We start from the raw sequence: 144,179 nt of genomic DNA, 5'->3' as shown, positions 1-144,179 counted from the left end.
TCTCGCCGACCAGACGGGGCTGCCGCAGTCGGCCTGCAAGACAGCGAGGGGCGAGTGCCGGCCCGGCCGCCGCCCCCCCGGGGGCCAGTGGGACGCTGCCCCCGGAGGGAAAGCGCCTTAAAGCCCGGCGGGGAGAGAGCCCCGGCGCCCGCGGGGGAGCGGGACAGCAGCTCCCCGGCCAGGCTGCCGCTGGCCAGCGCCTTCCCCGTCTCCCCCCGCCCCACGCCTTACCCCTCTGCTCCGCCGCGCTAAGCTGGGGGAGGCACGGGGAAGACGAGCCCCCGGAGGCTGGGGCGCTCGCTGGGTGCTCTCTGGCAGCGTTACCGTCCCCCCATGCATTCCCGGAAAGCCCATGTGCATGCTCATCGTTAAATCCGAGAAGAGGCCTGTTTTAACCCAAACCGTCCGCCTTTTCCTGGCGTCCGGCTGCATTCGGCCCGTCCCAGACCCATGGGACCAACCCCACGACGCTGGGTCGAGGCGGACCTGCCCGCGGGCCTTCCTGGGGTCCCCACACCCCCATTGCTCCTGCCCCTCTCTTACCATCCCATCGGAGCAGCTGGAAGTGGGGCTGGTCGGTTCGGAACAGCTCTGTCCCGGCAGGTGATAGTAGTTTTCGACCTGTTCCCTCAAGAGCTCCTGGAGGCTCTCGATGTATCTGATGGCGTTTCTCAGGATCTCTACCTTGGGGAGTCTTTGGTTGGGGTTGGCAGTGGTGCATCTCTTCAGGGTCTCAAAAGCCTGGTTCACTTTCTTCAGCCTCCTCCTCTCCCTCATGGTGGCCGCCTTCCGCCGGTCCATTGTGGTGGATTTTCTCTTGCAGGCTTTGCAAGCCCACATGAGGCAGTGGCCGGCCTGGTGGTGGCCGCTGGGAGCTCGGACATGCTCCTCTTCCTCGGAGCAGGCGGGCTCGGGGGGCTCGTGGGCGCCGAAGGGAGGCAGGTCCCTGGGCTCGAAATCCTCGGGGAACTCGCCCTCCGGGGAGGAGAGGCAGGAGCTGTCATAGAAGAGCTCGGACGGGGAGAATTGGCAGCTGTCCATCACCTCCATCCCTGCAGCGGAGGCGTCAGCGTGGGGCGGCAGCCACCGGCTCTCGGCGAGGCGCTCTGCAGCGCGCTGGGGCAATTTCCTCAGTAATTAGCGACCTGAGACGAAGTGTCCTCTGGCTGATGCGGGGGGCCCTTATATATACATGTAAAGGGAGGCTGGTCCGCAGTGGCCAGTCTTTATTAGCATATCCCACCACATCCCCTGCCGGGGGCTGTCTGGGCAAGCCCCCTCCAGCCCCCAGGAGACAATTTGCTCCGCAACCGCTCCTTTGGAGAGCGGTGAGCTGGGCGCCTCTCTAAGGTACGACCTCCCCAGAACTGGTTGCGACATCTCCGAAGTTTAAACCAAGTCGGGGAATTTACGGTTTTGGTATGGGAAGAGAAAGAGGGGCAGTGGACGTGCACGAAGCGCTGACACTTCCTACAAAGCCGTGCCTCGTCCTTGTGTTCCCATCTGCCATCACACGCTGCACCGGAAGGGACACCGGCTCTCCCCACGGGGGAATTAACGTAGAGCCCCCCATAGCGTCAACTTGCGTATCTTTATTCCCCACAGCCCGTGGTCCAGGTCTAACCCGAAACAATTTATCCCTCTTTTCGGACCTAAGATTTGTTCATTTATCTTAGGGAGAGCTTTGTCCTGTAATTAAAGCTGTGTCACCAAACGTCTAAATTTACAGACTGGAGGACAAAAATGCACAGCTACGTGTGGGAAGGAGAGACGAGGAGGAGGGAAACCCAGATTTTATGCTGTCGGATCGGGTCACAGAGAAAGGTACTCACAAAAGAAAAGTGTACGTGTTTGCCCCGAGACAAATCCCCTTCCCATTCTTTATGCTACTCGTGTGACCTGGTGCTGGTAGAGACACAACAGTCGAGAAGTGAGTGCCTTAGGCTTGCTAATTTTCTGCTTTCAGGCAAACTTGTACCGTTACAGATGCGTCCCAGCTGCCAGTGCAACAAACCCCTCCTGGAAGTGTAAAATTTCTAACCCCGCAATCCCTAAGTAACTTTACACAAGTCGGGGACAAAAGCTTTGCAGAGCTCCAGCCGCAGCAGTAGCTGAGCGGAGCGGTGCAAGGGTCATTAGAGTGGTAATGAAGCCATTTAACAGGCATTTGCTAACGCGCAGGAATCCTTTGGTTTCATCCAGGTGGCTTTTTGTAGTTGAGGAAAATATTATGAGAAGGCAAAGGAAACCTTCCCTACCTGGGAATAGAATTATGTGACCTAGGTTAACTCTAGCGGAGAGCAAGTGACCCAGCAGCGGTTCAAACGCTACGGAGCCGGTCTGCGTGCCCAGGAAAAAGGCGTCTTCGGTTAGCCTCCCTTCAGGAAGAGGTAATGCGGAGGGCACGGCGATCCGGTTGTCTCAAGGAGCCGCTTTTCAAGTGAGCAAGGCGGGTAGGGAACACCTCCTTAGAGAGGTGTCTTGCACAAGCGCACACCGCTGGAAAGCCTTCCGATCCGCCCGGGAGAGGCGGAGAGCGGCCGGGAGCTGCGGCTGGGGCTGGGACTGGAGAGACCCCATATGGTCCTTGCCCCCCCTCCAGCCCCCCAAAGGCGGATTTCTACTCTTAGGAGAAAACTTTTCCTAAAAAAAACCCTTAACACGTACATACCCTTCTTCCCACGAGCAGATGCATAATTACCTAAAGGTTGGGTGAGGCTACATCTGCACCGCTTCGGTTTATTTGGGGCCATAAACGGGGGAGCCCCCTTTGAAATGAATACTGTAGGAAAAGCAGAGAGTTGATAAAGGAGTAAAGTTACAGGGAGGGGAAAGCTCAGAATTTCAGGCTTCTGCCGCTCCGAGGTGCAGGTTGCTCTTTAGCTGGGCCACATCTGAAACAGGGCAGTTCCCCATTGTTTTCCTAAGAAGCCGCCCGTCAGGAGGGGCTCCGCTCGGCAGTAACTTGAACTCTTCGCTGGGCTGTGGCGTGCGCGCACACAACACAATTTGATTTACCACGTTTGCGCTGGCTAAAATAGACCTGTTTACAGATTTATGCTTTGTGCACAAATAAACTTGATCTTTAAAGTGCCGGTTGCAGTTCTGATCACCTTTCAGGGGTTTATCTCCAAGCACGCACCGTGGATCTCCCTGTGCACAATGCCAGCCCCCTGGGTCCCGCTCTCCTGGCGCGCAGAGCTTTAGCTCGCAGCTTTAACTCGTAATCCAGCGGGGCTGCGGTTGTTAAGAAGCGTGCCTTTTCCCAAAAGTCTTTGAGGAGCTAGGAAAATTTGTTTACTTTTTCCTTGAATATTTTGGGGGAAGGGGAAGAAAGGATGGAAGACCCTGTCACTCAGGAAGAAAAAAACCTGTAATTAGTATCCCTTAAGAGCCCCCGGCTCGGCTGGTAAAGTGATCTCAAAACAAATTTGCGAAAGTGCAGCAGGCGAGTGGAACTAAAGAACGGGGAGAGAAAACACAAACTACAAGGCTGGCTAATGAGGCTGCTGGGGGGGGCGGGGGACAGTGCTGCATTTCAGGAGACGGGAGGCTCAAGTCCGGAAAGCGGGAACAGCCTGAGCACCAGACACTGTCTGCTCCTGTGGACGGGCAGGGAGAAAATGGTGAACGCGTCAGGACCTCTTTAAGTGGTGTTCCTCACCCCAACCCTCCCCGCTCCGCAGCAATTGCTGTGCCGCACCTACTTCTGGAGGGATTCAGTCCCATGTGGGGACCATTTGCAGAGCGTGCAATCCTTTTCCAAGCCCCATGCCTTTCTAGTTTAACAAAGAAAATCCGACCGAAACCTCAAGTCACCGGCCCGGGGGGTGAGAGGTGTTTGGGACCCACCTGAGCGCGCCCCGTCGTGCCCGCCCCCGGCCCTGCGGAGCGCCTTCAGCGCGCAGCCGCGCCGCGTCAAAGCACTGCGCTGTTCCCCCGCAGACCGCCGGCCTCGCCGGGGTGAACGCCCGGGCCCCGGTGCGGGACAGCAACCGGCAGCGAGAGCGTAATTTACGGGTGTATTTTATTTAACGGTGCGTGCGGGGACGGCGACGCCCGACACGAAGGAAGCCGCAGGCGCGTCTCTCCGTGCCGCCATCACCCCCCGCCTCTCCCCGCCCGCGGCGGGTGGGTGCCGGTGCCGGCGGCGGCGAGGGCTCCTCCGCGCCGCGCTCGCCAGCAAAACTGTTTCCCAGTTGGGCTGTTGTGGCCGGGTGCTTCCAGCCGTGTGAGAAACGTTTGGTTCCCCCCAGCGCTGGGAACCGTGCGCACCTAAGTAAACACATTAGTACCTGCCAGAGGGATTTGTATAGAAGACAGCTGAAGAAGGCATTGGCCTCTGCTGGCACTCTGGGACTCCCAGGAGAGATCAAAGGGACACGAGGGGGTTTTGAGCAGCCTTGAGACTGGGAAAAGTTGCTAGTTCCTGCTATCGCAGGGACGTCCCAGTGAGCACATGGCTCAATTATTCAACCTCCTCCCTCCCCTGCCCCCCTCTCCCATTCCCCAGCTCCTTCTCCACAGAAAGGTGGAAGCTCTGGAAAAATCGTACGGGTTCCCCAAAGCAGAGCGATCCAAGCAGGAATTTTCCCCGTGGAAATAGCTGCTGGGTCGACCCCTGCCCGCCTTGCCTTCGACCTCAGAAAACAAGCTGAGCCCGCTGCCGGCTGCCCGCCTCCTTCTCCGGGTTGCGGGAGGTTTTACGGAGGAAAATAAAGATGCACAAGAGAAAAATGGGCTTTAAACGCTCGCTCGCGTCACTCCAGAGGAGAGCGGTGACAAGGCAGTGGCACTGCAGACACCCCGTCTCCCCCGACCCATCCATCGCTTCCCCGTGCGCAGCCGGCACAGCGGGGCAGGCAGCTGGGGCGGCCGGCGGTGCGCTGCCGGGCCGGGCCGGGCCGGGCCGGGCCGGGCCGGGCCGGGCATCCCCGCACCGCTGCGGCGGCCACCCCTCCCCGCGGGCCGCCGGTGCTCCCGCAGCCCTGCTCTGCTCGGGGAGCGAGCAGGTGGCTTCCTGGCGGAGCGGAGCAGGTAGGGGCGAGGGAGGCCGGTGTTTAGCACGGGCTTTCCGGGAGCAGCGCTCCAGCCCCCCTCTCTCGTGTTAAATAATCCGCAGCGGGAAGGAGGGCGCGGGGGGAGTGGGAGGGGGCACTTGCATGGCCCCTCCGGAAAAAGACTTGATTAAACCACAAACCTCTTGTCTTTACCCAGTTATGACCCTTTGATTTTGTGATTCCAGGGCCCTGTTTGCTTTGGCTGGGGACTTAGGTAAAGATTATCGTTATTAATATCAAACACAAGCATTTTAATTGCAAACACACTGAGGACCTTCACTGGGAAGGCCGGCATGTCAGCCGCAGCCGCGGGGGTCACGGAGAGTATCTTCGGGAGGTATTTTCTTTATTTAATGAAAAAAACCCTTCCTTTAGGCAAACGTACTCCGAACAACCGCTCAAGTTACCCTGCCTCTGGAGGAGACCCTGCCGTGGGGGTCCTACCGGGCGGACGGGCCAGTTCGTTGAGGTCAATGCTGGGCTGAGGGCAAACCCGACAGTGGGCTGGCGGGGTGCTGGCGTGACAGCGCGGTTTCGGGGGTGCTTCAACACCGCTCCTGCCCCGCTGCGGGAAGCGGGTCCTGCGGGGCTTGGTGCGGCCGGTGCTGCATCAGGCGTAGCCCTTCTCCCTGACCCGGCGGGATCGGAACAAATTATTAGGGAAGGCGACGACCGCTAACCCGATCTGAACACTCTGTTACTGATCAAGTCCCTTCGCTACAGAAGAAAACTGTAACATCTTCGCTCTTTCGCCAAAACGCAGAGATTGCATGGAAAACCCGCCTTTCCCGAAGCGCCGCAGAGTTCTCCGAGGGAAAGGGGTTTTATCTGAAACGAGAAAAAGGGGGAAACTGCCGTATCACTACGTGCCCACATGCTGTGCCGCCGCAGTTACTCCTTACAACAGGGCATCTCCGCAGAGAGCAATCGGAGCGAGCACTCAAGCGTCTTAAAAACCAGGCTGGCCACGGTGGCACAAAAAGGGAGGGAGACGGGAGGGCACCGCGACGAGAGCCAGCTCCCGGGGCGGCCTCTCTCACGAGCTTCCCCTTCAGACGGACGTACCCGTGCCCGAGCCGGCCGAGAAGGGTGAGACCGTCCGGAAACGTGGCTGTGACCTTTCAAAAAGCAAACCCCCAAAATATATCAAGGGTTAAAGCTGACGAGGAGAGCGCCCGCGGGCAGAGCTGAAGCGGCGTCCCTTCGCTTTTGTCAGCTGTCCGGCGAGCCCCGTGGGTGTGCAGGGCAGCCTGTGCTCTTCCCGGGTGGTCGCCCCTTCCCGGGTGCAAACAATCTGTTACAAACCGTAACGCTCCGACTGTGAGCAGCTCCGCTCCGCCATCCTCGGAGAGGCTGTGTTTTTTTACATCACTGAGTGAAAGGCTTCATATGTTGTCACCCACCCCCCCAAACCCTTTTCGGCTGCTTAACTCTTTCCTCCCTGAGGGACCCCATTCTCTTCTCCCTCAGGCTCAAGGAAGTCAAGGGGAGTTGCCTTTCCCGGAAAGAAATCCCAGCTCCCCAGCCCCCAAGGGAGCGGGCTCCTGTCACAGCGGTTTGCTGCCCCGTGAGGGTAGCAAGCCCATCCATTTTGCCGCAGACAAGGCCTGGGTTCAAGTCCTCCGGTGCCAAGAGGAAAAGGTGAGAGGCGCCGAGCCTCCCTCTCCTCTGAGAGCAGAGGTCTCTTTGCGCTTCCCCGTTCTAAGCTCACCCACCGTGTGCAGGACAAGGCCGAAGAAGCGTCCCCGCCTGGCGAGATACGCAACCGGCACTGTCGGACATTCAGGGGAGCAGCACCGCTTTTCCGGGGCGGAGGCGCGCTCCGCCAGCACGGCGAGGAAAGGGGCAGCGGGCGCCCCGAAAGGCTGCGGGGTCCTGCCCGGGCAGCCAGCCGTGCCTGCCCGGCGTCCCCGGGGAGCGGACGGGGGAGGCCCTAGATAAGGAGGGACGCTCCTTAGAGGAGAAAACGAAGGAAAAATGTCCTGAGTGCTGCCTCCCGTCACAGCGGGTCGTGTCTCTACGTATGTCTGACTCCTCAGGGCTTGATCTCGCTGCAGTCAGTGGCGGGTTTTAACTCCGAGATCGGCTCATTATTTAACTATGAGGGGGGGAAACACTGTAACACAAAGAGCTTTATTTTACAATGCAAGAAATCCGTCTGTTCTTATATACAATATCACATTCCACCATTTAAATATATATTTGTTATGTTTACAAAAGAAAAGACAGTACTAAAATTATTTACAGGAACGAAACGAGGTGGGAACTCTTTAAATACGACTAACACGAAATGCAACCAACAGCTTCACTCAGACAGGAATGAACTTTCCGGTGAGTCTCAGCCAAAGCGGATCACCGGTACACAGGTAAGAATCTTAAATTTAAAAAAAAAAAAAAAAGAAGAAGAAAAGGACGGGTGGTCTATGCAACACAATTTAAAGAAAACAAAACTCGGGGGGAAAAAAAGGAGAAAAGAAAAAGGGGGGAAGTCTGTTTGGCTCGAGTCAGTGAGAGCCATTTTCTTTGGGGTAGGTGTACCTTGACTCGACCTTAACAAGGCCCCTGCCTGGGCTTTCCACTGTGTTAATTTGCTTCATTACTTAGTTTAGAGGGAAGGGGGTGGGGGCTCCATCTCCGTTAAATATACTACCAGAGCAACCGGATTTATTTCTCTACCACTTCCTCTGCGCTGGGCAGTTTCGGCTCGTCGGAAGAAATACTGTCCACTATGGAAGAGAGACAGCGAAGGCTGCTGGAGGCCGACGACTCGACGATGGAGCCTCCTGCTCAAGGACAGAAAAGGGATTAAAGAGCAAAGCGTTCCTCCTCGCCAGGCCTACAGCGCAGGGCTCCCGGCAGGCGGAGGGCCCGGGCGCCGGAGGGTGAGAGACCGCTGCGGGCCGCGGCCGCTGGGGACTGCGACCGCTGGGGCACGGGAAGGGCGCGCGGCAGCGGGGGCGGCGGGTGAGCACGGCCCGGCGGCGGCGGCGGCCGTTGCGCCGCGCAGAAGGAGCCCGGCGGCCGCGGTGCGAGTTACCTTCCTTGGGGCTGACTCCTAGGGCTCGGGAATGGTCGGAAACGCTCTGCCAGTCGGAGCTGCAGGTGCTCAGGAAGTCTGAAGTGGGGATCTGCGGCACACACAAGGGGACGGGAGGGGGCAGACACGGGGAGAGGACGGGCGTTAGTAAGGCGGACCGCGGCTCCCCGGGGCTGGCCGGCTGCCCGCTGGAGGCCCGAAGAGCTCGTACGTTGCTCGAGGAGCCCCCTCCGCGCCCGCCAGCCTGCCCGGCCGCCCGGGCCGCCGCAGAGGCCGTGCCGAGGAGGAGGGGAGGGGACGGGCGCGGCGGTTTCGCAGCTGGCTGCCGGGGCGGCGGAAGGAGTCAAGCGGCGGTGCTTACATTTCCCTGCTTGGGACTGAAGGTGAAGGGGTCCCCCCCGATCTCCTGCATTTTCTCCTGCTGATCCAGCCTGTGCAGGAGGTCCTGCAGCCTCTCGATGTAGCTGATGGCGCTCCTCAGGATTTCCACCTTGGGCAGCCTCTGGTTGGGGTTCGCCACAGTCCGCCTTTTCAGAGCCTCGAAGGCTTCGTTGATCTTCTTCAGTCTCCTCCTCTCCCGCAGGGTGGCTGCTTTCCGTCTGTCCGTGGGGGCCGACTTTCTCTTGCAAGTTTTACAAGCCCAGATCAAGCACTGGCCGGGGCAGTGAGGGGGTTGTAGTCCCGGGGGTGCCAGCACATGCTCCTCTCCGCTGCTGTCACTGCCGGCCTCTAGCGGCATTTGGTCCTGACACGGGGACAAGGTGCCATCGCTGCCTGGGTACAGTGGGGATCCCTCTGCCATCTCCAGCTGCTGCAGGGCTCCATTCTCCCCGTCCAAGTAGAGGAAATAGGAGCCAGTTTCAAAAAGGTCCATCATCATGCTGTCCCTCGGACTCTCTGCCTGCTTGAGTTGGGTGGCAGGCTCAAAAACACCCCGAGGAACAACCCAGATGGAATTTAATTAGTCCAGTGACATAAGTCCCCCCTGCTTTATATAGGAGCTGCTGAAACCCTATCCAACTTTTAGCTGTCGCGGTGCATCACCCTCCAAAACTGATTCCAGCCAGTCTCTTGGGCGCTGTCCTGAGAACATCTCCTATTTAGAAGGGGGAGGGGGGCACGAGGGGAGGGAGGCAAATTAAAAAAAAAAAAAGGGAAACAAACAAAAAATAAAATTACAACCCAACTTTCCCCCCCCCGCCCCAAAATCCTGTGAGCTTGGGATGCAGCTAAGGCACGTGAGGTGGGGGCTTGGGAGCTGCGTCCAGGCGCGGCGGGTGGCCGCGTCCCCGCTGCCGAGCCCACAGGGGAACGGCTGGAGGACAAAGGCGCGAGGCTCCACAGGGAGCCATCCCCCAGCCCACCCCTCACACCCCCCAGTGCACGCTCCTTGCCCCCGTGCTAAGTATAGATCTATAAGGAGAGATTTCAAAGGCAGCCATCGCTCTCCAAATACACGGGGTTAATATTTTCAGAAGAAGCCCCTGCTATTTCCCCCGCCCCCTCCTTCCTTAAAGCATGCCATTCCTGTGACCCAAGCCACTCGGGCCAGCCCAAGGTTAGGAGCCAAGCTCACTGTTCCTTCACACACAGGGGGAAGGTTGCCAAGGCAGAGCCTTCCTGCAGTGCTGAAGCACCCACGGTTATTGCACCTTGGCTTAGTCTTTTAATCTGAACTTTCCCACGTTGCCCATGAGGTGACAGGAGTGATTCCAGGTGACTAGGTTACAGTCTGATGGGGCTCTCCGGACAGCCCCTGTCCTTGACGGTGTTCAGGGCAAGCAAAGCACAGGCATCTGGTGTAACTGCAGTTTAATCCCTTTGGCCTGGTAAGGTATATAGAGCTTCCGAGCCCCTGAGACAGAAATGGAGCTTGTGATCACTCTGTTAGCGTATACTCTAATGTCACATCATGTCTAGGCTTCTCTTACATCAAGAAAGAGAAGGTATGGGAAAATGGCCTGTTTGCCTCTTTCCCTGGATTGCCTTGTGTCCCTTAAATCACATGTAATTTCTCTCTGCTTATGTAAAAATATATATATGTGTATATGCATATATATGTGTCCATATCTATAGACACACACATATATATGTGTAGATTTACGTGGATAAGTAAGTATATTTCTGTGTGTGTATACATGTGTATACACACATATAAATGTATGCTTTTTCATAGAAATTCACAATAATATATGAAGAGTGGATGAAGCCCCTGGAATACCACAATATCTTTCAAATGTAGCTTCTAACTTCATTCTTTCTGAAGGGAATTCTGGCATTTTTGTTCATTTCTCAAGAGCTACAATGAAATTCATCATTGACTTGACTGTTTCTCCAAAACTGATTGCAAACCAACTTTTCGGAGTACAAAAACTTTAAAGAGTAGTTGTGATTTTGTTTTGACCAAATGAGTGTTGTTGGAATGGATCTCATGTCTGCTTTAATGAGGCAGAACAATATCCAGTTTTGGATGAGACAGAGAAATTCAGACTGTTCTCAGCGAAACTAATTTTGATATTAATATTCCAGCACTGAGGGTTTTTTTCCTTTTCAGATTAAAGAAAGGGTAGTCTTGCAGTTAAGGAGCTGAACATAAGACACAGTTTCTCAGTTTCCATGCCCTGCAACTTGCTTTCTGTTTGACCTTTGACCAGTCACTTAATTTCCCTGTGATTTAATTTTCTACCTTTAAAAAGGGATATAATGTTGACCTTTACTCATCCCTTCTGTTTTTCATTTAATTTGCTGACTATCCAGGGAGGAGCCACCCCTTGGCATTACATGCTTTGGAGTCCCACAAGGATGTTTGTCCCATACAATTAGTGGTGGTAGTAATAATAAAAAAGAAAAATCGTAAGTCTACTGACTATTTAAAACATTTTCACATTTACTACAGTCATTTTTTCTTTTAATCTTTAGTTTCTTCACTACTGCTCTGGGAATGTTTGGAGCAAGACAGAGATGAGATCAATCCACTGGTAAGGCACACAAATGAAAACTTAGTTTAAGGGAGAAATATCATTACCAAATTGTTGTTCTCCTTTCAGGAGTTTTAACTGGACTTAGGGAGTTGGGAAACTGGAAGTTTAGGAGCCAGACGCTCCTTCTGCTGTCAACAGATTTTTTTTTTTTTAAACAGGAAACAAAAAGTTCTTTCTTTCCAGCACTTAGTGCTAGAGTAAACAGATTTGGTTCCTCACAGTAATGTGGGCACAGCATAGTTAGCCCTTTATCAAGCAAAACTTCTATCAGCTGTAACTGAATTTTAATTTGCATGAAGTCGGCCAATTTCCCCATCACATAAGCAACTTGAATTTTGCTGTAGCCATCACACCACAACTCCCATTCCAGCTCCTTGGTGAACATAACACAGCTAGCAAACAACCCTAGCGTATTTGAACAAAATGTCCTCGGTGATGTTCTCCATTACAAAAGTGGATCAAGTGGAGGATTCAAAAGTTGATGCTGGTCTTTTTTCTCTTCATGCCTTGCATTCCAGATCACGTTAGATATAAGCACAAAGACATAAGAGGAAGTAAAAGCACGTGAATAAGAACAACTGGACATGGAATTGGAAGGAGGATCACTGCTGAACTCCACTTGTAACTTCAGTCGGCTTGATAGCCCCTTACAGAAAAACTCACTCTCAGTCTGTGAAGCCAGCTCTTTATTCAGTTGTTACCGCTTCCACCAGAATACTGTGGTACTCTACTGAAAATTTACTTTCAGTATATTTACACAAGTAAAATATAAGATGTACTGTATTTTATTGGTCTACAAGGTCTGTTATCCTACCAAAGAAGTATTTCAGTAGTTAGTGAGTGGTAAATTCAGTAATGGGTCAGGATGACCCAAATCCAAGAAAGATGCACTGCATTTTAAGTCATAGCTCTCCCCAGAACTTTGATCCCTCCGAATTCACTTTTCCACATAAGCTTTTTGGAAAAATTGTGGTTGAATAATGAGCCTCAAACTGCCCAGGTCACTCTTGATACCTTATAGTTTAAGCAGAAGTTCAGAATTATAGAGAAATATTTTGTCATCTAGGACCCACATAGCACTGCATACCACTCTAAATACCTCCTTTTTCTCCTTCACTCTCCTCAAGATTCTTCCAGCCACAAGCATTGGGTGTTTTTAATCTTTGATCTCTTTGACACTTCTTTGCAGTGGCATTAGTAATCAGTGGGGATCAATGCATATCCACTCCTGTGTGGCATTCTGAAAGGGCACTTGCGTTTCACCAAGTTTCTGAAATGCCTCTAACATTTGGCTTGATATCATCTACTGATATTGCTAACGTCATTTTTTTCACACGAAAAATAACATCTTTTAAAATTTTAGCATTTTTCATGTAATTTCTCAACAGAAAAAAAATGATACACTTTCCTCGTTATAGTCTCAAGGCAACCACTTAGAGTACCTCTTTGCTAAAGAAAAAGTCTAGGCTCTTCCTCCTATCCTGTTCTCTGTCAATTCCAATTCACACAGAAGACTTTCTCATCTGCGTTTTGTAGTGTATTTGGGTAAGGGTAGGTGGCGTGTCTGGGGATATGTGTTAATGTCCATGTTTTGTTGTAACTTGTAACCTGTATGTCACATAGTTAGGACACCAGTCTAAGCTATTAGAGGTTCATTGTCTGCCATTCCTCCTGATATGTCAAGAGGTGCACTCAAATACTCACCCAGGATGTGCTTACATTCTCATTTTAATCTGCAGGAATGCCCGTGTGGAGAAAATCTCTGAATAGCCCCCACTTACTGCACTTTTGATACTTGTTACAGGGTGCTCTCAGAATGTGTCATCGGGGTTCAGCTGGAATGTACCCTGAAATGCCAAGTGGATGCTAGGTCTTCAGCACAGCCGGTTTCTACAGATCTGCTCCGGATCTGCTAATGTATTGATAGTCACAGTTCATTGAGAAGAACTAGAGAAAATCTTGATATCTTGCTGCACTATGAGATTTGCTGCTGAAGTAGTATATTATGTCAAGGATTGCAAAAGCTAAGGAGGATGAGACACTTCATCTCTCCTTTCCCTTCAGAAGGAAGTTTTAAGCAGATGGGAAGGACTGAGATATCTTGACTTTTTAAAGATGTTTGAAATGGCTGAGCGATGTGGAAACTGTTAGGGGAAAGTTGGGGCACAAAAGATAGGTAATCTGGTAAAGAACAATGTATCTATCCCTGAACCTACAACTTACTACAGAAATGACTGGTGAACAGAGATTAGAGATTTTCCATGAGTTTTCTCCAAGTCTGGGCAGCAGAGACTCTATGGGGGACCAGCACTTCTTAAGCTGACAGTGACCTATGGGAAATTTAAGCAAAAGAACTTTACTGACTTTCATGGAAGCAACAGAGCATATGGAACTTCATGGCTTGTGGTATGTAAGACCACTTCTTAGCTGAACTTCATTATCTCTTCTTGCCTTAAAATGTCTGAATTTCACAGAGATCTGCAGGGGTAACACAGACCAGCTTTAATTCTTGATTTTCATTTATATCTGTTGTTAGACTATCAGCTGACTTTTGCTTACCTAGACTCTGTTGTTTACTTGACCCTATTCAAATTCTGCTTGTTCAAGGAAATGGTATTTGCATATCCACATTGTCACATGCACTCTCACTGGAGATTTAGGAACTGACTAGAGGAAGTGTGTGCACGGTGCGTGCCAGTGCTTGTGTATAAGTATGTGCCATTTCAGAGAATTTGAAAGCATGTGGGAGCAACCATCCTTCAAATGCAAGTTTGGCAAGTGGAGTAGTGAATGGTATAGTACACGCTCTGGAGCTGCGAAGCCAGAAAAGTAGAAACCTGTAAAAGACAACTTTGTATAATTTTACTGTCTTTGTAGGGGAAGATTTAAAAATTCTTATTCACAGAGGCCTTGGGTGTATAGCTGTTCCAAATTATTGCTGTTTTCCTTTGATTGGATATGGACTTTAGTGTTCATATCAGTTACAGTCCTGTTAGTATCTGAGAGGTGCAACCTTGCTAACTAAACAGACTTCTCTAGTTCAATATGGTAAGGTAGGATTTCATTACAGCTCTCATGTAGGGCAGTTATGAGACACAGTTCTAAATGGCAGATGCTTTAATGCCTGTGTCAGGGTCTACAGTGACAAATAGTCACCACTGCACAAACACATTTATTTTACTACAAGACGTTTTCCTGGGGAGGAGGGAGTGCCAATCAGAAACCAGAGGCCCGTTGTGCTGTTGCTGGCTGGGACAAGCATTTTCCATGGTCTGTCCACAAGCCGGCATTCCTTGCAGGAAGAAAGGTAGTAATAATGACAGATGTCTTCTACTTGTGATTAGGCAAAAAATGAGGGACATGAAATGTCACACAAGTACAAGACACATCACGTGCTGTACGATCATATTTTTGCCATCACATTTTTTGTAATTATATGTAAGTCATATACTTATTTGCCTGTTTACAGTATAAACTGTTGGAAGCGTAGAGTGCATTTTCACACTATGTAGTTTCAGAACATGACTGTGACATCTAAACGTAATGTCAGTCGGAAGGGCAATAGTTAAACCATCGCTGCCACTACTAATTAAAATAAATATTCATTTTAATTCTGCAAGTGAAAGGAAGGAAAGGGTGTGTGTAGAGTTAGTTTCTGCATCCAACACTCAGGCTAATGACATCCCTGTAGTCTATGGACAGGAAGAGAGCTTAGTGCTCAGACTGTAGAAAAATGACAGCTTGCTTTTCTGGGGCTCACAACGAGGTTTTGCAGAGCCATGGATCTACATGGAAAACTGGGATGATAGTGGCTTGGAAATGGAAGCTGTGAAGATACAGTGTAGGTAATGGATGTAGACAACACCCTCCTCAGCAATAACATAGGGATTGTTTAAAACAGCACATCACAAAACCGTGAAATGATTATGTGGAATGATCACTTTTTATACATAAATTGTATTCAACTGTTTCATCATCCATTGCCAAATATTCTTTTAGTTTCCTGGTGTAAGCTCTCTGACATGCAGACATGCCAGTTTAATGAGCCATTTGATTATAGATAGGTAGCATTAGATGATTAAAATAAAGTTAATAACCTGTAGGCATTACTTGGTCTTGACTTATTTCCTGGTGCTGCATTAATTCAGTCCTCAATTATTCCATGCACATGTGGATTTAAAATGCAGAAACAACTGAAATGGGAATCTCTTGAGATATCGCTGTTGCCAAAATGTAACTACAATACTGGAAGTAATGCAATCATGTCACAGCCCTATAGAATTCCCTGTTCCTCATGAGTCTTTATATATTTCCTCTGTTGCTTATAATTTCAGAATTTGTTCATTAGATTTTCAGTTATCTTCTGCCTTTGTGGACAATCAGTTTAGCTGATAATTTTGAAGAAGTGTTGCTTTCACCGTGATTTGTACTTTGTACATTTTACATCATTTATACTTCAAGGTTTTGTTCTCCATGTGTCATCGTTACCTCTTGCTTTCCACATCCTACATTGCTCTTAATTGAATAAATAAAGCTTGTGTTGTGTATTTTGTTATGACTTGCTTGAGATCCTTTGGGGGACATGCCATCAATCTTTTACAGCATATGGTAAATAGAGAATGTTGTTTTTGTTATCCTGTCACATTTTCTGCTTTAGCGGAGATAATTGCTATGTCCTAAATGTTCTCCTCCAAGTTCTTCTTTAGGTACAATGATTGGCTTTGCTGAGTCAGTCTCAGCTTTGAAAAGCATGTATGCACCATCTTGATTTCCATAAATATGTTCCTGACTGATTTGAATGTAATGTTCACAACATGTACTTTGGGTAGTCCGATATGTGACCATTCCCTTTCCAAGCATCAGTCAGATTCCTTTCTCTGTGTAGCTTTCCACAAGTCTTTTGATTGCTGTATATCCATAATCCTTGTGCTTCACTGGGTTTTAATGCAAAAAACCCCAAAATTTCCTATTATCTCCCTCTCTTTCTGTGTTGTAGCAAGAAAAAAATGTTTTCACAGATCTACCTTTCTTTATCCCTTAAGAATACACTGATTTTCAAGCTTTTTCGTTATTCATTCTAACTTCTTACCATCTCCACTTGGTTTGGGCTGGTACACTAGTTGGTGTATTTTGGGGCCTTTTGGCATCACTTACAGTCTCCTGCATCGGCTGTCTTTTTCTAGTAGTTGAAAGACAAATGTACTTCTATCCCTTCCTGGTGATAACCTAGTCAGTTGTCCACCTGGAAAATACTTCAAAAGTCCTTAAAGTTTTATCTCCCACCAAATATAGGGATGGAGTGCTCAAGGTGCCAGAAATTATTTGTCACACTGCTGTCCACCAAATCTGTCATCTGTATTTTCTGAGAAAGGCCAATATCAGAGGCTTCAGTGGAAGATACAGGATGCTTTGAAGAGGTTTCAACAGAGAAGTTTCTTCCTTATCCCTTCAGTTACAGTGGTGTGAGCCCTCAAACATGATAGCCTGTATCACCTTCAAACTTAAAAAATAAATTCTGTATAATGCATGTGGGACTAGAGAAAATGTTAATACAGAATCCCCAGGTATCTTATCTACATGAGCTTTTAAAAGGATAATAGCTGATGCTTTTGGAAAATAGAAGCCATTGAGAGAAAGGCTTCCGGAAAGAAATTCGCTCTGTATTAAACAGCAATAATGACCTTGAATCCAACATATATTGTATCCTGTTGTTATCAGAACCTCTTGCACAGCTGCAAAACTGTTTTAGGCTGTGAAAGTCATTCTGTTACTCGTCTGTGTGTCATTTAAGGTACATGCTTGTAAACAAGGTTGGTTACCTGTGATCTGTCAGTGCAAGAAATACAGCAGTCCATCTTGTACTCCTTCACCTCTCTGCTCTGTTCATTTCACATAGTTTTGCTTAATAACTTCTGCATGTTTATATACTAAGTTTTCACTTGCTTTGAGATTCCTGAAGGCTCAAAAATGTGTTCTTTAAAGTACACTGGGATCTAGATTTCTAACATGGTCTCTTGAACATGCCATGGGTATGTGGCACAAAGAAAATCTGCAAATTTGTTGTTCAAGATTTTTGAAGTAAGTAAATGGCTCTGACCGCTAGTTCTGTACCATGTTAAAACACCCTTGTGATGTTCCAGAAGTACAAAGGAGTCTTATGGTCATCATAAAAGAGAACATGAAATTTCTCAAGATATGGTAAGAACCTTGGCTGAGCTGACACTCTTCCTTCCCTGTGCAGTTCATCTGGCACATAGGACACAAGACAGGAATGAAAAGGGGAGAGTATTCAGAAACTCTGCATGACAAAATGGGTCTTACCCTTCTCAGTTTAGTAAGACTTCACAAAACCATGCTCAGAAAATGCCTGTATTTCATCTTTCACCAGACCACTCTGGAGAACATTTCAGAGAAACTGCATAGACTAAAAGATTGCCAGATGCTCTCTCTGCCTGCAAAAATCATCAAAAACAAGGCTTCAATTGAATTGATGTAAGTGCTTAGATTCTTGGAGAAAGTGTACTAATTATGTTTTTTGGGGAAATGATTTGATAATTAAGCACTGAGGAAAAGTTTAGAAGAAAGAAACACCATCTATTCTGATTAAAGAATCCCTGGAAAGGCAATCTTAAATCTGCGTTCTGAAACTGGTAACTGAACAACATATAGCTATGTTCAGACTTAGAGAAAATAGTGAGAAGATATTTTTGTTGTGAAGTGTGAAACAGCTGGCTTATAACAGAATCTGTTGACTTGCAGTGTCATTATTTTTAAACAACATTTGTGTATTACAGCGAGCTAATAGAAATGTTTGGGTGGAAGAGCTAAGGATTACAATTATTACTTTGAATTATTATTGATTACTATATATTAACTGAAAAATAGAACAGACAGAAGTAATTGTGCACCGGAAGTTCCTACATAAACTCCAAATGACAAATAACCAATTAATTTTATTTTGATAGGTCCATACATATTAGCCTAGTCACATTCCGTTCAATGAGAGCTGCTGAGTGCTTTGGACTTCTAAAAAGCTCAGTGTTTAAATGAGGTGACTAATTATAGATTATAAATGTCATTTTATGAGACTACAACTCATTGTAAAACCTTTGTATTGGAACTACTGCCTTCAGCTTGGGACAGCAATAATGGAACAGTGGTAGCTTTTCAGCAATGTATGCAGGTGATTTCTGAAGCTGGGTGATACATGAAAATGCAGGAGTTAAAACCAGATGAGTTCAGAGCATGGCATTTATCAGTTCATACAGCTGCACCTTACCTTTCTTTTCCTTCAGAATTGGTTACTTGCAGCCATGTTAATTAGCAAGTTGCAAATTCAAAAGCCAAGGTAATGAGAGCCGTTGTGCTTACAGCAGGGAGGCAGTCTTCAGGGTAAAAGTCTAATTGCAAATTGATTTAATTTTGCATCCACATTGCTGTTGTCAGTAAACCATGTCTTGCTTTGAGGAATCAGGTTCTGTTGAATTAAATAAAACATACACAAGACAGAACCTGAATACCAGTCTGGAAACTAGTACAGGAAAAGAAGTAATCAAACTGAACTGGTCATCATAATCAGGAAAATGACCGTCACTGATAAAGTCATTGGTGCAAACACTGAAAGCCCAACCGCATCACCGTTCACTGGACGATACAAAATCATGCAAATTTCTGCTTTGGCTATGGAGGACAGCATCAGTGTTTTTTGTATTAATTTTAAGATTCTGGGTGGTGTTCCTACAAAGTCATTTGAGCCCACTCAACTCTATGAAACAGAATCACCTAACAAAGATTCTCATCTGCAAGCATCAAACTAGTATTTAACAATAGGATAAAGAAGCTTTGTCATATTTGGAAGGTACACAATGAAGAATATAAAGGCTCTGAAATGTTTACAAGAATGATCACTAGCAGTGACATGGGTAAACCAGAAATTGTATATCTGATGCTGATTGCCCATGAAGAGTCAACCTTTTTTTTTTGCATTTTTCAAGCTGCAAAGTCCATCCTGCACGATCTACTAACCTTCAAGGTCATTATGGTAAAGAAACTGACATTATGAAAAACCATAGAAAAACTTTTTCTACAGTTCTTTCCAAGGATATAATTTTTCATTGTTACAAGAGAATTAGGAATCAGCATCCAAGATATCAGTGTCATTAGTGAATAATGGCCAAGAAAGATTGCCAACTAATTAATAACTAATTAATTGAAATTGCTTTTGGACAAGAGATCCCTCTGAAGGTTCTGGATCATCCGTGTTGCTCCATTTGGATCCAAAAATCATGTAAATTTGCAGAAAGACGTGGTATATATACACCTTTTGTCTTGAGTTAGCTGATGCTAGGCCTGAGTATTTCATTGAACAAGGGTTTATTAAGGTGATCACACAACTGGCACCATCTTTACGAACTGTATCATTCATTATACAAGCTGAAAGGTAGTGTGTGAGCACGCTCAAGCAGCATCAATGCCTCGTGGCTGCTTATATTTAGCTGTCTTTCCAGATAGAGGATGTGTTTTTGCAGAATTTGATTTTACACAGGCAGCAGCAATAGTTTATAAACAACAAAGAGTCTGCGGATGCTCAGATTATCACCTTTCATTGGGGAGCTTTTTCAGTCAAGCATCTCAAATTTGACATTTCCATGGTTCCAGGAATTTTGTAACACTTCACATAAACTATTTTCCAGAATTCCAACTGTTCAGTACTATGATTATGTCCTGATGCTGGGTTCAATTAGCAGTGAACTTGCTGAGTGTTTTTGGGAAGTTTTAAGCTGCTGGTGAAGTCATGTATCTGAAGTAAGAGGAGAAAATATGAGACTGGAAAAAAGCAATGTCACTTTCTTGAGATGCATGACATTCTCTGACAGAAGATAAATGCGTGCTCGTAGTGTGCCTGAACTGAAATTCAAGGAAGAATTTGATGATCAATACAGAAACTGCCTGAAGTGATCAAATGATTTTTTCCTCACTAACATAAGCTATCTAATCAAAGGGAAATTGTAATTGTGTTTTTACTTCTGAAAAAAGTTACTGAGTCATCTTAGTTACACACAGCACATCCAAGAACTGCATGCATACAAGCACAGACCAATAGTTGTGCCTGTAACCCAAACTGGCATCAGTGCATAGAGAGTTGTAAATGAGACTAACATTAGTTAAACTACTTAATGTGACTTTACCAGAGTTCCAAAATTTCCCAGTAAGCCATGATCTAGACTGTATCAACATATCAACTGTACCAGGCCCTTGCAAGGAATTAGCTTTCTGACTGTGATAGCTTTTGGTTTGAAATATCTTGAGATTATTTCCATCACAAATATCTGAGGTAGTAACACGAATTCTTTATCATTTGTTTGCAACTTAGTAGTATCAGACAACTGAATCGATTTGTCTGTTATACCAACAGCTTTTTCATTTGAGCTGTCGTTGCACACTGCTGATCCCAGCAAGCAGTCATGCTGAACTATGGTGAAGACAACCAGAAATGCACTACAGATATTCTTGAAAGAGATTGTATGATGTGATGGTTTTGGCTGGGACAGAGTTAATTTTCTTCATAGTAGCTAGTATGAGGCCATGTTTTGGATTTGTGCTGAAAACAGTGTTGATAATACAGGGATGTTTTAGTTACTGCTGAGCAGTGCTTACACAGAGTCAAGGCCTTTTCTGCTTCTCACACCGCCCCACCAGCGAGTAGGCTGGGGGTGCACAAGAAGTTGGGAGGGCACACAGCTGGGACAGCTGACCCTAATGACCAAAGGGATATTCCATACCATATGATGTCATGCTCGGTATATATGCTGGTCATCGGCCTTTTTGGCGCCCAACGTGGACTGTCGTGGTTTAAGCCCAGTTGGCAACTAAGCACCACACAGCCACTCGCTCACTCCCCCCCCTGCCCCAGTGGGATGGGGGAGAGAATCAGTAAAGTAAAAGTGAGAAAGCTCGTGGGTTGAGATAAGAACAGTTTAATAAGTGAAATGAAATAAAATAAAATAAAATAATAATAATAATAATAATAATAATAATGAAAATAATAATGAAAATTGTAATGAAAAGGAAAATAACAACAACAACAAAAAACAAGAAAGGCAAGTGATGCAAATGAAAACAATTGCTCACCACCCTCCGACCGATGCTCAGCCCAAGCAGCGGTTCCCCGGCCAGCTTTCCCCCTGGTTTATATACTGAGCATGACATCGTATGGTATGGAATATCCCTTTGGTCAGTTGGGGTCAGCTGTCCCAGCTGTGTCCCCTCCCAACTTCTTGTGCCCAGCCTACTCGCTGGTGGGGCGGTGTGAGAAGCAGAAAAGGCCTTGGTGCTGTGTGAGCACTGCTCAGCAGTAACTAGAACATCCCTGTGTATCAACATTGTTTCCAGCACAAATCCAAAACATGGCCCCATACTAGCTACTATGAAGAAAATTAACTCTACCCCAGCCAAAACCAGCACACATGATAAGACTTGTCAAGTTCTCATTGTCCTGCACAGCACCCCTTGTCCAGTTTACTAGTATCAGTTCAGCAAGATGGCATCATATTTCAGATCTTACGATCTTAACTCTGTTGTACCTGAGGCAATGCAGTACTAGCAGGAACAGATTGGATTAATCTTTGCCATCCTTACATTCCTTTTTGCCACAAGAATTCATACGTGATAGAAACTCTTCAGCTGGACCACATGGCTTCCTTCCACAATTATCAGAGACAGCAGACCTGTCTCATATGTAGTCTAACTCCATCATCCACATACTTGTTCTTTGACACAGTAAGCTTGCAGAAGTAGTTAATGAATTAGTGTAAGTGACTCTTCTAACTTTTAGTACAATGGAAAAAAAAGTCACATATAAGTAATATATAATATGTGAGAAATTCGGGTCAGCCCATCTAGCAGAATATTCTGACTATTTAGAAAGTGCGTATGAGCCTGGCCACTTCTGGTCATCCATTCCCTTTGTACTTCCTCAGTATCAAGAACTGTCTAATCAGGGATGTTACAGGGCACATCCCTGACTAGTTCTGTTAGTATCTGTTTACAGACATGTTGCCCATGAATTTATCTAATCCCTTTCTGAACATCTCAATAGTGTCTCACCTCCCAAAGTATTTTTTGTAATTACTTGCATCTCATAGTGCTTGCAGGATCAGGTCCCAAGGGACAGGCCAGTGAAGGGAAACCTAGATAGATAATCCTTCTTGGACTAACTATGAGAAGGGTCTCAGAGCTGCCACGAGACATCAGGAAATACGTAGGTTAGCACATGCCAATTAGCAGTAATGCCATCAAGGGTCTGATTCCACACGGGTCTTAAGTGCCTGTGCCCCACTTTGGGTGCCTAAATTCACGACATAGATTTTCAGGCCTTGCTGCAAAACCTTAGACATGTCTGAAAAGTATATATGGGCCATGTTCTTCTTCAGTAATCTTCCAGGGGTATCTAAACATCATCTTCTCGCCATATGCACAAATCCCTCACTGTTGGCACAGCAGGACAGCTGGGTGCATTATTTTTAATGTGCTTCTGCCTGGCATATTGACAGGACCTAGAAGAGATCTACCCAGAACACACTTTCTAGATTGGACCTTGAACACAGCTTAGCCAGGGGCATTTTATGTAGCAGTTTAGGACTTACCAGAATGTCACTCTTCTTGATGAGACTGTACCTACCTCTTTGTGAAACAGCAAGATAAACGGCGCTTTTGACAGAACAAGACCCTGGGTAACCTGATCAAACTCTGAAGCTGGCCCTGGGCTAGATGAACTCCACAGATCCTTTCCAGCCTAAATTATTCTAATATTCTGTTCTAAAGCTGAGGAAGAGCAGTCATGAACAAGATAGGATAAAAGAAAGAAGACAGAACTAAGGCTGGGAAAGAAAGGATAGCATAGACATGTTAGGACAAAATCAGAAAGGCAAAGGACAAAGCAAGAAATCACTATCAAAAGACATAAAAAGTAAGAAGAAACTTTCAGTAAGTATTGCAATAGCAAGAGAACTAAGGGAGCCTGAAAGGAGAGAAAGCCGTTAACAGATGATGCTGTGCTTAATGCCTCTGTCAATTCAAATTACAATGAAAAGATGAAGTGCATTTAGCTGGTTAACAAAATTATTAGCACTAGTAACAAAAGAAGAAGGAGTCAGGAGAGGACAGGAAAACCAAGAGGTAAAATAATTAGATTAACTTACGTGTTAAAATTGGTTTGGCCTCAGTGTACTCAGAGTTGGCTGAACTGATCTCAGTGCCATTTCCTGATATCTTTGAGAACTTGTGGGGCATGAGTGAGATTGCAGAAGAGTATAAATGGGCAAATGTAATGCATGTTCTTAAAGAGAAGGAAAGAGGGACTTGTAGATGAGGAGTTCAACCTAAGTTTCTGTGAAAATACTGGAAAATGATACGGTATCAGTGTGCACCTGGAAGAATACAAAGGGGTAAATAATGCCAACATGAAGTTGTCTTGTTCCTGTTAAAAAATCTTCAAGACCAAGCTGTGTCAAATCAATTTATTGTCCTGACATAATAGGAGAACAATTCTTGTGGTTATGGGATAAGCAAAAGTCACTTACTTGATTGTAATGAAGTCTTTTTTTATACAGTTTCACATGACATCCTCATATGAAAACTAGGAAAATGAAAAACCTATGGGTATTCAACTCCCTGGAAAGTCATCAAAGAAGAATTCTGAAATGAGGGACTTCCCTTCTGCTCTGGGAACTCATGTTTTAATTAATAACTTGGATGATGGAATAGAAAATATGCTCATCGAGTTTGCAGATATCACAGAGATGGTATGAATTATCAGCTTGTTGGAGGACATGCTTAGATTTCAAACTGATTGCGATGAATCAGAAATAAGGGCTTTAATAGGTTTCAATTTGGTGAGGACAAGGGCACAAATGAGCACTCAGACAAGCCAGATCACTGCAGAAATATACACTGAGTAACTAGGTAGGTGGTAATTCTACAAAAGAAGGAAACTGATGGTTACAGTGAATCGTAAGATGAACATATGTCATGCTGGTGAGAAAAAACCCACACATCCCACTAGGACATACAAGGAGGGAGGCACGAGGTAGTCCTACCGTCCTGTTCCAGGCTGGTAAGACTTCAGCTGTAACTCTGTACCCGTTTTCAGGCACTGCACTGCATTTCAAAACAGATACAGCTGGTACAACTAGAGAAAGACAGAATGCTAACAAGAATGATGAGAGGCTTAGAAATATTGTCTGAGTAAACGTTGAATGGATGTGGTGGTATAGACTAGAGAACAGAAAAGTTAAGAGGAAGCGCTGGCAGCAATCAAACAGTAAACAGCTGCTGCAAAGATGAACACAGTAAACCGATGCTGGTGGGTTAAAAAAAATACATGCAGTAAGTCATAACAAGGCAGATTTGGGTAAGTCTCCTGATGGAAGGAAGAACACCAGTCTGGCTTAGCTGCACAGCAGCAACTATATAAACCTCTGCCAGGAGTAATGTAGCCTTCAAGCAAAATATGGCAGACTATGGAACTTCCTAAGGTTCCTTTTTTGCCTTATTTTGCTATCAATTATGCTATCATTGTTCCCTATTAGGAAGAATTCTACTTTGTTTGGGATAGCTGAGGAGAATTTAGGATGGAAAAAGAAAGGCAGTAGGTATCAGGGCTCTTGCAGGGAGGGAGAAGACCCAGCCAGGCTCCTGTAATTTTTTTTAGTACTGTACTTGGGTGTTTGAACAGCTGCCTTCCACATTTCATGTGAGAGCCTGCCCCCCTCAGGCTACATCCCTTTCTGAATGAATATTTCAATATTCTTGAAAGTGGCACTACTGGGGCAAGACAGATAGCGCACATGTGATTCCCCGGCAGCCTTAGCCCAGGGATCAGCATATTTGCCTCAGTTGTGATAAACAAGGATAAACAGACCCCTGTTCTGAATCAAGCAGAGGATGAAACTAAATCAGTGTCTCTTACATCTTATTTGAGTGCTTAAAATACAAGCCTAGAGACTTACTGCTTGATTCGTTTTAGAAGGGGAAATCAGAACTGGCAATTCCAATTGAATTAGACAACAATTAAATCATAATTAGATGACGATTCCCTAACAAGAGGGTACGACAGTCATAGAGCTGTGAGGGCACATACACGTTGCCACTTTTTAGCTGCATTGTCAGTCCTTGTTGTCTCCTAAGTCCCATTCATAATTTCTGAGATGACTTTCCGGGGAGTTGAATACCTCATACTTGGAGTTTGGGCACTTACTTGTCAGCTAAGGATTCTGCTGAACAACAGGATGTCCAAGAGTTAAGCACGGTAACACTTAAATGTCCTTGAAATTCTCTAGCACAAGCGAACTCCTATTTTATGTCCAGACCCCTCGCTGGCTTTGTCACCCTTGTCTGGAGCGTGTCCAGAGAAGGGCGATGAAGCTGGTGAGGGTTCTGGAGCACAAGTCTTCTGAAGAGCGGCTGAGGGAACTGGGGTTGTTCAGTCTGGAGAAGAGGAGGCTGAGGGGAGACCTCATCGCTCTCTACAATTACCTGAAAGGGGGTTGCAGAGAGGTGGGTGTTGGCCTCTTCCTCCCAAGTGATGAGTGACAGGACAAGAGGAAATGGCCTCAAGTTGCGCCAGGGGAGGTTTAGGCTGGATATTAGGAAAAATTTCTTTACTGAGAGAGTGGTGAAACACTGGAACAGGCTGCCCAGGGAAGTGGTGGAGTCACCATCCCTGGAGGTGTTCAAGGAATGTGTGGACATGGCATTGTGGGACATGGTTTAGCGGGAATGGTGCTGTTGGTTGATGGTTGGAATTGATGATCGGACTTGATGATCTTCCAGGTCTTTTCCAACCTTAGTGATTCTGTGATTATTCTTTTTTCAGTACCTCTCTCTTTGACCTTCAGACACAACAAAAAAACAAACAAACAAACAAAACTTCACACACAAAAGACCTTCATGGAATATGGAATGGATTGTAATCTGTCTGGTCCATATACTGAAAACTTCCTGTGCCCAAGAGCCAGAAGTGTTTCTGGTTTACAGACAAGCAGGAGAAGAGCATACATTTGGAAAGGCTTGCATGCAGGAGAGGGCATTGATTGCCCTGGGATCTCACTGCTCCCGTGCGAAACAGGATGGGGCTGAGTGTCTGGGCTATTTTGATGATGTTGGCCTCAACAGCTTCCACTGGCTCACTTCCTCCCAAAGTCAGGGGTTTGGATTACCCAGCAATGACAGCAGACCCTCATTGCCAGTCATGTGAAATTTCTTTGGCGTGGAAACTTTGTTTGAATTGTGTGTAAGCTGTGTGCAACACAAGGCTAGCCTCTGCTGAAATATAAAGCCTAAAATTATTTTTGCAGTCCTTCTCTAGAACTATACATAGTTCTTCTACAGTATATACTCTTTTGATTTCCTAAGCATGACTGAAAATATTCTATATCGATCATAAAGAATTATTTTAAAATAGTAATAGAAAATCTTGTTTCATTTGATTTGCAGTCTCTTAGAAATAAAACCATAAGGGCTTTCTCACAGATTTACTTCTTTGGACGGACAAACTTTTTACCAAAGTTCATCAAAATACTGAACTGTGACTTATGTTTGGAATTTCCTTCTCAGGAAAAAGGAAAACACAACATGTGATGTTGAATATCAGTGGAATATAATACTTCTATATTTAATTAATACACTATTCTTTTCTCCTAAGCATTTTAATACATGCTGTGTCAAACACGTTGTTCACAATGGATTTTTGTTAAGTACAAGGTTCTTTTCATACAGATACTGGCTCTATTAACATGTTTTCTTCAAGCTCATGTCTAAGTTTTAAATCCTTCTGGAATTGACACCAACTGTCCATTTTGACACTTGTTCATTAGTTTTCTCTCAATGGAAGCATTCTCCTTCTTTCAGCTGTTGTAGCAATTTTATATTTCACAGTTTCCTTACAAGACCCTGCTGAACACTTTTCCTGGTTTTGGAGAACCAGATAATATGACAGCCCAAAGTACTTCACAGCTCAATTAGAGCAACTTGCCACTTGTTCCAGTGCACATTAAAAAAGGAAAGCTTCAATCTGACCCTTTGCAAGTTTTTTTTTATCAGAATCAATTACTTCCGTAGATCAAGACTTAATGGTCATGACTGTTAATCCAAGTCATGCTTCCCTTTGCTAACCTGAAGCAAGCTAGTCACACCTGATCTGACTGATTTAGATGTGCCTTTACTTTCAAGAGCTTAAGTATCTGCTTGTGCGTGCATGTGTGATAAAGGATGTGTGGATGTGGTATATCATAACAGTGATCACAAGTTAGAAAAAATGTTGGCATCTTAAGTTAATTGTTGTCATTTTTCTATTATTCCAGACATAGAGCTAAGAGATTTTTGCCCAAAGAGTGAATAAGAAGGAAGATGCCTTTTGTAACAAGTACCTGTTGTGTTCCTGGGGGCTCATTTGGAACCTTTCCAGAAAGATGAAGTTAGCTCTCTGCAAATGCTCTCTTCGCGAATGCCCTCCTTATTGAGGGGCACTGCCTACCACTACTTCTTTTTTGTCAAGATGAGAGAACTGAAGGGATGATAAAGGCAAAGCAAAGCATGAGCATTGTGTGGCAGTGATGCTGTCCATAGTGACTCTTGACAATCTACTGGCCATTTGTTTGTTTTGGGATGACGTTGATAGGAAAAAGAATATTTTACTTTGACAGTATTCTTAGTTGTGATAGGAGGTGTGCAAAGACATTTTGGGAGAAACTGCTTTCCCCACAGAGCTTCCAAATATAACTAGATAGGACACATAAATGTTAGAAAAAAAGGTTTAATACAAATTTCTTTTTTTTCTTCTTTTTTTTTTTTTTTTGGCTTAGGGAGTTGGGATGATACACAGAAATTAAGTGATTTGTTTCAGACATGCAAAGTTTGTGAAAACCTGGAACCAAGCACAGATTTTCTCCCACACTAGCACAGGACCATCTTTCTCTGAGTGCCAGTTGGCTCTGGTAGTGATGTCAGGGATCCCTTCTGGTTTCAGAGGGAACGCACCAGTATGCAGGAGAGGAATGTTTGTCTCATTAAATTATGTACAGAGTTAGTATAGCTGACACAATTAATCTCCATTAACCAGCAACCTATGTCCCCAAAACCTGCTTAGGAGTGCCAGTAAAGGATAAGACGAATTGGAAGGGCAAAAAGAATGGGAAAATCAAGAAGTGATAAATGTATCTGCCTTCTTGAGCATTCAGTCACATTCTTAGTGTAGTGTATTTAGTAGGTATGTTTTTACAATAATGGTCACCCCACAGGAAGTGGACATATTTTTGAGGAATTGCAATCATATGGCCATTATTATAGAACATGTTTTATCAAAGCATCCTCCTTATGGCCGTTTTATCAGGACAGCTCAGTATTTTTCTAAGACAACCTGTAACTATTCAAAAGTCAGTATTTCCAAATTCACATTCTGACAGAGAAAAAAAAATATATAAAGGGGAGAAATGTGTCAAAAACTTTAAATACGAACCATGAAGAAGACAGTATGTCTTTGTGAGTTTAAGCAACTATTAATACCAATTAAATGAGAGGTTTTGCTTCTTGCTGTCCTAAGCAGCAAAGATGAGTTGCTGACAATGATGACAATGCCAGCTCTGAATTTTCTTGTTTATCCTTAGCAGAGAAAGGTTCAAATTAAAATCCTACACATAAATATCAGTCAGCTTTGTGAACACCTCCTGTACTCTCTGACTGGGACAGCGCCTTGTCACGTAACTACCCTGTTCTCAAAAGGGAGTAAGATTACATGCTAGGCAGCCCATCTCCTCAGGTGAATTCCTTGCCCATGCCTGGAGTGCAGTATTGTGATATTGCAGCTCATTTAAGAATTCTGTGCACAATATACAAGCCCAGATTCACACTATGGATATTGTCTCTGTTACAGTGACAGAGAATTAGTAGAATTCTGTATGAAAAAGTTAAATGGAGCTATTGTGAATCCCAACAGAAGACTGATAAATGAAAAGGCACAGTTCTGTAATTGTTACATGCTGGATTCTGAGAAAGGGATTACCAACATATTAAACAAATTAAAAGTGGATAAATTTCACTTATCTGCAGTTATCCAAATCTGGTGAGCACGTGCGGACAGCAGACTGAGGGGAAGAGAGGGACATACAGGTTTAATTACTTTTCTGCTTATGCCTCCATTAGTGGAAGAAAATCCTCTTCTCTGTCTATACTCTGTCTGCACTTGCGGTGGTAAAATATTTGTTTATATATTTAAGATTAGTGAAAGAATTGACTAAATAGGGTCCTTTGGTTCCTAGCACTAACTTGAATCACAAAGGATGTTATCAGCTGTCATAATAGGTTTTTCCTGTATTTGTGTTTTTCAAGTGAGCTAGGGACATTTTACAGTAAAGCTTATTTAAGTGCATTCCTGCATGGATGGCAAAAGTGCCCTGTATCTTGCAGTACTCAGCTCAAAGGTTGTGTTATGTTGTCCCAAATATGCTCTGTGTGTTCTAGGACACACTTCCTGCTTAGCAGCCTTCATGGAATGCAACTGTGGATGGTAGAGCTTTAGTTGCATATTAGGTTTCCAGTATCCAAGTATTCTTTTTATATCATTCAGAATTCCATCTCCTGCAAAATATTTCAGGAACATCCTTGTAAAACTTCCTTCAGCTCATTATTGACTGTAAGGAGTACCGGAATGGTTTATTCATGATTACAGTGGATAGCTGGGTGCAGCTGCCATCCTACAAAAAGATCACCCTGGTAACACCAATCAACAAGCAGAGTAAGATGATCCAAATATAACGGAAACCTTCTAAATGTTGTCTTTCAGCTGAAATACAGAGGCACAACTTCATCGCAAACTTTGCCCAATGATGTGGGATCTGTGAAATGTATCATCATAGACATTGTTATTCAGTGCTGAAAAGCTATTGATTTTCAGTTTTCCTTACATAGTGGAATCTGAGAAAGGGCCTACATGATAAGGGAGCTGTGAGAATAAATAATTAAAATAAGTAATTAGTTCAGCATCGTTTGGGAAAAGAGAATCACCATGCAAAACATCAAACATTGGATCCGTCTTGCTGTCTTCAGCTGTCACTGAACAATGACCAGTGCTAAAATTTATATCAGCATTTATTATAGTGGTAGGGGCAACTTCTGGATAGGAAGCCAGTTTATTCTTACAATTGTATACAGTGCCTGTTCTGCAAAGGCATGCAACTGATATCACGGTTCAGCTCTCAGATCAGCACAAAAGTAGGTTTGCACTTGTCTCATACCTCATAACCATAGCCACATAGAGGACAGGGCAGAAAATGTATTCTGGGCAGGACCCAGCGCAAAAATGCAGCTGATACTTCGTGATGTCATCTGGAAATCAACTCATAGGGAAAGGGTTAGAGAGAAGGTTTGAAGTAAGACCGCTACACACTTACCCGAGAATGATGTATGCCTGTAGATCATGCCTGCAGTATTTGAATTCAGATGATCCATATTACTGTTTACAATTCCTTCTAATATAGTCACATATAGACAAGCAATACAGCATTAGAAAACAGAACAAAACATGGCGAACACTGTTGGGAGGACTTGTCTTTTCAGCACCATACATAGAGTGGTGACAGAACAGTCATGGAAAAGTGGTGAAACAGTGGACCACCTTTCAGTACAATATCTCCGTCTCAGTTCCTTAAAATCAAAAAACACTGTGTGTCAACGGTTTCCAGTTACAGTCTACTGCACTCAACGCATTGCAGGTTTTGCAGCACTGAATGGGCATGTAGCTTAATTATAAAACAGCTCTGAATTCATTATTACCATATGTATATCCCCTAAAACAGAGACCTAATTGGATAGTTTTCATAGTTCTTTAAAACAAAAATTAATTTGGATCTGTCTATTTATATAGTTTCTGTATTTCCATGGGCAGACAATGATCTTGTGTAATGCTTAATATACATCTAATGCATACTCTGAAACAGGTACTGTTCAAGTTTTATTTTACCTTGCTGTCAAAATATTTTCAGAAAAAAATCTCTTCTGCCCACAGACCTCACAGGACTTTGTGTCCCGAATCTCTGCAAACTCATGTCCACATCTAGGAGGCTTTGTAATTTCTGTATGCAACCAGGAAAGCTCACTGTCATATTACCTTTGTATGAAATATGATCGATTCATTGCTCTTTGCTGCTTTGCCTTAGTAACTGCATATGAGCATACTTTGTAGTGCAGCAGTATGCAGATGGTATTATACAGATTAATACACATTCTTAATCTTTCATATAATGTTATGAAATTAAATTACTGAATAGCTCCATGTATACAGTAAAAGCAGTATACAGTAGCCTCTTGTAATGATATCCAACAGAACTGGCTATAAATATATATATATAAAGACTGTTTCTTCTATGTATGCAGATATATCAGTCTCTATAGAAATTGCCTGAGCAATTTGATACAGTATGACCTCATTTCAATACAGCTGTAATCATCCTACAGAATTTGTGCATTCTTCTCCAGTTTTTATTCGCTCAGTTTCTAATTTTGATAGAGTACACTCTTGTGATATTAGTAGCACCAAGAATCTGTAGAAAATGGAGTGGCAAAATTAAAAATTAAAATGGTGTGCTGCTTTATGTGTATATATTCTTAAAGTAGCAATTGGACAAATTCTGCTTGCCTCCAGCTCTCCAGTTCTGTCAGTGGCACCACCATAGGTGCCATTGCATAAGGGAAGGAGGGCTGGAAGGCAAGAGACCATGTGGAAATTTTTCCTTCACAACTAAACAGAGGTCTGGGAGATCTCCTGCTGTGTAGATGCTCCCCTATCCCCGTAAATCATTGGTGGGCACATGAGAAGGTCAGTGAACTACTGCTGTATTTGTACTGAAAACCAGTTCTTGGAGAGAATTGCTTGGAGATATTTCTTTCCGTGGCCATGTGTCTTGTACGCTGTGGCCAGTTTATGCTGAATATTGGCTTTTACCCTAAAGACAATGCAAAATGTGTCAAGGTAGCATGTATCAGATTGCTTACATCAAATTGTACAATAAACTACTTGAATTACTTTTCACTTTTTCACTTTGTCTCTACAGAAAAGAGAGTCATATTTTCTAGTATCTTACTAAGTTGTCAGACAAGCATGCTACTGAATGTAGTGTTTGACCACAGGCAGGTCCCCTAAAGGGGGATGTAGGCATCTTCATCGTTAAGTATTTTATAAAATAGAAAACACTTAAGCACATTTGGAACTTCTGGAGTTCATCTGTAAGTTGCATAAGGCTTCTTAGCTTTTTCCTCCACTCGAATGGGGAATGACACACATACAGATATTCCACCATTGTGGATATATTATACAAGATTATGACGCTATAATGTCAATTTATCGCAGTCCTGCATGTACTGCTACCCAGTACAAATACAAATAATGAAAAACATCTGTAAGTCCCTATAAGCAATTTGTCAGAATACTTTAAAGTACATTATAATAAATGAAGAACACATGTTTCATAGGAACCAAATGAAACTAGAGCTGTACCGAATGCTTTGCCAGAGACTTGAACAGCTGTGGACATCACCTCTCTCTCCCTCTATCCAGCTTTAAAAGGCATTGTTTTCCTTTTAGCTTGACAGGTGATGCTTACGATACCCTCAGTCTTCCTGAAAGATAGATTGCCCAAAATATCTCTGTAGACCATTTTCCATCTCCTTAAGCACTGTGTTTTAATTTTCATTTTAGATATTGGGCACTTTCTGCTAAACTACAAAGAGTCCTTATGCACCATCCTTGCCAGCTTCTAAAAAGACATCAAACACCTACAGTCATTAACTTATGAAAAAATATCAGGTTAGATACTGTATAGTATCTTCTGTCTGGTAGCTACAGTTAAGAGATGAGAAGTTTTGTTCATTGACTATTCTGTTCAGAGTGCGCGCACACAAACACACCCACACGCATACACCTTTCAAGGTTCTAAAGAGGTTTGTCTGACTTCCTGAGCTTGATGCCTCAACAAGGCTATGGATTTCTTCTGTCTGAACAAAATATAAGATGGCAACTCCAAAGTCTCCTTGCTGTTATGTGTTGCATCTCAGATTAAGGTCACAGCTTTAGTATTATTCAGAATAATACTTTTCTTTACACAGAGAAAAACTTAGCAATCAACCGTCCCCCTGCAATAATGTCAACTGAATACAGTCACTTCCATGTAAAAACAGGGCACACAGTTTAATTTTCACTCTATAGTCTACCTGTTCTACCAGTTTTTGCTTTACTTCTCAGATAAGAGCTTCCTGCTTCTCTCATTCCTGTTCCAGATTTATTTCCAATAATGATCATCAGTGAGAGCGGAAGATGTTTTCTTTTATTAAATCTCCAAATATTAGTTCCCATACTTTTCAGTGTCTACAGTGATTCACCAAACCTGAGAAAGGAGCAACAACTTTTTTCCTTGACAACTCTGTGTTATAAAATATATTGTTATTAAATTTTGTGTAACTTTTCAAAATACTGAACAGTGTTATATTCAAGAAATGTGAATGAATTATAAACATTCTATTACTCAAGTCAATCTAACATGCATTGTAATATATAATAAATTCATAGTTTTACTTTGTGTTATCTGTTTTAAAAAGTAGCTGGAATGTAAAACACTTTCTTCAGCATTGAACATATGCAATCACCATTGTATATTTAAAAAAAACAACCCACTGATTGTAAGATAGCTTAAATAGCCCCAAGTGTCCCTGAAGAGCTACTGTGTGCTGTGTAAAAGCTGAATAATCCTCCCCATGTCAGAAGGTGACTCTTCAGCTGTTCAGGATCATGAGCTGATATGCTACCACTCGTAAAAAAGATTCAAAACACAAGAACATACATTTAGGTAAAGATCACTGTGATGGTATTGGAATTAATCTGCAAGAGCTGACAACATTGAAACGAATCTAGCAAGAATGATTCAAGGAATTGCAGGTTTTACTGAAAACCAAAACACAAAGAACACAGCAAATTCACCCCAAAATAAGTTCACTGGGAATATGAAATTTTTACATCGTATTTGGCTCATTTTTCTTCTTTTACAAAGATAACTGGAAAAAAAGGAATATGTTCAAACACACTTTCTATTTAAATACATACTGAATGCAGTATTCATATAATACCAGAAGTGCAGTCTGTGCAAAACTACTCTAAATCATTATTGCTCGGTGATCTGAATAAAATACTTTAACATATTTATGAAGGCACATTGATAGAAGAAGAGCTGTTTCAATCATCTGTGTTTGTTTTAATCATCAAAATAGGGGAATTCACTTTGGCCCCTGTACTTAGAAAAATATAACTTTGACTTTCAGAATCTCAATATCTTTAATATTTAGTCTTAGTATTTACATGGTAGTTTCTTCCCATTCAAGCTCCACATCACCTACAAAAGAAACAGACAGATTACATTAACCTACCTTGTAAACAAATAGTAACTAATGGCAGATAACTGTTGTGGCTGAATTTAAAAGATCTTGCAGGGAAAAAAATGGAAATCTTGAGCAATGACTATTACCATGAGGGAGACTAAAGGGCAGCAAAATGCTAGAAAATTACACTTCTGAAGCCAGAAAATACATGTCAAAGTATTTGTTTCTGCTTCTTAGTCTGGACAAGTCAATGCACCTGCTCTGAAAAAATAATATTTGTGACAGTCTGTATCTCCTTACCTTCCATGGCATCCAGAGAGTCCATCTTTTGCAGTGCTGAATAATTAACAAAACATATGGGCTGACTACTTCCCTTGCTTGTCAACAGATCCAATACACATTGATGCAAAAATATATATTGTGCCTATAAGATGTGAATTTAAAGATGTTTGATTAGAAGAAAAATGTACTTCTAATACCCAAAAACTTTTTAATTTTTTATATAACATTTAGATGTTCTCAAAGTAACTGCAGTTTAACTCAGCAATCTCAATACTTCAATGTATCATATATGCCTGATCTGATTTCATTCGTTACGAGGCATAATGCGTTAACATTTGTCAAAACATGTTAATCCTTATGCCCAGTAAGATATATGAAATTAGACTAATCATAACTGAGACTAATAGGCTGTTCCACAATTTTCTGTAAAGGTTTCTTCTATGAAAAGTTGTTTGATTACTTTTTGCCACTAGATTCAGACTGAAGAAACTGAAGCACATGAATGTAATATTCAGATAAGAAAATTTTTCTCTTTCTAGCATTGAGAAAACCAGCAGGGTGCACTCAAATGCAAAAGTTCAAGTAAATCTACATGTTCTAGGAGCATACACCATTGCTAAGAGCAAAAAAACCCATTATTTTTAGTGATACTTCTTAGACTGTAGCATCACTTTTAACAGGCTATAATGCAAAGAGTGGGCAACTAAAGTTAATCTGACACTTCCAAGGACATAAAGTAATTCTGGGTAATGATTGCTGAAAAGAGAAAAAATTTAAAAAGACAATGTAAGAATGAAATAAAGAATGAAATAAAAGAATGAAAACAGATAGAAAGAAAATAAATGAATTAAGTGTATCTTCATGTAGGAGAAGTACTGTGTATGTAGATGCCGAAAACGAGGCAGATCACACTATCACAGATTTGTTTAGATTGGAAGGAACCTCCTGAGATCACCTAGTGCAACTCCCGCTGCTTAAGCTGGGTCAGCTAAAGCACATTGCCTAGGACTTTGTCCAGATGGATTTTGAACATCTCCAGATGGAGATGACCAAAATGACTTTAACTTCTTGACTTTTGCATGGGTAAATACATTAGTGTCATTTTTCTGCTCAATAATTGCTATTTTGTTTCAGAACTGCCTTCAATTTTCAATCCAAGTGCCTCAGATTTATAAGAGAATTTTGCTTACATGGATAATGTTTTAGGGTCACAGCTCCAGAGGCATGGGTAATTAAAACAGACTTTCACAGGCCCCTGAAGTACACAGTACCAGTACGCTTTTCAATAGCTTGCTTACTGAAGCAGTAACATGGCATTACTTCAAACTAGCCTTTGTGGTTGACTTGGTAAGATGATAAACCTTAACAGATCCACTGGACAAATATGGATTTCTAGAATGAAGGTCTTACATTTCAGTGGACTTTAGCTTGGTTGGTGTAAAACAACCAAAAAAAGTATTCCCAGAATTCATCATCACAGGAAAGTCCTGGCAATTGCACCAAGACTTCAAAAGGAAAAACTGAAAGCAATTGGTAATCAGACAGCATCTTACAAGAAACAGCATGACACAGTATCACAGAAGGTCTCACAAAATCTGAAGTGCAGTTGCTGAAGAGATGTTAACCTCTCTTCATACATTCTGACACACTTTTTGTATATTCTGACATGACATAGAACAGCAGAATTGCTTTCCTAATGGAACAGTCCCTGTACATTAAAATCTGTTTAAATCCATCAGTCATGTGGAAGTTTATCCTGAAACTGCTCACCTATACTGAGAAGTTGGTAACTCATGCTGTAGACTCAAAGGCTTCAGGCAGCAACCCTGGGTTAGATCTGGCCTGCAGAAGGCTTATTCCAGAAGCCTTATGCTAATACAGGTGGATTTTCATTCCACTGGGCATTTAGGATCAGCTTTAAATTCTGCTGTTACTCCTTTACATGTGCCCAGATCTCCAGATACAGCAGAGGTCTTCCTTACCAGCAGGCCATCACTAACTTATATCCACACTCACTAAGTCTGCCAGAAATGCACTTTTTTAGACTCTAAACCCACCATTGACTTGATTCTGCAAACTCTGAAGACTGCGCTTAATTCTATCCATATGTGTTATTTTATCTGAAGCAATTTAAAAAGAACCAAGGAATCATTAATGAGGTCAAAGGTAAATGAATATTTAAAAGTTTGGAGGACTATGCTACATACACATACACCAAAAAATAGAGTTAAGTAGAAAATAAAGTCAAATTAAGCAGTGCCTGAGCAAATCCAGTTTTTATTTAACAACTGTTCTTCACCCAAAACTTGAAATGTACTTTCTCAAAGTCTGAGAAATTATGATTTATGTTCTAAAAATGAAATATGTCAGCACTCTTTTCAGCACTTGTCAAGACTTTGCTCCCCAAATATACTTAAATAGATACAAAGCATACATTTGCACAATGCTTGAAATCCAAATAGAAGCAGGATCTGGTAGAAAATGTGTTAGGTGTCCAATTGTTACGAGCTTTCTAGTCTTGTTTTGTAGGCAACCAGATGATTAACTTTTTAACAACAGGAAAACAGAATAGATAAATATATAAATCTTACCAGATTTTGTACCATACACATTCTTTCACTTCTTAACTCAGCTACAAGTCCATAAATATCCACAAAATCATGGTCATTTACATGTTGGGTTAAATGGTCAAGTGCAATATAAACACCTGTTCTTCCAACACCAGCACTGCAAACATAATACACAAGATAAAATAAAGTTTTTATGTTCAGTTTTTTAGTATAAAATATTTTTGTAGAATATTTATAGAATAAATTAAGTTTATTGTGAAAACTACAGAAAAAATTAAATCTTTTTCTGTATCTACTTTTTTTTGTGTGTGTGTGTCTCCTTGTTGAATGGGATCAAATGAAATCTGGATTTGAGCCATGTTCTGATTTTAATTTTACAAGGGGTTGCATCGGACAAATGAGATATAACTAAACCAAACCTGTATAAGTGGAAAAAAGACCCTACAGCTTTTCTGTGATTTTTCTAGAGTGCACTAATTCAAAGGAAAAAAATCACAAGATTTTTTTAAATCACACCTGGATTCTGTGATGCTTTTGATATTTAAGACAAAACAACATGTGTTCTAGCAAAGCATTTGAAGAAAATACTTTTAAAAGGAGGATGAGTGGGCAAGACACGCTGGTAGCTAGTGTTGTTTTATTTAAAGGTTTGAAAATGAACAGGATTTTCTCAAAATCACTATCAGACTTCTCTGCAATTGGTGTAATAAATGCAAAGTATACCACTGCAGATAAGCAGTAAATGTATAGCAAAACTCTCTTGAACCAGCAAGATCTAACGGGCAGAAATTAATGAATGAGTTTTCTGGATATAAGAACACATAATGCTACTTCATAACCATCAGAAATTTGAGCACAGGTGGGGTATCTGGCCCATGCTGGCCCCTTTAAGTATCTGCATTATGAAAAGGGGATAGGATTCATCGCAGAGGGGCCCCAGAGCACATAAGTGTCCTCAAAACATGAAGACTGTGTAGTTCTCTCCTGTAATAGTCTCTCTGGCCCCTGCAGTAGAGGGAAATGTCAAACTGCCAATGGCAACGATATGAAATAAAATGAGGCTTTAGGACCCATTGTGGATGGCACCTGTAGGACAGTGAACACAAATAAAAAGAACTCCCATGCATAACAAACTGGAAGTTATCAGTTAGGGAAGAGATTTGTAGCACCAAACCCAGCTTTTCCTTCCACATATTTCCAGACTCACACTGAGTGAGAATGAGGCAAAGAATCAATTGCAGACCTCTGAGTTCAGATCACTATTTTGGAATGTGCCCACTCATTCGGTGGGAACACTGACCTGCATATAAAATGCAGACACACTCACCACCTTCCTGAAGACTTAGCCTTCCCCACACACTTACTCTTTGAAATAGCAGTTTAAGGGTGTTGAGTATGAAATCAATGGGAACTATGACAGCTGAATGACTCTAACCACCAGACCATTTATTTAAGAGCCTAAATATAGATTCTAGCTGTTTGCAGGCATCCAAGCTTGAAATCTGGCATATGCAAACTCTTACTCCTATTTGTCATTCTCTGTGGCTCCCAAATAGTTTCTTCCTCTTGATATGTGACATGTACATTTTAAATACTATTTTTAATACTTATTACTTAAGAAGAGCTATAATTATAATAGAAGTAATTAAAACCAACATGTCAGTTGCTATTCCTCTTCTTAGGATAAAGAGGAAAATTGAGATAAATCCAGCAGTACCTTATGGTAATTGTTGAAGTAACTATTTCACTGACATCACCTCAATGGGATTTCCAAGAATGGAAGAACAGAGACACATTGGCATTTTACCTCCTGGAAAGGACTAAGGAGCACTGCTGGAGAAACCTTCACTGCTGTCCATACTAGAACCATACCTGTGCACTCAGCTTTCATTGTTGTTCTTCTGGCAACTTCCCTGAGCATTAATATGCCCTTGAAAGTATAAGATACTAAACAATGATTTGGTGAATATGCTTACCTGCAGTGAACCACCATCGGTGTATTATCATGCGCTCGACTTGCACGGATAAGTTTTACAAAATGGATAATTGGTGCAGTAGTTTCAGGGACTCCATGTTCTGGCCAAGAAGTAAAGTTACACTGCCGCACCATCATGCAGTCTCCATGCTGAAAAATATAAAATAAGGCAGTTTTTGCAGAAGAATTGTGACTGAAGATCCAGAAAGCTACATGTAACCTTCTCAGCAATTTCATGTAAAAAAGAAAGTCAGAATAGCATAATAATTATAAGATGTACTTGTATCAAAGGGTAATTTGTTGTGCACAGATCTTATGGCAGGTTTTTTGAGAGATGGCATCAAGTCCATCTTTCAGGAAGTATTAATGACTTCAGCAGTCACTCTCCATTTGACTTCAGTCGCTGTATCAGTGTAATTTGTAGATTACAGGTTGAAGTTTCTATAGCTTGTTTAGAAGTTTAGTGAACTGGGATGACAAATTTATTTAGGAAAAAGCAACCATTCTAAGACTGATCTAATGTAGTGAAGGCAAACACACATACGTTGGTAAACACGGATATATTTTCTAAGTGTTTGATGCCCTCTCAGTCAGACCAGCAGCAACAGTAAGTCAAAGAAAAGAGCAGGTTATGATCTGATATCTAAATGAACTATGAAGGACATAAGAATAAAAGCACAGGATCATGCCAAAGGCCTGTTTTGTAGCAAGGAGTACCACAGTTTAATCAACTATTGTGTAATGAACCAGTTCCTTTTTTTTTAATTTATTTTGAATGAACCACTTGCTCTTTTCATATTGCAAGAAACACTGAACAACTCTGAACAATTATGTGTAGCAACTGCTTTGGGTCTATATTTTTAAAATTGGTCAACATAAAAATAAAAGAGAAGTGACTTTGGATGCAATATGGCAATAATTGTGAATGATTTGCAGCACATATGCTTTTCACCTTCACTGGAAGATCATCAAGAATCCATCCATCTATGAATGGAAGATGAAATACAATCTTAAAGCCAGCAATATGGCACATTGAATGACATGCTTACAAAGGACATCACTTCTTGTGCAGGGTAGTTCAGCTATAGTAAATGGATCACTTAGTCAATTCAGGTTATGTTTTGTTTTCTTTTCTTTTCAGCTTCCCCCTGGTCAACACAGATGACTTTGCATTTTGCTGGCATGCATTTTTACTCTGAATAGTCCCTTTTCTAATCTTGTTTACTCTATGTCTTATTTTAGCTGAAAAAAGTTTATCTTCTCTCACTCATTTTAAAACGTTGAATTGTCCTGTACTATGTGCACAACATATCCTTATGGGGTGACCACTGAGACAATCCCCTAACTGCTGTGTTCCTTTTGTTACATGCACATGCCACAGGATGGTAATGCATGTACTTGGATAGCCAAGTTCAGGTCCTAGGATCTGGCTGCACTGCATGCAACACAGGTCAATGTTGGGAGTGCAAAAGAAGGCTGTTTCATGTTGGGTCATTATGACCAGATTGATTTCTGAGCCCACCTGCTGGTCTGATTTAACGCTGGGTGCTAATTTTTCCAAAGAGTGGAAACTATAGTTGTGGATCATGACAAAGATGAACATCTATGCTGTACCTCCTACCCCCCTTCCCAGCACAAAGAGTGGGAGTAATACTGATGATTCTCATTTATATTGGGTGAATCTCCTGGGGGTGGAGGCCAATACAACTGGTGGTACAATGAAAAACAGCTGCGCTGCACCAGAGAATCTTGCCCTTTAATCTGAGAGGGATACATTCAAAGGGATTTGTCTGATCCCAGAATGGTTAGGATTACTCCTTTCTAGAAAGACAACTGAGGTGTCCAAATAGAAACTTCACCTCCCACCAGACCAGAGGTTCGGTAACCTTGATAGGCCCTTCATAGCATGTCAGCCACATATCTGAGCTCTTTGTGACAGAAACTAGGAAAAAACCCCAAAAAACCCAGGAATGAAAACAAAATGCAGGAAAACCAAGCAGTACAATGCATATGCATTAAAAGAGTAAAAGAATAATACTGAGGGATAGTTGGGTGGAATGGAGCACATCTGATGTGCTTTGAGGTGTTGGATGGGTTTTATTAAATCAGCTTCCAGTTCTGGCTTACCCTTTCAATTTTTAGATCTCTGATGGTCCAGTCTATTTGAGTATCTTCCATCAATTTAGTAATCACTATATCCCCAAACACAGTAACTGGTTTATTATCTTCTGGCCAGTACTGATGACATCTTATCTGCAGGGAGATAGTTACTAATTAACAATGATTGTATTATAATCTTGACAGAAACTACATACAGAATTTCCAATTATATCAAATGCTGTTAATTGGTACACTGGTAACTCACCCGTCCTTTTTCAAAACATTGTGTAAGCATCACAAGTGTTTTTGCTCTTGTCTCCCACACCATTCTCCAGAAATCGCCCACTGTTCCTGGTAATGGTCCCTGAGTTGCAATAAACTCGTTTGGACATAAATAACCCTAAGAAAAAGAAAATATTTAATACATCGTGGTTGGCAAGGAAAAAAAGGGTTTGCATGTGACTGATAGTTGTGCCTGTAGCTATCATGCCTAAGGCTAGAACCTTCTCAGACATACGAAATGAATTGGCATAGGCCTGGCTAATCATTGCATGGCAGATGGCCTTGGAAACCTCAGGAAGTAATGGCATTTTTTCCACTGTGCAGATCAGTTATGAACCAATGCTCTAATAAAGTTTGGGAAATGCCATCCTAATAGAAATGCATTTAGCAGAGAAATTACAGGGACATCAGGTCCGTAATTCCCATTTAAAAATATCTAAGCCTTCATATTAGCCTTACTGCAGATCCAGCCAGAGGCCGCCAAGAACTGTGTCAGGAGGTGGCCAACAAAGTAGAATTAAATAGTGCCAAGGAGCAGTGAAGCCAGGGTAACAACTGAGGAGCAGTCTGAGAGCTAGTGCAAGCTACGCACCACACTGATGACCTTGTCCTTCCAGTGACCATCAGGGACCTGCTGTAACTTAGGGATGGAGCTTACTCAAACAAATGATCTCTGATAAAAGGTCTTCAAGAAACCTACTGTAGGGGTTGACTTTTATTTTAGTGTTGGCTTCTGCTGTTTAGTTAATTTACAAATTGATGTAAAACTTGGGGAGAAGGAAGTTTGTAAAAAAAACCTGTGCAAATGCTGTCAGTGCATGGGTTCTCATGGATCTGTTTCCTCAAAGAAACTAAGCATACCCTACAGGAGCTCCTATGTACTACAGAAAGTCTAAAATAACAACAGCAGCAATAATAGCAATAAATTTATGCTGTAGATCTAGCAGTCTATACTATCACAGAGTTCTACTTATTGCTCAAAACAACTGACACAGTGGTTTATAGCACTGCCGAAGCTCCTTGTTGGAATTATAGCCCTATAATTCACAGCTGCCTGTTACTTATTCCATCTATAATACACAGAACAGGTGGCAGTGAGAAACTATGTTAATCCTCCCTAGTTTAAGAGTGAGGTGAGAAACTATAATTCAGGGATACAAAGCTCGCAGTTCAGTTACTGATTTTTTCTTGTTTAACCAATGAAAATAAAAGTAGCAGCCAAGTTCCCCTTTGTTAGATATACATACAAGACCTCTCTTTCCCTCTCTTTATATGGATATGCTCATGTATATACACCTAGAAAAATAGGTATGTAAATATACACACACACGTATATTTACAGCTATATGCATTTATACATTTACACATCCACAAATATGGAAAGTGAGAGCATATAAAGGGCAAAGCTTTAGCCCTGAGAAATCGTAACATTACAGTTGTCTATTCACTGATGAACGGTGACCTAAAGTGAGATACCTGTATGCACTAAAGACATAAAAAATTTCGGCAGGAAACACTCTCTGCAGCTGGCTTTCGCTGCAGCTTTTTGGAAGTTGCCGTTAGTATTCCCTGCCTAAGCCTTGGTATGTCAGCTAGTGACAGGAAGGGTAAGGACTAGGCCATGCTCCAAGGTGTCTGGTCTCCTCAGTGGTTCTGTGTATAGTCCCAGCATCAAGTAACAAGGTGCAATGGCTCTTCTTACCTGATAACTGTCAGAACTAGGACATTCCATAGAAAGGGAATAAATAGCTTTTGCTAATGAGAGAGGAAGATGCTCTCAGCTCTATTGCTTATTCTCTGTGAACGTCTTTTAGTTACCTGGAAATAACTATTTCTACTTGCCATTGTGTCATCTGTTTAGACTACAGTCTGCATGCCTTGCTATGTGTTTGAATAGTGCTTAGCGCAAATCAAGTCTTGACCTCATGTGAGACCACCAGCCACTGCTACAACAAATTAAATGCATAACTATAAGTCACACTTCGAGCTTCAACAGAATAAAAATGAGACGAAAATATAAATGAAGAATTTACTGAGAACAGAATTAGAAAATGGAAGGTCTAGGAAGAAGGCTGAGGATGAGAAAAATAATATTAGTTTCTTCTTCAAGAAGCCTATTTGCATTTTCCTCCATCATAACTTTCACAAAATAATAAGGGGCATAGCAATCCCGCTCACCAAAATTATTAGCCATTTCTATGAAACTTCTCAGTTCAGTTATCTTTACACAGTCCTGTTCATATACAATAGCTCCAACTCCTGAACCAAGAGACCAAATAACGCCTGTCTAAACAACTGACCTCAGTGGAAGTTTCACTATTGTCTTTAATGATAATGGTATGAGACAATTTATGGAAAGTAATTTGCTGGACACAGTTTTGAATATTACTGAAAATCATTGCTTATCAATGAAAATGGGATAATTCATATTTTTAACTAGTCATGTTCAATGCCACAGGAGTCACTTGAACAGTGCCACGGCAACAGCAGCTGTAATGAATGAAAGAAAAATTAGAATCCTGTTCTTCTCGCAAGTTATTTTTTGACTCCCTCTTCTACCAGAAAACTAATACAGTAAAAATGTGAGAGACTTTCTACTTACAGACACGTAGCTGGCATTAATGTAGTCAGATCCAGGAATACTAGCATCAGGCATCAGCTTTACTCTGTTGTTATTATCTATCACGGAAATAAAGTCTAGTTAACTAAAAGATTTGTTCAAAAACCATAGACGCATGTAACAAGTGTTCCTGGAGTGCTAAGAAATCAAAAATACTGTTATTGCTAATCTAACAATACTTGACATAGTAGAACACTAATTACAAAAGGAATTTAACCAATTTCCATTACTGTATGGTCATCCTTTAATGTTCCAGACATATTATAATATAATACTTTTTAATTTAAATGGTGAAGGTGCCTAAACCTCCAATTTGATGTATGTATGGGAGGATACTCTGGCTAAAGGTAGCCCATGTACTTTAAGGTATGCTGTTCTAGCACAGACAACCTCTTTGTGAATGAGACAGCAGGGTCAGGGGTCTGACAGTCTTTCCTACGTACTTGCTGTTCAGATCACAGATTTGAGCCAGATCCTGGCACTTTTATATACTTTTACTTCTTTTACATAAGGTAAGCTCATTATTACAGAAAAAAAATAATGATTGAGGGTTTCCAATTTGGGCCCATGGTGTGTATGCAGAAATGACAAAAAACAGGAAAGGTGTCATATGTGAATAAGTAAATGTTGAAACCAAACATTCCAAATTTTGATGTTTGGCCCTCAACTTTGTAAAAAAAGTTAGAATACAAAGTTAAAGATTTACGAAACTTATCTGTTTATATTTCACTGTGTGTCATGAATATCAATTTTTAGTGACTGTAACTTAGAGTATGCCTTGAACAAGGCAGTAGATAGCAGGAACAGCTGCTCTGAAAAGTTAATAGCACAGAATGTAGCATTATTAACCAAGGAATGCCATGCCTCCCATCTCACATCACAGCTAATGCCTAAAATAATAATGACATTTCTTGTCTTATTAACTGAAAAATGAAGCAGTGTTGAGTACAGAGAGACAGACTCCTGTCTGCTGTGATAAAATCTAGCCTTGGCTTATAAGTTATCGTACAGTCACTCTGATCTTCTGTGGAACCTTTGCAGCACATGTACACATATCCACAAGAAAGCATACCCAGGCTCCTGAGGTAGCTGAATGCACAAATATGTGGATCTTACACGTTTAAAAAAATTACTTCTCACTGAAGGGAAAAAACACCAAGGAAGAATGTTAAAGAGTTTGCTACATGGCTTGAATTACAAAGCTAAGGAACTATTGAAGCTACAGTTTCTTGCACCTGCATATTAAAGCTCGTGAGAGCAAGTTGAAAGCTACTTGCAAATAAAACTGTCTTTAAAAAAACACAATGAAAAAGACAGATTACTTGGCAGAAAATTATTTCATAATGTGGACATGATTGTTCTGCCATTTCAAAGACAGATCAAACAAAAATACAGTTGCATTCCAAATACATGCTGTGCTATCGAAGGTAGAGAGCAAAATGGAGGAGTTGATCGGTAAACACACATACATGGCTTTATGTTTGGGAAACGATTCTTAGACCTGTTCCAAGGCAGATCAGCATCAGTTGAAGCAAGGTCTTCAAGAAACTTGGGAAGTTCCTGCAGAGGAATAAATGCTTGTTGGCAAACCTTTGCATTTCACCTTCAGTGAATACAAAAAATGACACAATCACTCCAGTAAGAGGAAGAATTCTTTAGTTCTGCAGGAGAGTGCATTGCTAAGAACAGCTGGAAGCATTCGAGAGCATTCCACCTCACTGTCAACCCTACACTAGCAACATTAGATGCAGTTCTGCAGACAATGCTGTCAAGTTGAACAATTAAAGCTTATATGAACTTTCACCTTTACAAGTCTGGATGAAGTCAGCCTATCACCTTTTGTAGTTCTTTTCTGCCTTTTCATGAAGTCACATGCTTGGTTACCATGCCTTACTGACTCAGCCTTATTCTTGAATAATGCCTTTTCCTGACTCCTGTAGCTTGGGAGAGTTCTTGCCACAGCATGAGAACCGATGAGAATTTAATTAAGTTGAGACAACTGGTAATTAGCTGTTGTTCACGGGACTGTTTGTGAAAGGGGTGGGAAGAGTTATTTTTGGGTTGTACTGCAGTTTCATCACTGGTCATTAGTTTTATTACTGAAGGGCAGAGATGGATAAATCATTCACAGTGAGGAACTTATTTGATGGGGGTGTTTGTGTACATAAATAGGTATGATTTCCAAAGCTGAGTAAAAGAGTGGAGACAACTTCCTAACTTGTTAATGGAGAAAAAGTATTAATGTGATGATCTCATAGCGGTTATAAGGGAATAGAAAACTCTTAGAAAAGCCATAATTTTGACAGAATTTCTAAGTTAATAACTACATTAACTGCAATAGATTTTCCCTTTGTTTGACAAATGTTATACACAAGTCTATTTCAACATCTAGCTTAAGATACAAATGAAGAGATTTACCTATTACTTTGAATGAGTACAATACAAAATTTTGCCACTTGTTCTGAATAATCCCCTCAAATTTGTCTTTTAATATTAACAGTTACTCTCTACATGAGCTAATTCCAAAAGTGGGGCAGATAACCCTACTATCAGATTCAATGTTAATTATTTTCAAGTGCTCTTTTGCCCAGGTATTTGAGATGGTTTGCCTTCTATAAATAAAATTTAATGGGCAACTATTAGCAAATTAATAAATAAATAAATGAAAGAGGCAATGAAAAATGGACAAAGTAGGAGTATTTTTTATTCCAGTGTTTTTCTTTCATTGCTGATACAAATATTTTGTCAGCCTTATTTGATGGGTTCAGATATGAGGAATAATTTAACATGAGCATTAGCAAAATGGGATAATTTAAAAACTGAGGTAATAAACCAAGTCAATAATTCATCTAATCTGATATCCTATTTTGTACAATGGATAATGTCTGACATACATACAAAAGAGAGCTCAAAACCCTTGAACTGTATTATATGCAATATTAACCCATGAGAAATTTGTTTCTTTCTCCATCTGACAAAAATCCTATGGCCTAGCATGAGGACTACCTCACTTCTATAATTATATCCTCAATAATATAACTGCAGGTGCTTCTGAACAGGAGGGGAAAGATGGTTTCACGACGAAAGCAAAGGACTTTCAGTCAAGGGACCTGACTTCTCTTCCTAGCTCTGACACATATTTCCTTGGGGAATTAATTAGGGGAAGAATTGCAGAGAACAACTAGATGCTCATCTACCTTTGAAAATTAACAAGGGACTAGATCCCATCCATGCCATTCAAAATCTCTCTAAATATCTATCTTTCCTAGGGATGAAAACTCGATGATTATACCCCTTCTAAAAAGAAAGTTTCTGACTTAAAATCACCTTATAAAGAACGGCTGACTTCTTTACATTTATATCTGTATCTTAAAGGACATGGTTAACAGACGTGAAGTAAATACAAAACTAAATGAAGGACTGTAACATACTGTAGAAAAATATCTTTAAAGGCACTCATTATTTTAAAACCTTGTCTTTGAATCAACCTCTGCTATACTTAAGGAACATTTCTTTTACTTATTCAGTTGCCTCTGCCTTTTGTCTCAAAAATCCCTTAGAGAAGTAAAGCCCCAATCCTATAACTGAACCTAGAGAAAGATCCTTGTTCTCAGAGTAGAGTGCTGTGCATTCCTGTCAGGATTTGATAAGAATGGTAAAACACAGCTAAGGCTGGAGATGTTAAAATTCCTCTCATTCAGAAAGCTGAAACTCTCCCAGAAAATTTCTGTCATTGAATTTTGCAAGAAGGAAGAACATAGATGAAATGCCTATGGCATTTTGCAGGTGTTAGGGGCCATGGGATCCCGTACCATGTGCATGTCACGTGAACTTTAACTTCCCTCATTTGCCTCACTCCTCTGAGTCTTAGCCTGCCAGTTAACTAGTACAGAAGTAGCACTGTTGTACGGTGCTTTGTAGTAGAGAGGAAATAGAGAAGCAGATTATGTTATTTTTGTAATGATGCTTCCACATCTGAACAAGTGCTCAAGAGCCTCCTACCAATTCTCTGCATCAGTATGTATTTCAGTCAAAATTACTATTCTCAGAATCAGGGAAAGACTATTTGGATTCCCAAATTCAATAACAATTTTTCACAGAAACCATATTTCTTTGCAGACTCATAAAACTTCGAAATAATTAATTTGCACTTTGTTTACTGTAGTACTTTTATGGTCTTGTGGTGACATTCAGAGGTATTTCACTTTTTTATTCATGAACAGAACTTATTGTAAAACACTTATAGAAGTATTTCTGTTTTAGTAATTTGCCAGTTACTAGCAAAACTTGATTTCCCAAAGGTATTGAGAGATACATGAATCATCTGGAAAGCTAGAAGTTTGAATATCAGCTAGGTGGTGCCCACCATCAGTTACTGTGACTCCCTATGGTTTCTTTAAACTTGTCTTTTCTGACAAGACATGGATCCAGATCCATTCCAAGGTTCAGATTCTCTTCACATCACGTTTACACACAGGTTGTGTTCACATTTGGACGAAGATTGAACCCTGGAGATCTCCAGGCACAGCAGCTTGGTCAATCCAATAAATTAGATGAGACCAGGAATATCCCTGGATTCCAAGACTAAGTGAAATGGAAAGAGCCCCATTTATGCTATAAAACTCCAAAACATGTTTGTTGTCTACAAGTTGCCTATTGTAAATGATCCCTAGACTACTTTACCTACCAAAACATATCTTGGAATTGTCCTGGAAGACTGCTAGCTGCAACAGTCCAAATTCAAGGCAGGGAATATACTAAGAGTTTATTAGTGTAAATTATCATATTCTCATGTCCAGTTCCCGGTATACTTGAATTTACTAGTACAGCGATGGCCAGAGAGCTCAAGCAAGCTCAGCACCATGTTTTTAGTTATGTGCTTCAGATATAATGGTCCATGGGTTTGTATCTTGAGCTTATCTCTCTTACGCACATAGTCAGAGGCTTGAGTCATTTATGTGAAACTAAAATGATGAATGTGGATGGAAACAATGAAGGTCACAAGGTCTTCTTGTTTGTTGTGTGCATGGCCTGTTTCTGTGGATTGTCATTTCTGATGTAATTTCAATTGCATTGTCAATCCTATTATTCATCTGATAAGACAGGTGCTACAGATACTATAGATACCATCTTAATCAGGAACTGGACCTACCCTGCAATTCTGCCTGCCCTCGGACAAGTCATCTGGGAAGGTATCACTACACACTGAAACATGGAAGCTGAAGCTCAGAGAGAAAAAAAGTGGAAGCCCAAATGACATATAAAACTGTTGATTATAAGTTGACTTTATAATTTAGTTGAATGAAGCCTCAGCTACTTGTATTTCTCTAAATTTGAAATGGATTGCCAAGATTTTGATTTGATAAAACACTATTGTTTAAGTTTTAAGGCATTAGAATGCTGTAAGGCTTACCCAATGTGGGTCACACCTAAAGAAAGTAATACTAGAAACTTTCCAGTGATGAACGTTCATACGTGAAAATGTTATTGCTAGTAAAACTTTTCATCTGTTCAGTCATGCATAATATAACTATAATCACTCTTGTTCAAGTGAAATAACACTTCTGCTCTTGGAAAAAAAGTTCTCCTTACTTTATTGCTCAGAGAATTTTATGGTGCTTTTTATTATTAAATCCAGACCAATTTTACCTAAGAAGCATAACAAAAAAGCTGCAGGAAATACCATTAATCTTTTCACACTTCTGTTGGTTTTCCCTCAGAGACTGAAATATTATAATCTAGCAGAAGAAAAGCCAATTGTTGAGTCTTCATTTTTGTTAATCCAACTGGTAAGCAATTCATGGTAAATCTATAAATCCAAAATAATAAAGTCACTGGAGATTGACAAATTATTTTTGTGAGGGCAAATGACTGTATGTGTTAAAAATGATGATGACAAAGATTCTGAAATAACAAGATACTGTTGAGAAAAAAAAAAAAGATAGCCGTAAAAATGTTACTTAATGAAAACAGTGAAAACATTGAGATTTAAATTTGAAAGTATATATACATTATATTGTTTGTAATGTATATTTTGAAAGCTGGTCTCTTTTCAGAAAGAAAGACAGGCTTGCTGTGTTCGTCTACGCACATAAGGAGATGGAGGCTATACATATGGAGGCTATTCTCAAGAGCATGACAAGTATGACCTATTATTTGTAGAGGAACAAAAAGCAAAATACCATGCACAAACTTTTACTTTCTGCACCGAAACCTATGAATGAAAAACATTTCTGACTTCCATGGCAGTATGACTGGGGCCTGAACATTTCGCAGAATAAATTTCAGCTGTGTTTTTGGGGTCATCATCACTCAGGAAAACGAACTTATTTAAAGCAGTTAAATATACCTGTATATATGTTAGAAAACTATTTCTAAATAAACTTTTCTCAGGTAACTACATATGCATCACTACATATGTAAAAGCATAAATATTACGATGTTCTTGCAAAGATCAGAGTCTATGGAAGATCATCTTTTGCTGACACTTGGGTGAATCATTCCGATCAGGTTGCAGTGTAGACTGCAGAATCCAAATCAGTGTAATATTACTTTCTAAACAATCAACCTGGTAATTGGGTATTGATTATCAAGGCCAGAGTCCTTCACGGCCTTGCCTGCTTAAAATGGACATGAAATGTGACACATGAAACGACTAAAGGTCTTGCGATGTTGTGACAACTGCTAGCAACATACCGAAAATTCTTCCTGAAACTTTAGGTTGTTGTTTGTGCAAAGCTCTTCAACATGTTGTAGGAAGGATTTCTTGCTTATTGGCCTGAAAGTAATGACAGAAGAATTAGAAACCTGTAGGGAATTTCTTTGTCATTCTTTTTATTCTTATTTAACTGCAGTTTATTAATAAACAATGTTTTTCAGTTCAATAGAAAGATTCTCATAGGCAGAAAACTACAAATTGCTTACAGTATGCTTATTTGGTTTATTTTCAGACACTTAAAATAGAAGCATTTTCTCCCCTTGTTGTTCCCCCTCACCAAATTTTTAATGTTGTTAACAGTACTGTAGGGTAGGATTGTTTTTATAGGTAACAGCATTCCAAGGCAAGGTTTTGATATTAATGGAAATTTGTAAAGTTATTATTGCATTCTAAAGTACATAATACTTCTTTGTTGCACAGAAAACATTTTATACATTGCAAGGTTTTAGACATATAAAATATTGCAGTGACCTCATTCTCATAATGACATGGTTTTTAAACCCCGAGGAGTTTAAATATCCCTGTATTACTTCCCAAGCTAAAACACAGACATGCAGGCTTCACCCCAGAGAGAGAGAAAGCATTTCTCCAGTTACCATGCAATTAGTCATGCTTTTATGATTTATATGCAGCTTCGAGTTTTTTCTAATAAACATAGAGGAGGGAACCACACATTGAGAATCACTGACGACCACAATATAAAAATCTTTAATCAACTTACTTGATGGATTTTCTATAACTAAGTAACCTGCAACAGAGATTTTTGTTAAACATAGCAAGCTGAGAGCTAACCAATATTGTGCATGTTAATAGGTTTTAGATTAAATAGTCAAGTAACTAAAGAACCAGATTTATTTCTCTCATGGATTCAAATACTATTATATGTCAGATATCTTGTGTGTTTGTCTTGCTTAGTTTTTATCTCAGGTATTGGCAGATATAGATACGGTAGTTACAGTTTCTATCATTCTCTTCATATCATTTTACAGTGCTCTGGGCTCATACGGCCCTGGGAAATCCATACTTCCAGCACACCACTTCATATACATCCACAGATTTCATTTTACTCTATGTACTCAATATTATTCTTCTAAGGGCCATTTCAGAGCATAAGGATAGGTTGCCTATTATATGCCTATTTCTGACCTAGTCACTCTAGACTCCTTTTATAATCAATGAAGAGAAATAGGTGTGATTTCATCTCATTTTAAGCAGATATCTAAAGTAAGTCACAGATGAATCATGCTATTGGTGTGCCTCTATAGAAACCAAACAGCTATGGCTGTTTTTCTAAAGATTTTAAAAATGAATGCCTGTTTTCATGTTCACTGCTCTTTATGGTGCATGGCGATTTTAGAAACTGTGCTACATATTAAATCTTTAACTTGATCCCACAGAAGTTTCATGAAGAAACTACATGAGCATCTATACTCAGGGGGCTTTCAGATGGCCTTGAAACTTGGTCATCAGCATCGCCTCTGAACTCATTTTAAGAATGTCTTAGCATTATGTATTTAGAAGCCAAACTTTGGGCACTCAGACTCACACTTGTCTAAAAGACCAAGTCAAAAAGTTTGAATACAGTTTAAAAGATAACTTGCCCCTTCAAAAAAGCTCTAAGTATACCTTTTATGTGTCTGTCTCTCCAAAAATCATACATTCTTACATACAAATATTACCAAAACTATTCCATAATACAAATACAAATGTCTACTGCTGCCATAATTTTAGTAGAAAAGACAACAGTTTCCTTTAAAAATACTTTGGTTTACGAAGTCATTCTTAAATATTTATATTTTAAATTACATAATAAAATGAGATTAATACAATAGTTGAATAATTTATTATTAAGCATCAGAGAAGTTAATTTCAAAGCTACTAAAGATGCCTTTGTGGTACATACTTTGTTATGACAGTTCTCTTCAAACAAAGCAAACTGGCTATGAAAGCCTTGGGTCAGTCTCACTGGAGTAAAAAGAAGTGTAAGAACTCACAGAAAAAGGCTCAAACTCAAAGTGCTTACTAGGACAACTGAAGAAGAGGTTTAGAATGAAAAAGAAGGCAATGACACAACAAAGCATGCAACTCTATTCAGAATGTTTAGACATCTAGCTAGCGCCTTTTGTATCATGTTGTTTGCATTACGTGGCAGATGAAACTACCTTCTAGTAATATTGGCAACATTACAGAGCTAAAGTTTCATGAAGAAAAAGTATTCTTAATAGCTGGGCCAATGTACTGTATGCAAATATATTTGTCTTTGAGCAGAAAGTAAACTTTTTGTAGACGTTTTTTCAGGACAAAATTTGCAGTGTCTGCAAAGAAATTACACTTTGAATTCACCTATCTTCACCATAGAACAACAGGAAAAAAGTAATCTCCCAGTTGACATCCCAGTAATTTTTTTAATAGTGTTGGCTTTCCTCCTCTAGAATTAATAGCAATTAGGGGCTTACTGAACCTAATTTGCAGTAATCAAATGCAGTTTGGTCATTAGGGAATAAAAATTACATCTATGCTGTACATAAGCAAGCTGGGTCTGTCATTTAGTGCTTCAGTGCTGAAGGTACATGGATCCAACAGCAAAGAACATAGGAGACAAGCTGCACCATTAACACCACCTTACTCAAGAATATTTCCTTTTTTTACTTTCACTCAAAGCAGAGAATTAAAGCACTGAAATACCTCAGAAAATGAACTAAACAGTGTTACATATGTTGCTTTCTAGTTAATTCTTAATATTAATAACAGGTGATTTTTTAAAGGCATAATCATGCATTACCTTTCACAAGCAGTAAACATTTTTAAAGAAGTAAGGCAACTACAGATTAACACTTTAACGTATCTGTGGGCATTTAAGTGAAGAACCTGATTTTTAGAACTACTGAACTCTCACGATTCTGTTGGTAGCAAATGCACATTGCAGTGGCTTGGCAGCTCAGAAAATAAGATGATTTAATTTAAATGCTTATATGAGAATTAATGTCTGACTTGAAGACTATGGCAAAGATGTTGGCTTTGTTGTGTAAGAATCTTCAGAAGGGATGAATTTTCTATGCTCAGTACAGACTTACAGCTATACTCAGTTTCAGCATCCTCAGGCTTCAAAAATTAGTATTTTTTCCAAGTCTCTTGGCTTAAATGTGTAATAATAATCTTACAGTGTTTCATCAATGAACAAATACTCATCTACCTGTAATCTTGTTCTCCACATTTCCCAGTCTTTTGTATAAAACATACAAATATAGATATCACTAGATCTTGATGAGCACAATTTAGAATCAAACCATGAAGTTGCAAAGTTCCCTATTTCAGCTGGACAATTCCAGATTCCCACTTGTTTGACTTTGAAACCAGGAAAGAAAAACATTCTGTAAGATAAAGAATGCTTTATTGCCTTAAATCTGATTTCCTTTTAAAACAGTGTATTGTTTCATGTGTGGGGTTTTTTTTGAAGTCTATCAAAAATCTGAATCCCACTCAGATTACTTATGATAGAGCTAGAAAGAAGCCATTTATTTGTCTTGGCAGTGGTAACTGAAGACCATATTGTCACACAGACTCGGCTTTCTCTCTGGGTCAATCATCTGAAATCCATAGGGAATTAAAACTTCGTCCAAATAGAAAACAACAGAAATGAGTATGTAGGCAAAAGGCTTAACTCATAAGCACCATTGACACTTCCTAGGAACAACGGAGGAACTAATTTTTAGCAAGTTAATTGAAAGCAATATGGAGCTTAACCCTTCCTAAATATTAAAGGCCTAAGGTAAGAGAACACATGGTCATTTCTTCCATTGTACCAGGACACGTACATTCATAGACCTTGTACTCCTGGGATACAAAGCTCAGGAAGCCTATTTTTGATAGTTGATTACTAAAGGGAAACTTGTTGAAGAAAAAGGCAAGGCAGGAGCCATGCCTATCCCCACTCAAAGAAAGAAGAAACGGGCTGGTCTAGAGAAAGTAATGCATGTGCAGAAGTGTTTCTTCGACTATAAACACCTACTGAATGCACAATATATAGGAAAGGTGAGATCAGACAATAATTTTATATACAATACTTTTCCATGAAGAGTTCTAATTACCTGGTATTTGCAAGGTCTGTAATTCAGAAATATTGCAGTGTCTGTAATTCAGAAATATTTCTACTGAACCTCTGCCTCATTTGCTTGACAAGCTCTCTCACACAGAATGAAACAAAAGCCTCAAAGCATTCACCACAAGTGCAACTTCTCAAGGAAAGTTTTTAAGAAACAGGGACCTACATGGCTTTATCCTTGCTGCAGAAATCACTGCAAAAGTAGGGTGCCAGAGAAGCTGTCTCCTAGGTGAGCACCTGGAACTGGGAAGAGTTACTTGACTCTCACCAAATCTGGTGCACCCTGAAAATTTAGTGACAATCTATTCACAGCAGATGAATGTCTGCTTTGAAAAGTGACTTGCAAAACCCTATGGACATGTTACAAAAAGTAAGTCATGAGAGGCCCTGGTGTATGTATATTCAGTGTGCTTAATGAAACAATGTTTAATCCAGTTTAGACTGATGGGCTATATATGTTTTAAACAAGGGTTATATTTTTCTGTTATTGCCTGTCTCATACCATCTCCACCATCATGGAGATCAACGTGTGTCCCAAACATTCAAAATAAAACAGATCTCATTTTCCACTGAATTCAGCAGGACATAATTCCTTGCATGCCCTCTGCAGCTACATCCCATTAATTAATTGCCTAACAAAGACTTGCTGAGAGATGGTGTCAAAAAATTACTACTGGAAATTGGGATTTGCCATGAATTTCCTGATTTGAAAAAAATGTTGACACAAAAAAAGGGATGCTTGGCAATTTTGAATTTGATGTTTTTTTCTATTTAGACTGACTTTTTAATGCAAAATAATTTATACTAAAAAGATTATAAAATGCATGAGATAAAATGTTTTGATTAACCTATATTGAACATTTGCTGAGTTTTGGTTCATTAAACTTTTCAAGTTTTGAATTTTTGATCTGCTGGGAATGATAAAAAAATATTTCCAGTCATTTTCTTACAGAACAGGAAAACCTTTTTCTACTACATCTTTTTATTTCTTATATGATACCAGCTGCACAAAGTTTCTGAGAATATGAGCCAAAATCATAGGTCATGATCCACTAAATATGAAAGAATGTCTGAAGAGACAATGTATGAGAGACAGTCAGAAGGATCTCATGGAGCAGGCTGGAGCATCTTGATTCTGTGGATGAACTGTGTCAGCCGTAAGTCCGTGTCTTTACTGATTTATAGTAGCTAACATGATAAGTAATATACGGGCTGAGAAATGACAAAACACTTGATTTCCAAAGCATCTCCTTCAAATGAGCACTGATTGGGATGGTTAGTAGGTTTTGGAAAAAAAATCTATACTGCTCTTTCATCACCTAAGATTTCCACACAAACTCCCCATCATTCTTTCAGGGTAGAAAATATACTTAGCTGGACAATTAAAACCATATTTTAGCTGATTTACTGCTATTCAAGAATTACAAACAAGCCAGCCTGAAAAAGGAGGAGGAGCTCTCAGTTAGTGCCTACACTTCAAACTTCCACAACTTGTTGTTATGTCCCACAAAGGACCTGGGCAAGGAGTCCACTGTAGCTTCAGTGCAGCTACTGTTTGAAAAATAATAACACAAAATTTAACAGCTGCATCCTGTACCTTACAAGAATGGCAGAAAAGCAGAGTCTTTGCTTTTGGACATTAAAGGAGTGGGGAAGGAGGAAAGAGAAAAATGCAGATGGAAGGACACGATAAACTGCAAACCAAAATGTGAGACTGACTCATTAAAATAAGGGTGATGTAACTAAAACTGCTGAAGCACTGTTCAGTAAAGGCCTTGCTGTGCATAAGTCACATAATGAAGTGTACATAAGTATGAAATATTATAGTTTGCAATTACTGTGTAGAGTTTGAGACTGTACAAATCCAAACTACACATAATTTAGACAGAAAAGAGGCAGAATAGTACTCCACAAACTGATAAAGGATTTGACTGCATGGATATGTTACTGAGATTGTACTGGCATAGTACAAAACAGCTGCAGTGTAAGTAAGTACAAAAGGCAGTTGAGAAAAACGAGAACTTCTCTTAAGTACATACATTCTAACTGCCAAAGGAAAGAAACAGCATGTTTCTTATGTTACATTTGCACTACATTTGCTTCAAGGATAGATTGTATATATCAGTGCTATATTGTCATAAATTGTCATTTCCATGTAAAAATTGCCCTGATTTATCTCAAAATAGCTGTGGAACTGTTGTACCTTAACATTAGGGACTAAAAGCAAACAGGATTTCATGATGACAAATACCACTGTTTGTCATTAGTATAGCTGTAAAGATTGGCATTTCATTGTGGTTAACTATTTCATTCAATATAGTATAGTAGCACACAGGTTAAGAGAACAGAACGGAAAACACACCATGTTGCTTCAATAATACAAAAACTTACTGGATGACAAATATCTCCTTGCGTCTAAAGAAAAATGAAGAGTATCTGGAAGTAAAACCCATTAACACTTTAGTATATAAACAAAATCAATACTATTCTTGTTCAGCTAGCAGTTTGGAAACAAGGCCATTTTGAAGATCCATCAAGATCATTTATACAAGTCACAGTCATCACAGTGCATTGGCAATGGTTCTGTCTCCAGAGAATGTTTTTCACTGTTATTAGCAGGTACTAAGCAATGTTACCTGAATGACATGTGCCCCCCACCAAATATACCGCATCCATTACGTCGATGATTTCCAGATGATTAATAGTATGTTTTCTCATCTGTTACAAGCAGCCATTCCTGTGTGCACTATTTTGAACAGGTTTATACATGCAATAGACTTACTCTGTACCACACACATAGACATATACACACTTAAACAAAACAGATCAACAGCTACAACCTTTCATCTTCCAGCTATTTCTAGTCTGCAACAGTAGGATGCCTGACTGCTAGGGCAAGACTACTTTAGGCTTCTCATCTTTAAGGGGACTGCCTACCACAGTGTTTTATCTGACACAGCAGGGAAAATACAGGTAGGTAAAGAATGTTCACCAAACATTTCTAACTCAGTTGGATGTCGTATATTATTGAGAATCATCATTATATTTATTCGGTGAATAATATCCATACTCCTGGCAGCGAGAAAGAGCAGTTTTCCTTCTGATGAATATCTGTGACAAGATTCTTTGTTAGACAGAAAATATGAATAGCCTGGAATTGCTGCATACCCCTTAAAGGAGCAGATGTCAGGATAGCCAGTGTGCTGAGCTCCACAGAAACCCAGATACTATGCAAATCCCTTTGTGAAAAAATGCTTTCTAAATGTCAATTAAACAATGACAGATTTGTTCTTGAATTAGCTGACTGGGACTTCTGGGAGTTTGACTCTTTCAAAATGCTTATGTAGGTTTGCAGTCTACACAAAACACTGGGCCATCAAAAAAAATCAGAAATTCTACATGTTTAAAAATATGTAGCCCTTTTTTTGCTAACACAGTTAAACAGTGATTTGCACTTAGATCTTTATCTTGTTGTAAAAAGAGCTGAAGATTAAGTGATTTTCTAAAAGCTAGTGAGAAGTGTCTTGAGGATGGAGGTCATTCTTTGAAAGAGGATCTCAGTGACCTGTGTAAATAAGAACACCACAAACACTTCCAAACAAGCAAAGGTCAGAAAGGGGTCATGGCTACAGCTCCTTTGGACCACTGTTTTGCCTAAGGAGTACGCTTACCGTGTAAATCTCTCATCCTTCAGCTCCAGGTCTGCCACTGTGATCAACTGATCTAGTTTAAACTTAGTGTCAATAATTTCAGCATCTCGTGGGGAATATGTGCCTCCCTCTTTTTGCTTTTGCCGAATTCTAAACAGAAAATAATAGTGAAAAATAAATATGCAAGAAAATTAAGGACACAATTGTCAATACTTTGATTAGACAGGCCGAAACTGAAATCCTTCCTTGGCTTTTATCCTGCTTTCCCTTCCAATGCTGTAATTTAGTCAAATCCAGCTGACCCCAACTGACCAAATTTATATGGAAAGAATCTAGCCTGTATATTCTTTTAGTTTTCCTACATAAATTCTTTGGCAATGCCTGAATGATGCAGCTGAGGAAGAACAGAACTTCTGGTGAATGAGCAAACAAACATCATGTATGCAGCACCCAGTCTGCTTCTTTGCATGGATATTTTCTTTACAATTTGAATTAGAAGTCAATTTCTCTTTCACATGTGAGGCTTCAACATATTCAATTGATTATTAGTAAAAGAGAAAACAGAATTTAGAGTATTTACTTCATATCAAGCTGTCAATAGGGCTAGCCATCACGCTAACATCAGCAAACTGACACTCTGATCTGTATCCTCATCTCAGGCCAATAGAAAAGTGGGTCTGAAAATGTAAGATAGGCTACTGCTCTGATTTACCCTCTAGAGAAGTTTGATTTTCTCCTTCTATGGAGGTTAGCCCCACTAGACTAAAGCTAGCCTTTGTGAGTCCCTCCCTAAGTTTCTACATAAAAGACAAAAAAAAAAAAGAAAATGCAATACATTTTGAAATAACAGATCAGTTCCATTTATAGGACTGTTTCAACTCTTCTTTAAAACATTTTTGAGTGTTTGAAAACATGGCATGGCAAAGATACATAAATCTCACCTTGCAAAAGCATATACTGCAGCCACCAAAAGAACAACTGAAAGTATACACAAAGTAACAGCAAGGATAACTTCTACAGATCTGCCTGACAGTCCTTCACCTGCAAAAGAAAGTGAAAATCTAATATTTCATAGATTCATTATAATTTTTACATTTCTGACAAGGTGAAAACAGGGAGCGATGAGAGACAGGTACTTTTCTCTCAATAAAACTGCATCCATTTTGTATCAGTCAAAGAGCTGCTCAAGGAAAGAAAAATATAACAAAACCAGAAACAATTTATTTAAAGGTTCCAAAGCATTGCTGATCTATGTAATCCATCGTGCTAATAGTATATGTCTACAGCTATATGTGCAGCCATCCCCTGGTGCTTTTCAGTTTTATCTGCTAAACAGGTTAAGGTAGGTCTACACTGCAGTAGCATCAGTCTGAACACTAGCCTGACCTGAGCTTCTGCTTCAGCCTCTGGCCAAGAACAGACACACTTCTCTATCAGCTAGAAATAATCAAACTCCAGAAGTGGAAAAGGAACAGCCACAACTCTGAAGCTATGGGGTTGTGCTGGTTTTGGCTGGGGTAGAGTTAATTTTCTTCATAGCAGCTAGTATGGGGCTATGTTTTGGATTTGTGCTGGAAACAGTGTTGATAAAGCAGGGATGTTTTAGTTACTGCTGAGCAGTGCTTACACAGAGTCAAGGCCTTTTCTGCTTCTCACACCGCCCCACCAGCGAGTAGGCTGGGGGTGCACGGGAAGTTGGGAGGGGACACAGCTGAGACAGCTGACCCCAACTGACCAAAGGGATATTCCATACCATACGATGTCATGCTCAGTATATAAACCAGGGGGAAAGCTGGCTGGGGGACCACTGCTTGGGCTGGGCATCGGTCGGAGGGTGGTGAGCAATTGTTTTCATTTGCATCACTTGGCTTTCTTGTTTGTTATTGTTGTTGTTATTTCCCTTTTCATTACAATTTTCATTATTATTATCTTTATTATTATGATTATATTTTATTTCATTTCACTTATTAAACTGTTCTTATCTCAACCCACGAGCTTTCTCACTTTTACTTTTCTGATTCTCTCCCCCATCCTGCTGGGGCAGAGGGGGAGTGAGCGAGTGGCTGTGTGGTGCTTAGTTGCCAGCTGCGCTTAAACCACGACAGGGGTTTGCAGTCGTCACTCACAAGCACAAAATAAAAGATGCTTTTTGGAGATACTCTCCTCAGGATGCTGAAGAAACCCACCTAGTGATCGACTCTGAACAGTCTGGATTACTCTGCCTCACTGACCATCAACTCATGCTCTTTATTTATGTGGGAATTGGTGATATTGTTAGGAATAACCACCAGCAAGTAAAAAGTTATCATAAAGGCCTTTATGATAAAAAAGTAAAGGTGCTGGTATTCTGATCAGTCCTTCCAAGTGAGAATGAAGGCTCATTCAGAGGCTGATAAACCACTAAGGCTAGTAGTTTCTAGACTTCTTTTCGAACGTCTTTGGTGCTAAATTTCTGAGACTCATTCAATTTTCCACCCTTCCTGGTAATCCTGTCCTTATCTCAAAAACCTCAGCCTCTTTTTTCCTTAGGTACATAGTGAAAACAAGAATAGCAAGGGATTACTACTGCTGGTATTCATCACCTATGCCGACATTCACCTCCACTTGCTGATCCACTGTAGAAAATCTAGCTCCTGTCCAGCCTCCAGGAAGAACAGAAAAGTGTACTGCTTCCTGCCATATGAAACTGAGATTTCCTACTCAAGGGACAACATCCTCCTAAGGACACACTGGGAAACACTGAAGTCCTGGCTTTGTTTCTCTCAAAAGGCCCTGATTTTTGGATTGGAGAGTATATTGCAGATGACCTGTACTGCACGTACATTGGAGAACATGATTAAAATTAAAAATTATCCTGATTTAGCCGAAAAAAATGGTCTTAAAACAGTAGGATGCAACTTTGTAAGATCAAGTGCATGGTTCTACACGTAGGCAGGAATAATCAGCTATAATGATACAGCATATGAAACAGTAGGTTAGGTTGCAATTTATCAGAAGAAAGTGTGAGATTATAGTAGACCACAAACAACATGAATAAGCAATATCATGCCTATATGAAATGATAGACATAATCTTGTGATACACAGAATTAAGTATAGTTTCCAATACACCTGAAATAATTATTCCACTGTATTAGTAAAGTCTCAGGTACAACACTGGACACTACAAGGTAAGAACAATTTAGGCCAGGGGAAGACAATAGGGAAGAAAACAAGTATATAGAAAACTGTTTCAAAGAGGAAAGGAATGAACAAGTCCCTGCCATTCACTGATTTCTGTGATAAGGTACAAACCTTAGTAATGTGGAAGAAGAACAGAAAAATCTCCAGAGGAACCTCTACAACAGTTCTATTTACCACTAAACAGTGGAGTCAATGTTAAATGTTAAACCCTACAGTTAACCAGTCCAAGCATTGCCAATGTTATTAAACAAAAGAGTGCTGGCAGAATACCCACCAAAAATAAAAAAAATACACTTTCTCTTACTTCTTCGCAACAGGGAAGGACTACGTGTCTGTAGAGATGATCATGGCCAAAGGGAAGGAGACAAAACAGATTTGGCATAGTAGGAAAAATAGGTATTATACAACTGGCATGCAGTCCTGGCATCATCTTGTATAATTCTGAGGAGCTGCCACTCAATATACAATGATAACAAACTGCAATAATAGAATATCATAAGGTAGGTTTCTATGCAAAAGGCAGTGTCAGGAAACCCATTTTGATTATTTCCTGTCACATTGGCTTTGTATTTCACATGGAAAAAGGCTACACTTACATAGGACCACCAGCTGCCCCACAATGATTTGCTGAACTAGCTATCAAGAGTTTATGAAATTAATGTATTAGAAGTTTAAACAGTATTTGTCACCACATCTTAATTATCTCATCCTGACCTTTCATTGTAGTATGGACGTTACTTTTGCAATGTCAGTTATGAGTTATGAGGAAGAAACTCCACTTCTCCAGCTCAAGAGGAGAGTTGTGGTACTCCAAGTATTGTTGAGTGGGAGGGCCATATTAAAATGTATCCTTTACTATAATTAAAAAATCATTATTGCAGCTGTATATTCCAATAATTTCTGCTTCAGTGTTCCTCCCTAGCAAAATTCCTATTGTTTAACAAGAGCATCTGAAGTCTGTCACAGAGAACTCTCTCATAGGTTTTCCATCTTTTTTTCAGCTTCAAACATATTTAACTTGCAGTATTAAATTGCACAGATACAAGGTGAGCTTTCTGGTTTTCCAGGTCAAAGGTCTACCTATTCTATAAGCAGATTTAGAAACCAAAATAATCTAGTCATGAATACCTCTGCCAAAATTCAAATTAGTCTTTTATCTACTGAAATGAAAGTATCATTTGGAAAAACACAAATTTCAGTGATTATTACAAAAGAAGATCATTAAGATGAAATTGCGATTCTGATTTCAGGCAGCATAAATTTCTTCTGAAAAGATACTGTTGTTACAAGTGAAATAGAAGTCATTAGTCACAAAGATACCTAACAGCTACTGATCTTTCTGGCATGCTTTCTGGGTTATGCTTATGTTCGATAAGGAAACACTTGGGCAAGGTTCCTCAGGTTATGTGTCTCAAGAGAAAATGTGTCTGAAAAAATCTACCTTCCCTTATTCACTTAAGATGACATTGGCATTAATGGCATTGCCGGTGCTGGATCTTCAAAGCCACTCAACTGCAGTACCTGCATCACTTGTGATATATCAATTTGATGTTCATTTCACAACACTTTTGTAAGAAAACATAGAAGGAAGTGTTAATTTTCTGTTCCACTTAAGTTTTGTTTCTTGTTGGATAGGCTCTGAAATTTAAAAGTTAAGGCCAGACAAGAGTTTGCTGTAGTGCTCACCTTAAAAGCAGTGCTTGATGTTAAACTTTAGCACAGAAGGCACTGTAATATGGGTATGAGGAGCCACGGATATCTGAGGAATTTATCAGGGCTATTTTTTTTTTCCTATTACATTTTATTCAGCATGCAAACAGATCTTGCTTCTTTATGATCTACACCAAAGGAGAAAGTGTCACAAGTTTTCAGTAACAATACAGAAGCAAATGAATTACAGTATCTGCCTGCCACAAGCATAATTTATCTTTTTTTTTTTTTTTTCCCCTTGCATTGCAGGGGGAAAAAGCATTGCAGAGTTTTCTGTTAGAAAGGAGAAAGTTGCACAGAGGACTGGGTACAGTCAGACTCATTTCTGGTAGATTTGTTTTCCCTGATTGGACACATAGTCCAACGTTTGGACACATGCCCTCACCGGGTAAGATATTTGCTTCATTGGCTTAGAACTTTTAAACTCAGAACATATAAAGAAACTTTTGTGCCACACTTCCCAAAACATTCAGGGCTAGAAAAATAGTGCCAGATCCTTTCAGAATATTCAGGTAGTGAATTAGCATTTCAAGATCTTCAGTATCAGATCATGTAACAAATTTCTAGCATGGATTAAATGAATAAGGGAGCTCATATCACAGAAGATGAATGCCAAATGAAAAATATGTGCCCACTAAAATTCCTCTGGGTACTCATCCAGTTGTCTTGGGATCCCTTTTCAGAAAGTCAGGGCTAATGCTTAGCTAAGTAAGTTTTGGCTTACCAATATATTAAAAGAACTTACAGATCTTATTGCGATCTGTTACAACAGTCTTCATTCCCAATTTTGGGGGTAGATCAACTCTGCCATGGAGGAATTTATGCTGGATTTGAGACCCCATAACAGCTGGCCTGTTGGCCAGTGACATCAGAACCAGATGAGTTCTATTGGACAATATTAATTTATTAACTAATACAGAGCTTTGTCTGTATCTAAAGGATGAAGGGCTAAAGTGTCATGTCCTCAGATGAGCTGCCAGTAGAAAGAATGATCTGCAGCTGAGGTTTCCTACACTAGGCTCACTGGAATAGCTCTGCATCCAACAGAGAGGGAAACTTCACAAACAGTATAGCTTCTGGCAGTTCACCAGTCAAGATGAGCTATCCTCGCAAAATGGTATTTTCATTGTTATAACTGAGTCTCTGCTAATGAACTTTGCCAATAGTGCTTTTTCATTTAACAGTCTAGGCTGAAGTAAGACCTCTTGACAACCTCAAAAGGACATAGAAGGGAATGGATATGTTTCTTTGCCAGGCATCAACCATTCTAGTTAAGCTAAGTCCAGCAAAAATAGAGATTATCTATTCTACTAAAAAGAAACATAGAATTGTCTAGATTCTTTGGAAACAGAGAAATACTTTAATAAATTACACTCTCCTTACCTAAAGTTTTGACAGGGTCAGAATAGTCAGAATCTGTAAACTGTCCTTTAACGTTAGTTGCTCTGAACTTAAATCTGTAAAATAAACCCAAGAAAACTAATGAACGAAAAGTTTATGTGCATTTCCTTAAATAGTATTTCATTTAGAAACTAAAAACTATTTTTCAGTTTTAGTGTAATATAAGTTGGAATCATTATTCACTTGCAAAAGGACATCAAGGGCTCAAACAAACTATATGAATTATTTATCTTGAATTTGGGCTTATTTAATTTAGGAACTCAGTAAGCATATTTTGTTACCTAAAACATTTAAAAAATGTATTGTCTCCCATATTTATGCTTCAGCCAAAAAATTTTAAATTAAGACACATGAAGATCATTTCAGTCTCCACCTTTTCATAATTGAACTACTTGTTTTGTATGTTTGTATAAAAGTATATTTCACTTAAATCTTTCTCTTGGACAAACATAGAGACAAATGTACTTACAGGTACTGCTTTCTTGGTTTTAGTGGGCCATTACATATTTTCTCTTGACTGCCTGATATCATACATGTAGTATCAGCACCTATGATGTATATCTCTTCTTTGCCACTCAGATCTTCTTTTCCTTCTATACATGGTGGGTTTGGAAAGCCTTCATTTGTAAAATACGGCCTTGGTCTGTTGAAGTAGGCATCATACCACTTAGTAACATTCCCATCATGCTGAGCTATTGTCAAGAAAGGAGATAATCAGAAACAATTTACATTCTAACCAGACTGTAATTAAAGAAGTTAAATAATAAATTAATTTTTTTAAGAGCTTACCATACTGTTGGTGCTATTTACACAGCTAAGTCTATAACTGTATTTGCACTTGAACCCAAATTTCCTTATTATCCACACAATCTATATTTTGCTAACTCAGAGTAAGTCAACTGAATCACAACTAGAAAATTTCAGGGGCAGTCTCGCACATGAGCTCTGCCTGTAGATGATATCACTTGACCAAGCCACTTGACTTTGAAACTAAGCATGGCTAGCAAAGACAGTAAAAAGTATTTACTCTAAAGACAGTAAAGACTGTTTCACAAATTAAATTACTAGATTTCTGTAAGTGGTCAGTACCCAGCAACTGAGGAGAAAAATCTTCAAAATGTTGTTTAACATGGTATTTACACATCTATCAATTCAACAGAATCTTCACAGCAGTAGCTATGAAGTAAATGTAGGATTAGTGCTAAAATGCAAAATTCAAAAAAGAAAAAGGTGAGAGACTTACTGTGAATTCACTTAATGTGAAGGCTTTACTTCTATACTTTGAAAGTAAGCAAAACAAGAGAATTAAATACCTGGAATTTGTCCTTCTTAGCTAAAGTAAGCCTGACCACATGATGTCCTATCATGAAACTCCCACTCACACTGGTAGTCAATTACTCAAAAGAGTATCATGGCACCATTCATACGAGTAAATGTTCATCAGTCCGTACAAGGGAATACACATTCTAACCCACAGTCTACAGAAGGGATTTATATAAATCCCTCTGCCCCTGTTATGAAATGGAAATATCAACTGCACATGACTGCAGTCTTTTACAGGCAACACTAATAGCAACAGAAGAAAAACCTTGAAAAAAAAGTTTCATATTTATTTACCTTTCACAAATGCCACACATTCACAATCCTTTTTCCAGGAAAGAGGAAATAAAGAAAATGTAATGATAACAATAGGGCCAGAATAATATTGGTGACTTCAAACAGCATGGATGACTCTTCGTTGGCAAGTGTTCCCAAAATCCAGTACCTAGCCCACAGGTATTGTGAAAGATACTTTGTTCTTAGTACTGTTGCCACAGCTAAACTGCTAAAGACTTTGTTAGCTGTTTTCTAATGTGAAATTACTGAGACCCAGGAAAAGAAATAAAAGAGAAAAGACAAGCAGCCTGAAAATAAAGAAATAAAAAAACCTGAAAACAATTTTCAAGAGAACTTATAAAATTCTACCTCCGGCTTCCACAACAAGAACTTGTATCTTCTTGATAGGGCCATGATCATCACTGTAATAACATATTGGCATTCGGATCGTAATTGTTGTAGCTGTGACGAGTAATGCCCCATTGGTATCATAAACTGGTGCTGGTTTCTTTTTAGGCCGTGGTGGTTCTGTTTTTAAACAAAGAGATACCACTTTTTATTTTAAATTTTTTTTCACTACAAGTACTTTGTTCAGGCACATAGCTGTGTTATGCAAGACAAGTCTTCAGCATATTTTCAGGGACAACTTAATGTTCTACTTAATGCCTTGAGCCTCTAAAAACTTTATTCTGATAAATGCCTCTGCATATCAGTTTTCAATTAAAAGAGAAAACAATAAAAAGACTGAGTCTTAGTTTTTCAATGAAGTTCAACTAATGATTGCATTTATTTCCACAGCTGTGATACTGTATACTTAGCTATACCTCTGTGATATTCTTCTAATCTGTATGCTGATGGTAACTAAAATACTTGTCAATATGATTACTTCAGAGTCTGCAAACGGTTTGCAGTATCATTCAGATATGAACAGCAAATGATCAGTGATAAGCAACAAAACTGAGCACTGCAATTCAAGGCTATCAATTATGTGTTCCTGTTCCTACATTATGCAGCATCTAAATAATAGACAAAGGCACACAGGTAGAACAGCAATTTCTTCAGCATTTATAGAGAATTCAGCTAAAGGGCACTTTATGAGACATACCTTTGATATCCATGGTTATTTTCAGTTGAATTTTTGGCCCTGCACCAGCGCCATTAATCGCATACACCTTAAAAAACCAAACACTTGGTTGAGTATTTGTAATAGCTTCAACTTGGCCAAATCCGGATATATTTGAAGCAACAATGAATGCTGAAACACTCCTTTTGTCATTCACACTTCGCTAGAACTTACTTCATATTTCTTTACAATCCTAAGTACAGTAACACTTTAACACTTCTAAAGTAGCTCTTTCTTACAAAAAGGAGAAAAACAAGCCCACTTAAACAGTTATGTCTCCTCCTCTTACGTCCTAGTCTCTGATTATTTGAAAGGACTTCATGCACATGCTTCTAGCAAACTCCCCTTGCAGAACTGGACCTTTCATCTGAGCCAAATGAGCAATGCAAGTGGAGGAATTAAGAGAGAGATTTAGTCTTGTACCTGTGACGATGTGTCACAGGCTGCTTTGCTAGCACATGAAACAGTGGTCCAGAGTACAAAGGTCACTCCACCCTCTTCTTTGCTCCCCTTGTTCCTCAGACGTGTCTCTCTTCACACTGCAGCTAACATTCTTGGCATGAAAATCTCATATTCAGCCTGGGTTTGTGTTCCCTATTTAGATTTATCTCTCACTTATATCAAAGAAAAAACGCAAAGAAAAAGTATCAGTTCTTACGCTGACATTATAGGTATGTCCTCCTTTTAGTCCTTCTATCATGGCAGTGACTGACTGATCTGTTTTATCAATGACACTAAGGTTGTGGATCCGAATGGCAGTGGGGTCATTTTCATTGTACACCATAGCTTGATACACCTGAATATTTCCATTTGGTTCAGATGGTGGCACAAATGTTACTTGGAACTTTGTTACTTCATCTGGTATCTTCTGAAACGTTATGTTGTTGGGTGGGTCTTCAGGCACTGAAATAAACATTTCAATGATCCAGTTAAATCAGTTTATTACTATTACTATTAGAGTAAAAACTGAAAAATTACAAATTATATTTTGCATGTCAGTGTTATTTCATTGGTATTTTCTTTTTTTACTAAAAACTTCTCAAATACTTATTGCATACATGAATATTTAGAAAGTCAATAAAAAGTTAAATATTTAGTGAAATACTATTCTTAAAGATAGTGTTTAATGCTACAAATATTAAAAATAATTATTAGATAACCCTCAGTAGTTTCTACTCAGAAAAGTTTCTTCTGATTTTCTACTCAGAAAGCCTGAGGGCATTATTACGCCTTGAAAAACATCCGGAGTAAACAAATCCTTGCATGGGCTGACAAGCAAGAAGCAAGTGTTAGTCTTGAGTATCCCTTTCTGAAAGCCCTCTGTCAACAGCAAGCTCCCTCCCAACATATAAACAAGGCACCATGCTCCTAAGAGTCTCTGCTTATCACAGCTAACTCTTAGGAAAAAACTTTCCACTAGCTGATGCCCAGACACAAACACAACATGCATTTTTCCCAAAGACAGGTTTTTGTCAAATGTTTATTCCAGTAGCTTATTCTCAAGACTGTAAAGGTATAAATCATTTTCCCAATGTCCTTATCTGAAAGAAAAAGCTGTAACATTCTTTCCAGACAGCTAAATATTTATTCCTCTACCTGAGCAGACAAATATGTAGTGTGACCTCTGAGTAGTGAAATCAAGCAACTGATGGTAAACGCATTCCCTTAGCCAAGGATTTAGATGCAGTTGTCATACCTTCCAGGTTTTTTATACCAGCCAACAAATGCTTACTCAGGCTTCTCTGGAGTAAGTCTATGTAAATTGGTCCTAACTCAGCCATATGCTAGACTGTACAAACCAGATGAGACAAGATGAGATGGAAAAAATAACTGTTCTTCTCTAAGGTTACTGCACCTCCTAATGTATCACATTTTTACATAAGAGAAAGGGCTACCAAAAAAGATATCTCACAGGACAGACCCAGCTACCACCTAGTTTAATCTTCATTCATTTTTCCACAGTAAAAGACCATATCAGCCTCCAGGGATATAAATAGGTCATGAAAAACGTAGAATTTAATGTATTATAGGCATTAGAAAGATAGAGATACACACACACACACACACATCATAACATTAGGGACACTGGATTTTCATACATCAAAGGAAAGATAAATGATAAATACAATCACTGTGTGGTATGTCTAAATCTGAAATTAACCTGAGTATATAGCTAAAAAAGCTGACCTGCAGCTAACCTCACTAGAGAGAAGGCAACTGTAGTTTATACACAGTTGATAAGTAGTTTGAATGAAAAAAACCCTCAGTATCTTTTCAGAAAATATTTTTTGTTTTGTTTGTTTATTTGTTCATTTAAATATCCTTAGTGAACAATTCAAAAATTAAAAAATTGAAAAATAGACAGAGCATAACCAGGAACTATGTCTGTAAAGCTAGGACTATATCTTGCCCATGTACATCTGTTTATATTTTCCTAAGCAAATGCTATCTACTTTTCTGTAATGTAGCCTCTTGGTGCCGTCATGAGGTCCTCACGCAGTTCCTCACTCTCATCTCTCAGTTTTATTTCTCTGAGTAACTTAATAGCATCAGCAACTTTTGTCACCTTAGTATCTACCTCATTCTCCAGATTGTTTTGAATCTGTGGAATGGCTGACTCAAGCACAGATCCCTTTGGGCCGTCACTAGCAACCTCCTTCCACTGAGAACACACAGACTGTGTCCTCAAGTCAGTACGGGTACCATTTATAAACAGTGGGATTCACTTCACTTAATTTTTATATGTTTAAATTTTGCATCAAGACCAAGGATGTTGTATAGAGTTTTCAATAGCCTCTTAATGGAAACAGGCACCTCCACAAGGGAGAGTCATCCCTTCCTAAGACAGGTATCTTACATATACGTGCTAATATAGATAAGGACCTCTCTTCATCGACTATAGAAGTAATCTAGATGACTGTGTTCCACACACCCATATTTTACATGAAGCAAGTTAAGATCTTTGCATTACTAAAGGTAAATCTTGCTATTTATTACCACCATCACTTTTTTGTTGACTGCCACCTTTATTAAAAAAATATTGTGAGAACAAATCTGCATTAAATGTGCACCATGTGTTCATTTATTTGTCAGTTGAAAGAAAAACCACAAAGTTTCATCCATGTAAAGTAGAGAAAAATACAAACCTGCTTCAAAAGTGGAGACAATTACTGGAGAACTAGCCTTGCCTTCAATGAGTGCCGCATTAACATCCCCCGTAAAGGCAATGATTACCACAGAATACCTTGTAAATGCTTTTAAATCAGAAATTTCTAAGACTTTATCCTCATCATTTGTCTTCAGAAATTGAGCTTTATAATTGTTATTATCTATCTGTAAAATAATAATTAAAAAAAATTACAAGACTTGAAACAGCAAAAAGCAGGACATTATTATTTGAACACCTTATTTAACTTTTATCTTTCCACTTTTCTAACCATTTACACAGAAGGGTTCACAAGAAGTCTCTAGCTACCAAGACTAGAAAGCTGTAGAGGGGAGTACACTCCCATCTCACCCATGTGTTGCCTCTTTAGCATTTTACACAGTATGGGATTAGGGAAATGGGCTGTTTGCTTGGTGCTGTCTTCCACCAAGCAAACATGAACCAATTAGTAGACACTGGGCCAGGGGAGCTGCAGTGACCTGAAATGGGAGTCAAACTAGGCAGAGATCCAGAAGATGAGCGGCTATATAGTAGAAAATTTTTTGGAATATAAAAACAAAAAGAAAATTTGGCTGCAATATATAATGTTGATACGACTGCAGAAAGTGCAGTTCCTCTTGGGATATATTAATAGAAGCACTACTTATAAGACAGTGGGGAGGAAGTAATTCTCTCCTAGAAAGGCTGGAAAGCAGAAGTAATTGGGGTTCAATCTAGAAAAGGGAGGATGGTGGAAGACATAGTAATAACTTCAAAATATGAAAAATAATGTTACTAAATTGAAGATAAACCATTGTTTTTAATGTTCATAAAAACACAAATAGAAATTTTATTTGCACTAAAAAAAGATTAGAATTAAACATTGCAAAAACTGCAATGATATACCTAAATAGGTAACTAAGACTAAGACTATGACTATAAGTTTAGTTAAAAAATGGAACAATCTATCAAGGGTTGCTGAACAATTTTCAGCACTGGACATTTTTAAGAACAGGATAATGAAGCATTTGTGAGGAAGACTCTAGGTACACTTGTTTCCATGTTAGAGCAGGATATGGACTGGATTACTTTTTGTGATCCCTATCATCCCTACATCTCAAATAATCTGTAGTTCTGTAGAAAAATCTACAGTGTTGGGCTTTATAGCAAATGAATCAATTCTAATGTTAGCTTAAAAAAGGAAAAAATGGAAGCTTTTCTAGTGTTTGATCAAGTATCATTTACAAAATTCTTTTAATGTCTGTTCCCACTACTTCAGTTAATGATGTTTTCATTATTGTTTCTTCAGTGTGTAATTTGAAAAGAGGATTAGGTAGCTGTACAGTAGTTTTCCCACTGGATGAAGTCTGTATTAAATGCAGCTGCTAAAACATTAGAATAGTTCAAGCATACCTTTTATTTGACAGATATGCATCTATTCCCACTGAGAATGGACCTTACCTAAACTTTCTGATGGACTAAACAGACATTAATTTCCTGGGATGGCCATGAAGAGCTGAAACACTTTTTCCTATCTGACTATGAAAAATCTGGCATATAAATATTTATACAAGAGCTAAAATAAAATCACAGCACTACATCATTAAATTTATTTCTATTCTTCCTGAAGTTCAATGGTTGAGTTCCATCTTCCTTAATAATTTTCAGTAATATTTCATTCAGGACTACTTCTAATTATAGTAGGCAGTGAGACAAACTAAAATATGACTTGGAGGAATAATAATGAGGGAGTACTTTTTAGTTTTTCTGATCTATAAAACTGCAAGGAACATCCTAGCAATTTAAACAGAACCCTAATACATTCACTAATAAATGCTAATTACTACCTTTTAATAATAAAGACATTACAGAGTAGAAATATGAAATTATTCTGTTCTGTAAGCCTGTTTTTATAAATCCTTAAAGATATTCAGTTGAGAACTAAAATGAGTAAAATTATACATACAGGAAGTTTCTGGAATTTGTAGTCTTCATAAAAATTTTCCCAATGGGACAATAAAATATATACTCAAATTTTCACTGAAAAAGATTGTGACAGCTTTATTGGCCTTTAAGAAGGAATAGATTAGTTTACTAAGATGATTACCTACAGAACTGACCCCTGTAGTTACTGATCATTAGGCAGACAACATCTGATTACAAGGAATCCCTAAACATAAAGCTAGATATCTGAAATATATTTGAAAAAAAATGCACTTCATGAAAACAAAACCAAAGCCCTCCAAACTGAAAATTTAAAACATGTTTTTAAGTTCCTTCCGAATGCTGGCAGGCTCACTTGAAATATTCCATAGTTCATGTTACTTTAGGAATTTTACTGTAACTCATATTGATAAGGTATGTATAACATTTTCATACTGCAGAATCAGATGACATCCTGTTTATAATTTAGGAACTATCAGACAGAGGAGAAATTGTTTAAATACAAATTGATTAAATCTTACACACAAAAAAAATCAAGCTTTGAAAACTGAATTTGGAATTTTTAGCAAAAGCATGAAAATAATTTTTTTCTGTTGATGCACTATAATGCTGTTTAGTCAAAAGTGACAGTAACTTTTCATGAGGAAGAAGTCTTCTCTAACTTTAGTAAAGGAGAAATAAAAATTGTTATGTAGTTTCTAGCGACCTACCCAACAGGCCAAGGAACTGTTCCTTCCCTGTTAGTATTCTCCTTGTTATTATACATCCTTCACCCTGTCATACTACTGCTGTGGTGTGTTCAGAACTGAACAGATTGCACTCTACATGTTGTACAATGAAGTTAGAAGAAGAGAAAACAGCAGGACTACACATTACTCTCTCTTGTAACTGTACTGAGGAGCTTAAAAAAATTTGGCATTTTTTTACTGATCTCCTTAGAAATTTCAATTGCACAAAAATGTCAGCATTAATATTTTAGCATATCTGTAATTCTTATGACCAATTCACAAACATTGAAAATATACACATAATAGTCTTACTCTCTTCTCATAAAATTGAAAGAACTTTCTATTTAAAGCCTTTAAATAGTTGGAAGTAGTCTTCAATTTCTTTTCCTATTATCTAACAGACTGATTCAGGATTTTTGAAGCTGCAAACAGCAAAATTTCCTGGGTAAAGTCTGATAAACTGCTTCTCATTTTCACTGATAGCCCTGTCTGTATAATTTCTGGAAGAACAGGGAACCTATATCCTATTTAAACCTTATCATGTGCTCAAACTTAGAAGGTTTCATATCTTGCCACAGGGCAGGAAATGAGGTTTATTAATGGTTGTTTTAAGGAGTATTGTAAGGGTAGTACAGGATGAAAAGAGAAAGACCACTAGAGCTTTTCTCTTATGTCAGCCTTTTTTTGCTTATAAAGATCAAGGAGAAAGAAGTGTTATTACTGTACTATCAAAACAGAGCTAATCTGATGGACAGACCAACAAGTGGAAAGTGGGAAATCTAGTTTGACTTTAAAGTTTGCCCTCTGATGCGGTGTAACTTTGTACAAGCCACTTCCTTTTGCTAGGCTCTCCACTCTGGTTTGTAAAATCATGACAATGAACTTTTCCTTCCTTTGAAGAAAAAAAAAGTCATTATTATTTTTACTGGTAAAAAGCATCATTATTGTCAGAAGGATGTACACCTCCGCAAAGCTCAGCTACCATTTTCCTGTATACAATTATAGCTACACTATTTTTTCTCTGAGACTTCTTATTAGCACACATTTTTTAATACCAAGTAATTAATTTATCTCTCATTAAGAAATTTATAAATGTACAATTAATTCTTATGAGGAGTTTATGTGGAAATAGACACAGTCATATTGTTCTTCAATCCAGTTTATGTCTGTCCTGTAATTTCTATAAGATCATCCGCTGTGGAATTTATATCAACAAACATCTGTACTACTACCAACAATAAAACAGAGTTGCCTTACTGAGGTAATGTCTATGAGGTAGCATGTCGGTCCAGTAATGATGACAGGTTCACTCCAGCTGATATTAATACTGTGAGGAGATGTAGCTAAAACAGTCACATTTTCTGGAGGACCGTCTGGAGCTGTAGAAAAAAATATGTATGTGAATCATGGCTAAAGAAGTTCACAACAAATAACCCAGTAATTTTAGTAGCCAGTAGAGATTATTTTGCAATTCAAAAATAAAACTTTTTCACACATTTACCATCATACACTGCTTAAATAATTATAACATTTTTTCTTTCTCATATATAAAGCATACAGTGTGATTTGGAAACACATCTTTCATTGCAATTACAACTTTTCTAAATTATGAACTGCCTACAACTTCATCTTAAATTGAAATTATAGGGTTTTTTAATTACAAGTTATTAATACGTATTTTACATGACACAAGCAAAATATATACAACTATTTAGACAAACAGACAAGCATAATATATTCATTTATGTCAAACAAATCATTCAAAGAACAAAAAACTGTGAAAACACAAGGTCTTCTGCATGATAGAAAAAATTTCCAGCAATGTTGGAAAGTACCAGCACAAATAATTTTATAGAGTAAAAAGAAGTTTTCTAGGTTTCATTTCAACTTATTATCAGTGTGTTGAGAAACTCTGGAAAACACACACAAAAAAGTTATAGGAATTGTAAGTGGGCAAGGATGTTCACATTAAGAAATGGGATTTTCCTAAAATTTCCTTTTGTCAAGGTGATATGTGAATTAACCTAATTATTTCTTATTCATGAATAAGAAATTAATGAAATCATAATAACAACACAGCAGTTCTCAGTAAGTGGTATTACTTTTTCATAACAACCGTGGTAAATTTCAGGAAAATAAAATTTGGAATAGACGTGACAATAGATTTGTAGATAATGACAGAACTTGGCTCCATGGTGCCTCTTTTTTTGGGTCTACTACAAAAAAAGACAACTATGATACATATCAGTGAACAGCCTGTTACAGAAGCAACGACAGATTCGTACATATTTCCAGAAGTTGGCTTCTACCACAAAAAATACAACTATGATTAACACATATCAGTGAACAGTCTGTTATAAAGAATGATAAAAGCGATCATATCTATCCTAACCAGAAGATGCACTCTCTTTTCTCAAACATGATTAATGCATGAATATGTATTTTTTTCACCATTAATCATTAGATAAGAGGGCTTAATGAGGAAAATTGGAATGTATACAAGGCTTCTTAGTTATTTAGGTAGAAAACAGGTTAGGAAAAGGAAAAATAGCATGGAAGGAGTTATGTAGCTATTGAAATTATGTATGAAAGATCAATGAGGAAAAATCATAAAATTTTGCCCTGTGAAGGTGAAAATTTTGCACCATGGTTGCAGAATAAACCAGGAAGATTTGGGAGTTGATAAGGTGCTGTGAAGAGTTTAGGGTGTTGGATCTAGGAGGTAGATTGCTGTGCTGGGATTAGCAGGAATATACTAGACTTTGTAGGCAGGATCAAATTCAACCATTGGAAGCATTCCCCCAAAATACTGAATAGCATGGAACAACTGAATGAAGAGTGCAACTGAATGAACTATGAAAGCACATGAAGGGTGGTGAAAGAGGAGACTGCTCACAGGAGGCTGGCTATCAAGTGGGGTGCTAGAACAGATACAACAAAATACAAGGGCAAACATGTTCCCTAAAAATTAGAATTAATGCAAATTAAGCATATTTTGCAGGTAATGTGTGTCAGACTTGTTGCCTAAACAACGTCTTTTAGTGTAAACAATGCTTTCAGTAACTATGGCAGTGGTATTACTTTTATGGCCAGCTGAAATTTGTGAAAACACAGTGTAAAATTATGTGTCTACAGCTTCTCAAGCCTTAGTTTCCAAACCAAAGACAATTTTCCATTACTTTTTTATAGCATTAATAGAGCTTTTAATCTCTTAATATTTTTTTCAGAAGCCAATTTAGATTTATGCATTAGACAATGATGATGTGAAATAATTTAAAGCATAATCTAATCTACAAATTATCCAACCTGAAGTTATTTATATGGATAATTTCTACATGCAGTTTATATTTGATACATTTTTAGATCTTTGCAAGAAAATTCTAATAGAGTATGCTGTATTTAAGATACTTATCTAAAATACATCTAAGCATTAATATACTTTTCATCATGAAAAGTACAATATCAGACATTAACTGAATAATATTGAAATTTAGGAATATTTTCTGAAATAACCTGTATAATTAGGAAGAAAACCAGAAAATGAAATGTGTCTAACTTGTCTCATGTCTTGCAAAAAACTGTGTTTGCTTCAGTGGGTAACTGCCACGTTCTGATTTAGGTTTGTTTGTGAAATGAATCTAGTCAATACGAGGCCATGGTATCACTATACCCTTTCTCTTATAAATCACAGCAATTTACTCAGTAGAAATGACCTAGTCTTATTCTCTCATTCCCCCATAATCCAATCACTTCCTCTCATAAGCACTTTTCTCCTGGTTTTCACAATAATGCATTTTCTGTAACTAATAACCATCATTTCCTGATTATCATGCTTCTATCCTTGCACAGGAATGTGGGTCTTATGGAGGTCAGGGTCATCTTTCCCATCCATCTGTGTCCTGATACTAAGGCGGCAGTTAAGTGTGTTAGCTTGAAGATAAGTCTGGATAGCCCATCATTTAGCATAATCCTCAAAAATAAGACTGAATACTCCAGTCTCCTAACAGAAATTCATGCTTGCCAGTTTGGTTAAGACCAGCCCTTTTTTCTTTTTCCCAACAAAAATTAAGTGTGAGGTTCAGTTATTTCATTTTATAATCACCTAGGTTACTTTTACCTATATTTAAACATTTCTATAATATATTAGGCCATATTTACTTCCCAATGTTTAGTTTTGAGATAATGAAAGGAACAAAGAAAAACAAGTTCTCTCAGGCAAAATCTGCCAGAAAAAGGGCATACAACAAGAGACGAAATCTCATTGCTTTTCACCATACAGAAACATTCCTCTAAGTATACCAAGCAACTGGGTATCAGCGGGGATTGGGAAAGAAGGTGCTGAAAAGAGAAGCATAACCCTCTGCCCCATGCATCTATGTCCTAGCCTTCACAGGACATTCGAACATCTGGGATTTTCCTTTGTATCTCAGTATATCCTGGCATTAGGAGACTTGGCAGTTTACCAAGGAGCATGGCATTGTGTAACTGTACAAGATCCAAAATGAGGTCTCTGATCTCACTGCCATTCATTTTCCACCTTACACTGACCCTCCAAAGTAATTTTTCTCTTAGAAACCACAGATTTGGCCAAACTTATTCTCCTTATAAACACAAAAGTGAAACTCAGGGTAAGTGCAGGTGTGAGGGAACAAAGTTTCCCTAGCTAGGGAAAACATTTCTTGCCCTTTCCTTTACTGTGACACAACACTGAACTTCTGTACTTGTAACCATATAAATCTAAGTTATGTTGAAAATATTTCATCTTGCAGAGTAGATCTGGCTCTTGGATAATCCATCAGCTAAGTAGTAACTGTACCATCAAACTACTTTATGAGACAGTAGGACAATTCCTATGAGGATAATCTGCAAGACAGAAGGCTGAATAGTTTACCTATGTGATGTGAGAACTGGACTGTCCTGAACAACCTATAACATTTTCCACAGAGTAATGCTATAACCACTTTCAGTACAGAATACAGCCATTATTTTTTGTTTGAAATTAGCAAATGAGTTAAAGAATCTTAAAACTAATTCCTGTAGCCTTAAAATTTACCTTCATAACGAACAAGTGAAGTAAATAGCTAAGATCCTCACCTCAGTCACTGGATATTCAGAATTATGAGGTATTTCGGCTTTAGCACAACAGTCAAATCCTCAGCAATTGTAAAGAATACTTAGGGTTTCTGTTATGTAATTTTTGCTCTTGTTGAAGTTTCATCTCTTTATGTTCTGGGAACTGAGTCAAAGAGTTTTTGGCTTAAACGCAGTAACTTCCTGAATGAGTATAACAACTGCAGTATTTTCTTCAGGCTTGAGAGAAACAAAAATTTCTGAGAACCCAATTATTTCTGAAGAAAATAATTTTACTATTATTTCACAACCAAGGTAACTTTTCTTTTGGCTGAAGCAATGTCTTACAGAGGCACTTCTTGAAAATCAGAAACAGTGGCTAACTTCTGCCCTCAAATCTGCAAACACAACTCCCACTGATTTTATGGGCTAAGTACTCAGGCTATTTTACATAGCAGCTAAGCACCCTTAAGCCCTAACAGACCATGTATATTGGCTGTGTACCAGCAGGCTAATCCAGAGGATGCTTGGCCCAGTCCACGAAGGAAAGGAGAGGGGGATTGACACCTGTTCTCTGGATGCACTCCGCAAGGCTGCCCAGAATGCCGGCTCGTTTTTTTGTGCATCCTGAATTTCTCTTCCTGCTACAGGCAGTGCTCTATGCAAAAGAAAGAGGGGAACTAAGGTTTTTTCAGTCTGTTTAACAACAGTTCTAAAGACTAGTCTTTGGAAAGCATGAAGTCAGGTAGCTAGAGACCTGCCCTTGCTAAAGATGAGTCGCTGCTCAGGGAGGCTCCCAGCACGGCTGAAACACGCTGGGAGCTGCCAGCTGTGGCATGTCACATTCTTCTTTTTTTCCTCCTCAGCTGATTGCCATTACTCCAGGAAAAAGACCAGCACCCAGCCATATCTGGAATAGTGCCCATGCTTCCTTGACTCCATGGCAGTGTGTTTTATAGGCAGCTCATCTCTTGATGTGTCACTGATTTAGCTCACAGGAAATTTGCTGCTGCCCACTTCACTCATCAGACGCAGGCCAGCAGCCCAGACACTTGGGCTGGAAGAACTGGTGGAACTTTTTTAACTTCTACCCCACCACCGTTTGTTAAACTAGCTAACAGAGCACACAGAGGACCTACGGCTGAGAACGACACTGTATTGGCATGGAAAGGGCTTGTGCAGTCTAATGAGATTCTTATACTTTTAACTACCGTCTCCTCAGTGGGACTGATAGGAAGCTAGTTCTCTCTTAAATCAAATTATCACTGTCCAGAGAGGAAATAATAAAGAGGAGCCTAACGTTATGTGATTATATGTGTTTTCATTATCTGCTTCTCTGTCCAGTTTAAATCTCTAACTTTCCTAAACTCAGAGACAATTTTTTGAAGTGAAGATTTTGCATATGTCAGCAGCTGAGATCTATCCATCTAATAGTGAGAAATCTTCCCAGAGCTGCTGGCTCAAGAGTTGCACAACTTCTGTTAGCTATTTTCTGCTCCATCTGGGGTTATATGTTTTTTTGATTTTTTTTTTCACTTTAATTTAAAATATTGCATTAATTTACAGGCAGAGCATCGCCATAAGAGTCACTGGACAAAGAAAGTAAGTGCACATGAGAATGACTCTGCAGCTGATTCCAGTACTTCTCAGTCCAAAGGACTGCTTCTGTGCTTTACATGAAAAAAGGGCTGTTGTGATGTTCACTATCATGGTGTCCAAATCTCTTCACCCTTTGGGGTTTAGAATTTCTCTATTGCAATTTTTCATCTGCAAATGAAGACGACAATATTTCCTTACCTAGTAGAAAAATTGTGAGGTATTTAAGGATAGATGTATTACTGTACAGAAAGTGCACAAATACTATGAGGAGCATTACATAAAAGCCTCCTGAATTCACATCACATGACTGTAAAAACATGAGCGGAACAAAATAAGTATGTGGACCATTGAATAGTCCTTGGTACACAGCTGTTTAAGTCCTTGGTATCTCTATTATGATTACTTTGGAAGGGAAAGTAGTGAAGGAGCTGTGATTTAGTCAGGCCACTTGTGGTTGTTCTCAGTTGTTGTACATGGGCCAGAGGCTGGATCTCAGATGTGCTCTGACCTAGGCTGGCTGCAGACTGGGAGGGAAGGTCATATGTCCCCTTGACAACTGCCTAAATAATTTATGTTTCACGTCACCTTCTGTCAAATATCTACTGATGACTTATCTGTGACAACTAACTCTTCTCTTACTTCGAAACAGGAATCCTCAGCTGGGGCGTGACAGTTTTAATATGTGTCATGGCAGTCCTGTAGGTGTTACATGGCATACTCTTTAAGTGGATATGGTATTGGAAAGAAACCTTAATTGCTATTGGATAAGCAGTAAATATAGTAGAGCATACAAAAGGCATTAAAATCTGAAGAAGTGTCAAGTATGCATACCTACCACTTGACTTATATAGTGATATTTCATATGTGAAGAGTTGCAATAAATCCTTATTAACTTTCCCAATATTATAGGTCTATGAAGAAATAACTTCTACCAAGTGTTCTTGCTTATTTAGGTGAACATCACATTGTTATAGCAATATGACACATGGCAAACATCCTTACTTACAGCCAGGAAGTGTTTGCGTGGAAATCCAAGGTGAAGAACTGCCATAACCAACATTTGTACTGGCAGCAACTGCAAATCTGTACCATCTGTATTTTTTAAGTCCATACACTGTCTCTTCTATCTGGTCATCTACCACATTTTCGTATAAATATTGGTGCATCTCATATTCAATACATTCCTTTGTTTCCCAGTCACTGCAGTGGATGGACTGTAGCTGTGTGGTAATCTTGTAGTTTTGAAAGTAGCCAAGGATAGATTTCGGTGATCTCCAATTCAAGGTCACACTTGTTGACTGCACATTGGAAAAAACAATATCCCTGGGAGCACCAGGAACTACAAATGAAAACACTTGTAAGACATCTTCATTTGAATGAAAAGTGATTACAACTATAACCCTTTTATCCAGCATTTAAAAAATATTTTAATAAGCATGTCTAAAGACGAAGATTCAATTTCACATGGTTAATAAGGTGTAATTCCATTGGTGTAAATCACACCATGCATATATAGGTGGCATACATTTACTATAGCTTTTGAAATAAAGAAAAATACTTTTAGGTGTGGCATGCAGGGGCAGATTTGAGAGGTGTGACATTGCTGTTGCTACATTTGGGGCTATGTCTCAACTGGGGGAGGGAATATCAAGCAAAGTTATTTTTGGCCTACCCATAGCATCTTTTACTGCCGTTGCTAACTGGGATTCCTCACCTCTCACTTAAAAATACTCATTTGTCTCCCTCTCTCTTGGTAACATATGAAATCCTCAAGCAACACCTCAAGGTTTCATAAGTGTCCTGTTCCACCTTCTGAATGGTAAGCATCAATACATGCAATATGTTTGTCTATTTTTATATAAGTGCTTTACAAGCTCTTCAGCAAACAACAAATTAAAAAAACACCAACAGGAAGAGCTAAATAATATGGCAGTCGAAAGCAAAAAAAAACTTCCCATAAACTTTGCTTCCATGTATTTATATACATATGTATATGTGGGTATACACAAGTTATATTCATGTGCATGGAGAGAGAAGTAGTGCATGTATGTACATACATACACACATGCACACACATTTATCCATATCTATATTAAGCCAACAGTGTACTCCCAGGTCTTGCAGACTGGATGCAATGTATGTTTTTGTGCTATATCACATAGTCATACAGTAAGCTAATATTATCTCTAAGACTCTGTAAGATAATACTAATACTCTCTGTGGCAAAAACTGTGCAGAGAAATCAGCTCAGAAATCATTTTGTGCACTTAGCTTTAAAGAGTGCTTTAGAGTCTTTGGGGGAAGAAGTATCACTGGTAAAAGAAAAACATATGATACATCCTCAAACTGAAACTGAAGAAGCCCCAAGGCTTACATAAAGAATAAAAGGATCCCAGACCAATGTTACTGAGGAAGAAAAAGAAAATCCTCCTGTTTTTTTCAGCCTTGTGGGAATATCTGATCTCTGTTTTCACCTGCAACAATTTGTTTATAAAAATCAGGCAAGCTGAAGCCTCTCCACTAAATACAAAAATTTAACAAGAAATGTAAATTCTGAATCAAACCAAGGTGTGACGATGAAAAGGCTGAGAAATGCAAATCCTTTCGAATGAGTCCAAAGCAGGTGGAGCCTGCAGGAGGGGGGCCAGGCACAGGAATCGTGGGTGCTTCCCCTGTCCTTCTGCTCAGCTCTCACACACGTGTACACAACATCACAGCATGCAATAGCCCCATATGCTCCCACCCTGCTACACACTAACCAGACACAGAACAAGAGCAAACTAAGAAAAAAGTCTTTGCTAGAGCCAACTTTCATCATCATACTCAATACTATCAAAATTAAAAGTTGTTTTGCTCTGTTGTTAATACCGTGAAGAGAAAAAAGTACAGGAAGTAGCAAATAAAAACAAAGCACGCAGTAACCTTCTTGCTTGATCACAGTTTTGGAGATGTAATACTCAGTTTGTCCACTTTCAAAAAAATAACCACTGTAATATTTTCATAATAGCTCTACAAACTGTATTTGCTACTTGTGTAAGTTACAAGAAAGGACTTAGTTTGATCATTAGTTAATGGAAAATAAAGGCAGAGAAATGTTTAATGGTTACTATGAGAAAAGCTGTATTTTTCCTTAAAAAATCCTCTACTCTATTGTAATATAAGTTATTAATATCTGTTAAGATACTGCAAAGAATATGAATCTTACACACTCAGTTATGACGATGATAAAATGTGGTATAGAATAGATAAAACTATTCGAGTGAAATAAAAGTTACCACCCAGTCTCACTCTGAACTTGAACTATTTTTAAGAAAAAATACTATGTATTCCAGCAATTAAAAAATTAAGAGTCAGCAATTCCAAAGACATCAGAACAGATAAAAATGAAAGAATTTAAGAAAATTCAGTTGTTCTCCTTCTCACTCAGAGGGGTTTACTCTTTTTTAGACAAGGAATATGACCTCACCTTCCCAGGCACACGACTCCAGGAACTCTTGCTGCGATAGGAACAGCCAGCATTGGCAGGTTTAGAATAAAAGTGTGAAAGTATGCAACACGGAGATAGAAACAACTGGCTCTAATGCCTCTTAGTCTACCATTACTAACTTCCATCTGTTGAAAACTGATTATTGGACTATACTCCAATTTAAATGAAAGACTGGATCAAATACTGAAACAGGGGTTTGGAATAAAGTATACAGTAACTGGTTGCTTGCTGGGTGCCAAAAGGAAGGTGGAAATATATAGCTTCACTTACTCAAATGTGCAGCTGATAGAACCATGACTGGCACAACTGCAGTCTCTGCACCTAAAACAAGGCAGGTTAAAGAGTCTAGTCACAGGCAGAAAGAGCAGTGCCCATGTTCTAGCCAGCACGGTAGGCTTTCCTTCTCAAGGAGAGTACCCTGTTCCCCCAATATCAACATGGATGATGCCATCCAAAAGAATTGAGAGCTAGCAATGTTGCAGTAAAGATGGAAAAGACACCTGGTAGTTTCACAGAACTAGAAATTATATCAGGAAAAATAACAGTGGCTCTGATTTGTGGGCTCTCACAGAGACCAACAAAAGTCTAATAAAGCCAGGTTCCATGAGCTCTCCTTGTATTTGGTTGAAAAAGAGAAACTCCCAGACAGTGGAGGAAAGAATGGAGGGCAGAAAAACAATGTTTCTCTTTCCATCTGTCCTTTTTCCCACTGGCTACAGAGGGAGCCCATACACATTACCCTCACAAGGCTGAAAATAGTATCTGTGATTATCCTGGTGAGTAACACTACATGAAAACCACCTGAAAGATAAACTTGCAGGTATCATAATACCAGACAGATTAGACAAGTACTTCTTTCACACAAAAGCTTTTATTGCAATTTTATGTCATAATTTTTCCAGTTTTCTAAGACCCATATAAGCAAAATACTTCTAACCTGTGAAAGAAAGGGTCATTCGGCAGAAGACATAGGAAAATTTTCTCTGCCAGTGCCTAGACAGACCTTGAAAATGGGAACAGAGCCTTAAGCATTAGTCAGATTAAAACCTAGTCCATTTTACCTCATTGCTTACATAGACAAATCAACTATAAATGTAATCTCTCAGTAGAACAAATGAAAAGATGTGATCTGAAGCCGGAGCAAATCAAAGAGGTTTGCTCTGAGGGTCACAGTGAGGAGCAGTGACACCCAGTGGCACAGCATCTCTTGCACTTGATGATTGTGTTCAATGAGACAATTTCAAGACAACTATGCTATTGGGTTACAGATACAAAGAGGATTACAATTACTCTAGCATGGAGAATCAGATTTCCATTCCTCAAGAATGACTAAAATTCCCCCAACTTTTTCTGTCCACAGATGGTACTGATTTGAACAAACCATTGCATGCTTCCTAGAGTAATCATGCAGCTTGTTTAAATTTTCGAAACATGACTCAACTATGATGAAGTGATCACTGTTCACACTAAAAACAATTAAAGTCAAAAATTGCACCTTTGTCAATTATTCTTTCAGATTAAATTGGAACTGTAACAAAGACTTATGTGTCTGCTCTTATACACTGCTGCTTTGATACCTGCCTAACAGGAATTTTATTATTCTTCCTGGTTTCCAGAAAGGTGCACTTAAAGAAAAGGCATGAAAAAGGCTGTGTGGTGGTGTAGGACACTAATTGTCTAGGACTGTGCTCTGATTAGCTAGTTGGCATTCTAGTGCTAATCCCATATTTAAATTTCCCAGGAATCATGGGTAGCACCCCTTAAGTCTCATCATCATATATCTGACAGTCTTTCCCTATTGAATTATATCGCATTTGCTATAATTCAGCTAGCTCTGGGAGCAGGAAATTTTTCAAACTCTGAAATTTTTGGTGCAATGTACGCTAATGTTTTCCATTTAATAGCTTTTAATTCAGCTTCTGAAAGCCAGCCAGGGAGCTGGCAGAGAGGCTGGCCGCGAAATACTGGTGAATTCAGTTTCTGGACTGGAGGAGGAATGAAGTATTTTCAGGTTCATCCACCATTGTTCACATGATGGCCAAACTCCAATAAAAAGTGCCTGAGGCCAGATCCACATGGGACTTTAAGCTCCTAAAACCTATTTACGTGCCTGAACTCCCACTGAAGTTGACAGGAAGCTAAGCACCTAAATAGAAGTTACTCTCACAGATCTTGGCCCCGGTTCCCTATGCTTGTCTGGCTGCAATGCTAATCAGCCCTTCCAAAGCTGGTGGACTGCTCTGAGATTAAGTTTTTATTTGAGAACCTAAATGAAAGGAGATTCCTGGTAGAAAAAGCACCAGGACTGTGCAAAGACTCAGATCAAATTGAACTGGGCCAGTGGAACTGGTTTAAAACAGAAATACTCAGTAGAAAAATCTGACAATGCAAAGATAACCTAAGGGCAGCAAAGGACACACAAAAAAATCTACTGAGAAAAGAGAGAAGTTACGGCTTTCTGTAAAGACTTCTGTGGAAAGCAATGACTACAGCTGCACAGGCTGGGAACAGAAGACGGTAATATGATATGGCATAGTTCCTAACGAAGTTAATAAAAAAAAGTCTGCCTACAGAACAGCTGCTTGTAGCTGGAGTTCGGATTAAAAGAACAGCGGCAGCCTAGAAGTCAGTTGGGTGGTATTAAGAGCATCAATAGGAGGAAAGTGAAGAACAAAGTAGAACAGATAGCAGTGGGCACACAACAAAAGAGTCTTCAGAAAATAGCGGTATCTGAAAAGAAAATTAATATTCTGTATTGAATATCTCTATTAATTTTTGAAAGCTTAGTTACCCAAAGGAGTTTCCTGGGTTAAGCTGATATCCCTAATCATACTAAATAGTACTCCAGTATAGACTGCTAATTTCAGGGGGACTCATCATGGTATAAAGTCCTGCTCAGTATGAACAAGGATGTCACAAATAGGTCCCAAATGATTTTACTAACATAAAAATATAAAAAACTGTAGACTATTTTTCCCATGACTTGGGACTGATACTATCAGGCATGCTTTAAAGGAAATTGCACAGTTGAGAACACATCTTAAAAAATCCTCTTTGGACCGTGTCTCTTAGTCCTTAGCACATTGGAAAATTCAATCTCTAACTATGGGATCTAAGCACTGAAAAATCAAATCCTACAAATCTAAGGAGAAATGCACACCTTGAAGCTAAGCTTAGAAAAGTAGTGAAAAGCTGCTAGTATTCCAGTCTGAAATTAAATAAGAATGCTCAGCTATCCAATAAACCGGACCACTGTCTACTTTTCAGCAAACAATTTATTTGACCTGTAAAGGCTTTCAATGTCAGCTTTGCATGTATATATCACCACCTTTTCTTATATATTAATCTAGAGTTGACCTCGTCCTTAAGAAAAATTTATTTCATCCTACACTATATGATTCTTCTATTTATATCTACCTGCTTATAAAAATAACATCAATGCAATTTCATTGGCAGCAACGAAGTGATCATTGCATTTGCCTAGTGAAGTTTGCCATAAACATAAAAGCATTAACTTACCAACTAATCAGAAAATCTAAAAAAAAAAATCCACATTACATTCAGAAAATCCAAATCTGGTAAAAAAAATCAGTTTCAGTCATCTCGGAAAGAAGTGTTTCAATGATTCTTAGTCATGATTCACTCCGCAATTTTTGGATACTTTTACTTTAACACAGTTTGGAAACGTGAACTTGCAGCATTGACTGAACACATGAAACACACTGCTCTTATCTGTAGTAGTGACAGGGGACACCGAAGCTCGTCCATTTCCAATGCTGTGGCTCTGCAGTAGGTTGATTCCTCTGGATAACCAGGCCAACACACTGCACTGCATGCTGCACTGCACATCATGCTTGGGGCCCTAAGGACCGCATTAGGGTACAGACTTAAATATTTCTTCCAGTGCATTACGATCATCTGTAGTTCTCTTCACAAGTTAATGAGGAAGTTCATGCAACTCCAACTCAGAGCTGCCATGAGCTGCCACGAAGAGGATTTATGGTGAAGGAAACAGAGCATTTCCTTGGATATGAAAAAAGCTTTAAGCCCATGCTATGTTTTGTGCTCCTCACAGGCATGGATAAAAAAAAGGCCCACATTTTCCAATGGGCACCTCCATCCTGGAGGTACAAACCCAGAATCTTTAACGGTTCCCCTGTGCAGAGAGTAAAGACATTTTGTGGACAAGTAACAACAGATGATGTTAACTTGCCACCTCTACACCAAAAGACCAAAGAAACTTTCCCATTACCAATCCTTTCAGGCACTACTCTCCTTCATGGACAATGCATACTTCTGTGTATAGCTAGCTACAAGTTAGTATTGGCCAGCAAAATTAAGCCCAGATTAAATCAAAAAATGTTTCCTGGACAAATTCCTAGCCATATTTCTTTTAAACGTAAGTTATGAATGAATCTCTGTTTGGTAGAAAACAAATGGCAAGGCTTGTCACCACAGTACAATGGGGGCCTCAACCTGTTCCAAGACTCTGTGTTCAGTTATAATATTAAGTAGGACTAGCAGCAACGAGGGAAAAATTACTCTGCATGTCTTAATACTATAATCAGTATGAATAATATTTTCAGAGAAGAATAAAAAGTCTATGAAGAAAAATCTAACGTAAAAAATTGAAAGGAGCAGCAGCAGCTTTCTTTTTATTATTCATGCTTTGACGCCCGCAAGTGGCTTTTTAATTATTTTATTTTTATTCTTAACTCAATGGCTATTACACTTGTTCCAGACTTGTGAGTTAACTGAATCTTCACACCTTTACTCTGCCTTTTGGAGGTTTCCTACCATTTTACAGCTCTTTCTCCCTTCTAAAAGTTCACTCAACCTTAACAAAATCTCATTTTAATACGTGCATTTACTTGAAAATAATCCAAGGATAGGTATTCAGCTATAAAATCCTAAACTCATTTATGCATGTGTACTTGCTATTTTATCTTTCATACCCTGTACAATATATTTAAACACAAAGTAATATTACCACTACAAACTCAACAATTTTTATAACATACTGCAGCCCTGCAGAAGTGGTTTACCATGACAATGGGGCTAGATTAGACACAAAACACTACTGATCTCATAAATTTAATCTTCATGAGTCATGTTTAATTGTAATATGAACAAATTTACCTCAAAAAAACCCAGCAAATAATCTTGCTAAGAATGTAAAGGTCAAACACTATGCAGTGAGACACTGAGCAAATTCGATTTCACTTTATGTCAGAAATAAATGCATTGTCAGTGACTCAGTGCTGGCTACGTATTCTGTGACTAATCTTAGACGACCATAAATAAGAAGCTGACAACAGCTATAAAACTGTTTCCATTCCCAACCATGAATCTCCAATTCCTAGTACCCAGTCACCACAAAACAATTCATGCAAACACACAGTTAAGGAAATGTCCTAATAATAACTAGTTTGTTGTAAATATGACTAAGCAACAGTGTGTAAGCCAATGCTAGAACAGCAAAAAAGGGTCTGTGCAGTGTATGTGGCAAAAAATAAGTGTATTTTAGTATAAATCCATCACACAGGAAAACTTCCAGTGATAAGACACAAAAGCCACATGTCATTACAAAATAAAGTCACAAAATAAAGTCTGGGTTTTTTTCTGCTGCTAGTACAACTCTATGTAACATAGACCACAACAGACTAGCAGTCTGTCTCTCAAGCCCAGGCTTAATACCACATCCACAGCTTCTCCAGGCTTTCCTCAAGCACTAATTAATAGCCAATCCCAAATATCTCAGAAATCCCAACAATTAACTTTCCCAGGTGGTAGGCTTCTTTAACACTACTAGAAGCCTTTCCCCCATCCTCCAAGTAGTGAGGTACCTAGGAAGCCTCCAGGTCCCTCCCCTCTGTACCAGAGGGTAACATGCCTCCTGTAAGACTATCTCCAAAACCTTTGGGTTTTGGATGAGTCCAGTTTTAACTGTGCATCGGCCCACCTGTCTGCACACCCATCCCCAGTTTCAGTTTTACTCGAGCTCCTAGTCAGGGCTGGCTGTTCAGCAATCCTGATTTAAAAGAAAGGGTGGAGAATTACGACTGCAGTTGAGAAGTGTAATTAGGTGCACACTTGGCACGCATCCACGTTCAGCATAGCAGATAACCTCACTACAGTATTTCCAGCCAATGCTGTAAGATACGAGTATGCTCATCTCTAATATTTAAACAATGCTTCATTCAGAAGTGGATTTTGAACCCTGCTGATGGACAGAAGTTTCTGAGCAAACAAGAGGGCTGATGACCCAGGCAGAATTCTTAAATCGCCAAAGAGCCGGACCGGAGGGGACCAACATGCAGTAATTCTTCCTGTAATTCAGTGGGAAGGTGAAGTCTTGTTCTGGATCCTACTTGCTGAACATCATTTTTTATTGTTATACTGAACTATCACTGAGGAAGAAAAAAACAAGAGAAACAGTCCCAAGAGTAGAAATCACCCCTAACTGTGGAAGAGAACAGAAACAGGCATTTACTTCCTGGATTGGGCATTGGGCTCCTCTCCAGTTCCAGTTTAGAAGCAAGGCGCACAGCTATTTACACAGAAGCAACACTGTATTTTGCACAGAATTTCATCTCCGAGTGCATAAAGACGTTTCAGGTGCCAGATGGAAGCACTGCCAAGATTAGGTGAAGTGTGTGTGGAGAGAGAAAGGAAGATAGATTTTGGGTGACAATTTTTGACTCCAATGCCAAAAATACTGCCTACTTTCTTCTTTGGATTTAGCTCACAATTTTCTTTGTCGTTAAAAAATCCTATTCATCAAGAGTTATGACAAACGTCTGCTTGAAGAAGCAGATGATTCTTCAATGCTTCTTAGTTGCACAAATTCTGAACAGCTTTATTGTTCTCAACACAGAAAAAGGTACTCTCTCTGTGCTTTTTTAAATGGTAATTAATTCCATTCTCATTACCAAGTGTATTCTAAAACAGGAGAAAGAGGAAGCCCTATTTCTCCTGATCCACTATTAGCATGAAATTTAAACAGCAGAAGGATTTAGCTGCCTGAATTGAAGCAGGTATTTCAGGCCTGCTTGTTTCGTAGTCATCATTTAAACCAAACCAAAGAATTAACTTGAATAATTTACCTTTTTCTGGAAGCGTGCTGGCATTGCATATCTGTTCTTCACCATCACCAGCAGATGTTGCAGCTTTTATTTTAAATTGATAAGTAATATTGGAAAGCAGATTTCTAAAAGTATGCAATGTATCATAAGATGAAAAATTTGTAGAATTTCCTTCAACTGTTATGATGTAATGAGTAATTACACCGTTGGATGAAGCAGGATGGTTCCACTGCACTAGGATTGATTGCCAACTTGTTGCAATACAATGGACATTCTGGACAGCACCTGGTACTTAAAAGATACACATGCACCAAACATTAACATTCCCACACAATTAAAATGGTAATCACAGAACAATAGAGTCAGAGAAGCAGACCCAGCCTTCGTAGCAAGGGTTAAACATTCCAGTGGCAGTGATACTGTAAAAGAAACATTGAGAGAACAAAAATATGTCTTTGTCCTCATTAGATGGTTCATTTCCAACTACTTTGAACATAACTGATGCTAGTACTTGAAACAGAAGAGGCCATCTATCTGGCTTTTTCATAGCTGTGTGCTCCAATTTTATTTTCACATCTGCTTGTATTTGCCCCATGTTTTTTTAATCAAACTGTAGTAAAAGATACACAGTAGCGTGAAACCCATATACATACTCCACGACAGTATCAACAGCAGAAGTTCCTTATTTACGTTATCTTTGTTTCTTTTCGGCACTGTATCTCTGTCCTTTCAGCAGAGGCACCGACCTACAGAAGTCATTGGGCAGGTTTCAGAGCTGTCATATCAATGCTATTACCTTACTGTTCCCCATCTCTTGCTGGTTCCAGCAGGCTAAATTTTTTTAAATGCTCATAAAAATCTAATAAAAGGTAGCAAACATCATGCTCATGCTGAAGATAGAGCAATTATCTGTGAACAATTGGTTAAATAGAAAAATCAATTAAAGTATCTCAGAAAGGGCTAAAGTGATGGCTATACCAGCTAAGAGAAAATGAATACACAGTGAGGGGTGCCGCAACCTACTTCCTCTGTTGAAACATGTCCAGGAATCCATAAAATAGTGAAAAGACCGTCAGTGAGGTACCAGAAATAGAGGGAAATATGTTCACTATCACTGCACAGAGGTAAATGAATCTCTTTAAAATTATTAATTTTCTTTTCACAGTTCAAAGAAAAGCCTTTTTTTAAAGCATCTGCAGAAGAAAGATCAACTGGAACTTTTAATAAAGACTAGAGACAGAATCCTTAGATAAACTCAATGAAGAACTGATCCAGCAATTGCCCAAAATCCAGGTTGGAAGGAAAGGAAACAAGGCTGAAACTAGCTGAGCACAAAATCTGAGAAAAAGCTGTAAAACGACTAGACCACATTCCTGTGGGCAATGTCTCTCCAGCACTTCTGAAGAAAGTACCATGAGTATGGAATGTCAGTGATGAAATGAGACAACTGAGGGATGACCATGGCTCTTGGGCAGGACAACCTCCAGCTGCAGGGATCCAACAGCCAACATGAACCAGTCCAGTGACGGTCCAGATTTCTCATGGTGTTGTAACTGCTGGGTACAATAAACAGCATATTTTTTCCCAGAACCCCTGTTTTATCAGCTCTGGAAAGAATATTTCACTGGAAGTGTGGTCTTGAAAAACTGTAGCCACCATATGGGGTTTTTGATACCTCGTCTTCTCCCTCTGCTGTCAGTATAAAGGAACTTGGGAGTTCAGACACAGCCCCCTAACCCATACTAGTCCCCTGGCACTGACAGACCTTATAAAGTACATGAGCATGGGGATTGCTCTGACCTGGCAAAGGAGCTACAGTTTTGCACAAAGGCCTGCTTCACAAACCCGCAGAGCTCCTGGACACTCTTTAGTGAATGTTGACTATTCACTTTCACATGATACAATTTTTCATTCTGAAACAACCTGCAACTTCAAAAGACATGTAGAAGGCACAAAACAAAATTGTACATAATTAATTAATTAAGCCAGCTATATTGCATAGTCCTCCCCAGTTGTCAGGAAGAATAAGATCTTACAAATTAGGATATTTAATTAGTGGCTAGCTTCCCTTCCTAAAATAAATTATAAAAAATGATAAAAATTTGTATTTGTTTAATACAATTTCCAGTTCATTTGGCAATCTTTTGTCCAGCTGCTTTTGATACTGCTAAAGTTTCAGTTTTTTTCACAGGGATCTGAATTATCGCTTTGATCTGCAAAGACTGATATCTATCTAATTTTCCTCCCTTTATCTATGATGCTATTAAAAGATTTATAGTAGCCATATAAGCCTCTCATTTCAGATGAGAACATTTCTAATTCTACACTTCCGACATCAAACTTCAAACCCAGCCTATCCGGTACAATAGGAATGTGAATTGCCATTACACAGGCAGAAGACAATGAGACAGTGTTATGTTACATTTTCTTTGGAGAGAAGAGGAAGACTGTTGTTCAGCCATACAAGGAAAATACACATAAACAGAACTGCAGCTTAGAAAAAGTCATGTCTAACCTGATTCCATCGTTGTAAACTGGACAGCATGACTGAACTGATTGCCATTCCCAAGCTTGGTAAATGCAGAGACACTGATAAAATAGGGGCTGAATGGTTCTAATCCAACAATGTTTGCTTCATGGTTTGAACCTGAAATATTCTTAAGGAAGGAAAAATTAGTATGCAATTAATCTGTGTAAACATTGTGGACCTCACCTTGAACCCACTGAAATGAAGAGATTTAGAGCCATAGTCTTGCCTCTTCTACTCTGAGTAGCTTTCAGTGAAAGTAGTCCCTGAGCTCAATGAAAAAGAATGCAGGGTCAAATTCTTCCTTTCTTTTCTCTTCTCCTGCTTTCACTGTGGTTTGTGAGGAAGACATGCCAAAGGATGGTATCATAATTACCATAGTGTTGTTAGAACAGATTAACTCCACATATACCTTTTTTTACCAATACTGTAAACTCCTGTCACCTCCACACTGCCACATCAATCCCCTCTCACCTTCTACTTCCTTACTACACTTCTGCAGTGGAAGAGGTCATGGGTCACAGCTTCTCATTCCTTTTACTTTACCTGAGCCAGACACACAGACTGATGAAGAGCTTCAAAAAAATCTAAAAAACACAGTTCAGTTCCTGATAGCTGTTTTTCGCAGAGCATGCAAAGCATATTTTGTGCAAATGTTGAGGACTATAATAGCAACAGGGAAAGAGCTGAATTTCAGCAAGAAAACCTGGTGAAGATTTTGTGGGATCCAAGTTATCTGAGAATTATGGTGCCTAACTACAATATTTCTATAAAAATTGCTCTGCCTGTCTTGCTGCCACAACTTAAATCTCATTTCTTGCCCATATAACATTATAAAACATGAAGAAATGTCGGGCATAGCAGACGCATTCAAGCACTCCGGCCAGTATCTTTAGTCTAACTGAGTTTGAGTCTGCCTCAGATGTACAGTGGGGAATGATCTTTGGTGGCCTCCATGAGCACCAAAAGAATGTGTTTCCAAAGGCAGCTGGCTGTAGAAAACACTATTCCTCTTCCGTATGCACACTGTGCTCCCCATCTTCCAAGGATCATGGAAGAAACTGGGGTGATGCCAGGACTTCATTCCACAGTGGGGAGTAACAACAGACTGCATAAGGGGTATCACAGTAGGCCATCTCATGGGGACTGAATTCTGCAATGCATACACTTAACAACAGCACAAGCACTTTCCTTGCATGCTAAGTCTCTGCAATAAGGACTGTACTGCTGAGGGAGTTGGGGTAATTAAGATCCTCACAGTCCCACACCTTACACTGCATGTCTTAAACTCATAGCTCTCTGCAGCCATGCCTTTTTCCCTCCAGCTTTTACAAGTGTCTTGGGTGAACAGAACTCGCTGCATAGTTTCTAAGCCTGAGATGCAAACCTGGCCTCAGCTTGCTGCCCTTACCGTTCATGGTGCGTTTCTTGATGTCATCCAAGCAACCAGATTAAAGCAGATATAAATGTCTTGATCAGTTTCTGTATTTAATTTTATAGCATCTATTTAAGTTAAAATTTATTCAGTTATTCTTATTCTGTAAAAATAAAAAATGCAAACCTTCTTTCTTTCTTTTTGAATCTTGAAAGTCCACAGATACTAAACAAGTAGCCACAAACCAAGTCACTTCTGTCATTTTCTAACATCAAATTTACACTGAAATATGAACTAAAGATTAATAAAGCTTATCATTAATGAATTATTAGAAGCTTAAAGCAAATTAAGACCTAACAATTTTTTTTCTATCTGATTTTAAAAATGGAATTGCAGGCATGTGGGAAGGGAAAGTAAACTGTCCTAACAGGAATTTAGAGGACCTTCATAATTCTAGGAGCATAACAGACATTTAAAATATTTGTCATACATTTTGTTCCTAAATCATGAAAAAATTATTTTAAAAAATTAAATACTGTTAATTATAAACATACCTGATAAAATAGTTCTCCAGTGTTGTTTTGATAAATCTTAAAATTATATCTCATAACAACACCGTTTGGCTGGGGACTTGGATCCCATTTTAGCCACACAGAATCTGCAGTGTAGTTGGTAATGGTCAAGTTCTGGGGTGGAGCTAATGGCACTGCAAAAGAGAAATGCTGTTGAGTTCCAAATTACAAATAACCCAGCCAAAACCGAACACTTTGGAGAAGGAGGATAATGTATGTATGCTTGTTATCATTTGTATTTGAACTCATCAAAACTGTACTTTATTGCTATTTAAATAGTTTTCTTTCTTTTTGGCATGAAGCAAATTCAGTTAATTGGGAATACATGTTTAGTCAGCAAGGGATCTTCTCAGACATCTAAGAAATCTATTCATCGCTTAAACATCCCCATTGTCAATACTAAGGCATTTAACAAAAGTCATATTACATACATTGTTGGAATGTGATATACTTCGCTTTCTACATCTTACATTGAGTACAACCCAATATATATTTACAAGATACGTCATTTACCATTCAGGTGAAAGGAGGTCCATGTAAAGGACACCTGTAAGAATGTATCAGAAATATTTCTGTGTTTTATCATTTTTCAATTACATGGGGGGATGAAGAGAAAGGGACTGTTGCTTGCTTTAAAACCCCTGACACTTGGAAAACTGTGACACATTCCAAAGGCAAAAGACATTTCTCCTCGAAGTTATTTTTATAATCCTATGCAAAATGTGACCTCCTCTTGCACACTGTGGTGGAAGAAGGAGAACTCAGAAAAGACTTCCCTTGTAGTGTTTCCTTCTTCTGAAAGCTCTTCGTGCACAGACCAATGGAAAATGAATCCTTCATCTCAACTCTCTCTGGGTCTGATGTTCAGCTCTACGATGGATGCAATAACATAGGGCCAAAATTTCAAGTTAGTTACAATTGAATTTGCTCACCTGACTCATCTGTGTAGAACTGAAGCATGGCAGATGGACCAGGTCCTTTTATTGTTCTTGCAGCTGCATAAATACTGTATAATGTGAATGGTAGAAGGTCATCCAAGACGATAAAATTATTGGTGGTAGAGAATGAGTTATTCCTTTCTGGCCCAAATAAATTTAAATCATAACTTATTATAATACCACTTGGCTTAACAGGAGGGTCCCATGAAAGCATAACTGAGGTAGTTGAGACACTTGAAAATGTTTTGATTATAGGTGCTGATTCTGGGACTACATGGAGAAAAAAGAAAGAGAAAAACAAGGATAACCTCAGAAAAATATGAGTTACAAAGAAAAATGTCTTTTAGCTATCAGGTAAAGTTGTGCTCTGAGTGGAAAATTCTATTTCATGGTCTCAGCACAGAAATGTGTAGCAGTTGTTTGTGTCATTGTATACCAAAAAAGCTTTAAGTAACATGAGAAAGCTATTTGTTTGGGTTTTTTTTTTACATTTCTGAGGAATGAATAAAATATACTTATCTTACCATCTTCATCAGTTCTTATATGCAGACTTAGAGCATGTGGCTCAGAAGATCCTTTATCAGTGGCTGGTGTAATTTTCAGAATGTAATCAGTATATTTCTCGAGATTATCAAAAATGATGCTTGTGTTGCAAGTAACAAAAGACAGTATCTTATTGGTTCCCAGTTGCAATAAACTTAGAGAAACATGAAAGAAGACTAAGCCATTTGGCTGGGATGGTGGAAGCCAGCTTACATTTACAGAAGATGAGGAAATGTTTTGATAGACCAGATTTTCAACAGAACCATCTGGGACTATGAGAGATAATAAGCAAAAAATAAATGTATGGATTATGGTAATAAAGCATCCAAAACCAACACAAAGATAAATGCCCAAGGTATGATTAGTATGTAAATCTCATTTGTAATATTTTGTACAACTTTTTAAAATAGTTTATGTTTCATTATTAAAAGCAAAATATTTTGAAAGCATATATGAATAATCATCTATGTCAAATTTTTTTAAGACAATATTTTTATCACTCATACCCAAAGAGGAAGCTTGTGAACTACGTTCTTAGTATTACAAAGCAAAGACTCAGATCAAAATGTCTTGCAAAGAAAAATACTGCAGTGTTGAAAACAGTACTTACTGGATTTTTTTTTTAACTTTGCCATCATAACAGTAAAATAATTTTGAAGTTAGAGAATATTTACTAAATGGAAGCATTGTTATGCATTGAGCATTAAAAAGTTATTAACTTACTATCCTGATCTGTATACACGTCTATTATTTCACTGGTTTTGTTTCCATCTCCAAAAGCTGTGCTTGCAGTTAACCATAGAGTATAATGGCTGTATTTTGCCAAGTCATCCAGAACCGCAGACTGGGACATACTGACATCGCTGTCATTACCATAACTCGTGAAATTCTAAAGGGAAAAAAAGTGTTGTCATTGAAAATGTTATTTATTCATTGATTTCTCTTTCTAATCTCCCATTTAGCCATCACCACAACCAACAGATATGATTCACTACAGTGTTCAGGAAACACAAACCTAGACTTTGACTCCTAATGAGTCCTAATTTTTACTGAAATACTCAAGTAATTTATTGTTTGGTGTCTATTGTTACTCCTTCTAAGTACTACAGAGTACCTAATTGACTCTTCCTGTTGTTTGTAGTTGTTGAATGCCAATCCTCCTTTTTTAAAACTCATTAAATCTGTAACATTGCAATGTGTTTATCCATATTGCATCAACAAAACAACAAAAAAGTATCATCTGCTAATTGTTCATAGATTACATGATCACACATGTGATTGCCTTGCCTGATCTGCATGAAGCAAATCAAAGGACTTCTCTCACTTTATTCCATTTTTATGAGAGTAGATCTTACAGAAAATTGTCTGATTTTGAATTTAAAACTTCCAGTGGCAGAGATCTCACCGCAACACTTGATAAACTGTTCCTTTTGTTAGTTGTCCTTTCTGTTAAAAACATGCCATCATTTCTAATGCAAACATCCATACCCAGTGGATTGTGTTAAACTGAAGGAACAGACAGAATTTCTTTTCCTTGTGCAGTTACTTGCTAACAAAAGGATTGCACCAGAACCAAGTCCCACTTTCTTATGAACTATATAAAGAATTCCACTAAAAGTGTGACTGTTGCAATAGGTTAGTGCTCTAGATCAGCCCCTCTGAGGAGGCTATTCCTGTTTGGAATGAACCATTTTGGAAACTGAGAAGAAAAGAAAAAAATCAGATTATTTATGTAAGGTCTGCTATACCACATAACTGAATGTGCCAAATCACCCACTGCTTTACGGGAACCTGACTTAGATGATCCAAAGCAGTTTGGTTCATGATTTGGAAACTGTTGAGGGGTCATGTACCCCATAAGCATATTCAGCTTTGGCATTGGGTAGGAAGTCAAAGCTTTGCTCCTGATTTGAAGAGTCAGTATCATTCCTCCCCAGCAGCCACATTACCCTGTTGAGCAGATGGCATGGGCAGCACTTCTCAGCATGAAAGAAGTCCTCCTAATTTTTCACATAGCAACATTTTCATGGTGAGCTGGGTTTTGCCCAACCCCCTGATGAACTGCCTAGTACACGTTGCACTTATTTGGCCTGCCCACTATTTTCAGGGTTACATCTTATTCGCACTCTCCATTTCCTTAAAATTAAAGCTGGCTTTAAATTAAATGATTTCCTAAAAAAGAGAGGCTGAGAGAGCAGACTTACTAAAACAGGAAGAAAGTGACTGTAATGTTTGCATGTCTAAATTCAGAAATACCACATATAAACACAGGCATACTAAAACTGCATACTAAAAAGTGGGTTATACTTCTCTTGAGGAAAGTTCCTACTGAAGAAGTCACTGTTATCTGCTCTACCAAACAGTTGAGTCAGTACTGTGCAAATTGATAGTTCAGTATGCAATCTTGATGTCTGTCACCAATATGTATCAATTTAAATACCTAACATAACCACCAGTTTTTTTGTACAGGCAAAATGATTTTATTTCTGCAGAAAACAATAGGCAACACTCTCATTCATTTCCCTGAGATTTTTATACCAATATCTGAAGACATAGTTTTGCCTACAGTCATGAATGCTTATGTAATGTAAATAAGTAAACAGTTTGTTTAGCGATGAAATTGTAAGCTTTTGTTTTGACTGCAGAACAGAAGCTGCATCAGTCAAAATTCTAAGAAATTCCACCTTAATATATGACTTTTTTCCAAACATAGATGGACACTCACACTATCTTCATGTAACTAACTGAAAAAGGCTGGGAAGAGCTCTGCTTTACACTTGGGTAGGGCAAGATACAGGAAACAGAGGATCAAATTCTAAGGTATTTAATTAAACTTTCTGATGCTCAAGCACAGTATGACAGAAAATACCTTCTGACCCAGAAGCATCATTCTACTACTCTCCTGTTGGGATTATTATTAGATATTGTAATTATTAATAATTAGTAATTGATAATAATATCTAATAAGAAGATAAAAAAAAGGACCTTAAATAATTCTCTGAGTTGTCAAGGTAAAAATGTCAAAGGTACCACATCAAGTTTTGATTCTAGATTTAATGGGAGTTTATTGGTATGAACAGCTGAAAATCCAACTCTTAGTTTAAAAAGCATACCTTTACAATTTAGTCAGCTGTCTGGCAGTTAAGGACTCAGTGAATCAATGTGAATGCTGTAACAACAGACTTTTTGGTGGTTCAACAAAAACTGTTTTAAGAGGTAGCCCCCTTACTATGAGGAGCCCAAGGACTGGGGACTACCTCAAACTTCTGATATGACAAAATATTAGAAAAGAATGAACACATAATTAAGAGTAAGGGTGAGCAGGAAGAACTGTGTGGGTACATACTGAGAAAAGATGAAACTTGCACTAATTGTACCCTGGGGATAGAACACTATAGGAAGTTTTACAATTAACTGTGGCTGCAGATGAAAGCAAACAGCTTAGGATCTTTGGCTACAGCTGAAGAAATTCTTCCTTCTGTCCCCTTCTTCATCCATACATGAAAGAAGTTTTGACATAGCAAAGTATCAGATTATTAAAAGCAGCTAAGTGTAAGCAATACACACAGGTCATGAAAGTGTCAGCAGAAAGTAGTATCTTCTTCACTGCAGGAAGCAGCAGAAATGTCCAATGGCATAAAGCTGTAATTAGTTGTATATGGACAACACAGTGCTGCTGTTCTTCACTGTTAACCTTTTTCGCCCATTCTGTTTCCTTCTTTAGGTTCATTGTATCGCACTGTTGTCTTGAGTTAGAGTATCACATACTTGACTCCGGCAATCAGCTGAGAGTTGTGACACTGAGGGCTAATCCAAGCCACCCCTCAAGGAGTGTAATGCACACTGTTCTAGTACCAACCTAAGTGAAGATTTTTCCTTTTTGTGTACTGTACCATTCTGAGGCCATCTTTTGAAAAATTTGCAAGGTATTTTAGGGGAGTTCCCCTTTTATCCCTATTTTGGTCATACTGGTGAAAGAAAATGTTTGATTGTTAACTTAGTATAGCACATCACTTGCATCCCTTGTCTGCATCCCAAGGGCAGACCAAGCTGAATTTCACTGTATCCAGTCATGTTCACTTAGTTTGGCTTGAAGTACAGGAGTTGGATGATTTGGGGTCTAATGTCCAGTTTCTAGAAGGGCAGTGGGCTTTTTTTCTCTGCTTAGCTCCTGGTTCCCCTGTCTGGTTTGGCAGAGCAGGACAGTTGGCATCTGTATTGAAATTTCTACACTGGAGAACTTTCTCAAGGCATACATTTATATTGGTAATTAGCACCTTTCCCACTTTCTTGCTAATCAAAACACAAGTATAGAGAGATTGAATAAAAGAGTTTATTCAAGTCAATATCTCTTATAGACCAGTATTTAGCAATGAGACAATTACTCCTATAGATTATTTGACTTCTTTCCTTGATAAGACTGAGAACGTGGGCAGTATGATTGCTTCAAGCACCATGCAAGGAACCGAGGAGCAAAACTTGCAAAGCTGCTATTACAAACAGTGAAAGCGTAAACTGTAGGAATCCACCAGTGTCACAGACAAGTGATGTGAACAAGAGGTACAGTGCCATGTCATCTGTGTAGGAAGTGCTCTTTGTCAGAATAGGTGCCATATCTTTACTGCACTGGGGCAGAGTAGTGAACATAAACCAAAAAGTAGCATTTTCACTAGACCTATGGCAGCAGAAGATGAAAGATAAAACTGAACTTGAACCTAGTCTAGTGCAAGTGATGGTTCCTTCTATTTGGCTACCAGTCATTCCTCCCCCTCTGACACTTTTTCTTTTACAGCCTGTCAGCATCCCCAGAGAAACAGCCCACTCATCTACCAAAATCCTCAAATCTAATCTCCATCACTAAATTTTTCCTTCTGCTGTTCTGGTTCTGAATCCTAGGTCTGAACATTCCAGGCCTTCTGGCTGGACAGTCACAGTGTGATTTTTCATGTAGATCTGTAAAGCAAAGAACTATACATTATTTTTCTGCCTTATGAAGGTATGTAACTTTTTTACTTTTTAAAGAAAACTGTAAAGAAACTTTCCTTGAAGTTTCTGCATCATGTCAGGGAGTAAACTGCATCCTTTATCTGAGGTCTTTTGTTTTTTTCCCCTCTAAACAAAATGCTTTACTCTGCAACTACTGATTTCCTGGTTTTAACATATTCATAATCAGTGCTTTATATTAATTAGGTTTTAATATGCCTGAGGAGTTTGAGAACGTGTAAGGAGAAGTGAGAACTTGAGATAACAGAATAGCACTAGTTTTACTATGACTTTTATACCTATTTCAGAATATGACAGCATTGGAAGATGTTAATTTGCTTGATATTCTTCAGCCAGAATGGTTTTTCAGGCATCTAGAAGATATGCTTTAAGACTTGGACCTCTGTTATTATATCCTGACAAAGAAGCAAATGAAAGACTGGCAGAGAATGGCTGCCTACAGCAGCGTGTCTGAGAAGGTGGCGTTCCTAGAAATGTGAAAAGATCATCTACTTTTTTAATTCTCCTGTATCATCACAATTCTGTGATCTCCCAAAGTGAAAATACAGTTTGGATAAATGTAAACAGAATAGTGACCTAGACGCAGAGTATTCCAACTAAGGATTATTTCTTTCCAAATGTGTGCAATACAAAACTTACCAACAGAGCCTGCAACTAAACAGTTATACTTCTAAGTTACAGTTATAAACTGTATGTGTCACTCATACAGCTTACAACTGTCTATATATGTCATATATATATATTTTTATATATACACATATCAGGCTGGCTTTCACACATGCATTTCTCTGTTGTAAAAAGAGTAATATAAAATATCTGACAGAAACGAGCAGGGGAGAGCTGGTTTTTTCTCCTATTTGAAATCTCTCTTGCACCTACAGGAATGCCAAGGTACAGAATAGGAGTGCAATGTAGATACAGTAGTTGCCATGCCAAATAGAGAACAAAGAGGCATGTGAAGGGCAGAGTGAGTTAAGGGGAGCAGACAGATTAAGAGTGGATCATGATTTGAGAGATTAATGGTGATCTCCCATGGCCAGTAAGAGACGGATGCAACAGCAGCTGAAACCTATCTTCTGATGGCAGAGAGATGGGTTAAAATAAAAGCTGAAAGGGCGAAAATGGTAATCTCCACACCTAGAAGTGGAGCTACTGTCAACGTTTTTCTGCCATTCACCACATAATATGCCAAAGCAGCGGTAACTTCTACCCATGCCACCATCCTTTCCTTGCCCAACTACATCACACGATAATGAAACTGGACCCTCACCTTGCTGGGCCCATGCTACTGTGCTCCATCTTCCCTATCTTGCTCCTTCATTTCCAGAGTCCTGGGCCCATCCAGAGGGATTTTAGCTCTCAGTGTATCAGTTTCACCTTACTCATTCACCTCAGAGTTCCACCTTCCTAAAGGCAGGAATAGCCCAAGTCCGTAATCCTCCTCTAAAATCACTTGAGTTGTCCAAGAATTAGATAAATGTAGACACTCTTCATAAGATGGGCTAGTTCAGGTAATGCACTGGTGTAAAGGTTTCTCCAGGGATTTGTTAGGCTAAGAAAAATGCTGTTGGTATAGCAGTGTGTGCAAGCAGAGTCTGAAGGTCTGAACTGTAGCCCTTATTTTAATCTCATCAGAATGTGAATTCATGGCACGGTCCTGCTTGCATCTGAAACTATGCAGACAGAGCTGGGCAACTACATAGCTTCACAGGAAGTCAGAGAAATGCATACACTGAAGTATGTCAGCAATTATTCAGTCACAGGTATTTGTAAAATTTGTGAATTTTTTTTTTTAGTTATCCTCAAATACATGCACACCTCACACTAGACATATCTTGAGCATAAAGTTATGAGTAGAGATAATTTTTCATGCTTTAGTTTCTTCATGAATTTTTATTTTCTTTTCTTCCACATGTGTAAAGCTTGTGACCAAAAACCTGTAAAGGAAGCTTATTTCTTCTTATTATAATTCTGTGTCATAATATATTCTTAGAAAGGACAACAGAAAAACTATATATACAATTAATAAATGTGGTACATAATTAAAGATGAAAGTAGCAACAAAAAAAACCTACATGGAAATGTGCGGCTCACAAAAATATATAAATAACATTTTATTTTTCTTTTATGCTTTAACTTAGGAATCTCAATATCCTTGTTGCAATATACTAAACAGTAATTTCCTTTTGAGAGTGAAAAAATTATGAAAAAATAATGTATTCACTACTTTGACATTATCTTCTTATTTTCAGTACTGTACAAACATGCATTAAAAAGTAAAAACAGACCTATTAGAGAAATTTATTCAAATTGATAGATTAGACTAAAATAAAAAGTCTTAAGGATGTGCAATGAATGTAATGGGTCTCGTGTCTATCTATATGTTGTGCATATATATGTATTAGATGTATGTGTGTGTATATACATGTACATACAAACTTTGCAATATGGAATATTACACAAAACCTATTTGCTTTAGTGCTTAATGATATGAATGTCCAATGAGATGCACAATGCAACACATATGATTACAAGATGTGCTTCTGTCTTTATAAGTTAAAAAACTGCCTTGTGATAAAGGAAATATGAAAAAACAGTGATAACTATAAAATTTATTTAATCTTTAATGAATTATTGGAACACTTATTGAATGTAAAAGTAAGCTTACCTGTATGAATATGCCTGTATTATTTTTGAAATAAACTGAGTAATACAATATATTTCCATTAGGCTTTTGAGGAGGAGACCAGAATACCATTACTGATGTGGAAGTAAGGTTTCTGTACACAACATCTTTCGGTGGATCACTTGGTGCTGGAAAAACGTTAAGTTTTAGCATACTTAACTCAAGGTTTTGTTCATTTTAGTGCTCAAGAAACATCCACTATAGATTTGACAACATCCTATGACAAATTAAATATATTTCTGATTATGGTATAACAACTGCTTCTGGAAATGATGAAATAAAATAGTAGATGTAAATAAATTTTTAAAACGCTGTTTTTTCAGACACATCTGTATTTAGCTGCATTTGTAAACAGATAGTCTTTTCTTATAGAATTTGTCCCATACTTACTGCTTGGGCACATGGAAAATCTAATTTGCAGACATGGAAGTTGAGTTAGGCCTCTATGCTACATATATAGTTAATAGGAAAAAAAAAGGATTTATTTCAGAAAACCTAAATTAAAAGCCTTGTTTTCTCTTTGCTAATTATAAACAGAATTTATGTTCCCAACTCACGTAGGTAAACCAGATACTTAAGCTTGGAGAGTATGATAATTTCTGTTTTTTCCTCTTTCCTCAGCCTATTAAAAGTGCAGGAAGGACTCTGTAAGTCTTCTTCAATTAGCCACTCCTCCTACCCTGTAAAGAATAGTAGCATACGGTCCTTCTCAGTAGCACAGTGATGTAGGAGACTCAAATTCAGTTCCTTAAGTCAGCTTAAGAGAATTCAAATCCATATTTCTCGCCATCCAAGAAAGTGCTCTACACAACATGCAGTAGTGTACTGAACACAGTAAGTTACCATGTCTGTCTTGCTTTGTGCCGATCTAGTTTGTATAAAATACTAAAATATTAATGGGAGAGGGAACTCCAGAATTAGTCCCTAAAAATCCTGCCCTAAAAAGTCAGTTCATGTTTCCATAACAGCTTCAATAGCAAAGACTGGGAATACCTACAACCTGATGAGTTAGACAGTCTTTTCAGGGATGGCTTGGATAGACACGAATCCTGCCAGTGACTGTGTGTTGGGAAGTCAGTTTATCTATGCAGGATGATTCTGAAATATGCCTGCATACTACCCATTTTGGAACAGATCGTAGCAATATAATTGATGGGAAAACCAGAAATAATAAATAAACTGAATGACTTTCAAAGCACAGTATATAGTATGATAATTTATAAAAGTAATCTGCCATGTTGGAAGTATAAAATCATTAAAATAAAATAAACAAATCAGTGTACACTTAAAGATTTAACTTTCAAATTAAAACCATTTCAGACTTGTGAGAGAGACTCTAAAGAGTATTTTCCCTATCAGAAGTTGTGTCACAGCAAGATAAAGCAAAGAGCTATTAAAATATATTATAAAACTAATCTGATTTATTTCAAATTTTAAAATTAAATTATTTTAATCTTACCTGCCTTGAAGGGAAATGCAAAGTTTTGCTCAGTAAATTAACAGAAATACCCATCATAATTTTATAGAGCCATAGATATGTGTACACACAAAGACAGAGGTACACACAGACAGGTAGAATGTCTCTTCTTGACCAGTCAAATGCCACTTATACATCAGTAGCTTTATTAACTTAAATGAGGCTGACAGAAATTTAAGGCTGAATGAAATTAAAGATTCGTACCATATATAAGCTTACCTCCTTCAGAAGTTCTGAATGTTATAATATCACTTTTTTTGTTGCCATCTCCAAATCTTGTACTTGCTGTTAAGTAAGCTCTATACTCACAGTTATTTTCCAGGTCTGTGAACTGCAATGATGTTTCTGTTACATTAACACTCCTTTTTGACATTTTATTCCTAAAGAAAAGGTATTTTATTAATTATCTATACATACCATTTCTGTATGCATACAACTGTGGCATACAATATAAAATTGAAACATGCAATATTGTGGTAAATACAAATATTCTAGGCTTTAAAAAAAGGCTGGGACAACTGTGTTCTATGTTGAAAAGCTCAACTTTGTACTGTTGCATCACAATAGAGCTCTTCATTTTGCTTTTTAAAAAGATACCAAAACCCCAGAGAAATATATTTGTAAATTACATCAGCAAAGGCAATGATTATATGGAATATCAAGGAGGAGCATGTCCATCTAGTAACTGCTATCATATGGCTATGTGGTACCCTTGGGAAGGACACAGTAGGGCATAACTAAACTGTCTCCCTGGACAGGAATAGCGAAATATAAAAAGATTATAGCAGGGATCATGCCCTACTGTGACTCTGTGAAATTGGTCAGAAGGCTGAAGTTATAAATGGAATAATAGAAGATGATATGGAACAGGAATTAGCTGGTGCTGAGTTAATTCTGGTGGAATGTAGCAGGGGATCAGGCTGGAACTCTAGTCAGGTCAAAACCCGCCTAGAAAGACTATAAGATGTAACATTAATAAAACGCTGGTATTAGCAAAGGTATGAAATGATTATCAGAAAGTAAAATAAGATACAGAAATAACTAACATGAATTCAAAAAGTTTGCTATTCCTCATTAAATTAACTTAATCTTTTATGAAAAAAATAGCAGGATAAAAAGCTAGCTAATGTTCTATTCCTGCAAAGATTTCTGTATGAGTGGGTGCCCTGTGTCTTTAATGGGATTTCATACAGGGATGATAATTTGACAAGTAAAATCAAATATCTTGATCCAGGAGTCACTGTGGAGCTCTTCACAAACAAGAGAATGAGTTCTAATTCTAAAAAAAAGGGGAAGGCTGATTCAAAATTATTAGATGCACTGATTTTCATCCTTTGATAAATGAATGAATGTCCAATTAGCAAAGATCACCATCTGATACTCCTAAAATAAAGTTACATTAACAAACAATTGGAATGAGAAAATATGTGAGAATGAAAAAACTAAATTCTTCCCATCCCTTTCAGATTTTGAGTGGAATGTCTCTTGATATGGGAAATGCTCTTGGTAACAAAGAAAGTTAACAACATTTTTCCCAAACTTCTGACATTTTGAATAGTCACTAAAGAGATACAAAAGGTTGCAGCTGCAGTTTAGAATTCTATACAAAGAAAAGACATCTTTTCTTGGATCTTTGCCCAATATATTCTTAGTATGGAAAAACGTAGCTGGTTATAATTTAAGAAAGAAGAAAATCCACAGCTTAGTGCTGCAAAGATTTCTAGCCTGAGTAATTGCATTCTTATAACATCTTACTTGCCAAAAAACATTTCCACAATCAGGCATAGTTAGGAAGAACAATAAAAGCTTAGGGTGATTCAAGAAAAGTTGATTTTCTGTTTAGAAACAACTGAGATTGCAATCAAAATAATAAGAAAACACTGATCGAAGTGAGTGCAATCTTCACAGACAATGAGAAAGAAAGAACCTAGCAGAATAAGCTAAGCCAAGGAATTTTAATGAAGAACAATAATAGTAAGTTTTAAATGAGATCTTTCCAGAAACCAGACAAAAGAGGTTCCGAGAAATTGCATACTTTCACTTGACAAAGACAGGTACCATATTTTCTTAAAAATCTGTACCTCTTAGTAGATCTAGTCAGTAATTATCTCACAAAAAATTGCTGAACAGGATAATGCCAAAAGACAGTAGCTGTACGGAAGTTCAGCAATTTTCTTAATATGCCTTTAATACTCTAAAATTGCAGACTTGGGGAGTATGAGTTTGCAGACTCAAGGCACGCAGAAAGTTGCTTTGCTACCTCCAGCACCCAAACCCACCTGTCCTGTGACAAATTCCATGAAAGATAAAAATAATGAAAACATTGCAGATATTACCGTTTCTATTCTAGTAGTTGTGGATTCTTGTTCCCAATCCATTAAAGAAAGGTTACAAAATTCTCTATAACTGTTGCAATATATTTAAGATAAGGAACATTTATTTAACATCTGTATTAACCTTCCTCTTTCTGCTTTATTGAGAAGCTCTGGGATTAAAAATCTCCCCCAAAATACATTGAATGCCTCCCAAAAGCAGCAACTATAGCACGGCAGTTTGCCTTGTCAAACCTCACCCTGCCATGCATTTTATGAAAATGTATAGACAATTCTGTTAAATACTTAAAATTCCCCTCCTTCCCCCTGCCCCCAAAAAAAACCTCCAAGGAAGGAGTGAAATTGTGGCCCCTTTGAAGGCAACAGGAGTTTTCCTCTAAAGTCCTTGCCTCAAGATGATACCTAATGCCTCTCTAATTTTAGATATGGCATAGTACGGACAGATAAGACAGAGCAAGGAGAATATGGAAGGAAAAAGGAAAAGACTTACTGCAAAAAGTTATGTGGTTGCTTAATTCAAATATTTAGAAAGATGGATCAATTAACAGTTTTAAAAAAATAATTCTTACTAACTCATCTGTCATAATAAAAGCAGTAAGCTTTAAGGCAATATGAGGATGAAAAGTTGTATAAATTCAAAGTCTTTGAATGCAGCCTATATCAAAACCATAACCCTTATTGTGAAGTAACTCTTTTGTAGCTAGAGGACAGTCTTTAATTTAATGTTTTTTGTGGTTAAAGAGCACCAGACCTGGCCAATACAGTAGAAATAACAAGCCAAATTTAACTTTTCTGGAAAGGAGCTCACTCCTATTCACTTTATCACCTACTTAACTAGAAGTTATAATTTAAAAAAGATTCAATAGGAACTGAGGCCAAACCCTACCCCAAACCTGTCAAGTAACATTAAAATAATAAATATAAGCTCAATAGTAGTGTGTTTATAACGACTGCTGATTTGCACATCTGGTTCACATCTCATAAGGTGCAGGTTAGCATTTGATTCCTGCACCTTAGTAGTGGCAATAAAATGCTGCAGCATAAATGCAATGTATTAAAAGTGATAAATAACAAAATCTTTTCACTCCCAGTAGAAGTTATACATAGATCTTTGAAGAGACGCCACATCACTAGACCAAACTATGGTATCCAAACAATAGGATAGAAGCTGCAAGTTTTAAAGTGACAAAACTCCTTTTTAAAGGTGAAAAAAGATCCCAGGAGGGATGACAGAAAAAAAAAAAAATCAGGGAAAAAGAAAGGATAGATAAAAAATGAAACCACAGTAAATTAAAAATATCTGTTAAAAATACTTGTTTGTTATGAATATAATAAATACAAAATATAACAGTAGAGATAACTGATAGCACATACGAAGACTCTTAACATTGCTCTTACACACTTTCTACAAAAGGAGGCAATATTTCTCTATTTTAAGCCTATTTCAAATCTCCTTGACAATTTAGCATAGGCTTGTGCCCTGCCTTACAATAGGCCTCATCAGAATACAATAAAATAGTCACCATGTTCTAATTAAAATTTGAATTCATTTACCATAACATAACCTTTAGAAAAATGCTGAAAATCCTTATAAAGTATTTAATACCCCAGTTTTTTAGCTACTACATTATAGGTGAATTTGTATATACAAAAGGCTAGTATTTTAAGTGCTGGATGAATATCTGTTCTCCAAAAATGTGTAATCAACAGATAGTGGAAGAAAAACCTAACATTCTTGATAGGTTACAGATTGATATTTATCCTCAGAACTACTTCCAGAAAATCTTACCAGACGTAAACTGTGTAATAGAGGATAATTCCATTTGGCTCCAGTGGAGGTTTCCATGACAACTTCACAGTGACACCCGACAACTGTTTTACAGAGAGGGATTCTGGAGGAGAACTCGGAGCTATAAAATGAGAGAACAGGACACAACATCTTGTTAAATAGCTAAGATAGATGGGATACGCAGCATCCTTAAATAGGTTTTTAATTATTTGTGATGGAAAGTGAACTTTGTACTACACCGGTACAGTATCCATCAACTAACGTTAAGGCGCAGCTTCTTTTCCTTTTTCTGACAGATGATAAAAGAAGATTTTGCATGGTGGTGTTAGAACATCTGTTTCTGTGATTCAGTGGAAAAAGTACTTCATGAGAAAACAGAGCAACGGGTAGGTCACAGTGATTCACCTACTGTCCAAGTACATTGCTGCAATTTTTTTTTTTCCCTTCCAATAAAAGCAAAAGCTTTATAGGTATGAACACATGTAAAATACAGCAAAATAGTTCCCCTGAGGAAAAAGAGGTGCTGTAAAGAATTATACAAAGCACCAAAAGGTGGAAAAATGGATAAGCATGGCATTGAGAGATGATTAAAATGTGGGATACTAGGCAGCGGTAAAATCTATTCACTCCATCAAATAAGACCACAGTCATATATTTAACATGTCACAAGGGCAAATATAAAGAGAGGCATTTACTGAGACCCCTAAAATTCATTTTAAGATGAACTCTACATGACACCATATCACAACTGTGTAGGGAAACAACACAAGTAAATGAAAATGTTAGACCATGTTTGATTTCATTCTAAAGTTAATATAAATATTGCTGAGGAAAAATATACCCATATATGCATATACCACTTTGTATTAGCATGTTATTGAGAAGTAAATTTTTTTCTTCATCTTGATTCACGGATATATGTACCACTATGAAGTAATATTAGAATTACATTTGTTTTTCTCAAATTAAAACAAAGAGCATCATGCACTAAAAATTCAGGTCATAGCTTTAGTCATGCATGAAAATTGAGAATATGAGCATAGCTATTAGCAAATCTATGAAACATTTGGTCTGAACCTTGGAACACTGTGTTCCTGTGAATAAAGAACATGTGGTGTATTATAAATATTGTTTGTTTTCAGTTGTTGTTCCTTCTTTCACTATCTCAAAAGCTGGCATAAAGGTTTTAGAACTCCGTACATTTAAGAAAAAAATATTTTTCATGAACAAAGGTTCACTGAATTCAGTGAATGTCTGTATTTACTAGCGAAAAATGGTGACAGCTGTATGTAGTGTTTTACTTGTTATATTATCCTCAGTGGCTATATAATAAAAGATCTCTCATACTGTGAATGTCATGTCTTTTTCGCATGCCTAGTTCATTCTACAGTTCCTATTTGGAGGATATTTTTTGCTGAAGAACAGAATCTACTTTGCTCTAAATAAAAATGCTCTATGCAAAAGACGGATTTATCCAAATCGGCTGTTACCAGTGTGCTCCAGCAAATTACTTTTGAGCAAAGGTTTATTACTGACAGTGTGAATGTAAGCCCATCAACATCCTGGAGATTTGCAAAGCTCTGTTATCATGAAAAGCTGGATCTTAGGCAAGTCAGTGCTCCCTAAGACATGAAAACAGACTTAATTTGGGAACGGCTGGTGGGATGTTTGTGTCAATGCTGCTTTAGTCTAGGTTCCCAGAGACTTCCTCCCTAAGCAACAGAGAGGAACAGACAGAGGTTCCTCCAAAATGCGATTCACAGCACCTAAGTTAAGATTCTGCTTTGAATTTTTTTCAGGATTCCCCCTCCAGAAACTACATAGGGGACCAATAATAACTTCCTACAACTAAATTGAGTACAAATATCATTTTAAGGTTCCTCTGCTGATTTGTGACCTACTGTGCTAATTAGCAGGGGATGCAATGACTGTGTTCTACCCTCAGCCTGCAATGCAGAACACTCCCCTGCTCAATTTGGAAGTCCAGTACTACAGATAATGGGTTTTGAGCATTTTCATAATACTAATAATTTTACATCTATATATGTGAATCTGTACATGCATCTGTTTAGAAGAATCAAAAAATCTCCAAACAAAAGAACCAGAAATGCCCCTGGACCATTCAAGCTGCCTTTTGGTGGTTTTCCCTTTCTCCTTTTCTCTCTCACATGTCTGCAGAACCAAACACAGTATTTAATTCTACCATGTGCTGTATTAGGTTAAAATTTTATTAGTAAATTAAGATTCTTTGAATTCATAAGATACTGGTAAGACCAAATGTCCATGCACAGCACTTGTGCCAATTCACATAGCTTGTACTGATAAATATATTAAATAACAGACAGACAGACAGATAGATAGATAGATGTGTATGTTTGTGTGTAGATAGATAGATACAGATATCAATACCAAGATATAATTAAAAAAAAAGTATATAAAACCTACACTGACATGAAGTGTAAGATTAGTTTAAGACTATAGGCAGACAATGATACATTGCAACTTCTGTTCTGACTTACCATCTTCATCAGTCAATATATGCAGAGGTGCACTACAAAGGCCCTCCCCCATTGTGGTACTAGCAGACACTTCTACAGTATATTCTGTATATTTCTTTAAATCTAAATAAAGAAGAAGAATTCAGTAAACCAAGCATTCAGTGGGCCAAATTAGCTTTTTTTAATGGACCATAAGTAGTTTTGAAGTGCTGAATAGGCCCATCATTTACACTGATCTGTGCCTTTAGAGACTGAAATAAGCATTAGGAAAACTTGAACACAAAGTATTCTTCATGAACAAAAGAAGGAGCAAAGCCCTCATTACCAGTTTATACTTCACATTCCTAGAATGCTTTACAGTTCGCCCTTGCCTGTACTCCGAAAATTTACTGAGCTAACAGCATTAACTGCTGTGTCATGCCTCAGTAATAATGATAGAACATAGACAAAGATGCAAAGATGAGTGAAAAGGGAAGTATTTCTTTTCATCCAGAATAAGATTATAAAGGTATGTAGGTAACTTCAGTGTTTACTTTGTTATGGCAATAGATATGCAAAGAAATCTGTTGAAGTTCCTTGTACTTTAAACATCTAAAATGCAATGAGATATATATTAGACTCTATACCAATACCAATTGTGGCCCCTTCCACCACATTACTGCAGGACACAACAGGCTACTTCTCAGGACAGGCAGCATGTAACTTTATGTAAGGACAAGAAGGATCATGCCCAACCAATGAACTAATTGATCTGCATCAGTCTGCTGATCCCTTCTCAGAACAATTTACAGTTGCCGTAAGTTCCAGATCACTATACACTGGCCTGTAATACGTAGCATCAGAAGAGTAGTGTTTATGACTCTTTGCTCGGTTCCATTAGTCCTCTTGAGATATATTGTGTAAGTCTGTATGATTCCATTGGGAATGGATGGTGGAAAAAAAGATAATTCAATTTCCATGGATGAGATGTTCCTATAGGTTATGTTTTCTGGTGCAGAATCAGGAACTAGAAGACAAAAATTTAGACTCATAGAAGATTCCAGTCAGTTTCATTGATTTGTTAAGCATTTTCTTAAACTGGTTGAAATGAAACACATTGTAAACATTTTGATTTTTATCTGATTTTTTGTACAAAATAAATTTTAAAGGAAGCTGAATTGGAAGATCAAAAACATATGACAGACATGCACTGTAACAGGGTACAGGTCATTCTTCAAAAAAAATAATTGATGGAAATCACCTTAACATGCCAGATAGATAAAAAAATCTGGAGCATGACACTAAACTTTCCTTCTAACACCCCATAACTATCACTGCAATCCTCCAAGTCAGCTATTGTTAGGAGATTTTCCATGTTGTACTGCCATAATTCACACTTTATATCAGCAACCTGCATTTTCCTCCTTTTCCCTGGGTAATCTATACAAACTGTATGAATACTTGTATGGAAAAACAAAGGGAACCTAACATACTGCTGTAAGGACCCTGAAAGCACCCTCCCTCCTGGAAGTTTGGCTGCTGGGCCTCAGGGCCAGCTTAGCGATAGTATAGCCAAGAGCTGCGTCCTCCTCACTGGTGATATGCTCCCAGGCAATGCTGCAGTGAGGCTGCAGCCAGGGTTGACCACTGGCCTCTGGGAGCTGCTTTCAGCTGGGGCTCTCATGTTTTGTCCCTGTTTGAGCTACATGTCCTGCTGCATTGCTGCCATAGCTGTGCTTGGCCATGGACTGATCTAGTCCCTGACTTGCAGCCTGATGTCGCAGCCTGACCTCAGCTTGGCCCCATCGCTACAGACCTTCCCAGCTGTCACTGAGCTGTGCCTGACTTGGTTAGTGTCACTGAACCTGCTAACCCACTTTCCTGGCTCGACCTCAGACCTGCCTCGTCACTGCGGAGTGCTTGTCAATCTGGACTCCAGGCTGCCCCTGGCTGCCACCTCCAGACCTGCCCTGCTCCCTTCACTGGTGGTTGGTGGGATAAGTCCTGGCTAGTGAGGCCCCTGCCCTGCTGGCCCAGGGACCCCCTCAGCTCTTGGCCCCCCATCCCTTAGGGAGCAGCTGGCCTTTGCTGTGTCATGACAATTGGGTTTTGTGTGCAGGTGTCTCTCCCCAAACAAATACACAAGTATGTTTTCCATTATCCAAACTGGTCTGACAGCATAATATATCTTATTCCAGAAAATCATAATCATACAATGACAGCACAATTTGCCCAAAAGGTCAAGTAAGGCATGGGTATGCTTCAGGATGCCCTAAACATTCTTATAAAAGTACTGATGTTTGATGAAACTCCACATTCAAAAGTATAAATAATTTCTGCTTAAGCAATATCCAGAAAGGGAATAAATGCCATGAAAGGCAGTGAAATCAGCCCACAATTCTCCTTAGTTTCATGGTAGAACAGTAACAGAGAACTCCCAAGAGCACTTCAAACACACCAGCCCATTATAAGTTGTGTTTCACTCAAAATGCTCAAACTTAGGGTTCAACAGGGTTCAAATTTACTGCTTTGCAAAGCAAACACACACTTTGAAAATCATTTAAACTGATCTCCTGGGCATCACACATCACCATAAAGCAGCTGATTGTGGAAAATTTACATCTTTATACTCACCAGTTTCAGAAGTTCTCACCAGAAGTGGCAAAGATGACTGATTCCCATGGCCAAGTCTGGTGAACGCCCTTACAGAGATGTTGTAGAGAGTATATGGCTTCATTTCACCTAGCGATATACTTGTAGAGGAAGCATTTTTGATAAATAAATCATAGGAATCACTGTACAGAACCTCATAGTGAGTTATGAGACCATTAGGCTGCTCAGGTGGTAACCATCTCAGGTTTACTTCTGTTGCAGTTACATTTATTAACTCTACATTTTGGGGTGGGGAGTCTGGTTCTGCAATACAGAAATCAAAGAGAAAAAAACAACTTCTAAGACTTTCAATTAATTTAATATAGGACTGATCTCATAAACCTATTGGATCCTAACTTACAGATATCCTGAAGGTTACTGTAGCAATATGCATAGCTAACTGTACCAAAAGGGCTACAGTCACTCACTCTCCTTCTCAAAGCTTTATCACTTTTTATCTTGGTTAATTTCTGTATTTCTTCTTTTTCACTAATAAAACTGGGCATCTTGTTGCATCCCAGACACTTTAGCTTTTCTGGAATTTCTTTTCTCATCCACTTACAAATCTATCCAAAACGGCATCTATTAAGAAAAAATCTCTTCTCTCTACTGCTCTCATGTAGACTGATCCTTCAAATCCTCTCACTGGCTTCCTGGAATTCAAGTTCTTTAATTTTGTCTGAATGCTGTCTTACTGCTTTCTTCTTAAATAACCACCCCTCTTATTTCACTCAACTAACCATTGAACCAGGAAAGGGACTGTATGCACTGTAACTAAATTCCCTTTAGTTTACTGATACAGCTTCTAATTGATGACCGTGAAGAACCTAGTGTAAATCCTGCATGCATCAGTGTGAAGGTCATGCACAAAAAGTCCAGCTCCACGGTAGTGTGTTGGCTAAATCTACCAGCAACATACGATTTCTTGTGAATGCAGTGAGCTAATAACACACGGAAGTGTTGAAGGAGTGAGTGCGCTGCACTTATGAATAAAATCAGCTCTGAATGTCAACCTTGATTCCTCTGAAGGCTTCATCACTTCACCCCTGAAATAATCTGTCTATAAAATTTTGAAAGACTGTAATAAGAACCAGGATTATGTGATTCAGATACCTGTATAAAGATATTTCAGAATTCATCTTGAATTTTCTTGGCTTAAAGGTCTCACAAACCATTTTCTTTCCTGATTTCTGAGCCCACAAATGAAAAGTGTTAGCTGTAACAGATCACCACTCTGGATGGCAGGACTGACCACATGGATATTTCCCATGTAAAGAAGTTTAATTTTCAATTGAAATGCATTTTGTAATTTATCTAGCATGAAACAATATTCAAATGCCACAGCCTAGTATCTTCCATCCTAACATAACTTATCTAAGACAGATGTAGTGAATCTTTTATTTGGAGTTATCACTCTTTTCAACTAATCAAGAGTCAAACATGTTTTCACTCCTAGATTGGCATGAATCTCAACTTGAATTAGCTCAGAAAAACTGAAGAACAAGAATAATAAGACAAGAGTAATTACACATAGCCTTGTAAAAAGGTGGGAATTATTGCTGGCTTTCTCAATAGTTTCATCTAGGCTTGTGGGCATCTCTTACCAATGGACGAACTGTTGGCCTGAAATTCCACTCTGAACAAATTTCTGTCATGCTCAGAGGCAGGGAATTGTAAACTTTCAGAGAAAAAGATATTTAGGTAGGTAATTTTCTGTTCTTGTGATATGCCTTTCCTCTGCAAACAAACTAACAGCATAGAAGCAAGCAACTTTTTAAAAAATTTACAAGCACTTTAAGTTTCACTGTCTTATTTGATATTTTGGTTGGTTGGATATTCAAATCATCTAAGCTTCATAAATCCACATAATTTTTATTCCTGTAATCCTTTGCTTTCTTTTATTCCCACTTAATTATTCTTCCTGTATTGTAGCATATTTGGCAATGAGAGAGATAAATGACAACTGGACAGTTACCCTCTTTATTACTTTGGTAAAAACTAGAAATAGCTTTCTGAAACCTGTGAAAATAAAAAGCTGATATAAATGAGAAAAGATTAAAGTTTAATACTCATGACTCTGGTCTGTAAATCAAATTCCTGTGTTCTCTTTGCAACGGTAAAATCCAGGTACTGCTCCTGTACCTTCATGGTTGGGGACTGCCTTGCAAGCAAGCAAGGTAGATCCAGAAATCTTCATAAGGTAGTATTATACCCTACATTAAAACTATTGATGAGTCTTAAAATTAATAAAGCCCCAAACCTGTATAAAAACAACTGCATATAATATAATTCAGTATAAAAAACCCCTCACTTTATCAGCAGCTCTGCTTATAGACAGTACTGTAGCTTCTGAATTGTTGAAGGCTGCCATTTCCAGATGCTTCAAAACGAACCTAATTTCCATATGATCACATTAAAAAAAAAAAAAAAAGAGAGAAGCTGGAGTCCCAAAGATTATGGTTTAGATGGGGTCTAGGAACACACTATTTTCAGCGAAGGAACCTCAGCTCTGCAGCTTTCTTCCCATTTGATTGCTGGTCATGCTGCAGCTTCCATCATTATTTCTAGCACCTACCTAAAAATGGGCTGAATGAAGTCAATGACTGATAATTTCAACAAACATTGATTTTATTTGTACACTTTCTTCCCCTCCTTATGTATGCATCCAGTCATCTGAAGAAGTACAAACTTCAGTACAGAAATCAAATCATCACTGCAAACAATGTATTTACCATCTTCAGGGGTTCTCACAAAAACATCATTCTCTTCAGACAAAGCACTTTCTCCAATTGTTGTAGAGGCTGTGACTCTCATTTTATAATTTGTGTACTTTTTTAAACCTAAAAAGATTAAGTAAACAAATCTTGACTGTTGACTTAAACATAATTTTTCCTTCATAGCTACTTATAAAACTATAAAAATAGTTACTGTTCTTAGAGTTTTTGATGCACATTTGTCACCTAAAACACAGAATATGTATAATACCATTTATTTGGGGAAAGCCAAATAGGCACTCAGTCAAATCAATAGATTTTTAAGTAAGTCAACCAGCTTCAACCCTGTAAATAGCTTTAAGAATTTATTTGTCAAAACAAAGGATGTGTATGGGTACATCCAAATATGTGTTTTTATTCTATATGCATTTCTCTGATTAGCATAAATAAATGTCTGAAACCTCATGAGGAATGCATTTTCTCCAATTACTATCAAAACTATCACCTTCAAAGAAGAAAATTATTATTAATGTCAGACAAATACTGTGAAAAAAATTCAAGTCTGAAAAAGAATTGATAATTTAGGAACATTTTTCTATGTGGAAAGAAGAGGCTGAGGAAAAACTTCCAATGAGAAATCCATCTCACAAATTACTACTTAGTACATTTCACAAATTACTACTAGTCTTATCTAGTTCTCTCCTCCCATCTCACATTCCCTACATACCCCTCCACAGTAGACAAATCCGGCAGTAGTGTTCCAACCTTGCTTTTATATGCAATTGTGTTGTGTGTATGTGGATGTGAGTGGATAGGGGAGATTTGGTCCATCTACCTTGCAAATGGCTACAGTACATAAAGCTGGAAAAATTAATTTTTATAACATATTTGCAATTTTTTTTAATTAAATGACACTGTACCTGTCATAAGTAAGCTGTTGTCTGAAGTTATTGTGTGGAATGCTCTTTTTGTATCCAGTTCCATTGCATAAACAGTATAATGAATGATTTTCCCATTGGGGTTTGCTGGAGGATCCCAATATAGCAAAACAGAGGAGGAGCTAATATTCTTGTAAGATATATTTTGTACTGAGCTTGGAACTTAAACAAAAACAGAAAAATATAACAATAAGCAAATAAATTATTTAAAAAATTAAAATGTTCAGTGAAGGAAGTCATGTATGTTAACTTCCATCAGAGTTATATTTTACCTTGTTCACGTGTCCTGACTGTGAGAACTGATGGTGGCCCTTCTCCAACAGCAGTGAAAGCAGACACACTGATTGTGTAGTCTGTGAAAGGTACAAGGCCCTTTATAACATATGACAGTTCTTCAGCCAAAATGTTAATGGCATACTGATTACCTGTGATTAAATGGAGAGAAATAGTTACTCATAAACTCTTTTTTTTTTTCTTTTGCATTCTAAACTCACTTTGACATGGTGACCTAGAACTATTTTATTGCAAAAGAATTAACTTTCATGGCAATTAAAAAAATATAAAGAAAAGTTTACACTCTGTCTCTTAACTCAATCAAAGAGAGGCTATTATAGGTCCACTTTCATGCGTACAATCCTCTCTGCTTTTCAGAGGTCTTGTATGAAGTATAGAATTCAGACAGTAGGAGTAATGGATAGATTGATATAGGTGAAAGAATGAACAGGCGAGAACTAAAAACATGAGGTTTATACTAACAGCTATCTCCAAAAAAAATTTGAAAGAAATCTCCTAGGAACTCAGAAAAGGCTTGTAGATGGCCTAGTCTCCCCAGTGACTTCAGAACCATGGCTCCTAGGTTATTGGGGCTTTTGGTTTTGTTTTTAATTTTTTTTAATTGAGAAAGACAGATTCCCTCTTCCTTGCCCTCCTAACTGCGCTATAATAACTATATTTGAAATGGCTCCCCTCATGGATCCCTTCACACTGTTATTTTTTAGTGGAAGAGTTGTGGTCAGCAGAATGAAGAAGACACAACATATGCATATTTCTGGTGCATCTGCAATAAGATACAAAGTCAGGAGTAATCCAACTATGCTAGTCAAAATCACCTGTTACAAAGCTGCCATAATGCCACTGCAACATGAAAAAATGTGGGTGCCTCACGTAACTGAGTATCAGGCTCAGAGTTTTCAAAGACCAGCATTAAAATGGAGGCATGTAAAAATCAGCAGGTCCTACTGAAAATTTGGCCATCAACAACTTTAGCTACTGTAATAACTACTATAAAATAATTATCATGTGCTAGATTACAATAGACGCTGTCTGAAATGAATTTTTCAGCAACACAGACATCTTTCAGCAACTCAATACCTCAAGCTGAATGAGGCTGTAAAAAGATTCACATTTAAAGCACTGTATGTTTCTCTGTATGACAAAGAAGATTCTTCAGGATTAATACAGTACAGAAAAGATTCACTGTAGTTTAAACTAATGGATTAAATTCTGGTCTTAGATACTGGTGTATATGGAGGAATTCAGTGACTTTAATTAAAAAGAAATCAAAAAGTAAAAACTTTACTTTCTGCCTACTGTTCAAAACCCTCACTGTAAAAATTTACAGTGGTATTTTAAGTCCCTGCCCATCAATTGAGACCTGCTTAATGACTTGTAAATATCCATACTTGGTAAAGAAATGCTGGTCCATTGATAATACAGAACAAGTGTACACACTAATGACATCACTATGTCATGGGGTCATCTCCACCTGTTTGTCACCCATATAGCAAAGTTGTAACTTTTTGACCTATTTACCTTCGCTGACATTTGAAAACCTATTAGTCAAAAGGCTTAGAAAAATCCAGGTCTCTGAAGGGCCTGGGGAAATGTTAATCCCTGACAATCACACCTGCTTTGGCAACTGTAATAACTGATTGTCTATGCAGCTTGGCTGATGGCTTTCGGGTGCTCCTTTCACTAGGAAGAAGGTCAGCTGGGTGACAAGGGGCTAGTTCCTGCCTGTGTGGCATTCCCATTTGCTTCAGAAGGTTATTTGGTAGTAAAAAAATCCGACTCCAGCAAATGACCCATTCATAATTTGCTTGAACCATGTGCTAAAGATCGTATCTGGGACAGTGATGAGGGTCCTTCAGAACAAAGGAGCAGGTAGAAAAATATCCTAAAATATCTTACCCAAAGCAGAATGTAATTCTGCAGCTCCACTTATAGCAGGCAAATTATCACCAGATATACTTGTAAATATTACTGGGGAAGCTGTCTGAATGCTGGGAAACATTTCAGCTGAACCTTCATATAATTCATTGGCTGTTTCCATTGAATTCCAAGTGGGAGAAGGTTTGATGTTTTCATATATCACATATGGTTCCAAAGAATCAATCAAATACTAAAAAGTTAGAAATATAAAAATAAATCACAAACCTTGTCATCACTAAATTATTTAATTAAATTTATATATAATATATAAATAGTGTTTGTATATTTGTGCATATATACACAAACACTATATAAATGTTGGCATACAAACATTACTTTTCATTGCAATAATTAACTTTGCAAAATACAATATTTCTCAAGAAAAAGCTCAGCTGCCACTAGCCTACAACCTTTTATTAATTTTTATTTTTTAAACAAATGCCACATTCTTTTTTTTTTAATTTCTTAAAATATGGTTTTTATAGTAAAGTGGCAATTTTAGAGCAAGGCCTTTAACTTTAATGCTATATCCTTGAAGTTATATTGAATAGACACATGTTTGAGCTTGAGAGATTCCATTTGTACTAAGCATGTTCTCAAACAGGGTTGCAGGCACTGAAAACAAGAGGGCTTCAGATTCCCCTGTTAGGCCCTGAAGAAAAGGAATAACAGGTTGAATAGATAGCTGAGAGGGAATAAGGGGAGAGGGAGAAAAACAGAAGCTAATGAAACAAAGGGGAGAGGGAAAATAAGGGAGTATGCATGTGAAAAGGGAGAGTGAAAGGGAGGTAAGTGATATAGAGGTCAACAGTACAGAAGGGGCAAAAGATGAATGTTGGAAAGGGATGGCAGTAGATATAAGGGGATCAAGAACTACAAAGAGAGGAACAACAAAAGCAGAAGAGAAAAGAGAGAGAGGCTAGAGCATAGGTACAAAATAGTGTGTAAGCACTAGATCATTATGCCCCTTCTGAATCTGGGACTGAATCCAGGGCTCCAGTGTCTCTAAATTGTTCTGCTGTCATCTATGAACACTCCCCACTCACACATATGGCCCACTTCACTGCCAGAAAGAGATGCTTTTACAGTGATGTAACTAATACACATTAGCTCTCTCCCTGCAGACTCTGGGTGGAGAGAGGGCAAAGCAGCTTTTTTACTGCTGTAGCTAGGAGGGATTAACCACAGGCAGAGATACAGCATCAATCTCACCTAAATACCAACAGGTAAAAGCTATATATGCCTCATTTCCACCAACATTTTACAGCAAAATAGTAACCCATGCAGAAATACTTTTTGCTTCTGAGGCTCTTCCACTTATAACAGCCTTTTATTGCTACTGGTTATTGAGTACCTTTAAGCACTGCGGATCTGACAGTTCAAATCCTGTAGGTGCTCTAAGCTTGGGTTAATCAGGTTCTAAATAAAGTAATGGTTGTTATGATTTGTTTTGGTTTTTTAATTAGAAAATTACATTCAATAAACTATAATAAAGCAACAATGATGCTAAACTAAGAACTCAAAAATTAGCAAATCCCATCATTAAAACATGTCTGTGCAGACAATTTTCGTTTTTTCTGTGTCTGTACTATGATACAATCTTTAATTATAGAGTTATATACTTTCACTTTCCAGGGATGCCTGCTTGTTTTAAGGAATGGATCCTTATCTTCATTTTTCCCCCCCTTACTCCTTATTTAACGTTTGCCTCCAGGGCTCTATTTAATGTATATAATTCAGCTTGAAAGCAAACTCCTTCACTGAGCTCTACATCAAAAACTTAGATTCTATGTCAGACGCAGAGAAAGACATCATTGTCTAAAAAAAGGAATTATTCAAACTTTGGGCTCCTACGTTCAAAATTAAGACCAAAAAGCCCTACCTGAGAAAGCACTTAATCCTGAGCTGAACGTTTGCTAGGGGTCTATAGTTCACAGAATTACTAAGGTTGGAAAGGACCTATAAGATCATCAAGTCCAACCATCAACCCAACACCACCATGCCCATTAAACCATGTCCCACAATGCCACGTCCCCACGTTCCTTGAACACCTCCAGGGATGGTGACTCCAACACTTCCCTGGGCAGCCTGTTCCAGTGTTTCACCACTCTCTCAGTAAAGAAATTTTTCCTAATATCCAGCCTGAATCTCCCCTGGCACAACTTGAGGCCATTTCCTCTTGTCCTGTCGCTAGTCACTTGGGAGGAGAGACCGACACCCACCTCTCTGCAACCCCCTTTCAGGTAATTGTAGAGAGTGATGAGGTCTCCCCTCAGCCTCCTCTTCTCCAGACTGGACAACCCCAGCTCTCTCAACTGCTCCTCATAAGGCTTGTGCTCCAGACCCCTCACCAGCTTCATTGCCCTTCTCTGGACACGCTCCAGCACCTCAATGTCCTTCTTGTTGTGAGGGGCCCAAAACTGAACACAGTATTCGAGGTGTGGCCTGTTCGAGGTGCAGTTCTGTCCTACACGCTCAGAGCTGCCCTGTCTAAGCATGTAGAGCACATCAGCACCCAAAATCCAGAAACCAGACTGACTAACAGCGTAAGTCTCCTAAAAGATTTGATCTGGTAGATATGCACAGATATCCTTAATATGCAACTATGGCACAGAGTTCAGCATGTTATATCGGACATGTACATTCAGGGACACAAATGGGGGCAGAAAGTCTAGGGGTGTTTGCCTTGCAAGCAGAGCACTTGACCAGCCTTGGGAGACTTATGTTGAATTCACTTTTCCACAGGATTCATACCCACATCTTCTAGGAGTTTGCCTGAGTGGCTATGTAACGACCTAGGCACCTAGATCTGTATTCCTACTGTTAGGTCACACTATGCTGCAAATAACTCAAAGGCTAGAAAGGATAAGACTGTAGGCTATGAATTCCTGCCTTCAGTAGCTAAGAAAGTCTGGATCATGACACCAGAATTATTTATTGTTTTCATGTTGTGGAAACAGCATTATTGGAATGTCTTTAAAACTCAGCCAGAGAAAGAGGGTGGGGTGAGGAAGGTGGCTTTTAAAAGCATTGACAACTCATCTGTGGGAATTCCACATTCTGTACCTATCAGATAAGGCAGAGAAGAAAATTTAATCTAGCAAAGAAATCCATATAAAAAAAATGAACACCTTATTTTTTCCTTTGAGAATGCTGTTTTCTAGAATCACCTCTGTTTCCTGCACATGTACTTTAACTCTATACTGGGTAATGATTCCATTTGGTTGTCGTGGTTTCCTCCAAACAATTTTTATATACGTGGCTTCCACTTCTGCTAGATGTAAATCTGATACAGCACCTGGGACTAAATATTTAAGAAGAAAACTTGATTTAATTAAACATCTCTGATTATTACAAGCTTTTTCAGCACTGTGTGCAAAGTACAATAGGCATTTAATCAAATTTCACGTCCTTACCTTTTGAGTTGCGCCTGTGCAGGTAGAGAGTTACTTCACATGTTTTTTTAGCAAACAAGTTACAGTTCTAAAAACAGTCACACAGTTTTTTGACGTACATGACATATATATGAACATGGTCAAATCCTAAGATGGTATAAATAAGGATAGCTCTACTGAAGTCAGTGCACTGGAAGCAAGAAAACCTTTGCTAGCTTACTATATGAAACCTCAAGTATATTGAAAATGAAACCTTAATTCTAAATTCATCAAAACCATACAAGAATGAAGTAAAAAAGCTGAAAAAAAATAACATGATACATCTTGTTTATTTCACTTTTATAACAGATTTTGGTTCAATTTCTCCTTTAACTGCACAGTAATAATGATACTGTACTTTACATAGGATTTCCAGAGATCAGAAAGGCTAATATATATCAAAAAAGTTCAATAGAATGATATTCAGATTTGATATAAAAAATATTTTTTTCCTAATATACCACAGAAAAAGACAAACTTGAAATGACTGGCATAATGAAGGTTTGTAGATTTGGTGTTAAACTGAGACATTCTATGTCACTCTAAAAAAAACCAAAAACCCATCATCAAAATCCCCTTCGGTTTCTGATGGTGAGTTTAGACAGCAGATGAGCACCGCTGTACTAAGGCAGGCCATCTCTGGAAACTGTCTCAGAGAGCTGACAAAAGCAGATCCTTTGGATACTTCAGGAAAGAATACGACAAATAAGGATAGGTGTTCCTCCTGCTGTTACACTTTGACAGCAAGCATTGCAGCAATCACTGATTGAGAGGTTTTCTAAATTTGTGCTGTGTGGCATAAACACAACACAAAAATAAACACCTTGGAACTGCCTGCCTATTACACACTGATTCTCAAATTTTTCTGGTCGCATTCTCAGCTGCAGACCAATAATCCTTCAGTCTCACACACATATAAGATAAAACTGCATTTCTACAGAGCAAAGGACTCGCACCTGGTGAGCAGCCTGTTGGGAGCCAGAATTCACAAACAGCAGAGTAGATGGCTCAGAGGCAGAACTAACCGCTTAATTGTCCCAGGGCAAGATGTCGATGTTGGGTCTGCCTCAGAGCTATGGACCCTGGTAAAGGTGGCTCCATTAGAAACTGGTATGGAGCCTTGGATTTGGTGAAAATTAGTCAAACAAGATGTTTAATAAGAAACACTGGGGTTGAACAAACCAATCGTGGGGAATCCTGCACTGTTCTTTCTCTTCTGCTTGCTGCCATCTAACGGATAAGGGGGGGACCTGCAACTTAATTACCATACTTATTAACTACTTTCATTCAGGCGGAAACTACATTTCTTTCACAACCTCTGAAGGCTTCTGATAGCAAGTAAATTTAGTGACAGTGTATGAACTCGAAAAAAACGGAGAAATAAACCTACATAATAAATTTTCAGCTAATTTCTTTCATTAGCTTATTATCCCTCTCTTGTAAGACTCTTATAACACACCCATTCTTTCCTTTGCAAAGTACCTAAAAGGCTTTGAAGGGAAAACTGAAACCAGTTATCATGTACAGCCCATTTAATTCACTTCTTTATGCTTACTTACTATCTGCAGGAGTGAAAACTGTAAGGTTAGTCTTTGGCCCCACCCCAGCACTTGTCTCAGCACCGACGTACACGTCGTATGTTGTAAACGGCACAAGGTTACTAAATGCAAACTTATGATCTTTTGTGCTGTTATCCAGAATATGACCTGGAATGAAAAATGAAGAGATTCTAGCTCAGAAATAAAAACAATCCATTATTTGCTAATACTAAATATAGCTACTTTTCAGGATGATGAACAATGAAAAGCCAAATTTATTAGTGAAAAAGCTAGTTTGGCATCAACCTCATTGGAAATAATACTGAATGCCTGAAAAAATCCCCCAAAACTATCTCAAGAAGATATGAATTTTAACAGGTGGGGATTTTTTGTTTATAAATTAATTTCTATTGCTTTTCCTGTGTGGTCCCATAAAAAACATTAGTATAGAGTTCATTTACGTCTTACTTAACTATATACAGTTATATAACTTCTTTAAACTTAAGTGTCTGAGTTAAAAAAAATTATAAAAACACCAAAACAGACTCATACAGTTGATTGTATACTATGCAGGGATGAAAACCCTCCAGAAATCTTTAACAGAAAGAGAAAAGAGTAAAGGTACAGAATGATTTGGATATATAAGCATCCTAATTCAGCTGTGAGCTTAGCTTGTCACCCCTCTAAAAGAGTGAGGAAAGCTGGTTTCCTTTATTAAGAATATCTAATATGAATTTCATTGTGTACTCTCCCTCGTGATGGGCAGACTTCTCCCTTAAAAGTGATCTAAAAACTATTAGAAAGTCTAATAGTGAAAAGGATACATAGCACTGCTTTCAAATATTTATTCTTGACTGGCAGGGACACTAAGAATGCAAGTTTAAGGAAATAATCATAAAAATTAAAAAGGAATAAAAACATCAATTCAGACTTACCAGATGGTCCATACAGCTCAACTCTGTAACTAAACTTTCCTGTTACTATGGTTGGTGGGTCCCAAATCACCAAGAAAGACTTTGCTGTAATGTTGCTCTTGGCAAAATTTTGTGGTGGATCTTCTGGAACTTAAACAATATTGGAAAAAGTCTTTGAACATAAAATAATTTAGGTTAGGATTTCCAAGAAGCACATAGCAGACAATTCATATGAAACATAAACATTAAATATTCTGAAGGGAAGCTACATTAAAAGCACATCTCATTAAAAAGACTTATTTTTATTTAATTTCTTTTTTAAGGTAATGCTCGCAAAAGATATCAAGAGAGCTGGTAGTATGCAAATAATCCTTAGAAGACAAATGTGGAAGAGATTCTACCAAGTTTAGCATGGACTTCATAATGATATTGTATTGGGTTTGCATGGCAAGGTTTTGGTAGCAGGGGGTCTACAGGGGTGGCTTCTGTGAGAAGCTGCTAGAAACTTCCCCTATGTCCGATAGAGCCAATGCCAGCCGGCTCCAAGACAGACCCACCGCTGGCCAAGGCCAAGCCAATCAGCAATGGTGGCAGCACCTCTGGGATAACATATTTAAGGGGGAAAACAACTGTGCAACAGCAGCCAGAGAGGAGAGGAGTGAGAATATGTGAGAGAAACAACTCTGCAGACACCAAGGTCAGTGAAGGAGGAGGGGGAGGAGGTGCTCCAGGCGCCACAGCAGAGATTCCCCTGCGGCCCGTGGTGAAGACCATGGTGAGGCAGGCTGTCACCCCACAGCCCATGGAGGTCCACAGTGGAGCAGATATCCACCTGCAGCCCATGGAGGACCCCATGCAGGAGCAGGTGGATGCCCAAAGGAGGCTGTGACCCTGTGGGAAGCCCATGCTGGAGCAGGCTCCTGGAAGGACCTGTGGACCTGTGGTGAGAAGAGCCCATGCTGGAGCAGGTTTTCTGGCAGGACTTGTGACCGCACGGGGCACCCACACTGGAGCAGTCTGTTCCTGAAGGACTGCACCCCGTGGAAAGGACCCACACTGGAGCAGTTTGTGAAGAACTGCAGCCCATGGGAAGGACCCACGTTGGAGAAGTTCGTGGAAGACTGTCTCCCAAGGGAGGGACTCCACGCTGGAGCCGGGGAAGAGTGTGAGGAGGAAGGAGCGGCAGAAACAATGTGTGATAAACTGACTGCAACCCCCATTCCCCATCCCTCTGTGCCGCTCGGGGGGAGGATGTAGAAAAAATCAGGGGTGAAGTTGAGCCCAGGAAGAAGGGAGGGGTGGGGGGAAGGTGTTTTTAAGATTTTATTTTATTTCTCATTATCCTACTCTGATTTTGATTGGCAATAAATTAAACTAATTTCCCCAAGTCAAGTCTGTTTTGCCCGTGATGGTAATGGTGAGGGATCTTCCTGTCCTTATCTCAACCCATGAGCCTTTCGTTATATTTTCTTTCCCCTGTCCAGCTGAGAAAGGGGAGTGATAGAGCGGCTTTGGTGGGCACCTGGCATCTAGCCAGGGTCAACCCACCACAGATACAGATTACATACAGAAGTTGCTCAAATACGATTGTGATGCTCAGCAATACAGAGCTCACATTGGGTACATTTTTCTTCCTTGAACAGGTTCTTTTTTCATATAGACAATAGTTCACATTGAAGATTTCTGACAGCACTAATGATATATATTACTATCCAAAAAGATAAACCTGGAAACAATTAAGCTTGCAAAAACATTGCATACTTGAGTAATTTTCTATTTTCATGAAACATAAAATTAATGAATCCCATAAATTAAATGAACATAAGTTAAAAAAAATTTAACTTAAATCAAATGAATCCCATACTCAAGTGATTATGGAATGCAATCCCTGTCCTTTCTAAAGCATACCTTACTGTATTGATAAGTTAATGAGAGATTACTATTGAGATGAAAATCTGAATCCAAAGACAACTGAAGGAGGTGGAATTTTTTACATCCATATAGAGTAAAAACAAACCTGATTTTCAAAAACGCTGCATACCCAAGTAAACTGTTTGATATAGATTTCTACGCAAATCAGGTCTTAATATGTCATGTGTGAGATTTAAGCCAATACGGAGACATAGACTGATCTTGTAAACAAATATGCCCGTTAACTAACATACTACTCTTAAAAAGTATTATCACCTTTTGTAAAAACTACTGTACAAATGAATGAAATGAAAAATCCTGTCATTTCTAAAAGATATATAATGGATTGGTCAGTAGTGACTACTTAATCATTCTTAGTTACGCAAATTTCATCAGCTACAATTGCACAGAATTCTGAAGTATCATCTTAAGGGTCCACTTTTTTTCTTTCCCAAGGTTTAAATTTTTTTCTCATTGTAGAAGTATCCTCCCCTTGACAGCCATCCCAGCAAAGGAAATATTTGCATGCTGAGTTTTCAAAAAAATATTTATAATGAAGCATTTTAAAGTACTTCAAAGAAGAAGCCTCTCTTTCAAAAATCAAAGCAAGAAAAATATCAGGAACACAGGAGAGCTTCAGCATCACTCAGAAAATTCTGGTTGGAAGGGACAGAAATAATTTTCAGCATTTTAAAATGGAACATAAATGAGCTATACAGTAGGGACATATATCACCTTCGTCTATGTGGCAAAATGGGCATGACAACAACTCCGTGTCATGCTCCTGTGTCAGCAGAAAAGTGATAGTTGAAATAAATGTGCTCTCCATCCTCTCACGTGCTATCACAAACTATAATCCATCAATTTCTATCCCTCAAGCCTCATCTCAGACACTCCAGTGGAGGATTGAAATGTGAGGGTTTGGCCATATGAGAAACTGGTAACTTGGAGTGGTTGGCTAGTGTGACACTAAAGAGATTCTTGTAAGAATGAAGACATTTGGAAAAGGGAAGTGGATTTCAGTAATTACAGAGAGACTGGATGATGGTGCTTGATACTGGAGGGGGGACTTGTTACAAGAACTGCAAAGCAACACTCCTAAATCATTATTTTACTACATAGGCTATATAGATAAATACAAACTTTAGCATGTAAAAACATCTTTCCCACTGAAGCGAATGAAAGGTAAGAAAATAAAAATAATGAGGCAAAACATCTATTAACTCATGCCTTCCTAATAAATCACCAACCAACTTTATGGTTAGCCTCTGAACAGGTTCCTTGGCATGTAGGACTCACAGGGGAGCACTTTAAGAAGCACCTGAATGCTCATAAGGTGAAGATCTAATAGAGATGGACCCAGAAACCTGGGTGTGCCAGTGTGCTGCTAAGAGGAAGGACTTGCTGAGGCTTAGGCCATGAGGGCTGACTGTGGGTGTGCCGGTGGCTCTGGGCACACCACACATGCACCTACACCAACCAGTAAGACAATCTCCCTTTTCTCAGACCATGATTTAATGAATGAACCCTGACTGTACAGGCACAGGCAAGGATTGAAGATCTTGTCTTTCAAACAGCTGACATCTTCCTATCTATTTGGCAGAACTAAACCCCATTGCATAAGCTTTTCATCACTGTCCAGGGTTTTCTTATTACCAGTGCACCTATCCTAGGATGTTAACAGGGTGAAAACTAAACTGGAAATTAGCTCTGAGATCGTTAGAACAGAAACTATCCAAAACTTCATTAACCCTAGACAGAACAGCAAGCTAAGGATATTTAAATCTAGCAAAGCGATTCAAATGAACAGTGCTAGGAGGGAATTAAATTTCTTTTCATCTGAACAGTGCTATGAATTCTGGATGTATGAAAGGGGAACCCAGTAACATCAAACTGTGTCAGGCAAAAGAATGATGTCCTAGCAAACAGAAAGCCAAAATAACATTCCTCTAGAACACGTTTTTGATAGGTGTTCTCTATTAATATCGTTATTATTGCTATTAATATTGCTCTATGCATAATGTTGCCCACTACTTAAGCCATTAAAAAACTCCTGCTCCTGGACAACCTTTTTTGTTTCCAATTCTAATTTCTCAGTGCATTGCAGGTAGTCCAAAATCAACTTTCCTAGTGTTTAAAGATTTCTGCAGTACTGAACAACTTTCTGCAATAGGTCCAGATTGAGGAACCATGAGACAGGGGTTTTCTTTATACTGCTTATTTTTCCACAAAGGCAAGGAAGCTTTAAGTGCATTGCTATGTACACAATACACATACTTTTTGAATACCATGCCTGACACCTTTTCTTTTAATCTGTATTTTTAATTCTCCTTCCATTGTGCCATCAATTGCAGTTCTTAAAATTTGATCAGTCCTGAGCATACTTTGGTATCTTTGCTTTTAATAATAACTGAACTCTCACTCATTATACATTATTAGATACATTAATAGTTATATATACTTTTGGTTGATTCCATCAGGTAAAATTAAGTAATCATAGAAATACAAGAGCGTGATACAGATGAAGACAGATTCAGACTGAAGTATCTTGCAACATAACTTCAAACTGGTATTTTGAAGTTTTCATATAAATCTGAGAAATTTATTTCCATTTGAAAGCAATATATACCTGATTCTGGTGTCCGGACAATTGCACTGTCAATGTAACCTGCTTCAGTGGTAACTGCAGAGACTTCAAAAAGATAGGTAGTATATGGTCTGAGGTTAGTTATAACAAAACTAATTGGTTCATTCCAAACAGAGCTCATTTGACTCGGTGCCTCTGTACTTGGTATAACTGTAGTCCGCGAAGGCATTGTGGATTTACCAAAAGTAGTTGAAGGAGTGGTAGTACTCCACAAAAATGATTCACTGTTATCCTACAAAGACAAAATATGAAACATGATAAGCTGCATCTATAACCTATAGTTGTAAATATATGTAGATCAAAAAAGGACAACCACCTTTGAAATAAAATTGCCCAAAATTGGTTCTCCTTTTTACACTTCTTTCTCCAAATTTAGGTTATCATTTCATTAGATGACATTGCTAGTACATCCTGTTAGTGACAGTATTATAGTTTCCTGCCTTATCCCAAAAGTTCTCAAATCTGACTGAACAGAAGCAACTCACTAGGATTCATTTAATTATTTCCAGATTCCATTTTCAGCATTCAGTCTCTCTCTTAAAAAAAAAAAAAAGTTAGGTTCTTCTATATCACATGTACGTTATGTATACATACATACATATATAATGGATAAGACCAGACAGGGGTTTCCTAATCCATACTGTCAGGAGACACCTCTGAAAAACTGCTAGACATTACAATAACCAATGCTTATGATCCAGTAGGTGGTAGTCTCTCTTCTCAGTGCTGAATTAAATCAGCCTGATGTTGGAAACCTTCACAATGCCTAAGATGATCTTCCAAATAAAATCTGAAATCAAAGTCCTGATAATTTTAATAATTTAAAACTGCACTTTTCATTAAAGTACTAAGCCTAGCATCCTGGGGGGAAAAAAAAAAAAAAAGAAAAAAAAAAGTAAAAAAAGTCAGGCAACTTGACATCCAAGTAATCATAACACTCTGCTCAGAATAAAGAGGAAAAGGAGAATAAACACTTGAAAAGAGAAATTTCTTCAAGAAATTCTGAAAGGTATACATTGGTTACAGATCTGAATTCAATGAATAGTCAAAATTCAGAAATTTTCAGTGAATGCTTATTTTACGAACAACTCAGACTACATACATTTTTTTAAAAAAATCACTCTGCTAATAGTGGGTCTTTTTATTTTGATATGAAAAGTATTTAAATAATGTTGAAATGTGATACACAGAATAAAGCATACATTTAAAATATAAAAAGCATTATCATACTATATATAAAAATATTAACATTACAGTATGTCTGCACTGACAAAAAAAAATTATTGCCTTTTCTAATTGAATGCTGTAAAAAACAAAAAATGAAAAAATGAAAGCTGAAAAAAAGTCAGAATTATCTATCTCATCATTTTCTGTTAAAAGGACACCAAATTTACCTTCCTTAACATTTTCACTTTGATTAAACTGAGCTTTTCAAGGAAAAGTATTCCATTTAAACTATTTCGGACAGAAAGGTTTTTCTTCAACAGTTATACCCTGCCCTGGGCCTAAGTTTGCAAAGTATTTGGGATTATTCTGAAGAGCAAGCCTCCAACTTTTTTGTCTCAAAATTCAAATGTAAAACTATATTCTGTGGCTTAAGTCTATTTCTATTTTAAAAGGTTTATAGCACTTACATTACATTCTGGTAACCTCCCAGACAGAAGGTCCTCTACTTTAACCAAGACATCTTTCACTACAATTCCACTTCTTGCATGTTTCACACTAATCTTGAAACTAGTTATCTTTCCATTTGGTTGCCGAGGGAGAAACCAGATCAGATTTACAGCTGAATAATTTAAGGCTTCAACTGTGAGATTCACTACTTTACCTGGAGCTTGAAAACAAAACAAAAAAAAGCAGTGAGATATACTTTTCTTCTCAGCACTGGAAAAAACTAAATCCCATTTTTTTTTGTAATGCCATTTCTAGCTTCCAAAGCCTGAAGCAAATAAATAACAACCATTCACAAACACATGTAAATAGCTGATATGCAACCAGCTCTTTTCCAAACTAGTTTAAGTGAGAAATAAAATTATTTCAGTCTCATAATAATATAGTAATTGGTTTGGTCAACTTAAAAATAGTCTTCCTAGAAGCAACTAATCTACTATGTCAGAAGTAGCAAACTTTTGCCCACTTTAGTTTGTTTAACAGCACATGACAGCACTGGGTGTTTTATTTCACTTCATCTGTGTCATCTTTTCAGTTGGATATAGATTTTTGGTAGCTTTAAATAGCTCAATTTAATTTGAATATTCACTATTACTACAGAAATTATGTTCTTTGCATCAGTGACAGTTTCCAGGTCCTTTTGTCAGAGCATCTGTATTAATCACAGCACAAAGGAATGGGATGTAGCATCTAAATGAGATTTTACAAGCTATATGAACTTCCCTGATAATTAGAGCACTGTGGCTCTCTCACGGGCAGAAGAAGTTCCTGTGATAGCCAGCCTTAGTACTAAGGAGAAAAGGGTTATGCTACCTTAAAAATATACACATATGCAAGTGTCCACAATTACAGATCTTCCACAGGTGAATTGAGACAGATCCTCCAAGCCTCATATTCTGTTCTTGCGTAGGCCCTGCTGAATCTTTTGCAGATCTTTCACTTCATTCCCCCTCCTCCGAGACTACAGCCTTTATATTTAAATAATGTCATCTTCTGTCTAACTTTCCTACTTTAAACCGTACTTCTTCATGTTGATCAAGATGTTCAGGTTTCTTTAACCATCAAAGCAAGAGTTAAAAAATATAGTCGAGAAGGTAAAAGTATAAATGTAGTACCAGTGACACAGAAGTCTCACCTAGAATTTGAAGAAACCTTCTAATTACATTTATAATACGGGATTTTAGCTTTAACAAAATGTGAGCAGAAATGCATCAAAAAGTAAAAAGCTAATGTTCTCATATGGAGAAACACTGACTGATGCCACTGTCAAACATGAGTAAATAAAGCTCACGGAAATTAGGTTTTCTACCAACAATAACATACAAAGAAGAGTTAAAAACAATTATTTTGCATAGCTCCACCTGGCAAGTTTAGTCCCCCTTCTTATATTTCGTTTCATAACTCATTGCCTTATCCCAGAAATCTGATGCAGAGTGATGATTTCCTGCCATTAACTGAGATGTGGCACTCTGCGGTTTGTACAGCTACAGAAACAAACCAGTAGTCCTAAACACAGGGGGATGGTCACTGCCATTGCAGCACAAATTCCATTTTCTACTAAGAGTTCTTCACCCCAATGTAACTGGCCTGGTGCCAGCTCTTCAGCTAAGGCTCAACTGCTGCTGGAGTGTCAGCAAGACTACAAACACTAAATTAGTAAAGATTATGCAAATTGAGGCTATAATTACAATTTTTTACTCTTCAAAACCATCAAGTCAAATTTTCATTTCAGCCATGTATTATAATTTTTTTTCTTCAGAATTAAGAAGTAAAAACTTAGTCAAATACATTCTGTGCTGGGCTTTGTACAGAAGGCACTGGACTCCAGCACTAAACAAATATGGCTTGACAAAAGTAGGCAATGCCAGAGCTGATCCCACAATAAATTTTGGCTCCTAGTACTGCTGCAGGCAACAGCAGATGGGTCCACTTGATAGGTAGCTCTGCTCTCCTGTGACCTTGCTTTCTGGAAGCAGCCTACCTAGAAACTGGCATAGGAGAACCCCAACAGAAACAGACTTTGTATATAAGAAACCCTGCTATGTGCACACTGTAAATGCTGTTACTAGCAAATAGGACAAAATGCACCTTTTCCACTGCGTAAGAAAATAAGAATTAGAATTTTGTTCTAAATGCATCAGAACTTCTTCAAGTATAAAATGTGCCATGGATACTTTATTTGAACAAATTAGAGCAGCTTTAATTAAAATAATTAGCAGATTTATTAAAATTACCACTTTCTGCAGTCTGAAAAAGAAAAGGATCACTAAATACTCCAACACCAGCACTGTTCTCAGCAGCAACCTACAGAAAAAAAAAAAAAAGCCACATTAGAGAATATATAGGATTTATAGTTTCAGAGACTATGGAAAGTCTTAAGGATACACAGAGATTCACCTTCTAGCTTTTAAACTATAAATATACAAAGGAACATGCCTTTTATAGCTGTATTGTTAATTTATACCCAATACTTAAATGTGAAAAAGTAAAATGGAAAAATTATTAAACCATTTAAGAAACTGAGAAAACGACATGTGAATATCCACACTTCAAAACTGATGAGTCCCTATTTTATGCTGAAGTCAACAGCAAGAACAACATCAGTAACACTCCTTTTCCTTACCACAATTCACTTAAACCAGCTTCCCCATTCCTATTTTACTGATACTATAACTTAAAAGATTAAAAAGGAAAATAGGTTGTCTTTTATGTCTTGAACTCCTGAAGGACAGCAAAAGCAGGTCAACCTCCCTCAGAGCAGAAACTCAAGGAAAGCATGTCTTTTGGTAGAAAGACAACAGGTCAGGGAGCTGTGGATGCACTTTATGGTGGATGTGCCTCAATGCTCACAATCATAGCAGAGTCTTCCCACAGAAGGGCAGTACATTGAGACTTTGGTAGAATTTATGGAGATAAACACAACAGTGATGCTATTTGATCTGCAATATAGGACTTACTGACAATCCGACTCAGTGATAAGCCATGGCATGCAATACTTACAAAGAGGAATGAAGTCTGACTCCTTATTTTGAAAAGATGTGACAGAGACAACAAAAGATAAAACATGAGCAAAATTCCAACCGTGATGGTGAGAGGTGTGTGAAAGAAGCAGCAAAGCGAAAAGCTGTCCAGCTGGCAGAGCCGTTCCCTCCTGCCAGTGTCAGGGAACAAAGATAGGGCAGTAGTGCTGAGGGAGCTGACAGTGCAGAGTGTGGGGAAAGCGAGGGGAGAAGGGGCAGATGTGCAAAATTATATGTGAATCATAGCAGAAGTGACAGACAACATGCAGGGGATAACGAAGGGCAAAGGGAGTGGAAGAAGCCAGCAGGTCAGAAAGGAAAACTGTTCTAATGACTTCTCAGGACTAAACTGTGCGTCTTTCAGAAGACTGTAAAGCTATTTATGTAGGGGTTGTTGATGTGCTAGAAACCAGGTAAATACCCGAGATCAGTCACACAGGAATTAGGGCTTGTCCTCCCAAAAACGTGGCAGGACCAATAGCCCAACTAAAGTGCATCTATACCAATGCACGCAGCATGGGCAACAAACAGGAGGAGCTGGAAGCCATTGTCCAGCAGGAAAACTGTGCTATAGTGCCCATCACGGAAACATGGTAGGATGACTTTCACAACTGGAGTGCTCCACTGGATGGCTACAAACTCTTCAGAAGGGACAGGCAAAGAAGGAGAGGTGGTGGGGTAGCCCTGTATGTCAAGGAGTGTTTTGATTGTCTAGAGGTTAATGATGGTGACAATAGGGTTGAGTGTCTGTGGGTAAGAAACAGAGGGAAAGCCAACAAGGCAGATATCATGGTGGGAGTCTGTTATAGACCACCCAAACCAGGATGAGGAGGCAGATGAAATATTCTATAAGCAGCTGGGAGAAGTTTCACGATCACTAGCCCTTGTTCTCGTGGGGGACTTCAACTTACCAGATGTCTGCTGGAAATACAATACAGCAGAGAGGAAACAGTCTAGGAAGTACCTGGAATGTGTGGAAGATAACCTCCTGACACAGCTGGTGAGTGAGCCAACTAGGGAAGGCGCCCCGCTGGACCTGTTGTTTGTGAACAGACAAGGCCTGTCAGCCTGACCTCGGTGCTGGGGAAGATTATGGAGCAGATCATCTTGAGTGCCATCACACAGCACATACGGGACAACCAGGCGATCAGGCCCAGTCAGCATGGGTTTATGAAAGGCAGGTCCTGCCTGACTAACCTGATCTCCTTTTATGACAAGGTGACCCACTTAGTGGATGAGGGGAAGGCTGTGGATATAGTCTACTTAGACTTCAATAAAGCCTTTGACACCATTTCCCACAGCATTCTCCTGGAGAAAGTGACTGCTCATGGCTTGGACGGGTGTACTCTTTGCTGGGTAAAAAACTGGCTGGATGGCCGGGCCCAAAGGGTTTTGGTGAATGGAGTTAAATCCAGTTGGCGGCCGGTCACAAGCGGTGTTCCTCAGGACTCAGTACTGGGACTGGTCTTGTTTAATATCTTTATCACTGAGCTGAACGAGGGGATCGAGTGCTCCCTCAGTAAGTTTGCAGACAACACCAAGTTGGGTGGGAGTGTTGATCTGCTCGAGGGTCGGAAGGCTCTGCAGAGGGATCTGGACAGGCTGGATCGATGGGCCCAGGCCAATTGTATGAGGTTCAATAAGGCCAAGTGCCGGGTCCTGCACTTTGGTCACAACAACCCCAGGCAACGCTACAGGCTTGGGGATGAGTGGCTGGAAAGCTCCCCCGCAGAAAAGGACCTGGGGGTGTTGGTCAACAGCCGGCTGAAGATGAGCCAGCAGTGTGCCCAGGTGGTCAAGAAGGCCAACGGCATCCTGGCCTGGATCAGAAATGGTGTGGCCAGCAGGAGCAGGGAGGTGATCGTGCCTGGTGAGGCCGCACCTCAAATCCTGTGTTCAGTTTTGGGCCCCTCACTACAAGAAAGATATTGAGGTGCTGGAGCGTGTCCAGAGAAGGGCGACGAAGCTGGTGAGGGGTCTGGAGCACAAGTCTTATGAGGAGCGGCTGAGGGAGCTGGGGTTGTTTAGCCTGGAGAAGAGGAGGCTGAGGGGAGACCTTATCACTCTCTACAACTACCTGAAAGGAGGTTGCAGAGAGGTGGGTGTTGGTCTCTTCTCCCAAGTGACAAGTGACAGGACAAGAGGAAATGGCCTCAAGTTGCACCAGGGGAGGCTTAGACTGGATATTAGGAAAAATTTCTTTACTGAGAGAGTGGTGAAGCATTGGAACAGGCTGACCAGGGAGGTGGCTGAGTCACCATCCCTGAAGGTATTTAAAAGACGTGTGGATGAGGCGCTTAGGGACAGGGTTTAGTGTTGGACTTGGCAGTGTTAGGTTAATGGTTGGACTTGATGATCTTAAAAGTCTTTTCCAACCTAAACGATTCTATGATTCTATGATTTAAACAAAAGCAGTAAGCCACGGCAGACAAACTACAGCAAAGAAATACAAGGTAACATGGGAGACTTAATCTAGGATGTAAAGGGATGCATATGCCTACGACCACTTCCAGTGCAGTGCATGCTCTGCTTGGTGAAGGAGAATCTGTACCACTGGCCAGCTCTTTCTGAAGCCATACAAACACCCCATCTCCATGCACGCACACCTCATGACTCCAGCCAACCCTACTCACTTCTATGTCAGGACTTGAAACGTCCTTAAGCATTGATGAATTCTACAATAATTGCAATAGCTGAGGAAATTACCTGTAGACAATCAGAAAATTCTGACAGCATTAAAATTATGTTATATAAATCTAATGCTATGTCCTCACCTGAAGACTGATTTCTTGTCATCTCATCTCAAAGTAGGTATTGTAAAAAGGGTCCAGAAAGGAAAACTAGCATTAAGATAGACATGGAAACTCCCATTTCATATGTGTAGTTTCAAGAGAACTCAAAGTTACTATGACATAAGTATGCAAAAATTTGCGTGGTAAAGGTGTCAGCTACACACACCGATTAGCTTTGAAGAGAAATCAAAATAAATGTATACACAATGTATTTTTAGCTTCTAGAGATCACTGCCACAAACAGATATTATAGAAAAAAGTTTGGAAACATTTAAAAAGGACAAGTTTACTATGCAGATAACAAAGTACTAGCCAAAGTTCAAGTAGCTGCAGTTCACATTTGGAAGGATTATTAAATTTTATGCTTGGAAGTATAAAATTGCCATTAATTATTTAAGTTTAGGAAAAAATCTTGAGTGCATGTTTTTACAAAATTATCAATGATCAGGTGTCCAAAATAACCCATAGCTCTCCAACATTTAACAAATTATCACTTGTAACTGCTATTTCTTTATTTTTTTTTCATTAGATGTCAAGAAATTAAGACTGGGCTGTTACAAACAGATTGGAAACCCATACTGAAAGCTTATAAGCTTTGTTGAACTGTACTGTCTCAGTATTTACCAGAATGAATTTAACACCAGGACCAAGCCAGGTACCCTAAAACAATAAAGAATCTTCACCTACACAAAAATCAAGAGCTATTTTTAATTGACATAAATTAGCCAAAGAACCACAAGAAATTGCTCAAGAGAAGGAAAACATGTAATGTTTCTTTTTGGCCACATCTGTGAGGTAGAAAAAGTGTTTCCACCTGAGTCGTTATTGATTACGTGAGGTTGCTTGTGGGTCAGATGGTCAGGGTGCCCACCAAAGCAGTAGGTAATGTAACAGCCCTCAGCTTGCCAACAGATTTTTATTCACTTATGAGAAAAGCCGTGTGGTCCCTGCTAGGCAGAGGTTGTTGGGTCACAAGTCACCTTCCTCAGTCAAATTCTACTCTAAGATCAATGTTTCAGGCACCAGCAATGGGAAGGATTGCCTCTCATATAAATCAACAAAAAGAAAATTATTGCTGAGTAAAACAAATTATTTAAAATGTCCCACAGTTTTCCTGGGAAAGATTCATATATGGAACAAAGAATGGAATTTGAAAAACCTTTATTAGTGAATCCCACACAAGTGCTACTGAGGTACTCAGAATTGCAAACTGAATTACCTTAATAACTGAATTTGTCTGAGGAGATTCATCTGCTTAGAGTCTAAGTGATAAGTTAGCAGCTGAACTTCTTTTGTGTGGTGGTTTTTTGGTTTTTTTTTAGCAGATGACTGGAGGCAGGAGATCAAAGGATAAACATTTCTGCAGCTGTGAATATACTGGCTTTTATCAGCATGGTCATCACAACTAGATTCACAGTGAGCATCTTTCCCACAATTGTAGGCATAATAACATTTTTACTTTCTTACACACACCCCCCACCTTTACAAAGAATCACTGCACAGCCCTATTCCTAGTCTGGTCAACTTCAATATTTTTTTATAGCTTTGCACTGTATCAACTTACATGACATGGAATAAAGCAAATCAAACACATCATTTCATTCTTGACATTGAAAAGAAGCACCTCTCCAAGGTTCTTATGAAAGAGTAAGTCAGGCGAAGAACTGCTTGGCAAATATGCCAAGAGGATAGTTAATTTCTGTCCACCTGAAAGCATTTATTGTTGAAGAGTTCAGAGATGGATCAGGAGTCCCTAATCTCAATGTAAACAAACTTCACATATAGAAGTCATGAAAATACATGTACTGATTGTAGCGGTAGATATTCACTGTGAATATCTAGGCAATAAAATCTATGGGAAGGGAATGGAAAAGTATGGCATTTTTTATTTCAGGAGATAACACTAGGTAAAACTCTCAGGCTTAGGGAAACCAGGCTAAGGTATTTACAGGCCACATGTAAACAGATATTCAGGCAAGAAAATTCCTTCTTAAACTAATTAAGTTTAAAATCAAAGAAAGATGTACCTACATGCTTTTCTGGATCTGGCTGAGATGATTTAGAAATCTACATGAAATATCCAAAGCGCACCCGTGATTTGAAAGATTAAATCTCAATGAAGATGAAGAAGGATTTAGATGTTTTTGAAAATTCTACCCTTTTCTTTTTATTTTCCACCACATAATGCCATATGTCAATAAGACTATCAATAGAAGAAACTATGGTTTAGTACAATTTTGGTTGGGAATTATTTAAAGTCAATTTAAAAATCACTACTGTAAACAAATACCTGGCTAATATATTTTTTTATATGGTAACAGTAATTAGCAAAGTTCTTCAGAAAACACTATGTGCACCTACCATAAACTCACACAAAGTACAATAAATCAGAATTCAAAATACTAAAAGACATTCGTAAAGCTTTTACCGTAATTTCATAAGTTGTTCCAGGGTTAAGACTGGTAAGAAGAACTTCCAAACTATCTGGCTTTGTTGTGACCTGTGTATAAGCCGTTTGCATCCACGGGCAGACCTCTTTATATTTAACAATATAGGAGAGAATTCTCCCATTCGGATGCAGTGGCGTATTCCATGACAGCAGAATCCCAGCAGAGCCCACTCTTTCACCTGCAAGGAATACAGGGGGCCCAGGATCTAAAAAAAAAACCAAAACTAATTGTGTTTTTTATATATATATATACACACACACACATATATATACACACACACATACACACACACAAGTACACAGATATAAAACATTTTTTAATTAAGTTTCCAGATAATGGAGATACCTTCACAGCTTCTATAAAGAAATTAAATCATCTGCCAGCATAAAATAGTAAAGCTACTGAAAACTAATGTACTGTTGAATAAAAAGCTTTTTTTCTGGCTAGAGTCCTGTTACAAAAATGATTAAATTAATTCTGGAACACCAGGAACATTCTTCTATAAGCATGTAAAAAATGTAACGCTCAAGATCTTCATGGACAAAACAGAGTTTAATGCCAATTTAATATTTCAGATATTCTAGCATGCTTAATTTCAGCTCCCTTCCCTAAGAGCATTCAAAATCAAACTGCACTCTCTTACAAAACGTGTCTGATATGGCTGCATTTTTCTGAAACATCTTTGAAGTCTACCACTATACATATAAACTGGGGTATCGATATTCCTACATAACACAAGAGCAAATTTTTCAAAAGCTTATAAATTGTTCTCCTTTATGCTTTTTTTCCTTTTTTTTTTTTTTAACTAGCCAAGCTAATGGATGAATACAACTACAATTCACATCCACGGCTGCATCTTAAAAATATCTGATAGAGAAACTCTCACGCTCTCATAGAACACCTCAGATTCAGTGTATTTTGTTATGGTTAAAGAAGATGAAAAATTCTAATGACTGTTCAAAACTGATTATCATTCCTCAGATACTACTGTGCATATAATAAACACAAAAAAGCCTAGTTAAAAAAAATCAACAAAATGTCATCAGTCATTATTAACTCACTTGTCACATTTGTTGTCACTGTTCTACTTGCAGGTGAACTGTATAGTGAAGAAGAAACTGCAGAAACCGTAACATTATATGTTGTTCCAGGAATAGTATTAGAAAAATCAGCCTGAAATAGGATATAAATTTATTTAAGTCTTTTACAAGAATCATGAAAATGAAAAAAAAAAACCAAAACCCAAAAGTTTAAACATTGTATTACTGAAAGTGATCTGTTAATAAGCTTTTAGAAATACAACAGTACTTACAACAGTAACAATGGTAGTTTACACGTTAGCTACAGTATAGTATTTTGCCATCTTATTTAAATACCCTCCATAAGATTTGTATAACATTCAATATTAAATAACAACAAAACTAACTATTAATTTTATCACAGAATCACCTATCAGTGGATCTATAGAGGTTTTTCTGTATCACCATTGTTATCAAAGTACATATGAAGCATTATAAAATTCCTTTTTGAAAGAATAAGCACAAAAGCAGCCTGAAAAACTTAAAAGTTTCTGAGCCTTAAGCTAGCCTGTGTTTTGAAATAAACATAATTAACAACTTTTTAGCAAGCATCTATATAAAATACCTGTATCTTTGCAGTTCCAATAAAAAACAAAAGGAAAACAACCAGAACAACCATTATTTCTGTTAATAGTAGTATATTTTCCAGACAGCAGAATCAGAAAGTGCTCCTATTTCTTTTTGATGGCTTAGGAGTGAAATGTTGCCTGCATTAATGATTTAAGCACAGATCTTCCTGGCAAGTACACAATTAATGAGTCTGTATTACTCAATAGCTCTGCCCTTCCTTTGTTAAACTATTCATGAACCCTTGGATGACTGGTTGTATCCTTCTAGCAGACTTAAAAAAAAGTAAATTCACTACCTGTTGTTAGGTAACAAACTCTGGATGCTGAAATTTGCTCTGACCAATTTCTCATTAGTACGTTCATATTCATATTTGCATTAAATAGCTAAGGAGGCAAGCTTGAATTCCTCACCAGCGCATGCAAGTCCTGTAATAAAAGCACATACTTGATACTCCCTAACTCCAAGATCTAGGAAAACAACAGAACCATGATCAGGAATAAGATCCATGTGAAATCTGTCTACATGTCCATACGGTAGTCTCCAATACAGTGAAAAGGAGTATGATGAAACATTGAAGAATTTAAGTCCTTCTGGCTTTGCAGGTTCTGAAAGAGAATTGTGGAATAAAAGATGTTAACTTAAATAACACCCTCTAGAAATATATTAGTAGTTACAACTGAATATAAAAGCATCCAAGAACAGTTTACTTGCTACATGAAGGATAATTGCTAATTAGCCTGGATACAGCAGTATATTGTACTATAGTTGCTACACTACCTCTGAGACCTGGCTGATAATCTCCAAGCTACGCTGTGCAGACATCCCCATCCACAGAGAGCAAGCTCAAGTATGTCTGCCCAGCATTCAGTTAACAAAGAATGTCTGCACAGTCCTGGTGTTTCTGCTGTCCTCAACCTTTAAAGCTAGCACTACTACTGTCATGAATAGAGCTACTGTTAAAATCCAAGATATAGCTGGTGCTTGTTCTATTGCTAGCCACAGGGTAGTTAACTTTTTAATAATTTTCCTGTATTTGGAATCCCAGCAATTCC

General features: G+C 38.7%; 3 protein-coding genes across 3 annotated transcripts in view; all 3 read right to left on the bottom strand.

Annotated features, from left to right (window-relative positions):
* MYF5 (myogenic factor 5) overlaps positions 1-1,050 on the bottom strand; it is a 1,432-nt gene extending 382 nt beyond the window's left edge. Inside the window, exons 1-2 of the mRNA XM_059817152.1 lie at positions 544-1,050; positions 1-33 (exon numbers count right to left, since the gene is read on the bottom strand). The exon at positions 1-33 is cut by the window's left edge and continues 43 nt beyond it. Coding sequence (XP_059673135.1) covers positions 1-33; positions 544-1,050 — 540 coding nt within the window. The remainder of the gene's footprint in view (positions 34-543) is intronic.
* Positions 1,051-7,442: 6,392 nt separating this feature from the next.
* MYF6 (myogenic factor 6) lies at positions 7,443-8,977 on the bottom strand. Its single transcript, XM_059816933.1, has 3 exons — positions 8,459-8,977; positions 8,098-8,188; positions 7,443-7,843 (listed from the first exon to the last, which is right to left on the bottom strand). Exons 1-3 carry the CDS (start codon positions 8,975-8,977, stop codon positions 7,725-7,727), a joined length of 729 nt encoding a protein of 242 aa, XP_059672916.1. The 3' UTR covers positions 7,443-7,724.
* Positions 8,978-34,472: 25,495 nt separating this feature from the next.
* PTPRQ (protein tyrosine phosphatase receptor type Q) lies at positions 34,473-143,176 on the bottom strand. The gene is made up of 45 exons (XM_059816157.1): positions 143,123-143,176; positions 142,540-142,651; positions 141,457-141,683; positions 135,451-135,520; positions 133,180-133,379; positions 131,528-131,777; positions 127,009-127,137; positions 126,095-126,241; positions 124,233-124,405; positions 121,081-121,291; positions 119,163-119,315; positions 118,873-119,052; positions 117,971-118,078; positions 115,221-115,502; positions 113,431-113,613; positions 112,629-112,730; positions 110,110-110,230; positions 106,207-106,367; positions 104,493-104,638; positions 97,544-97,709; positions 96,802-97,092; positions 96,272-96,547; positions 95,322-95,473; positions 93,381-93,522; positions 90,887-91,156; positions 81,300-81,632; positions 74,882-75,003; positions 70,954-71,140; positions 68,466-68,710; positions 67,790-67,856; positions 67,054-67,212; positions 65,558-65,780; positions 65,071-65,144; positions 59,737-59,836; positions 58,817-58,945; positions 51,765-51,791; positions 51,022-51,103; positions 45,795-45,885; positions 44,308-44,384; positions 41,689-41,823; positions 41,451-41,576; positions 39,325-39,473; positions 37,370-37,505; positions 34,797-34,920; positions 34,473-34,510 (listed from the first exon to the last, which is right to left on the bottom strand). The coding sequence occupies exons 1-45, from the start codon at positions 143,174-143,176 to the stop codon at positions 34,473-34,475; spliced, it is 6,930 nt and encodes a 2,309-aa protein (XP_059672140.1).
* Positions 143,177-144,179: the final 1,003 nt, after the last annotated feature.

This window comes from Gavia stellata, chromosome 4, assembly GCF_030936135.1.
Source record: "Gavia stellata isolate bGavSte3 chromosome 4, bGavSte3.hap2, whole genome shotgun sequence".
NCBI lineage: Eukaryota > Metazoa > Chordata > Aves > Gaviiformes > Gaviidae > Gavia > Gavia stellata.
The sequence above is the reverse complement of the archived record's forward strand: the minus strand, read 5'-3'. Positions and strand labels throughout refer to the sequence as shown.

Bases quoted from the DNA above. Each gene is read 5' to 3' on its own strand.
- MYF6 (XM_059816933.1), bottom strand. From the start codon at position 8,977: ATGATGATGGACCTTTTTGAAACTGGCTCCTATTTCCTCTACTTGGAC. The intron at 8,189-8,458 runs GTAAGCACCGCC...TGTGTGCCGCAG, and splicing joins TCAGTCCCAAGCAGGGAAAT to ATCCCCACTTCAGACTTCCT. The intron at 7,844-8,097 runs GTAACTCGCACC...GTCCTTGAGCAG, and splicing joins AGGAGTCAGCCCCAAGGAAG to GAGGCTCCATCGTCGAGTCG.
- PTPRQ (XM_059816157.1), bottom strand. From the start codon at position 143,176: ATGGTTGTTCTGGTTGTTTTCCTTTTGTTTTTTATTGGAACTGCAAAG. The intron at 135,521-141,456 runs GTAAAAGCTTTA...TTTTTTCTGTAG, and splicing joins GAACAACTTATGAAATTACG to GTTGCTGCTGAGAACAGTGC. The intron at 97,093-97,543 runs GTAAGTTAATAA...TATCTCTCATAG, and splicing joins CGTGTATACAGATCAGGATA to TCCCAGATGGTTCTGTTGAA.